General features: G+C 47.5%; 5 protein-coding genes, 1 long non-coding RNA gene and 1 pseudogene across 18 annotated transcripts in view; 4 read left to right on the top strand and 3 right to left on the bottom strand.

The window, feature by feature from the left end:
- Window positions 1–4,302: 4,302 nt before the first annotated feature.
- YJU2B (YJU2 splicing factor homolog B) lies at window positions 4,303–15,721 on the bottom strand. 5 transcript variants are annotated; one of them, XM_083717988.1, is made up of 10 exons: window positions 15,281–15,721; window positions 13,746–13,782; window positions 12,014–12,067; window positions 11,079–11,161; window positions 10,783–10,838; window positions 9,730–9,790; window positions 8,185–8,327; window positions 7,921–8,093; window positions 7,000–7,138; window positions 4,303–5,006 (listed from the first exon to the last, which is right to left on the bottom strand). In XM_083717988.1, the coding sequence occupies exons 2-10, from the start codon at window positions 13,746–13,748 to the stop codon at window positions 4,594–4,596; spliced, it is 1,125 nt and encodes a 374-aa protein (XP_083574114.1). In that variant the 5' UTR covers window positions 13,749–13,782; window positions 15,281–15,721; the 3' UTR covers window positions 4,303–4,593. The 5 variants fall into 5 exon arrangements, with proteins under 5 accessions (XP_083574114.1, XP_083574112.1, XP_083574115.1 ...); XM_083717986.1 differs by lacking the exon at window positions 15,281–15,721 and adding an exon at window positions 14,942–15,246; XM_083717989.1 differs by lacking the exon at window positions 15,281–15,721 and adding an exon at window positions 15,101–15,117.
- Window positions 13,010–13,418, top strand: LOC310834518 (translation machinery-associated protein 7 pseudogene; annotated as a pseudogene). The gene has a single exon. The product of its transcript is annotated as a translation machinery-associated protein 7 pseudogene (transcript).
- Window positions 15,722–20,230: 4,509 nt separating the features above from the next.
- LOC310835071 (surfeit locus protein 4-like) lies at window positions 20,231–35,990 on the bottom strand. 3 transcript variants are annotated; one of them, XM_083719780.1, is made up of 7 exons: window positions 35,667–35,757; window positions 28,437–28,623; window positions 27,227–27,631; window positions 26,682–26,945; window positions 24,728–26,311; window positions 22,604–22,790; window positions 20,231–22,065 (listed from the first exon to the last, which is right to left on the bottom strand). In XM_083719780.1, exons 5-7 carry the CDS (start codon window positions 24,730–24,732, stop codon window positions 21,799–21,801), a joined length of 459 nt encoding a protein of 152 aa, XP_083575906.1. In that variant the 5' UTR covers window positions 24,733–26,311; window positions 26,682–26,945; window positions 27,227–27,631; window positions 28,437–28,623; window positions 35,667–35,757; the 3' UTR covers window positions 20,231–21,798. The 3 variants fall into 3 exon arrangements, with proteins under 3 accessions (XP_083575906.1, XP_083575904.1, XP_083575905.1); XM_083719778.1 differs by lacking the exon at window positions 26,682–26,945 and having other exon boundaries at window positions 24,728–24,771; window positions 27,555–27,631; window positions 35,667–35,990; XM_083719779.1 differs by lacking the exons at window positions 26,682–26,945; window positions 35,667–35,757 and adding an exon at window positions 30,484–31,255 and having other exon boundaries at window positions 24,728–24,771; window positions 27,555–27,631; window positions 28,437–29,560.
- Window positions 32,676–33,987, top strand: LOC310835338. The gene is made up of 2 exons (XR_014559568.1): window positions 32,676–32,807; window positions 33,197–33,987. It is a non-coding gene; the product is annotated as an uncharacterized lncRNA (long non-coding RNA).
- An 18,300-nt stretch (window positions 35,991–54,290) lies between the features above and the next one.
- LOC310834965 (uncharacterized protein) lies at window positions 54,291–64,706 on the top strand. Its single transcript, XM_083719571.1, has 2 exons — window positions 54,291–54,944; window positions 62,512–64,706. The coding sequence occupies exon 2, from the start codon at window positions 62,523–62,525 to the stop codon at window positions 63,609–63,611; it is 1,089 nt and encodes a 362-aa protein (XP_083575697.1). The 5' UTR covers window positions 54,291–54,944; window positions 62,512–62,522; the 3' UTR covers window positions 63,612–64,706.
- An 11,950-nt stretch (window positions 64,707–76,656) lies between these two features.
- Window positions 76,657–89,740, top strand: LOC310834876 (uncharacterized protein). 2 transcript variants are annotated; one of them, XM_083719360.1, is made up of 2 exons: window positions 76,657–76,966; window positions 87,346–89,740. In XM_083719360.1, exon 2 carries the CDS (start codon window positions 87,841–87,843, stop codon window positions 89,197–89,199), a length of 1,359 nt encoding a protein of 452 aa, XP_083575486.1. In that variant the 5' UTR covers window positions 76,657–76,966; window positions 87,346–87,840; the 3' UTR covers window positions 89,200–89,740. The 2 variants fall into 2 exon arrangements, with proteins under 2 accessions (XP_083575486.1, XP_083575487.1); XM_083719361.1 differs by lacking the exon at window positions 76,657–76,966 and adding an exon at window positions 80,277–80,399.
- Window positions 89,741–100,669: 10,929 nt separating this feature from the next.
- The window catches only part of MAST1 (microtubule associated serine/threonine kinase 1), a 91,079-nt gene continuing 70,595 nt past the window's right edge, over window positions 100,670–121,153 (bottom strand). For 2 of the 5 annotated variants that reach the window (XM_083718326.1, XM_083718323.1), the window contains 16 exons: window positions 120,303–120,388; window positions 118,048–118,256; window positions 117,005–117,143; window positions 116,709–116,841; window positions 115,631–115,796; window positions 115,142–115,243; window positions 114,687–114,809; window positions 112,830–112,939; window positions 110,616–110,779; window positions 108,738–109,006; window positions 106,203–106,409; window positions 104,575–104,804; window positions 103,862–103,984; window positions 103,625–103,761; window positions 103,345–103,532; window positions 100,670–102,582 (listed from right to left, as the gene is read on the bottom strand). In XM_083718326.1, the coding sequence (XP_083574452.1) occupies window positions 101,477–102,582; window positions 103,345–103,532; window positions 103,625–103,761; window positions 103,862–103,984; window positions 104,575–104,804; window positions 106,203–106,409; window positions 108,738–109,006; window positions 110,616–110,779; window positions 112,830–112,939; window positions 114,687–114,809; window positions 115,142–115,243; window positions 115,631–115,796; window positions 116,709–116,841; window positions 117,005–117,143; window positions 118,048–118,256; window positions 120,303–120,388 (3,492 nt within the window). In that variant the 3' untranslated portion in view covers window positions 100,670–101,476. Of the gene's footprint in view, window positions 102,583–103,344; window positions 103,536–103,624; window positions 103,762–103,861; window positions 103,985–104,574; window positions 104,805–106,202; window positions 106,410–108,737; window positions 109,007–110,615; window positions 110,780–112,829; window positions 112,940–114,686; window positions 114,810–115,141; window positions 115,244–115,630; window positions 115,797–116,708; window positions 116,842–117,004; window positions 117,144–118,047; window positions 118,257–120,302; window positions 120,389–121,153 lie in introns of all 5 variants that reach the window. The other 3 variants (XM_083718324.1, XM_083718322.1, XM_083718325.1) reach the window with 2 other exon arrangements.

Genomic DNA, 121,153 nt, shown 5'->3' on the forward strand with positions numbered 1-121,153 from the left:
TTGATCTGATCACATTGATAGTCTTTACTTGGACTTTGTTTTTAACCTGATACGGAAGGGGGGGCATGTCTTCTTCACCTTATTCTTCGCTACAATATATCAATTTATTTCCAATTGTCAATGTCAAAAATCTATAAAATTCATAGAAAATCTATAAAATTCATAGAAAATCCACGTGCCAATTTGCTCAATTTCTCTAGGACTCCATCACCCCTCCCCTGTCCTCCATAATCCCTCAAGCAAGGTGTCAAGACCCTAATCCTGTCAAATCACTCTGCCAAGCCTTTCCTCCAGGCAATGCCAGTACATGGACCATTGTCTTCTCATCAGGATGTGCTTATCTGCGCATATCTCCAGCTCTGCATATTCCCCCCTCCCTCCTCCATATGTTAATCCTGTGTAACCCAACCTCTTCTTAATGTATTCATGATGTAATCTGTGTAACCCAACCTCTTCTTAATGTACTCATGATGTAACTGGGATGTGTTTTGCACTGTATTCTGGGGCATGGAGGGAAGTTTCAAAAGTTCATGTCACCCCTTTCTCGCTGTTCAATCTCGCCTTGAACGTGTTGCGCAATAAACTTGGATCTTCTGCAGCTTGCTCCTGTCTCCGGCTGAGCTCATTTTCCTCCGCAGGGACCCGCGGACTTAGTCCGACGAGCTGGGTGGCAGAGCAGCCTCGCACCCAGATTTTAGCCGTAACAAACCCATGTGCAGCTGCACTCATTCTACGTGCCTATTTCAGTTTTGTTGTTATAATTGCTCTGTTTTATATACATTATAAAACGGAATAACAAAATTCGTTACCAAAAAAAACCATGCATGAGTTACTTTACCAACTTTAAAGAGGCTGAAATTAAGCCACTAGAGGATGGGGGAGGTTCTAAGTTGTTTTAATTGGTTTAATTCAATTTTGATAAATGCTATGCTTAATAAATTGATTTGGTCTTTTCTTCTGTTGTGCTGTACCCCAAAGTTGAAGATAGGGTAGGGAAAAAATAAATTCCACTTGATTCCACCCTGTAACTATTCCCTATCTTTAATAAATACCTTTAATGTGGTTTTTGACTCAGCCTCAAATAGCAGTCACTTTGTATTAATGGTTGATTTTGTGGCACAGCCAGCCATTCCCACAGCTAAGGCCTAGGATGCGCCCCACAGCTTGTCTATGTTGATCTTGTATCCGTGCATATCAAAAACACGTTAAGAGACACAGCAAGCTATGGGTTTGGAATCTGTAGCACTGTTGGCTCATTTTGTACCATGAAGTTTGGCTTCTGTTATGTAATCCAGAGCACCATGGTTCTTCAATTTTAAATAAAGCAAAAGGTACAGTGGTACCTCGGGTTACATACGCTTCAGGGTACATACGCTTCAGGTTACAGCCTCCGCTAACCCAGAAATAGTGCTTCGGGTTAAGAACTTTGCTGCAGGATGAGAACAGAAATTGTGCTCCGGCGGCGCGGCAGCAGCAGGAGGCCCCATTAGCTAAAGTGGTGCTTCAGGTTAAGAACAGTTTCGGGTAAAGTATGGACCTGCAGAACGAATTAAGTACTTAACCTGAGGTACCACTGTACATGTTTCTGACCTCAAAGATTAGGAATTTAAATCAGAAGAGTTTTGTGCTGACATCAGGCCATGCCTCTGGTCACATTCCTATGTGTGGAAGCACATATTTTAACTTGGGGTATATTCACATTGCTACTTCCTCCTTTATGTATGAAACAACAGCCACCCTACTAGCCCAGAGATGGAAAGAAAACAAGAGAGGAATGGCAATCCAAGCTGAGGGACTACGCTGAAATGACAAAACTGACTGGAAAACTCAGAAACCAAGAGGACAAAAACTTCATAAAAGAATGGGTGGAAATTGTAAGTTATTTAGGAGACCACTGAAAGCAGATGGAAACATTGGCAGGATTTTAATTTCACTTTTAGTGTAATAATTACCACGGATAATATGGACTGATATAATAGAATTTGGAAGAATATGCAGTTTTAAAAGTTGTGAGATTCGGAGGAATCTCTGTATATGGATTTATATTTGGATTTTTATAACTTTGTACTTGTAAAATCAATTAAAAATGATTTCACATTGCTACTTCCTCTGCATCCAGTGCACTCTCTCTACTTACTTTTGAAGCTGCATTCACACAATGCTAGTAGCCACAATCCATATTGATTAGATTTCTTGACAAATACAGACGTTTGATGTGTGTTGCTCTCAAACCAGCTTCAATTAGAAAGCTGGGTTGTGGAGTTAACAGATAAACACGCAAATGCAGATGACAGCACAACGAACAGGAGTTCCGGGAGGGATGCAAGGATGCGGAAACAGAAAATGCGATGATGCATGTTGCAAAGACATTCCCACCCCTCTCTGATGTGAATAACGCCACACAAATGCGGCTTGAAATGCAGCAGGGGGAAATGGCCTTGTTGCATTTCAAGCCACTATGAACATTAAAGAACCTTTTAATGAGGGTGAAAGAGGAGAGCGCAAAATATGGTTTGAAGCTCAACATCAAAAAAAGAAAGATCATGGCCACTGGTCCCATCACCTCCTGGCAAATAGAAGGGGAAGAAATGAAGGCAGTGAGAGATTTTACTTTCTTGGGCTCCATGATCACTGCAGATGGTGACAGCAGTCACAAAATTAAAAGACACCTGCTTCTTGGGAGAAAAGCAATGACAAACCTAGACAGCATCTTAAAAAGCAGAGACATCACCTTGCCAACAAACGTCCGTATAGTTAAAGCTTTTGTTTTCCCAGTAGTGATGTATGGAAGTGAGAGCTGGACCATAAAGAAGGCTGATCGCCGAAGAATTGATGTTTTTGAATTATGGTGCAAGAGGACTGCAAGAAGATCAAACCTCTCCATTCTTAAGGAAATCAGCCCTGAGTGCTCACTGGAAAGACAGATCCTGAAGCTGAGGCTCCAATACTTTGGCCACCTCATGAGAAGAGAAGACTCCCTGGAAAAGACCCTGATGTTGGGAAAGATGGAGGGCACAAGGAGAAGGGGACGACAGAGGACGAGATGGTTGGATAGTGTTCTCGAAGCTACCAGCATGAGTTTGACTAAACTGCGGCAGGCAGTGGAAGACAGAAGTGCCTGGCGTGCTCTGGTCCATGGGGTCACGAAGAGTCGGACATGACTAAATGACTAAACAACAACAGCAATGGGAACATAACCTTTGGTGGCAGATTGGTGTTCATACAAGTGTGGACAAGGGGTTTGGATTTTGACCCATTTCACCAGGTGCCCATTTCTGGCACAGCTATGGGAGCCCATGCTCTTCCCAACAGCAAATATCTATGCCGGTTTCAAAATACGGGTCTACTGGAGGAGTCCCCGATCTTTTGGGGCCTGGGGCATATTTGGAAAATCAGGCACCCCAAAATACCCATTTGACAGAAAAGCTGACAATGTTCAAACCCTCCCCCAATAGCAGGAAGGCAACCCCTCTGAAGAGCAAAAGAAAAGAAACCCATCATTCAAACAAAAATGGGAGGTGTCTGGGAGTGCCACAGAGCCAACAGGTGCTATGTGTGGAATCCCAGTTTTAGAAACAGATGATTTCAAAAGGCTTTAATTTTTTGTTGTTGTTGTTTAGTCATTTAGTCGTGTCCGACTCTTCATGACCCCATGAACCAGAGCACGCCAGGCACTCCTGTCTTCCACTGCCTCCTGCAGTTTGGTCAGACTCATGTTGGCAGCTTCGAGAGCACTGTCCAACTCTGTCGTCCCCTTCTCCTTGTGCCCTCCATCTTTCCCAACATCAGGGTCTTTTCCAGGGAGTCTTCTCTTCTCATGAGGTGGCCAAAATATTGGAGTCTAAGCTTCAGGATCTGTCCTTCCAGTGAGCACTCAGGGCTGATTTCCTTCAGAATGGAGAGGTTTGATCTTTCAGTCCATGGGACTCTCAAGAGTCTCCTCCAGCAGCATAAATTCAAAAGCATCCATTCTTCGGCGATCAGCCTTCTTTATGGTCCACCTCTCACTTCCATACATCACTACTGGGAAAACCATAGCTTTACATGTATGCATACAAAGATGCCTGCTTTCAGCTTCTTTCCTTTTTCACTGCAAACCCAGGTTGGTGGGTTCAACTATGGATAGCTGAGTCAGTAGAGCACGAGATTCTTAATCTCAGGGTCATGTGTTCAAACCCCATGATGGGCAAAAGATTCCTGCACTGCAGGGGGGTTGGACTAGATGACCCTTGCGGTCCGTTCCAATTCTATAATTCTACGTGTGCAGCTGTCAAGACTTTGGTCAGGACAAGAGAGGCAGGGTTATAGGGATAGCTGTGTTTATTTTGTGGTATGTGGGACAAAAGAAGGAAGGGGTCATGCTTAAATAACCAGGGGCACAGGTGCAAATAGCTCAAGGAAAGGCAACAAAATGGAACTCCCAAGGGTGGGCGGACACACACACACACACACACACACACACACACACACACCCCTATTCAGACATTCAACTGATAGGCATAACAACTGCACAGTCTTTTGTTGGTTTGGGAGGGGAGTGGCAATTTGTACATCAGATCCAGTCACATTCTACCCAGAGCCACAAAACTCTGTTCACAGTTCAGCTTCAGGATCAGATGCAGAGTCAGAATAATCTGCAACAAGAGAGGTAGCAAAATGGGATAGGGGGCTTCCTTCAGCCTTTTGGGAGCCCACTTCAGGCCCCGTGAGAGAGTCAAGGGACACTTTCTTCACTGCACTGTCCTGGTCCTGCGTGTTAACGCATGATGTGGGATCTGAAGCCTCACTCTCCTCTTCGGCTGAAGCTCGTTCCTTATCCCTGGATTTCCGACGCACAACACCCAGGTCGTTCATTGCTACGGGTGGCTTTCCAGCTGGGGATTTCCCCGAGAGTGCCAGCTTTTTCAGGGTGTCATTGGCTTTGGGGCTTGATGAGACCTGGGCAGATGAGAACCATGGGCGGTCAACGATCTCACTGCGTTTTTGCTTCTGTTTGTCTTCATAAGCTGGATGGAGAGAGAACAGGTTATCATTACCATTTTTGTTTTAATTTCAAATTATATTTTATTATTTTTATTAATATACTGTTATTAATATATTAATATAATTACCGTATTTTTCGCTCCATAGGGCGCACAGGACCATAAGGCGCACCTAGTTTTTAGGGCGGGAGGGAATCAAGAAAAAAAATCTTACACCCCCCCCCCCCCCGCTGAGCCCCAAAGAGCAGCAGACAGGCTTCTGGGGCTGTCAGGGGAAGCCCGGCTGGAGAGGTTGCCCACGCCTTTGGCAGAAGCCAAGGCAGTGAGGGGGATGGATCCCGCTCGCTCACTTGGATTTGTTTTTAGCCGCGGAACAGGTCGGGGAGTGGCGGCAAGGTTGCGTGCAGCCTTGCCTCCGCTCCCGGAGCTTGCAGGGTTGGTGGGGGAAGCCCGGGTCCGTCCGTCCCCCAGCCCCAGGGACCACACATTTGCTCCATAAGACGCACAGACATTTCCCCTTAGTTTTTAAGAGGGAAAAAGTGTGTCTTATGGAGCAAAAAATACGGTAATATAATTAATATACTATACTATACTATACTATACTATACTATACTATACTATACTATACTATAATACTATAATAATATAATTAAATTTTTACAGAAGAACATACAAGAAACCAAGTTAAAAATGGGTGGGGAATTAGTACAAAGTAAGACACTGCATTGCAAAAAAGCAAGCAAAAAACAAGATACATATAACCAACTGAATTGCATGCTGCATAATAACGATGTCATGGATGCTTTAGCTGAGATTCCTGCATTTCAGGGGGTTGGACTAGATGACCCTTGGTGTTCCTTCCAACTCTATAATTCTATGCATAATTTGTCCTCTGTGTAAGCCAGCCTCTCCATTGAGAAAGCTGTTGATTGGGGAAAGAACAAACTGGCAAAGTCCCATTTATGTACAATAGAAAAGGGAACCCAGCAGTCAAAATTGTCTCTCTGGGACAATTTGCATCAACCTCTCAGATAATGCCACACTGCACACTGTCAAGCCAACATTTCAACATCAAATCACCTGCCGTTTTCCATTGAAAAGCAATTTCCATGCAAGCTGCTGCCAACAGGAATATTATAAGGGGACTATTACATAACTGAAAATGGTACTGTGTGCATTGCAACAGGAATATCGGAAGCTGTGTTACACCAAATCAGATTATTGGTCCATCTAGCTGACGACAAGTCTTTCCCACCAACTGCAACTTGAGCCTGTTTTTTAACTAAGAGATGCTGGGGGCGGGGAAATGAACCTTGGACCTCTTGCACGTTGAGAATGTGCTTTACCACTGAGCTATGGATAGCTGGCACCTCAGCATCCTCTCCAATGCTACAGGGGATTTTGAAGCATAAAATAATCTGGTGCAGCTATAATGTCTTGAGACTGGTCTGTCTGACAGCCCAGTGCCTGCACCGTTATGAGTATCTTTGTATTGTGGCCCAAGTTCAGCGGTTCTCCAACCAGGATCTAGGAGTCACTGGAAAGCAGGGAAGGGTGAGTTTCTGACAACTACAGCCGTTGAGGGGCGATGGCAGGTGAGACAAAGTCTGCACATGTGAAAAACGTAAATTATACAATGCACATGACATCACTGTCTCTTATTTTAGTACATAACGAATACTGTAGCCTAGCAACCTAGCTTGATTGTGAGGGTTTGCCAGTTGTTTCTTTTGAAACCTTAGTGAAAGAATCCATCAGGAAAGGAGTCAGATGCTTTGTGCGGCAAGACCTGGAGCTCTACGGGCTTTGTGGAGGAAGGGGTGTGCAAGGACATGAGTGGGGCAGCAATGTGAGCCTTCTCCTTGAATCCCGATTTCAACAGAAGGTCATCTGTTTTGTGCTGCCAACAATGGTGTTGGGCCTTTGCACAGCACACTTCAGGCTGCAGAAGCCCTACCCCTCCTCCTTGTATCTTCCAGCCCTCCAAAAAAAATTCAACCGCTCAGGCTTCACGTACAGCCAAGGCTCTGGTACTTGAGCAGCGCCGCCAGATGGCGGTCTTCGTCAGACTCTCTCACAAGCGGGATGCTCAGGCTTGCTTTGGACTGCAGGGCGAGATCTTTCTCCTCCTCCTCTTGCAGGACTTTCTTTTCTTCCTATGCGTAGGAAAGGGAGAAACAGAGACAAAAAAAAGAGAAATCCACATCAGAAAGGAAGTTGGGGAGGGGCAAAACTAAAACACAGGCCAAGGACTAGCAAGACAGGAATAAACATTTTTAAATCCACTGCATCCAGTTGTCTTGGAGGAGCTTAGTTAATAAATAAAATAAAAATAGGGATACAAACTTTAATCCAGCCGTATAAATATCCTCCTGCCGGGTTAATTAATAAAAAAATAACTCCAGGATACCAGACAGGGAAGCTTTATAGAAGTTCATTCTACAATACAAATTGCATTTCTCCATTGAATAAATCTTGTTCTGCCTATGCTTATTGGATTTGGTATTGCTCATATTAAAAAATAATTAAAAAAAGAAACCCAAATATCCATAAAGATAGCACACTAAAATGCAAATGACTAAGATAAGAATGCAAGTAGGCAAGCTATAAAAAAATTTTTACAGAGCAATTCTATACATGTCTACTCAGAAGTAAGTCCCACCCAGTTCAATGGAGCTTACTCCAGAGTAAGTGGGTGTTGCATCACAGGTTGAATCCATTCATTTCTCGTGGGACTTTTTATTATGAAACAATATGCACTTTTATTTAAATTAAATCAATTGATTAGTTGAAAGGCACGTGGTTAAACCTCTAAGAGTTATTATGTGGCTGACAGTCTTAGGTAAATATATTACTAGGAAGACAGTTGAAATCTCACCCTGCCTTCATTTGTTCTAGGGCCACGAAGACGAACCCTCCCACCTCAACATCTGCTTACCCTGAATTTCCGGCGAAGGCGGCTGTTGAGGGCAAAGTCATCTTTCCAGGCGCTCTGAGCCTCTTGGATGTTCTGCAGAGTGGGGAGGGCTCGCTGTAGCTTGCTCTGATCCTTTGAGCCATGCTCCAACCGATACATGGCATCGGTCTCCAGCTTCTGCTTCTCCTCGTGGGCTGAGAGGCAGATACAAACATTAGGCCAGGCCAGGCCAGCTGAATCCTTAAACACCCCAACAGCAGGATGGGCATAGCTCCCTAGGCTCACCTGTGGCCACTATCTGCTCATTCGCTTCCACATCCCAGCGCTCTTCCTTGCGCCGGGCACCACTGACAATGACATAATCACAGTTGGCTGGGTCCGTCTGCATCTCAATGTGGTTGGGGCAAAGGTGACATTTCATACGGAACCTAGAAGGCAAGTTCAGCAAGAAGGGATGGTAAGGGGGATACCAGATGTTGTGGCCATGAATGGAAGATGTTCAGAAAAAAGGCCTTCTACTGTCACACAGAACCCTATACTGACCTTCCACCTTTTCCCCTACCATCCCTGTGTCCCTGTAGGGGGGACTTATGTTCTGCATGGTGGTTGGTCCGTGCAACACATGAGGCAAATCTATTTTCTGGTTCTGCAGTGTTTTAGAGGATGAAAAGCATGCCTCTTTCAAAAGGCCAATGGCTGCTGAGCAAAGCTAAGTCGCTGATTCTAATGTGTCTGATTATGATTATTACATTTATTTTTATTGATTGTGGGGTTTTGGGAAGCCACAGTAGAGATAAGGAAGTCTCTTGCTGTGGTTGTGTTTATTTTTTCATGGCTACAAGCAGGAAGCAGAAGATGACTTGAGCAGGGCACCCAGCTAAACGGATAGTGCCACGGAGCTTCTGGTCTCGCCCCATGGCTAGCAGACTTGGACCAATCAGAATGGGTGCAGAGGAGGGCAACAAGGACAATCTGTTACAATATTGAAGCAATGCTGCTGCAAAGTCCTAGCTTGAAAAGTAAACATGATGGGAATGTTGGGACTGCCCGTGGGAAACAGAGGGACAGTCAATTCACAGTGCGAAGCACCGGAATTAGCTCAGAGTGTAATATGAGCTCTTCCGTTTGTTCCTGTCCTGGAAGTGCAGGAAGTGTTTGTTACTACACTGCTGGAGTTTGAAGAGAGCAGTCATGTTTTTTGTAACGCTGCAAAGACAGAAATAAAAGCATGTAAATACGTTTCTGTCTATCTCTTTCCCCTGCCAGGGGGGGCAGGAAAGAGGGGTGTGTTCTTCTCACGTTTGAGAAGAATCGCCGATCGAGACCTAGCCTGCGCTTGCTGGGGAATGCAGCCAGGGAGGTCAACAGGGAATCAAGCCGGGTGCCTGGGATTGTTGCCAGTTTCTCCTGATATGGGCTTGAATTCCCGACACAATCAGCATTATGGGAAAGAAGTCCACATGAAGAAAGGTTGATGCAGCTAATTACACACTGGTAGTGGACACTGCCTCACTTGGATGTTTTCTAGCAGGACAACCACTCTGGATTTCCTCCACCAACAGGGGGTTGGACCTACAGGAAAGGCCCCTCCATTCTACGATTCACAAGCAAGCATGTGGAGTTACACAAATCAGACAGTTCGCACAGCATGCTGTTTTTCTTGATCTTCCACTGGAAGTGGAGATGGGAAACATGGGTACAGATTACCTAAACACCAGCCAGTTGCCTCTTCTCTTTGCCAGACCTGAACTTCCACTTGATGCGCACACTGTCCAACTCATCCTGGCCAAGAGCACCAGTAAAGACATAAAGAGCCCCCACAGCACCCACCTGTAGATGGGGGTTGTGTAGTAGTTGCCAACCTTCTTCTTCTCAGCATTGTAGCGAACACCTGCAGTCAGCAGAGGGAAGAGTAGAATTTGTACATTCCTGCCTCCAATTTCCTGATCGCTCAACCCCACCCTGGAATCTTATCATTACCAACAATGACTGATTTATTCGTTTTAAACATTTATGCCACACCCTTTGAAAAACCTTTACCTTAATTACCAAAATGGCAGGACAACGCTGGGGCAACGAAAGTGTCACAGATATTTTGACTTCCAGAATCCCTAACCCCCGTTTTATTTACTACACTAGGAGCTGAGAGCTTGTGGCACTCCAAATGTCCAACTCTCATCATAATTGACCATCGGCCATGCTGGCTGAGGCTGATGGCAGTCTAGACATAGTCTAACGACACACAGGTTCTCCATCCCTGATCTACATAGGGGCACATAATCAGAATGCAGCTTCTGTTCCAGCTTCCAGGACTTTTAACTCCTTCTTTTATCTATTAGACCCATCACTCCCATCTTCTCAGTGCCGAGAACAGACCTCAAGAGCAGTGTTTCCCAACCTTGTGCCTCCAGATGTTTTTGGCCTACAACTCCCATCATCCCTGACCACTGGTCTTGCTAGCTAGGGATGATGGGAGTTGTAGGCCAAAAACATCTGGAGGCACAAGGTTGGGAAACACTGCTCAAGAGATATAAAATCCCATTTCTCTTATTCTAACTAGCAACAGTTGACCTTATGACTCCTACTGGCCTCCTGGTGTGCAACCCTTCCTTCTCAGGTTTCTTCCTGACCTACCCTGAAGCACTAGTCCCCAAGAGGTGAGAAGTACTCAATCACACCTAGAAGCAAAAAAGCAAGACAAAACAGGAGGCTTTCAGAAATACCAAATGGAGATCCAACAAACAAGGTTCTTCTTTGCAGTACATAGCTCTTGCCGCAAAATTCCACTACCTTCAAACAAGCCCCTCTCACCACATTCAAGCTCCTATTAGCTGTCTATGTATCTAAGGGATGGCCTCAACACCAGCCACCTTCATCACTTACCCATGCCAATGTGGTTCTGGCAGCCGTCACACCAGATATTATAAGGCATCTCAAACCTAGGAAAGAACAGCCAAGGGACATTCACTATAGGCAGCAGAAGCACTTGATGGTTTCAGCTAGAAGGAAAGCAAGCCCTGTTTGATGTCCACATGCAACTTGGCTAGCACAGAGCTGGTCGTCCCCTAATGTGCAGGCCCCAGACCGTTTCCTATGCCCCCCTACAAAGAGCACCACGTAATAAGGACTCAACTCTAAGGTGCCCTGGCATGCTAAGGATTGCATCTAAGTGTCCTTACCTGATGATGAGGATACCCTGGGAGAGTTTACGGGCCCTTTCCCGTAGTGGATGGCTGTTGCGGTACTTATTAAGGGAGCCATGCTGCAAAAAATGAGAAGAGAAGATGCTCAACTTGTTATATACAAAGTCCAGTGTCAGTCATGACTCTATGGCCTTCGTCCGATGACGATTTATGTACCCCTATGACATTGTCCATTCCAGGGAAAACCAGGATTTTTTAGACTGACCTGCACTTAGGCAGGAATATAAGATGTGAAAAGGATATAGGGGTCATAGCAGACAACAAGCTTAACATGAGTCAACAGTGTGATGCAGCAGCAAAAAAAAAAAAACATTTTAAAAATGGTCCTGTTCTAGGATTAATTATCACTTTCGTATGGTCTTTTATCACATTTTATTTTTATCCTTTGTTCTTATTCAAGTTTTCCATTTGTCAACAGAAAAATAATTCTGCAGAAATCTAATTGCTTTTTTAGAAATACATTCTTCATTTTACATTGAACGTATTACTACCATCTCAATGCTTATTTATGAATCAGGTAAGAGTAGTAAATTACATTGGGTTGTATCATACCTAGAGTAGACCTGGTGTGGGGAACAGGATTCCAGTGAGGCCAGATCTCCCGAACATGTGAGATCCTTAACCACTCTCACATGCAGACAAGACCATGCAATGGAGGCAGGTCTACTCAGTTGAAGGCAGCACCCAGAAAACCTGGCTTGCAGACTTGTGCCTGTTTCAGCTCAGTAAAACCCTTCCAGGCAATTCAAAAACTGATTCCTTGCTATAACTACTAGGTACACAAACCCCCTCCCCATGGAACTTATCTTGCCAAAGTCCAACATTTGTTATTTCATTGCAACACAAAAAAACAAAAATCCACACAACTTGAAGCGCTGAACTTCCCTCGGAACCCCCAATTGCTCTCTTACCTTAGCTGGATCAAAATCAGGTGGGTAATACTTATTGACTCCTTTTCTTTCCCCCTGTAAATAACCAATGACAGCATTAGACTCCTGTTGCTCAATAACACCTCAAGCAATTAAATGTGTATGAAAACTCTGCAAATACAAGCAAGTGTGGTTTTTTTTTGGGGGGGTGCAGGTGTTTTGAAGTGGACCCTGTATACTAGTTTTGCCTGCTTGCTTCCTTCTAGCCCAGAGCACAGGTCCCCTTCTGCTCATCTCAAGGGGTCACTTACGGGAAGGTGGACATCAGGTAAGAGTCACAGCATGTCCAAAGTTCCAATAAGCAAAGCAGTTGGCTCATTTCTTCCCAACATTGCAGAAGAACACAAAGAGAACCCTCTCCTTTGTCGGACTCAAAGTCTCTTTGGACCAGCACCCTGCTGACCAACCAGATGCCTATGGGAATGCATGGGATTCCGCAAGTTGTGCATGAAGGTTAACAGATTTACCACATTGTCTTCCTGCCCCCCGGCAACTGGTATACAGAGTTGTCCCATCCACTAACATGGAGGTTCCATTTAGCTATCATAATAGCTAAGCCACCCTTTTAGCAAAGCCCCCCTCCCACCGCCACCCCATTTCAGTGGCCTTATCCAAGCAGTCACGTTGTTCAAGCAACAGCTGTTGGTTCAGGACAGTTGTCACTTGATGACAGTCCACACATAGGCACCTTGGGAATGTCAGGAGCCATCTAAGCCAGGCCAACACCAGCTGTTCCATCAGCATACCTGCAGGTGTGTGTGTGTGTGTGTGTGTGTGTGTGTGTGTGTGTGTGTGTGTAGGAATACACAGGGATGCCATTGTGTCCAAATACCCAAACTTAACAGCAGCTCCATAGAAACACAGCCGTATGCAGACCCAAGGTGCTAGCAGGGAAGTTGCAGCCAAATGTGAACCAGCCCCCATTGGTAATTATTGCATTTAAACTTCTGTTTTGTTGACCAAAAGACCAGTGTATGGAGAGCTACCACAGGACGTAAGCTTCAAGTTACCCTTGCAGTTAAGGACCAGTTTACATTTAACAGCAGCACCCGTGGGGTCGGGGAGAAGCAAGCAAGGCAGCAGCATCATGTCAGAATGGGACGGCGGCAAGAAGGAACCCTTGAAACAGCCCAAGAAGCAAGTAAAGGAAATGGATGAGGAAGACAAAGCATTCAAGCAAAAACAAAAGTAGGAGCAAAAGAAAGTCATTGAGTTGAAGGCAAAAGCAGTTGGCAAGGGCCCACTTACTGGAGGTGGGATTAAGAAATCTGGTAAAATGCAGCAGATTGATGAGACTACAGGGCAAGAAAAGCATTCACTCTCATTGAATGGATGGATTTCCAGGCTGACGTTGTGCGAAACATTTATGTGAGCACCTTTGTACATTTTGTTCAAACAAAGTAATTGGCCTTTTTTGGGTTAAAAGCAAGCAAGCAAACAAACAAACAAACAAACAAACACAAACAAACAAACAAACACAGCAGCACCCGTCCCAGGAGCACACATGGCCATACATAAGTGTGTAGTCGGGTCAGCCTCCTACAAAAGCGTGTTTGTGAGCTAGTGTCTCTGTGGGAGGCTAGATACATGCTGCTGAAAAACACACAACTGCAGCATCTCATGAAAGTGTAGTGCTTACCCTGTTGAATTTCAACCACTGTGTTTGTGGGGAAACAACCTTGTGGGTGTGCTACAAAACACCCCATGTACTCACCATGATGAAAAAAGTCTAGCTGAACAGCTGGAATGGCCTAAGAGAAGAGCAGGAGAAAGTTATTCCTAGGATATTCCCAGAGAGGAGAAACACAAGCAGCACCACACTTTGGAGAGCCCAAAGCAGCAGCCACCTACTCTCAAGCTCCAGAACCTGCTTTTGATGCTAGAACTTCTGCCATATAATGTGCAGAAACAACAGAAAGTCACAGCCTCTGAAAGCAGGGCTAGTGAAACCTGGCTTCTGTCAAAGGGCACATTTCTCCTGGGTACTATTGGGGGTGCATGCCAGCGTGGGGGGGGGGGCGATCCCTAGGTGGGAAGGGTACCCTCTTTGTTCTCTTTAACACCCCATTTTCTCCATGTCCAGTAGTAACAGTGTGCCTCTGAGTGTGTGCAAAGTGCCTTTCTCTGCTAAGCACTTCTAGGCCACATTTGTCTTGCCAAGGCTGATTGCTTTTTCAGAAATAAACCACTGGCTATAAAGTAGGCTATATGTGGGAGCACACCATCAAAGAGTCCTGCCATGGTATTACAACACGCCTCTCTCTCTTTTTCTTAAGAAAGTGCTTATAAATATTTCTTAACCACAGACTGTTGCCGCCTGGACCTGGCAAAGCGCTGAAACACTGAAATACATCTTGAGCGGGCATATTATGCTGCTTGGAGGGTGGCCGGGATTCCTCTTTCTAAACCATCAACGTTAGGAAATAAACCCACGAGAGACATGCACAGAGATACAGGTCTTGAGGCGACCACAAAAGGGTGCCCCTTTCCCTGCCAGGGAAGAAGGGGCAAGGAAAGATCTCTATCGGGGGAAACAACGCGAAATCAAGATCTCCATCGGAGATCTGCTGCCCCTGGGGATCCTGCCGCCTGAGGCCGTCGCCTCACCTTGCCTCAGGGGTGGGCCGGCTCTGTCAGGCCCTCGCTCAAAGGGCCTGCCAACAGGTGAGGGGGGGCCCCCACTTTCACCCACACGCCCGTTTCTGTGCCAGGTATGCTTTTAATCTGGTCTTATCTGCAAGCCGCCTCGAGTCCCAGTCAGAAAAAGGCGGGTAATAATAATAATAATAATAATAATAATAATAATAATAATAATAATAATGGTATCTGCCGCCCCGTGCCCGGCCCTTCTCCGGCGCTCCTGAGGCTCTAGGGCGCCGGGGGCAGCGGGCGGCCGAACCCCCCACCGACCTCGCCGCCGCTCCGGCTTCCTTCTCCCGCCGCCTGCTCCGCCTCCTCCGGGCTGCCTCATCAGCGCGCGCCCGGCGCCGGATCCTGCCCTCTTTCCCGGGGAGGAGCCTGCCTGCCTGCCTGCCTGCCTGGCCGGCTGCCTTCCCCCTCCCCAAGTACCGGAGGCTGAGGGCGAGAGGCCGGCCTGGGGACGAAAGGGGGCTCTCCTTCCGAACGGGCCGTCCGTCGCCCGCTCCCCCGCGCTAGCGGAGCTTCCTGAGCCGGGCCTCCGCCGCCGAAGCCCCACGGCAAGCCGCCCGCCTTGGGAAATGCAAAATCCGTTTCCCCTCCAGTTCTTACTTGCGAATGGAACCCAGGAAGCTCTTCTCTCTCAGGCAGCCGGGAGAGATTGGAGGCGAGCCGAGTGGCTTGTTCGAGGTGCTGCCAGCTTCTCCGGCTGCCAGCACTCCTCTTCGTGCTGCAGATTTCGCTGCAAATGCACCTTTTCTTCTGCCGTTTCCTGGGTTTTTTTTGGGGGGGAGGGGGTTATTGCTTGCTACAGTTCTCTGCAAAACAGACATTCTGCAAATGCAGACCACTAGGTTTCATAGGTAGTGCACACAAACACAGCATTTTGTGCATATAGTATCTGAAGGAGTGCAGAAACCAAGAAGCTTTCTCGTGGGATTATCTGTGTTTCTATAGACCAACCTGGAAGCTAGTGCCTCTGCTTGAATCCAAGGATATTGGTTCTCTCGTCTCCAAAATAAAAATGATGCTGTTTTTAAATCAGAGTTCCTCAAGTACCAGAATTGGTCTTCCTGACTCCAGCTTCCGGTTCAGCTCCAGACATGCTCAGAATTATCAGAGTGGCTTGGCAGCCAATCCTTCTTCCCAGGGAATTCCGGGAATTGTAGCTCTAGGTTTCCTAACAATTCTCAGCACCCTGAACAAACTACAGTTCACAGGTTGCTTTGGGAGAAGCCATGCCTGTTTACAGTGGTGTGTGTTACTGCTTTACATATTTTGGGCAGGTGGGACCTCACTTTAATTTGTGCTATTAATTCCAAAACATTTTATCCCAAATGTCCCTCTGCAGCAAAAAAAAAAGCTGGAGTGACTTTTGAATAAAATTTGGTCATTCAAGGCTATCTCCTGGTATGACTTGCACTTTGTCCTATACTGTTTGGCTCTAGGAAACACAAAATGAGGATATTAGGTCATGGCCTTCTCTAGGGGATGTGTTGTAAGAGTACATCAAACCAGTCTGACGGCTCCAGTGACAATTTTGTGCAAGACTGCTGATGGCAGTGGTGTGTGAACATGTTATGAGAAACTTGACAGGAGAGATTAGCAGTACTGGGAAAGCCTTCTGCATTGTTAGAAGATCCTGGGTTGCTCAACTCTCTTCTCTCAGGGAGGAACAATCTGCTTTCGTAACTGGAGATGCAACAGGTCTTGAGTTGCAGCTAAACAGATTTAAGTCACAAATGTGGGTGTGAGCTAACCGAGGGAGCTTGTTTGAATCAGTTGAATCTGCATTCCAAGTAGAACTGTAGATGTGGCATTGGAACAAATGGGGTGTCCCCTTCCCAAATGCAAAGTACAAGTGCAGGACTCCCAGTTCAGTTTGGAACTGCAGCCGGGGAAGGGAAATAAAGGGATTAAATCTCCCATAACCTCCATATTAGGGTCCTCATCTGGATTGGGTCCTCCCACCCACTGCTGCAACTGCAGTTTCCCTGCTGGCTTTGGTCTGTGGAGAATGAAAAGTGCCTTCCTACACAGTCCACGTGGGAACTAAGGAACAAGGTGGAGCCAAGGAGAATTGATCCTGCAATCCAGATGGGAATCCTGAGGACTGCACCCAGCCTACGGATTGCTGTTCCGTCTTCCCCACTCTATACACACACCATAGATCAGGCTTCCTCAACCTCGGCCCTCCAGATGTTTTCGGCCAACAACTCCCATGATGACTAGCTAGCAGGTCCAGTGGTCAGGGATGATGGGAACTGTAGTCCCAAAACATAGAGGGCTGAGGTTGAGGAAGCCTGCCATATGACCATCTTCTCACATGTTCCTGTCCATGCAACACAAGTCTACATCCAAGGTCCCACTCTGGGTGGCTGTAGGAATGGCATTTTCCTTCTGTTACGGTCTACCCTCTACAGGGGAGCCCCCACCAGGCACATAATTGTGCGTATTTTAACACCTCAGCTTCTCAGGCCGTTGAGGATGGGTAGTATTTTTTTTACTGTGATGCCGGGCAGGTCCCTTTTATATTGTGTAAATTCCTGTTGCATTATTGCTGTAGGATGCAAGCAAAAGCAGACCTTCATATCATCCCAAAGGCTTGTGGTCCCAAAGCATATAAGGCTTTAAAGGCCAAAACTACCATCTTAACTTGTGCCTGGGAACAGCTACCTTTGTTCAACAAAGTACCATAGATACAAACACATCCTCAGCTACCCACTACAAGACACAAGCAAAGGTTTTAAAAAATAAAATAAATACATCCTTTCTTCTCGTTGAATTGTGGTAAGATTTCAGGGACCAAGGCAGAGGCAAATGTGAACTGTGGTGTATAAGGTAAAGGTAAAGGTACCCCTGCCCGTACGGGCCAGTCTTGACAGACTCTGGGGTTGTGCGCCCATCTCACTTAAGAGGCCAGGGGCCAGCGCTGTCCGGAGACACTTCTGGGTCACGTGGCCAGCGTGACAAAGCTGCATCTGGCGAGCCAGAGCTGCACACGGAAACGCCGTTTACCTTCCCGCTGGTAAGCGGTCCCTATTTATCTACTTGCACCCGGAGGTGCTTACGAACTGCTAGGTTGGCAGGCGCTGGGACCGAGCAGCGGGAGCGCACCCCGCCGCAGGGATTCGAACCGCCGACCTTTCAATCGGCAAGTCCTAGGCGCTGAGGCTTTAACCCACAGCGCCACCTGCGTCCCCGTGGTGTATAAGAGGCTGACTCTATTTAAGGTGCTGTGACACAGGTGGCGCTGTGGTCTAAACCACAGAGCCTAGGGCTTACAGATCAGAAGGTTGGCGGTTCGAATCCCCGCGACAGGGTGAGCTCCTGTTGCTTGGTCTCTGTTCCTGCCAACCTAGCAGTTCGAAAGCACGCCCCAAAAAGTGCAAGTAGATAAATAGGTACTGCTCCGGTGGGAAGGTAAATGGAGTTTCCGTGTGCTGCTCTGGTTCGCCAGAAGCGGCTTAGTCATGCTGGCCACATGACCCGGAAGCTGTACTCCGGCTCCCTTGGCCAGTAAAGTGAGATGAGCATCCCTTTACCTTTTTACTGTTCACCTTGGAGAGGAGTTGGTTAAGGGATCCTTTGCCTGAGCCTCTTGGTACACACAGGGGTGAGCCAATGGCTGGAGCCAACATTGCTGGCGCTTCAACCCCAACTTAGTTCAAACTACGACTCCTGTTTAAGAAACTGCTGAATGGGGTCATATAGTAAAATCAAACAAATTGCTGTGACTTCTTAAGAGACTAACTGGTTTATTACGGCACAAGCTGTCATGTGGGCAGTGCATGAAGTGGACAAGTCAGAGGTGGTAGTTAGGGAGAGGGAGTCAAGTTAATAAAAGTCCAGGTTACATCCATTTCAGCCTTCCCCAACCCGCTAACAACTTGATGGGTGCTGCTGTCCTTTATTGTAGCAGCAGTAACTGAAGATCAGTAGTAGCTGCCTATTTAAACCTTTGCCCCTGAAGAGCATGATTTACGTTGGCAGATCTTCAGGGCTGGTTTCAGATTTTGCAAGCAGCAAAGAGCATGTGGGAAAGCTTGTGTCATAAGTCCAAGAAAAGAAAACTATTGGCGCTGGGAGCAGGCCAGCCTACTCAAGAGGAAAGGCTGAAGATCCCAGCATGTTGGGTCTGAAGGAGGTGGTACAGGAAGGGTCAGGTATCCAAAGTGGTGTCATCAGTGTTGACTGAGAGGCAAGTTCAAGTGACAGCCCACCAGGCTTCCTTGCATCTCAAGAAATGCTCTCTCCAGTGCTTTCTGGTTGAACTTAGTACCTCAGTCTCTCAGCAAACATTCCCATCATGCAGGAATTGCTGCCTATTCCACTGAGACAAAAAATATAAAGAGTTCATCTGAGGTACTGTAATTACCGTACTTCAGAGGAAGTTGTCAGAGCAGCTCCTATAACAGCAGTCCAAAGGAAATAAAGAGGAAATGCCCTTCAAAGCCAATGCAAAGTCCCACAGCTCTCTAAGTAAGGAAATGATAGGACTGCAGAGGCAGGAGCAGACAAAAAGGTAAGACTCAGATCTAGTAGATCTCAAGGTGGTTTGCAGTAGACCAGCAGTATTATTGTTTAACAAGTTACCGTATTTTTCACACCATAGGGCGCACCCGGTTTTTAGGGGGGGAAATCAAGAAAAAAAAAATTCCCCCCCCCAGCCCCAAAGAGCAGCGTACAGGCTGCGCACAACCTCTCCCTGCCAGAGGGGTTGCGCGCGGCTATGGCACAAGCCAAGGCAGCGAGCAGGATGGATCCCGCTCGCTGTTTTGGCTTCCCCTTTAGCCCCGTGCAGCCTCTCCCGGGAGGGAGAGAATGCGTGGGGCTAAAGAATCCATAGCCCCGTGCAGCCTCTCCTTGCCAGAGCGGTTGCGCACAGCTATGGAGCAAGCCAAAGCAGCAAGCAGGATGGATCCCGCTCGCTGTTTTGGCTTCCCCTTTAGCCCCGTGCAGCCTCTCCTTGCCGGGAGACGCTGTGCAGGGCTTTCCTGGGAGGTGGGGGGATTCCCTCACCTCTCCCAAAAGCCCGCAGAACCGCGCAACCCCTTTAAAGAGATTGCGGCTTCTCCTGGCTTTTCTGAGAGGTGGGAGAAGGGACTGATGCGGCCAGTCAGTCCCTTCTCCCTCCTGTGGAAAAGCCCGCAAGAGCGCACAGAGCTTGCGTGCAGCTCCTGGGGGCTTTTCCCGCCTGCCTCCCCCCTGCATTTGCTCCATAGGAAGCAGACACATTTCCCCTTGCTTTTTAGGAGGGAAAAAGTGCGTCCTATGGTGCGAAAAATGCGGTAACAATAAAATGATTTTATCTGAGGCAGTTAACATAGTCAGCTTTCCTCAGGCCTTATTGGTGTTTTTTGATTATTTATGTGTATGATTTATATACCAGACATTTAAAAACTAAGTTTATAATGTGTGTTTCTTTATGTCACTGGGTAAAGAACTATGCATATTGATGGTGCTTCTGCGTACGACAACAATTAGGAGAAAATATAAATCCTGTCAATGGTTAGCAGGGAACACTTACTGCAGAATATGAACAAAATTTTGAGAGGAGACTTGACTAATCAGTTTATTTCAATATTAAAATGCACCAACAGATATTGAGTGCAATAGCTCCTTCTTCCACGAGCAGATCTGCTGCAGGAAGTAAGAAAAACTTCAGTCACATGAAGATCGAACACTTATAATACAAAAGGCTTTTGCATTTTCGTCCCTCTTCAAAGCAGAGGAAAATGCATTAGCAAAGCTCCAACTTCTTTCCTTGCAATTATGTGTCTATGCATTTTGCATTTGAGGCTGAATAGCTGTAAGGCAGCTTTTCATTCAGTGTGTACTGACAGTTGCATTCTTCTGCTGTGATTATCAAGTTCTTTTTGCCTTTCACACTTGCAGGACCTTTTTTTAAAATACATACTTTGTCCCCCCAAAAATCTAGGAAATGGGAAGTGAACCTTGAGTGGAGTTACTGAGACTTAAATACATGTCTCTTTTCTCATGAGAAATAACTTTTATTGAGTGTGTATAGTTCTGGACTTGCCCACTACCAGAATGCAGCCCTTGAGGGATTTCGACTGGGTTAATGCCTCAGCCCCAAACAGGTTCCTCACCTTGGTTTAAATCCATTGCTTCTCCTATTCCTCCCCTAAGTTGGACACTTTGTCTTGAAGAACATCCTGAAAGGCACTCTTGGTCCTCAGAGCAGGTGTAGGGAACCTATGGCCCTTCCGACGCTGCTGAACTATACCTCCCAGCAGCCTCAGCTAACATGACAAGTAGCCATGGATACTGGGAGGTGTAGTTCAGCAACGTGTGGAGGGGCCAAATGTTCCCCACACCTACCTTAGAGCAGTCTTTGCCTTCCAGATTCTTCCAACATTCAGGCTCATGTCTAGGTGTTGGGAAGTTCTGCCACTGTGTTACTTCCAGGGCAATTCAGGCTTCCTCTGTTCCAGTAAGTCCCAGCTCTAAGGGAAGAATGCTTGGTAGAGAGAGGCAAAAACTGCACCATGTGTACACCCTGAGTCCCACTAAGAGGTGTCCGGGCCAGGGTGTGTGTGTGTGTGAAGAAGTTAGAGGAGAAAAGCGGCGGAAATACTTTATAATCACAAACACTTGTGGACCTTAGAAACCCAGCATAGGCTTTGATTTTTAGACATTAGGCAGAGTGAATTTGGCGATGGGACTACCTCATTAGCACAGCAGCGAAAATACAAGCTGGCCCTGCCTCCTCCTGAGGGAATGGGCAATGCCAAAGGATCTAGAATGCCCCTGCATACTCTACCAGAAAACCACTTTTTAATCCTGGCCTCTCACAAGGCAATATGACACAGTGCCCCAGAAAACCACGGGGTCTCAAAGGATAAGTATAAAAGTTCAGTAAATCAATATACATACATACATATATATAATTTGACTTTAATTTACATGTCTCAAACAGGATAGAAGGCAAAGGCTTTTCTACCCTGATAAGGCAACCGTGAACTATGATAAACCGCAAGAGAATCAATCAAGGGAGAAGAAAATTCTACACAGGTTTGCAAAAGCTGTACTTTGTCCCCTTCCCTCCCTTCCCTCCCTCCCCTCCCTCTCCCGCCCACACACTGAGCTCTGTTTAGAGTCCATCTTTACCACTTTTTCTTGTGTTCATCCATGGAAACCCCCCCAGGTCCCAACGCCACAACAAGCAGCAGACCACCTATGACAGACATGGTCTGGAAAAAGTCATATTTGAGGAAATCGTGGAGAGGCCTGTAAGTGGGGACGCTCCAGAAGGCATTCTGGATCAGGTTGATGATGAAAAGCCAGATGACTAGGGTAAGAGCAGCAAGCTTGGTCTTGAAGCCAATGGCTACCAAAATGATAAGCGCCATGCCAAAGATGTCCTGGAAAATCTAGGGAGGAAGACAAAAAACACGCTTCAATTTAATGCATTCTTTGCTTCAATGGCTGGTGTCCCCAACTTGTTATCAACAACAGAGATCAGGCATGCACCCAAGTAAAACAAATGTTGTGACCTCCCCAATACATTATGAAAATGTGTACGTATTTTCCAATTTGACTTAATTTGTTCTAGCTCTGTGATTGCTAAGAACAGGCAAGGTGTTATGTAAGGTGATGCAACAGCACTCTCTGAACATTTGCTGGCCTATTCAGCCCAGTGGTGTTTGAAAAAGACCCCAGAGTAGGAGAGAAGCCAAATCTAGCAGATTCTCCATCCCCGGGTAAGTGACAAGGCTGCAGCAAAAGCCAAACTGAGTAGTTTCCTTTATTAATCAGAATAATGTCTTAAAGGGCCTAGTCTATTTACTATCTAGTGGTGAGGTAGCACACAATTGCCCAACTGAGTTTGTGCTTATTTCCATAGAATACCAGCCAATTTTGCAGACAGAGAAAACCCAACCAAGTCTTGTAATAGTGGAAGCCACTCACAGTGAAGGCGCCAAGTTCGAAGTGCAGGAGTGTCATGAACATGAGAACCAGGAGCAAGCGCCCACCAAGCTGCATGTACTGCCGTGGTGAGATATCGTCCATGGTAGGGACTCCAGCAAACATGGACTTCCCCTCAGAACGAGATTCTGCAAGTAGCAGGAGCAGCCCACCTCCGAGAGCCAAATTCCTATGAGGGAGAAAAAACATAAGGGGTTCAGACAATTTGGAACTGGGGTCTGCAATGGAGGTATCAAACGGCATATTCTGTAACACAGTAGCACTCATCACCTGGACCTTCTCATGATTCTGCTGCTTCCCTAACCCCACAATTTTTGCCTTCCTAACTGCTGGGATGCACCGGGTACTCTTTTTTCACACCTCGAAATGACACCTGTGGCAACTCTGGCCTGCTTGACTTAATTACTACCACTTAAAACCCCCTTCTGAGAGTCAGCAAACCTAGTTTACCTTACTTGATACAGGTATTTTTCTTTAACCTAGATTACAATATCTTTCTGGTAGATGGCTGCCCATTCACTCAGTGTTCTAAGATAACCCTGGCCAGATAACCCAAGGAGGTGAGGATTGGATATTCTTCCTGCAACCACTCCTGTGATTTAGCATAGACAATGAGAAAGCTCTCCATACCGGGCTCCTCCTCCAGTTTAATTTTTAAAGCCTTGCCTCTTAACTCTTGCCAGGACGTGGGTCCTGCCTTGCCTTCGGCTTTTATGGTTGGAAAGGGGCTGCTGGGTTCCTTATGGGGAGAGGGATCCTGCTTCTTCTATGTTTTATTTGTTTGGGGTTACACGTTTGTCTTTGGGGGGGGGCATTCTGAGCTTTACTAAGTTTTCTTTTTTGAGATGGGTATTTTTGGTGCCTGTAAGTTTTATATTTCTAGATGTGCCACCTGGCTTATAACATTGAGAAGCCCCACTCTAGGACTTGTAAAATATTGAATAGTCCACAGCCCAAAGGGCTGAGTCATCCTTTCCTCAAGGCTGGCAGTTTTCCTCTATCGTAAGACTCTAATTTTCCCCAAGAGATTAGAGAGCCTGTTGTTTTGTCTCCTGACATGTGCTTGGAGACAGTAAGCAAAGACTCAGTGTCTGCCCCCCTAGGTCATGAATATAATTGGAAATGGACCTTTCATTCCAAGAACCCCTGAAAATAGGGCAAGTGTGAACCCTATCCTCATAGGGGTACAGAAATGTTTATAAAGATTTTTTTTTTTTAGATTTTGGATTCTCAGAACCCTGTTTCCTAAGAAGAAGTGTATTTACTATCTATTGAACTAATCTGCGTCGAGTTGAAGCTTTTGTGAGCCTAAGCAGTTATGTTTTGTTTTTATAAATTACTGTTTTGGCTTTATCAGAGAAGCTGGGGCACCTCCAAATGCCTAGAAAATGAGAATTGTGTGTATTAATTATTATAAATAAGTTACCATTTGGACTAGTGGAAGCAACTATCTGAGAGTGTGAAACAGAGGTTTATTTAAAAAAAAACCCTGCTTGGCTTTTAGCACAATCAAGACAGCATCTTTATGCAATAAGGAACAAGGACCTCCCTTTGGATTATTTTTTTTTATGAAGAGAAACCTCTTCCAGCCTGCCAAGCACTTAAGGAGGGGCAGCTAGAGGAGGCCACTTGCAGACCCTGTAAGCTTTTTGTCAATAAAGAAGAATTACTATGGTCACTTTTTCAATCTACAGGGACTGGTGACAAGACTGTGAGAGTTCTGAGTGAAAGGAGCTTGAGTCAGAGCACAGTTGTATGCTCATGAAAGAGATTGCCTATAATGCGGGTGGTCACCATGACATTATCAAGTTGCACAATGTTGCTGAGCATAGCATCACTGGCCGGTAATCTTAGAGGTGGGATTATGTGCAATACAGCTTCCTTTCTCCCTTTATAAACAACTTGTTTCCACCATCAAACTAGCAACCAGCCTCTTCTTAGGTACACGAGTCAACCCTCTCTAACTTGTATAAGCGTACATGAAGGTATTTGGGTGTGAGAGAATGAGAGAAACATTTCCCATACAAAAGGTGAAGAACATCAAAATACCCCATCATGAATCCTCTGTGGAGTTACAACACAACATGCCTTCTGGTTTTAACTCACCTCATCAAGAACTTGAGGTCCCATAAAATACTGTAGGCAATTGTCTGAAAAACAAGAAAGCAGTAGGTAGTGATGAGGAGACCATCATTAGTTTAGCTCAAGGGCACTACATAATCTCCAGATTTCCTAGCCATGAACAGTTGTTGAGAGTTCCTAGAAAACAGTTTTGGGGGTAGGAGCTGCCTTTCATTGGGAGCTGGTGTGTGAGACTAATGTACACTTAGTTTACAGGAAGATTCTCAAGAGTGTGCAAATAGGCATTAAAATGAGGAATGCAATTTAATGTAAGCAAGTGAAAAATGATGCACGTTGGGGCAAACAAAATAATTCTAAATTTCACATATTGGGGAAATCCAATGTTGGAAGATTTAGGACAGACAAAAGAAGTTGTTTCTTCACACAGTGCAGTTAAACTAACCCCCCCCCCCCCCAATTGTAGTGATGGCCATAAATTTGGAGTGCTTTAAAAGAGGATTGGACAAATTCATGGAGCATAAGGCTATCACTGGCGACTAGCCACAATGTCCATGTTCTGCCTCCACTGTCAGTCCGTGTGCCTCTGAATACTGGATGCTGGGAATCATAGGTGGGCAGAGTGCTGCTATGCTCAGATTCTGCTTCTGCACTGTGAGAACAAGATGCTGGACCAGATGGACCCTTGCCCTGATCCAGCAGGGCTCTTCTTACTTTCTTAGTGTAGTACAATAAATTATCACTAATGTACAATGAGAGTGGTAGCTGTGTTTGTCTGCTGAAACAATGAAGAGTCTTCAGCCACCTTAAAGACTGGGATTTATTGGCGCAGAAGCTTTTGCGGACTATTGCTCATTTTATCAGAAGTATGAAGAGTCCTGAGCCAGATGTGTACACACACAGGTACAGAGATAAGAGGTTTGCAAACACTGAGGCCAGGGAATAATCGAATGCAAGAAATAGCAGAAGACATTTCCCTGTTCCAGGCACAGCTTAAATGTGTACAAGCTAAGAAGAGAGTAGTCCATTCACAATGACAATTACTACTATCTTTCTAGTCTGTGGTTGCTGTTGTGACTAGATCAGTCTCTTCTTATCTTGTAAACTAGAGGAGACTAACTTGTGACTCTCCAAATGTTGCTGGACAACAACCCCTATCACCCAGACTACTGGAAATGTTGGCTGTGGCTAATGGGAGTTTGAAGTCCATCAACATTCAAAGTGCTGCAGGTCAGCTACCCCTATTCTATGCAACTGAACTTTGCAAATAAATACTGGACAATTACTGCTGTCTTTTTGCTTATATTTATTTTTTTTCTTTTTGCATATTCTATCAAGTAGGATATCACTTTAGGCATCTAATGAAGTAGACTATACTCCAGGAAAGTACATATCACAATCAATCTCCTAGACTTGGCACACCTACTTTGCTGAAAACAACCAGAAAGTAGAATAATACTTTTGAACAACTTGCTCACGAGCTCAAGACTTGCCAAATGCTGCACTGGACTCATGGAATTCTGTATTTTGCCTTAAAGATGAAAAAAATGTTTTGCAAAGTGAAGCCATCGAGGAAGAATATTGGGTCAAAACATGTTTGATAATTTAAGACTGATAATATAGTTAATGGGACGCGGGTGGCGCTGTGGGTAAAACCTCAGCGCCTAGGGCTTGCCGATCGCATGGTTGGCGGTTCGAATCCCCGCGGCGGGGTGAGCTCCCGTCTTTCGGTCCCAACTCCTGCCCACCTAGCAGTTCAAAAGCACTCCTAAGTGCAAGTAGATAAATAGGTACCGCTTTATAGCGGGAAGGTAAACGGCGTTTCCGTGTGCTGCGCTGGTGCTGGCTCGCCAAAGCAGCTTCGTCACGCTGGCCACGTGACCCGGAAGTGTCTCCGGACAGCGCTGGCCCCCGGCCTCTTAAGTGAGATGGGCGCACAACCCTAGAGTCGAACACGACTGGCCCGTACGGGCAGGGGTACCGTTTAATATAGTTAATAAGCATTGTTTTTATAGTTCATGAGCATTGTTTTAGTGAAGCTTATTGGCAATAAGCATTGAATTGCTATCATTCGAAGTCTTTTACAATTGATCTTCAGCAATAAATACAGAACTTCATATAATTTCAGTATACCTCAAACCTTAATGTGATGGGTTAAGGGGCTGCTTGTGCGTAAATGGCTGAGTTCTTAACTCCTGCAATCAGTTTCTAAACTCCCCCCGTCCGCGGAGCCATGGGTGCATGGCTGCCTCAATCGCTGGCAGAATCCGTCAGTGGGCGCTTCCGGAATTTACGCCAACATAGGAGTTCCTTAACGGAAACCCTCCTTTTGGAATCTCTGCGTGACAGTTTCCTGCGCGGAGTGGGCGTCCCCAGCGGAGGTCCAGAAACCTCTCCGCTGTTCTCACTGGAAGTATCTTGGAGCCATCCCTCCGACTGAGTTTCTGCGGGAACTCTCTCTCTCCCCCTGCTGGTTTCTTCCTCAGCATCCGAGGGTCTCCTAACCTCCTTGAGCCCTTCCACCACCTGACTCTCCGATGGCAGTTCCCTGACACTTAACATTTTATTCCTAGATGGCTCCATCACTACTTCTATTTTGGAGGGCAGATACAACCTTTCTGTTTAATCAAACCTCCTGCTTATTTAGACTGCTGTGAATTTTACTGCTTTCTACTCTGTTTATATTTTATAGTGTTTGTTGTTTGTTGATCTGAACTCTAGGAAGGAACAGAAGCATGTAAAGAACTGTAAAGAAATGAAAACCTGATCCTCCTACCCTGATGCAGCTTGACTGGATCCAAGCATATCTTTTCACTCTGGGATCTAGATCTTGTTCCTTACACTTTCAACTCACCTGCATGAAAACGATTCCAAACAGGCCAAAGCATGCGTAAGGGACAAACTTTCTGGCGAGAACAAGCACACACCCAGCTAAAAGAACAAGAGAGAAGGTGCTTCAGGGACAACAGAAGAATTGCAACAAGGAAACAAAATACAGAAAGTGTTTTCCACATGCCCATTTCCTACACTTGTCCTGAAGCAGCTTTAAATGAAGAATATGCTTCCCTTTTTGGTCCGTCTGGTGCCAATGTCAAGTCTCATTCTGGTTGCAGGTTAAGACCTGGTAATTTTCTCAGGCGTTTATAAACTGTTAATTTTCCAAGTTACTATTATAGTGGTTGGCTGCTCTGTGTTTTAAGATTACAGTTATTAACTGTTAACATAAGTAAAGAAGCCATGAACCACCTTATTCTGCATGAGCATGCCCAAATATTAAGATCTTCTTTGGAGGACAATTCCTGTCTTCTGAAGTGAGGCAGATGGAGAATGCTACTCTGCTGTGGTGCCTGGGTTGGAATACTTTCCACAAGGAAGCGTCTCTGGCACTGGGTGGGTCTTTTTATTTGCCCAACCTTTTTAGTTTAAACTGTTAGGTTTTTGTTTTTTTTATTCTAGAGCTGTAAACATTTGAGGTTACTATACTATCTTAGTGTGTCTAGTTTCAAAGATCAGGGCTTTGACAAATTTTATGAAAACTAATGCCGTTTGACGTAAACGTGAAACCTAGTGCCTAGTCTGCACTCTAAATTTGGCCCTCAAGACAAATCACTCCCTGAAAGTTCTAGAAAGAATGCAAACATGTACTTGTGTCCCACCTTTGGCAGCAAGACCTATGGAGGATACTAGATCTGTGTCAGCCATTCTCCACCCAGTCACCAAAGGAAGAAGCCCTTACCTAGCTGCCCACACATGTTGATTAATACAAAAAGTGTGGCTAAGAGTGCACCGCTTCCCCATGACATGTTGATGTAGTCTCGTTGCTCATTCCACTGGAACCACATCCTGATGCCATCCTCCAAGAAGGTGCTAATCAGGCAGAGGTGAGCCAGATGAGGTAGGTAGTGCTTTGTCACACGCAAGAACTGGAGTGAAAGAAAGACAACATGAGAGACAGGACAGTGCCCCTAAATGGCTGCAGAAACGAAGGTCAGCCTTGCCTCCACTTAATACCAACTCTGTCCAAATGATCTCTGGGTTCTTCTGCTCCACAAGGTGGCAAATATATACTACATATGTTCAACATCTGGAAGGCCAATTTATACATGCAAAAACAAGATACTGATGTTATAACTTGGTGTACTGGTCAAGTGTAGGTCGCTCCAAACACTTTCGTTTTCAGACTTGCTCCTGAATGAAACATGTAGACAAGGGAAACTAATCTCTTACAGAGTCTGAGTCTGGTACTACTTATCATTTCCCCTCATACTGTATCAGGAGACAAAACAACAATATAGATTCTGCTGCTCACGGTAAATCCAAATGCTAAATCTATCTGTTTGAAGACGTAGTGGCTCCCGACTTATTTATTTTCTCTGCTCCCCAGCTCCCCTCTCACACACAAAATTCCTCCCAAGCAGCAGTTTGCAAACTTTTTCTTTTTTGCAAAGATAACTTAAAATGGCTAGTGGCCTTGATGGACTACTTAATAAACTTTCCCCCCTTCATCACTAGCAACATCAAAACCAGTTCCTGTTGATGTTGGCATCCATCTGTCTTAAGTGACAAAGGAGTGTCTCATATATAATGAAAATCATGGGCCTTGTTAGCCTGTTCAGCCTTGATCAAAATGGCCTTTGTCTATGTTATTGGGGGGCAGGGGAGGAAATCTAATACAGGGCAAATACAGATATCCCCAACCGTTCTGCATTATTCCCACAGACCGCCTGCATCAGGAGCGCCATCTACAGGGGGCTGTGGGGCAAGGCCCCCCCCAATATTTTCAAGGGGAATGCCCCCCCATTCCACAGCAATCCTTAAAAGGACGCACCAGGACAAAATGCTTGGCCATGCCACGTCCTTCTGAGCATCGCCAGGAATGTTTCAGTGATAAACTTCGCTCTACATGCCTCTTTCACAAAGGTAAGGTTGAGGGTGGGGGATGGCAGGCCGAGTCAGCCTGACCGGGTTGGGGGCATTGTGCGTGTGATATCATGCACATGTGATGGGCCCCCCAGTATTGGATGCAACTCAGCACGTTTGGCCTGAATGCAGCTTTCAGGGAAGTTTGAAACTTCTACTCTAGAGAACCTTTATGTTCCTTCTAGACTAAGATTGGGATAATTATTTTTCGCTCTATAAGACGCACCAGACCATAAGACGCACCTAGTTTTTGGAGGAGGAAAACAAGAAAAAAAATATTCTGAATCCCAGAAGCCAGAACAGCAAGAGGGATCGCTGCGCAGCGATCTCTCTTGCTGTTCTGGCTTCTGGGATAGCTGTGCAGCCTGCATTCGCTCCATAAGACGCACACACATTTCCCCTTACTTTTTAGGAGGGAAAAAGTGAGTCCTATAGAGCAAAAAATACAGTAATTATCATACCACTTAATTTTCACTTTCCACACTATTTCCCCAGCTCAATGCTTTCTGGCTGAATGGAAGAAGTATGCTTGTCTAATCTGTGCTAAAAAAAACCAGGCCCATATTATTCCCATTAACATGGCCTATCTTGTCTGTCCCCTTGTAGAAAAGCCAATAGATTGTTGTTTCCCAATCCAACCAATGAACCACATACTGTTTTCTCAGTGTTAGAAATTCTCCTCCAAGAAAGCCAAAGAAAACTCATACGCACAAAACAGAAATATTTTTGGAGATGCATAACATGGAATAAAACTCTACAACCAATTAATTATACATGCAAATTCCAAGCCCCTTCATTCTGCTTTGGCTGCTTCTTGGGTGCCTTTGCTCACTGTGTGATTCCTCTCTGCATTAAGATCTCACTATTTTTACAGGCCTAGAAAGCAAACAATGTATTCCCATGTCATGGGAGGCTAAAACTAGGTGGTAAATTTGAAAATAATATTTATCTCCTCCTAACTTCCCTCATAGAGTTGTTGTGAGGGTAAATAATAAATGTAAACTGAGAATCACCATGGAGATTGTGAACAACTACTACAGCAACAAGCTGGTAGCATAACTGTTGTCTGCAGGGTACCATGACCCTCATAATTTCCTCCAAAGAGTAGCAGCACCCTGCAGAGAAGATTTTGAGGTGCCCCAAGAGAAGATGAAAGGGAAGACTTGTTGTGTGAACTGAACTTTGCATGTACAACACTGATTACACCCGGTGTCATTCAAAATTGTGAGCCCTAAAGGGATACAACAACAACAACAACAACAACAACAACAACAACAACAACAACAACAACAATATTGATCCATGCAACTTTACAGTGGAAGCAATAGTGGATGCAGAAAAAAGTGTATCCAAGCCCAATTCCTACTTTTTTCTTTCAGTGGTAAAGCAGCAGCTCCCTTCACTGTCCACAAATGATCCTTGCTTGGTAGAGGGCTGAGATCAGAGAACATGCTTCACATGATTTTGTTCTACAAATCCAATCTACTACCACCCTTGGATCTTTTGTGGGAGGAAAACAACTGCCCCTTCAACAGTTGATGAGCCCCAGACAGTACAGCACATTCCATGGCAGCATGAGGTTAGCATACTAGCACAACACTGGCCCCACTATTTTTATGCAAGGATCATTAGTTTTGTTAGAGACCCTCTCCTACCCCCATGGCCCTGCAGACTTCAACAATAAAGGAAGCAATAGTACGCTGCATCATTTAAATTGCAATCTTATGCATACTAATTTAGAATTCAACTACTGAATTCAAAGGGCTTTACTCCCAGGTAAGCAAGCACAAGGCTACAGCTGCCAACACTTAATTGTTTTGATGAATTAAAAGACTTTTAATTGATTTCAACATGTACTCTGATTAAAAAGGCAAGTCAGTGGTGAAGTTTTGAATTATTTTACACTCAAGTCCTTAATAAAAACGGTGCATGGTATGCACCACTTTAGAAGAGGCATCTCTCAAATAAGAAGAAATGCTTCTCCTAAGATGGAACCAGACAGGACACAAATAGACTAATTTATCAACTAAGTAACCTTCCCTTCCCATTCTCGAACTATTGTTTGTTCAAATGAAGAACAGATGCAGATTTAACTGATTTAATAAAACACCATATGATTGGTGAATACTTCTTTTAATTAAAAATTATGATTAATTGATGAAGTTTTTTTTTCATTACCAGTTCTAAGTGATATAAAGTTCACAGTCTTAAGAGCAACTTCTGGTGTTGCTTTATGTGGAGAACAAGAAGTGCAAGTCACTTCATATTCCTCAGGCAACATGTAACTTCAGAAAGTTGCCCTCAATGAGGCCCACCCATTCTGCCTTGGTACACGTCACAACATTTATGCTTACCATTCCAAATGCATGCAACTGAGTTTACAAACTGAGTTTAAAATCTCAGTGTTTGTAAACCTCCAGTTCACAAATTGTGTTGACGTTTACATGTAAACTCATGATCAGAATGGGCCGCAAGGCTGCAATCTTATGAATTTGTCCAGGAATATGCTATACTGAACATGGGAACAACTTTCAAATACAAGTACACAGGACACCGATGAACCTGTTTTTCACCAATATAATGTTGTCTGCATTATATACCTAAATCTATCATGCAAAAATTAAATCCACTTATCCAAAATGCCCTGACTGCTAGAAAGATAATCAAGGCACAAAGATAGCCAAGGCAACAAAAATAAAAAACGTTTTGTTCATTTTGGCTGACTAATGGACCATGTGACTGGTTGAATTTGCCAAAAAGGTTAAACAAAAAACAGGTATTATGTTATAACCTGTAGATGTACAAGGAAGCTCTTTAATAACATATTTTTAAAATGCACTTGATGGCAAAGAGATGATAAATCCCATTTAATGTAAGAGTGCACACACATAATCACACCTTTTCATTCCAGATTAACCTGGAGGAATTGTCTTCACTTTGCATAGCTCAATGCACACAATCATTGACACAAATCAGAAACCCATTCTAAGCCTACATATGCATTGTTTTACTCTCCAGTACTTATTGTAATTGCAGCTGTGGACAAAGTACAATGGCCAACTTTATGTAGGTATTATTACGCACAATTATTTGATGTATGAAAATAGCCACAACACTTAAGTGTTGTTCCTGGTGGCCAAATCAGTGCTAAAATCACTTCCACCTAGTTGGATTCCACACCAGTAATGTCAATATATAAAGGTAAAGGTAAAGGTACCCCTGCCCGTACGGGCCAGTCTTGACAGACTCTGGGGTTGTGCGCCCATCTCACTTAAGAGGCCAGGGGCCAGCGCTGTCCGGAGACACTTCCGGGTCACGTGGCCAGCGTGACATCGCTGCTCTGGCGAGCCAGAGCCGCACACGGAAACGCCGTTTACCTTCCCGCTGGTAAGCGGTCCCTATTTATCTACTTGCACCCGGAGGTGCTTTCGAACTGCTAGTTTGGCAGGCGCTGGGACCGAGCAGCGGGAGCGCACCCCGCCGCAGGGATTCGAACCGCCGACCTTTCGATCGGCAAGTCCTAGGCACTGAGGCTTTAACCCACAGCGCCACCTGCGTCCCAATGTCAATATATAGTATATAGTACAGTTAAATGTGGAACTTGTGGCTTTTCCGATGTTGTTGGACCACAAGCTTAACATGAGTCAATGTTGTGATACATCAAAAGTAGTATAGTGTCCAGATCAAGGGAAGTAATAGCACTGCTCTATTCTGCCTTGGTTAGACCACAGCTGAACTGCTGTTTCCGATATCTAAATTTCTCCATGTGTGTTTTGCTACTGGTGCAGGTCCAATTGCAACCACACTGAGATTTCTGGGCACCATTTTGGTAACTGACATCTCCATCAAGCCAGCTGATTTGAACACAGTCCTCCATCATTACATCAAATAAACTAAGTGCAAGGCTGAATACAGATATATTTGACTGTGTTGCAGACTTTTCACAGGCCACCTAAATGGAGCTCACGAACTACAGTTTAAAAACCTTACTCCGTTGTTAATACTATTTCCATTTCCGCTGTGTGTCTCCTTGCATACTGGGCAAATGAATGGTATGGTTGAAATAATAGAATTATAGAATTGCAGCATTGGAAGGGATCTGAGAGTCATCTTGTCCAACCCCTGGGCAAACATACATTCCACTGTGGTGACCGTAACCTAGGTTTAAGGTGCCACTTGGCTCCTAGCTTATATTAAGTTTCTAACACTGACTGTGTCCAGTTCTGGGCACAATTTAAGAATGAGGTTGACAAGCTGGAACGTGTGCAGAGAAGGGCAACCAAGATGATATGGAATCCAAGCCTGATTAGGAATGTTTAAGGGAATTGGGTATGTTTAGCCTGGTAAAGAGGAGATTCAGAGGAGGTTTTCAGCCATCTTCAAATACCTAAATGGCTGTCACACAGAGGATAGTGCTCCAGAAGCTAGGACCTGGACCAATCGCTTCAACTTACAAGAAAGGAGATTCTGACTAAACATCAGGAAGAACTTTGTGATAGTAAGACCTGTTTCAACAGTGGAATGGACTCCCTAGGGAGGTGGTGGACTCTCCGTCCTGGGAGGTTTTTAAGCAGAGGTTGGGTAGCCATCTGTCTGGTTAGATTTAGCTGAGATTCCTGCATTGCAGGGAGTTGGACTAAATGACCCTTGGGCTCCCAACTCCTACCACCCCTCAGCACGCTGGCTGTGACCAAAAGTGGTTGGAATTCAACAACATCTGGGAGGATTAGATTCCACATCCTTGATAAATAAAAACCATGTCACACAGGGCTGGTACAGCATGAAGCCAACTTTGCACCAGCTCTTGGTACCTTATTTTTTTGCACCACAACACTCACTTTTTTCCTCCTAGAAAGTAAGGGGAAATGTCAGTGCGTGTTATGGAGGAAATGCCTATGGGTGGCATGCCTACAGATTTTCCTCCTCTAAAAACTATGTGCGTGTTATGGTCGGGTGCGTGTTATAGAGCGAAAAATACGGTACTTCCAGGAGGCTGGGGGAACGATTGACCGTCATGGCCCTTTCCAGCATCGGCCTTTTGCTGCTGCCAGCCTCCTCTGGAGTAAGGATATGGGGGCCAGTTGTATGTCACCTAGCCTGAAGAGAGGACCCTTTTCCCTGTAAACTGCATTTTAAGCCAGGCTCCTTGAGGACAGGAAGACCAGTACTGTACCGGAAACTTCACTGTCAGTTAACTCATTTCACTTTGCCTTTAAGCCTCACTTGCATTTATTTCGCAATACCGGATTTATTCTGTTGTCCTTTCTGAATAACTGGCATGCTCTATATTTGGCACATTTTTGGAATGTTTGCGCAGCTCTTTGTGGGGGAAAAGTGGCATATAAGTAAACTCAACCAACCAATCAATCAAATCCTTTTGGTTTTCCCACCCAGAGTCAATTCGCCCATCCGCTCCCTCATGCCTTAGGCTCCAGATCATGCCCGGCGGGATACCTTTTGGCACGTCTGAGGCAAGACCGGCAACACGAGCTTCTCACCCCCCCAGATGCAGGCCCAGATCACCTCACTCGTGCGTGGGCCATGCTAGGGCAGCAAGCTAACTAAGGGGCTGCAGGGCAGACCCCTAGGCACGCTTTCCACCCCTCGGAATTTGCCGCCTGAGGCAGCTGCCTCGCGCTGCCTCACGGCAGGGCCGGACCAGCGAGGAGAAGCGAAAGCAGCCGCGCCTGAGGAGAAAAGTTCCTCCCGAAAAAGGAGGCAAGCGGCTCACAGGACTGCCGGCCTCCTTCTCTCAGGAGGACGCCCCTCCCTCGGGCTGAAGCGCCGCCGCAGGACCCGGCCTCTGCCCTCCGCGCCCCTCGCCAGCAGAGCGGGCCTTCCGCAGAAGACGCTTGTCCTCTTCACCGCCGCCATCTCCCCGCCCGCGAAAGGCAGCGAACGGGAAGGGAATAAAGAAGCGAGGGAAATGGTACCTTCCTCCAGCTCGCCCTCCCCTCCTCTCAGGGAAAGATGGTACGGCCCCCAGCACGCGGCTCATTCGGCCGGCCGCGGAATTCCATCCGAGGAAGGGAAGGAAGGAACTCACCTGATCGGCCAGGTCTTCGGCCGCCCCCATTACATCGCCGCTGGGCGCCATGGTCCGCTGAAGCGAGGCTCGGCCACGCGCGCGCGCCTTCTCTTTCTCCCTCCCCCTCCCCCCCCGCACTTTCCTGAGGGGGCTCCACGAGTAAGTGGGCGGAGCCCGAGCTCAACCAACCGCAGGCCGAGCCAGCTTCTTTCCCAACCCCTCCTCCGGATCGCCGTGCGGTTTAAGGCCCCGATTGCTACGGTGGCCGACTAGGCGCTTGTTACAATCAGAGCTCCGGCATTTACAGCAGTCGACTTTTCCCGCCCTCGCCTCCAGGGTCAAAGGTCGGGGTAACGTCCCTCTGCGTCCACTTGACGCGACTGTCAATCCCAGCTCTCGGCTCTCTGTGGAGGCTCAAGCTGTCTGTCACTCCTCCTTTCCCGCCCCCCCCCCCCCGTCTCAATGGGTCAGCTAAGCTTCCGCCGTGACAGCGTCTCACCCGCCGCCGGCTGCTTGTTGCCGTGGCAACTTCGCTTAAGCGCCGACTGGCGTGTCAGGCTAATGCATGAGTGCCACGTATATACAAGGCCCGCTTTCCCTTCAGATGAAGTAATAAAATAGCTGCCTTTAAAGCACACGCGAAGCGTATTTCGCCTCTTAAAAAATGCGTTGTCTCTCCTCAGAAAGTTGCAACTCCCAGCATTTTCATGAAATCAAAATCGAAAACTGATGTGGAAATGCGAGGAACTGCATTTAAGACTGGGAAATAGAAACTAAGATAAATCGAAACGGGCGGATTCACTCGTATCCTTTGACGTGGCAAAATACAGTGGTACCTCAGGTTAAGAACGTAATTCGTTCCGGAGGTCCGTACTTAACCTGAAACTGTCCTTAACGTGAAACACCACTTTAGTTAATGGGGCCTCTTGCTGCTGCCGCGCCGCCGGAGCACAATTTCTGTTCTCATCCTGAAGCAAAGTTCTTAACCTGAGATACTATTTCTGGGTTAGCGGAGTCTGTAACCTGAAGCGTATGTAACCCGAGGTACCACTGTACAGGACAGGAGGGCGGCAGACAGGCAGGTGGAGGCGATGGCAGGAGGGTTGGGGGACGATTCCCCCCCACACTGGTGCTGAAATAACTTCAAAGCAACCCATTACAGTCTACTGCAGCCAAACGGGATGGCCCCTCTGAAATTTGCCACACGCATGCACACATACACATGAATTTATAGATCTGTCTGTGCTTTGCTACCCAGAGCTGAAATACATGACCCTTCACACACAGGCAGTATTGTACAGCAATACATGCAGGCCAGGGCAAAAAAATAAATAGGGGAACATCTTCTAATGAGGGGGGCAAGCTTTGTTAAATTTCTGAAAGAAAAAATATTAGGGGGCATAGGTACTGTCGGGGGGGGGCACCCAGCCCCCACCACATGCCCCATGAAGGGGCCGGGCACCCACAAATTTTTCATGCTGGGGCTGTGCACGTGGCAGGGATGTGCATGTCTGATGTCAGCATGCCCACTGGCGCAAGAATTTGACGTCAGCAGGGACCAGCATAGAATCCTGCGACATCCCACATGCCATGTTTTCTCAGGATGTCCCTGAATTAGAGGAGCTGTCCCGGTTTCTGATTTGATCCTGCAATCTCCCACTTTTCCTTAAGATGTCCCTATTTACATTGGAGAAATGTTGGAGGGTATGGAATTATCCGCCCCCCCCAAGCCGTCTGAGGGGAAACCTGTATATGAAAGTTTTTTTAAATGTTTAATGTTTTATTATGTTTTTATAGCTATTGTCATTGCTATTCACTTCAATGGAGGAAAGAAAAAGCAGCATTGTGTGCATGCCCTCTAGAGGTTGAGACTGTACAGCACTGGAAGGATTACTGGTACATAACTTTACAAAGGAAGGAAGGAAAGAAGGGGGGAGGAGAAGGGAAGGAAGGGAAGAGAAGAGAAGATAAGAAAACCACCCTGAAAAGGCCCATTAAAAGAAATGAACAGCTGGTGGGGGGCAGGAAAGGAGCATTGGTGGGCTGGGTGCCCCAGGGGCTGTCTGAGCACATGTTGCTCATATGCTATTCTGAGGCCTCCTGATTTACATGAAATTTAACAGCTATATAAGGACCATCTTTGGAGTGGCCAAACCAGTAAGGGAATTTCCCAATTTCTTCTACACTACTATACTGCCACTGCTCCAGCCGCCTAATTAAAGGAGAGAAGAGGTGAAGGGGATGCAGTAGGCTAGATGGGGAGGCCTCAGGTTAGTCTTGCATTCTGCCTTTTTATAACGCTAAAGGTGACAGAAATATGCTTGTATGCTCAATATGATGGGGGAAGAAACTGGGTAGAGACAATATGCTTGTATGCTTGTATGCTCAATATGATGGGGGAAGAAACTGGGTAGAGACAAGGCAAGGATCTGCAGAGGAGGGACATAATATATTACTGTATGGTGTCATTCCCCAGGTCTCTCAGGGAAGGCTGGGGCATAGCTGTCAACTTACAGATTTGAAAATAAGGGACCAGCAGCCTTGAAAATAAGGGACCAGCAGCCAAAATAAGGGACCTGCAGCCTCACCTGTTCCAGGCACTCCAGTCTTCCTGTCCACCTGCAGTCTGGTCAAACTCATGCTGGTAGCTTCGAGAACACTGTCCAACCAACTTTGTAACCAGAGGTTCATTCATAGATTAAATCATATGCACCACAAGGCCTATGCAGCCTCAACTTAAGATGGCTCCCCGGCCTGGCTTTGCACTGCAAAGTTTGCAGCAGCACGTGCAACAAAATGGCGTCCAGCATTCAAAAAACCTCTCAGCTTGCATTAACTAGCCACACACAAGGCATGCAAGCTCCACCCCCAGTCATTCTTAGACTCCTTATTGGGTGAGCAACGCAGCCAAGCAACACAGTTGGAGCCTCCCTCCTCCCTGGCCGGCAGGGAGGGAGGGAGAGGAGCTGCTTCCTTTGAAATTTAAGGGACATCATTTAAGGGACATCCATCAATAAGGGACAGCAGCGGGACATGGCACTGGAATAAGGGACTGTCCCTTCAAATAAGGGACACTTGACAGCTATGGGCTGGGGTATACAGTGGTGAGGGGCATGATGACAGCTGCAGTAATCTATCCCTACGTGACCCCATGACAACAGAGATAGTACCTGAGTAAAATGGTCTATCCCAAGGCCTAAACAAGACATGATACAGGAAATGCATACCGGTAAGTGGGATTTCCCACATTTTAAAAAAGAGTCAGTAGCAAGAGAGATATTTAGATTAGAATTCCACAACTAAGGAAGAGAGGTTTAACCCTTTTCCCTGTGCTATTTTTCTATGTATCCATCCAAAGCTGCTATATATTCCTTGAAAGGAGGAGGAGGTACAATACAATACACCGAGGTCATAATGATACACAGTATGCTATGCTAGATTCCAGAAGGTGGTGCTAGGGGATTTCTATTCAGCCCATGATTGTGGCTTTTCTTTGTGCTGTTTGACATCTATAGGAAACCACCGTCTGAGATTGTAAGGGGATGTGGGCTGAGATGTGGTCAGTACAATGTTGGCACCTGGCTCTGCTCCTTTTCATCTGACTCAAACAGATTGGCCTTGGGGCTCAATCAGTGCCTGGGAGCTGTGAAGAGATTTATGTGGTTAAATTATAATTATAAAATGTAGTTTTATAATAAAAAATTGCAGCATTGATGATGTACAGATCTTGTAGATTTGAGGTGTTTCTACATGCCCCTTAAGAACAGGTCTTAAGGGTGCCACATTCCTAAAAGGAAACACAAACCCTGGAGGGTTTTTTCCAAGATGGCGAATGGCACTTAGTCAGCGTGAGTGTGAGCTCCCTGATTTATCTTTTAAGACTGTTTTAATGAGTATAGAAACCTATTAACTTTTAACTTTAGTTTTTAGTTTTTAGATTTTAGTTTTAGTTTTAAATTAGTAAGTAGGAGGACGCCTCTTTCTATCGGGGAGACAACCATTGACCTTGAAACTGCGGCGGCTGCACGAAGAGAGAAATGACTAAGCAAGTATACAGCCCTGCTTGTGGGAGAGGAACTGGGAAACGTACCAGAGATTCTAGAGATTTAGACGACACAGAGGAACTGAGATGCCTGCCTCTTGCTAAACAAACAAAAATTGGTGAATCTGAAGGTACAAAGGATATTTTTAATGTTCCAGTTTCGAACTCTTTCACACTGCTAGCAGAGATGAATGGCGAGGAGATCATTGTGAGAGAGCCTTTTGATAACCTGCCTACTAAACCTTCAAGCAAGGGTAATGCTGGTATCCACTCGAATGACTGCGCTAGAGCCCGTGAAAGCTGCATTGATGAGATACTATTTGAACACTCGTCTACTCTAGACCTAGTTGCTAAAACGGTGGACTATATCTTTAAATACATAAAAGACATCCGAGGATCCTTGGAGAAGATTATCTCGCTTGTATCCCTAACAGGTAAAGACAGTTCCCCTGATGTATCACCTGAGATGAAATCCATACAATTGTCCAGAGCACCCGTTTTACCTCACACCTCCTGTACAATTTCTCAAGTTGTTGGCAATCAGAAAAGTGAGCAAAGTGAGCAAAATAAGAAGGAACAACACTATGCACCTCCTTACAAACTGCTGCTCCAAGCTACTAAAATTTGCTTAACGGTTTGCCCCTTTAGAGGTAAGGTGATAAACTGGCATTATAAGAGTGATATAAGGAGACACCTAGCGGAGCTCCTGGGGGTAATCCCTAACTCTATTGACTTGAAGCATTCTGTCCATATTAGCAGCAGACCTCAGAGGCAGAGAGTGCTGCTCTCCTTTAAAACCAAAAAGCTCCCTGTACTTATTATGTCCTCAAGAAGCCTTCTAATTAACTATGGAATCTTTGCTACAAGAGTCTTTACCAATACCAAGATCTGCCCCCTCTTACCAAACTGCCTGCTCAAAAAGAAAGCAGACAAGTCTGAGGGTTCGCCAATTGCCACGACTCCAACTCCCCTGGCCGCAGATCTAATTAGCTGGACTGACCCCCCCCCCCGCCTCCACTGACAAAGGCTATACATCTGGAGAATTCTACGGAGCGTGAGTTACTTCTATCCTTCTCCCAATTGCCAAAACTGGAGCGAACGGAGATAACGGACAGACTGGATGAATTGCTACTCTGTCTCCGTAACTCAGAAGATCATGTTCAGGTAAATAAGATGAATTTCTCACCAATTGAAGAGCAGTCTACACAAGCCCAAGTGGAACCCGTTTTAACGACCTTTGATCGGCAACCTGGCTGTACACGGCCTCGGGATGTCAAGCCTGGGCAGGATATAGTGAAAGATTCGACAACCCTCTGGTCAAACTCGGAAGCTGTGGCAAGACTGAATGCTCTTTTGGAGGCAAACCCAAAAGGATGTCTTCCACCTGCCTTACACTGCATGTTCCCTACAGCAACCGCTGACCCAAAAGGCCCACCCCTCTCAATTTTAGAGCATACCTTAAATGCAGAGTCTATGGACCTGTCGCTAAGTGATACCCCCGTGCACCAGAACCCATCCCCGCAGCCACCAAAAATTAAGCCTCAATCCATGGCTGCTGCTGCTGCGGTAAGTGGTGTTTGGAAATTGCCGGGTAAGCAAGCTACAATTACTTCCTTCTTCCAGCCTATTGCCCCTCTCGCCGCACGCATTCCCAGGTGGATTCTGCCGTGTCGGCCCCGCAAGGCCCGGCATGACTCGAAGGGGTGACCAGGAGATCACTTACTTTCTTATCCTGGAATGTAGCTGGCATTAAACCTAAGCTGATGGACCCATCCTTTGTCGCCTACATAAAAGGCAGTCGTATTCTTTTACTGCAAGAGACCTGGGCTTGTGAGGGCTTCTCCTTATCAGGGTATAAGGGCTTCTACCTGAATGCACACCAGAATTCACTATCACCTGGTAGACCACAAGGTGGACTGGCTACCTTAGTTTCTTTGGCCTTAAATCTGCAGGTGGAACAAATCGACATCCAGTCGTCATCCATGCTGGGTGTAAAGCTACAAACAGCGGAGGAAGTGTTCGTGGTGATTAATGTTTATTTGCACCCAACCTACAAGAAAAACCTGGTGGACCAAAGATGGAGGGGAATTCAACTGACTCTTGAAACTCTCCTAGAGAAATATCCTGAAGCCTCCTTCCTAGTTGCAGGAGATTTTAATGGCCAATTGTCTCACTCTGATAAATCATTATTTGCTAAATATAATAAATATCCCCCACTACCCATTTTAACCTCAGACCTTTTACCCAGGAATTTTAAAGACAGTGTTGCTACATACGCAGGTTTTAAATGTAGACAAACTTTGATGTCTCTTAATTTTCACCTTTTAAACGGAGCTCTCAGTTCTGATTACCCTGCCGAATTTACTTTCTGGTCAGGCTCCCGAGCCTCTACCATAGATTTTATTTGGACATCAGTAGACCTAATTCCCAAAATTTCTAACTTTAGGGTGGTAACGAGGCTGGAAAGTGACCATTTTCCATTAGAACTCTCATTGACCCTGGATGGAGAATTGGCTACCTATTCCTGTGTGCCTATTACAAATAACCAGCTTCAGATGAGGCCCACTACCTTAAAATGGACTGACAATTTGGCTCAACGGATAAATGAACTCCTTCAGTCTGACCAACTGCAAGAGACAAGGGACTCCCTTGTCCAGGCAGTTGAGCCACTGCCAATGTATGACAAATTAGTAGATCTGCTAAAACCTTCGTTGACTAAGGCCTCGGTAATGAATAGTAACCATTTCTCTCATAAAAAGTGGTTTGACGAGGAATGTAGACACTTCAAGAACAACCTATATAATGAATTCTTGGCATATAGGGCATCAAATGACCCCGCACCTAGCAGTCACCTTATGAACCTCAAGAGAAGGTATAAAGCACTATTAAAGGAAAAGAAGCTTGCGGCAGAAAGAAATGATTGGAACAACCTTCTAAAAGCTGCAGAAAATAGAAATCCCTCCTCCTTTTGGCACCAAATTTCTCAATACCTGGGTAGACCGTGGTCAAGGATAGAACCCCAAATTTCAGCTGACACCTGGGAAAGCTTCTTCTCCGATTTATATGCAGCTCACGCTGCCAGAGGAGAAAGGATAGAATTGGCCCCCTTGCCTGAGTGGGATCCTGTTACCTGCTCTGAAGTGGAAACACTTATAGGCCAATTTGAGGCGGGCAAGGCACCCGGAGACGATCTTATCTCCATAGATGTTATTAAAGCCAATAAGGATTGGTGGTGTCCACCCTTAGCAGCTCTTTTTACTTATATAAACAAAACAGCACAATTTCCTCCAAGCTGGAACTCTGCACTGATTGTGTTAATCCACAAGAAAGGGCCACGCACAGACCCGGCCAATTTTAGACCAATTAGCCTGCTAAATGTTATCGGGAAGATCTATTCAAAATTTCTACTTAACAAATTAACGACCTGGATGGAAAGTAACAACATCATCGCAGAGGAACAGGCGGGTTTCCGCCCTGGAAGATCAACAACAGACCAAATCTTGATCCTAAATCACTTGGCCACCAAGTATGCTGACAATGGCCTAAAAGCCCTCCACGTCTCCTTTATAGACTTTAAGCAGGCTTTTGATCTAATTCCCAGGAACCAGCTATGGGCAAAATTGGCAGCGACATCTATCGACCGCCGCCTTCTCCTGCTGATTATTAATTTGCATACAAATACCTTCCTGAGGATTAGGCTACATAGCAAGGGGCTAGTCTCCAATCCGGTTGCCACCACTAGGGGGGTAAGACAGGGCTGTTTGCTTGCCCCTGCCCTGTTTAATTTCTATATTAATTCGCTAGTGGTGCATATGGCAAATACTGATTTCCATCCACCAAAACTGGCAGGACGAGCCTTGAATGTCCTGCTGTATGCAGACGATGCCGCCCTATTAGCTACGTCCCCCATCGGATTAAGGAGGATGCTTCGAGCTCTTCATGAATATGTGACCCAACATGAGCTCCAACTAAATTATGCCAAGACCAAAATAATGGTCTTTGCCGCTCGACCAAAACCTAATTTATGGTCAATTAATGGCATTCCTTTAGAGCAGGTCAGCTGCTTCAAATACCTGGGTCAGGTTGTTAGATCAAATAGGTCCTTCTTGGCGCACAGAGAATACATAGCCTCGAACGCATCGAAAGCAGCCTTGGTGATTAGAACCCTGTACTCTAAGAAACAGGCACAAACTGTCAAAGTTGCCTTGCGACTTTTTAAAATGAAAGTCCTCCCTCTTCTACTGGTGGGCATTGCCTTGGGCTCACGTAGGGACTTTGAAAAATTGGAATCTATCCAAACCCAATTCCTCAGGGCCATACTCAGGATCCCCCCCTCCGTGGCAGGTGCGATCATGAGATTGGAAACCGGTTGCCAAGCCTTTAGGTATGTGGCCCTGAAAGCGAAGTTATGGCTTTGGCTTAAGCTTTGCTTCAGACCGGTGGGTTTGGCCCCCTTGATTCTGAGGGATAACTTTAAATCTCCATGGGAAGGGGAGATAGTGGAGGAAGTGCAGAAGTGCGGGTTGTCCTCCCTTTATATAGAGTCCATGACGTATAGCCACGCAAAGGCGGTGATCGCCCAAAGATTAAGGGATATTGCGAGACAGGAGGACATAGCCCGTGTGAAACCTGGGCTGTTTCTGGGGGAGCAGATGTACCGAGCTGCTCCAGCTCGCTACCTGGCGGATATCCACTACGTGGAATACCGCAGACTATTTACCGCGGCTAGGCTGAATGTTCTTGACTCGGCGGTTCTGAAGGGAAGATATGGAGGAGTCCCGTATTACCAGAGATTATGCCATTGTGCGTTGGGTGAGGTAGAATCCACAGAGCACATTTTAATGAGCTGTCCCTTCTACAACGATTTAAGACAGTATCTTATAACCCCATTCTTACCCCAGCTTAGTCCCCGACAAAGAGGAAAGCAGACAGCATATCTGCTAAATAAGTCTTCTAGGAAAACAACTTTGTCAGTGGCTAAATTCCTTTTCCTGGCACTCAAGCGTCGGAAATGTACAATTGAATGCCTTGATGTGGGTTATCTGTGAGAGGTTTAGTGCTGTGGCCCTACCTTATTCATGTACCCCTATGATGTTTTAGTTCATAATTCTGTATTGTGTTTTATTTCTGTGTTTTATTTCTGACTATCGGTCGAATAAAGGAAATTGATTGAAACCCTGGAGGAGCACCTGCAACCCCTGGAATTTTGCACTGCTCAGAGATTGGGGTGGCATGTGACAGTGCAGGGGTGGAGCGTATGCTAACGCTGCCTGGGGCAGGCATGTGGGACGTGCCCCCAAGGGAGGCAGGGCACAGAGTGAGCCTGCTGTGGCTTGCCTTTCAAAGCAGTATAGGGGCCAGGCAAAGAGAGGGGCAGGGAAGCTGCTGCCAGCTCTCCTCTCTCTGTGCCCGGCTCAGGCTTGACCCGAGGGTGGAGCTGCGACTGGAGGCATTGGGCCATCACACAAGGAAGCTGCCTCTGCAGCTCTCTCACACACTGAAGCAAGGCTCCAATGAGGGAGCCTGTTATGGGGGCACCAGTTTGTGGCCCCTCAAAATATGTGCCCAGGGTGCCAGAGAGTCAAGATGACTAGATGGAAAATAGTCATACCATGGGCAAAATTTCCTTAATTGTATAACTTATTTCCCTATTTGTATAACTTAGTAATTCCAAAATTGCGCTTTTACTCTCGCAAGATTGAATATACTGCCTTCAGCTGTACTCGAGGGACGATTCCAAAAAATTCCACTTGAAAAATGGTTACGTGCCTATGGAGATGGCAGTACTGAATCAGTGGCTCGTGTTCTTCTGGCCTGCACTCTATATAAAGATTTGAGGAGTGAGGTTATCACCCCTCTATTGTCCATTCTGGGTCACCCAACTACAGTTACAGCAAGATGAGCAGGTGACACCAAAGGTTGCAAAGTTTTAAACTGGGGCAATTAGAATAAGATCCATTATTTGACTATTGATACAAACCCCCAAAATGTATTTTATATAACTGACTTTTTACCTTTATCCTCTGTATACTGTATTCTGCTTGTTTTATTGCTATTATGGCTGGTGGCTGATGCAAATAAAGATTCATTCATTCAATATGTGCCTGGGGCCACAGCCCACTCCATCCCCCGCTACACCACTGCAATGGTATGTTTCTTCATCCTTGGAGCAGTCTTATGTGCCACCTGAAACCTGCGTAGCACCTAGTAAGGCAACTGTCTGTTACCTCTCACATTCAATCTTCAGACCATGACCAAAGGCAGGCTCCCTGTCTTCAACATGAGCCAGCTTTCCCCCTCTACACTGAGCTTGGTGAAGAGTTCTGGACAACCCGAAGGATGGCTCCCTATTTTGTGATGTTTTAATTTGCCTAATAAAGATACTGCCCAACTACAGATTTTGAAATTTCAGTTATAAAAGGCATGGAACCCTGTGTCTATATAAATGTGCCAAAATTATCTCTTTTGTGCTGCATAAACCACTAAATCCTTCCCAAACTTGCAACTAGAACCTGGGATCCAGAGTCCCCCTCTTTTCCCAGCTGTGTTGGCCATGAGCAACTGATTCCAGCAGAAGGAAGGGGGCAGGCCGTGAGCAGTGGCAACAAGCGCTATAAATAACCATCTGGGAACATTGAGTGCTGTGCTGACGCATGTTACACAACTAATACGCAGCGACCCCGGCCCAGCACACACACACACCCCTTGCACTTAATTCCCTCTCACTCTGTGCTTTTATGCCTCCTTGCTCTCCTTCCTTATCTGTCTGCTGCTTCCTTTCAACTTCTCTTTCCAAAACTGATCTATGACATATGATGCCTGAGGCAGAAAACAGAGCTAGCAGTTGCCTTGCACATGCAAGGAAGTTATTGTGCTGAAATGCTCTTCATTTCAATGGGCCTTGTGCTGGGAGCATTTCCTGGTTTATATGTGCGAAAAAAGGGGGGTCAGACTGGTCTGGCTCCTTGCTCAGTATGAGGCCCCAGTAAGCTGCCGAATTTGTCTCTTCTACTACCTGTCTACCTCCCCCCCCCCCATCCAAAACATTATACACTGACTTGTTGCTGCAATTCAAAACAGGGCTCCTCTTCCTGCCTTCCAGATTAGTGGCAGGTTCAGTTTAAGGACTTACTATCCCAGAAAGGATTATTCCCATCTCACACATATTTCCTTAGCTGTGGAGTAGTCACCAGAGATTAAGCTGTGAATCCAAAGAGGGTTTCCTAGAATGAGCTAAGGCTACCACATTCACACAGAGCCGGAGGAAATGAAGGGTCAAATCAGAGGACAATAGGAGGTGTGAGTTCTGTGCTCCAGAGAAACCAAGGCCCTTGGAGCAGCCACAGAACCATCTTCCCACTGCCCCACCTGATGTTTTGCCCAGACAAAGGTACTACACATGCACTAGCTCTGTCCTATCTGGTTGCTCTCCACCTTATCGTCCTTGCTGGGTTTGTTGATCCTGCCTGGCTGGCGTAAGAGGGATCTGGGCTGAGCACCAAGATAGCCTGGCTTGATGCCAGCCCCTTACATAACAGCAGTGAGTGGCTTGTGTAATCTGAAATGTGTAGTGTGTGCATGGATAAAGAACATTGGGTGCTGGGAAAGAGGGAGGTTATGTCAAGTGCACCTGCAACCTGCTTCATAGTACTTCCCACCTGGCAAAACCTTGCTTTGTCTCACCGTACCTAGGGGTCATATAATTGTGATAAGATAAGACAGCAGAATCAACATCTTTGGTGCAATTCTGAAACAGGGAGCTTCACCGGAACACTACCAAAACAAATACAAACTTGGGCATGTTAGGATAGAAATATATACAGTAGTGGTCTTGGAGAAGGGTGAAGATGCATTTGCTCTACACACACACACACACACACACACACACACACACACACACACAATTTCAGTCCACGTACTCTCAAATTCATTCTTTGTCAAAGCATTTGTCACTTTGGATTACAAAAGGAAGGATATTATATTCTTTTTGAGGCACCACCACCAAACTGATGGTACAGCAAGGTACCATCAGGTTGTGCCCAGGAAGACAGAACGAATCCCTAGCCGGAATTAAGATTGCCGGAAGAAATATCAACGACCTCAGATATGCAGACACAACATTGATGGCAGAAAGTGAGGAGGAATTAAAGAACCTTTTAATGAGGGTGAAAGAGGAGAGCTCAAAATATGGTTTGAAGCTCAACATCAAAAAAAACATGGCCACTGGTCCCATCACCTGACAAATAGAAGGGGAAGAAATGGAGGCAGTGAAAGATTTTACTTTCTTGGGCTCCATGATCACTGCAGATGGTGACAGCAGCCACGAAATTAAAAGACGCCTGCTTCTTGGGAGAAAAGCAATGACAAACCTAGACAGCATCTTAAAAAGCAGAGACATCACCTTGCCAACAAACGTCCGTATAGTTAAAGCTTTTGTTTTCCCAGTAGTGATGTATGGAAGTGAGAGCTGGACCATAAAGAAGGCTGATCACCGAAGAATTGATGTTTTTGAATTATGGTGCTAGAGGACTGCAAGAAGATCAAACCTATCCATTCTTAAGGAAATCAGCCCCGAGTGCTCACTGGAAGGACAGATCCTGAAGCTGAGGCTCCAATACTTTGGCCACCTCATGAGAAGAGAAGACTCCCTGGGAAAGGCCCTGCTGTTGGGAAAGATGGAGGGCACAAGGAGAAGGGGACGACAGAGGACGAGATGGTTGGATAGTGTTCTCGAAGCTACCAGCATGAGTTTGACCAAACTGCGGGAGGCAGTGGAAGACAGGAGTGCCTGGCGTGCTCTAGTCCATGGGTCACGAAGAGTCGGACACGACTAAACAACTAAACAACAAAATGTGTGATTACTGTACTGAATTTGCAATAACAGCATTACTTAAGGCAAGCTTTTGTGGGCCAGAGTTTCTGAACAAGGACACAGTGGGCGCTTAGAAGTGCCTTACTTTGGTTGCATCCTGCCCCAGGCTAGAGGGGAAAACATTTAAACAAAACCAAGATTTATTCTGGAGAAAGTGATTCAGCCATATAAGATGCCCTGATGTGCCCCCAAGGCCACCTGAGGTGAACAGCAGTAACTTCTGCGCTGCCCTAGACCTGCCCCATCTTGTTTTGCCTCCCTCGTTGCACTTTGCTCGCACATGTGCTTGTCTGTTACAACCATTTCCTAGAAGGTCAGAGTAAATTATTACCTCACAGGAACGCTGCCAGCTGACCAAGGGGAGGAGGCGAAGCAACAGTACAGGAAAAGGAGAGGGCTGAGGTAACGCTAGAGGGGGGCAAGTCAGAGTTGGGAGAGAATCAAAACCAGTCTTGCCAACAGGTAGAGCAGTCCCAAGCCCAGAGCCCGAAATAGTTATAGCCTTCAAAACCTCTGTAGAAAAGAACACATTTAACACAAAGCAACAACAACATAGCTCTTGCTTGCATTGCTGGGTTTTCACTGGGTTTTAAGGAAGATCGGAAGGCAAAAAGTCTTTCTCCAATTGGTCTTTCTCCAAAATAAGTGTGACTAGGACTTCAGCCTTAAACTAAATATGGCCCTGTCAATGGTGGCTGAGCATGCTATGCTGAACTGAAGGTGGAATCTGAGCAAACATCCTGATTTACTTCCAGGAGACAGCTCAATTTTCTGGTGCCTTCTCATTAATCACCATTCCTGTTTGCCTCCTACTTTACATTTGGGCTAATTTTAGAGAGGGTGTTTTGTATTTGTTAGTGTAAGTTGCTGGAGTTCCTACAGCTTTCAGCCGCCTCCACTGAGTTTCCAGAAATCAATTATCTGACAGTGCAACTCAGAAATATACGCCCTGTTGAGTTCAGTGAGACTCACTCCTAGGTAAGCTGGTACAGGATGGCATCTTGAGTGCAGGACAGTTGCATCTTCACTCTTGGAGTCTGTGAATCAAGGCAGTGGCGGACCTTGAGGTCTCAAATTTCAGCAGCAACTCTCGCGCTCCAGTACCTGATTCCCTCAGTAAGCAATCAGTTCAGTCTGCTGGCAAAAGCAATCTTTCCCTTCCTCCATGTGGGGAGGAAAAGTGACAGACAAAAGTCCCAGTCCCTTGGGGGCTCTGGTCCCACCAACTGCATGATACCTTAGCATCCATGAGAATGCATTGACAAGAGAGACATCTCTGCCCCTGCCTGCCCCTTGAAGAATGACAAGCCTTTTAAAAATGATTTTCAATTTTATACATTTCAATCATTTTACAATCATTTTAACGTTTCAAAACTTGACTTCCTTCCCCCTCTTTCTGTGGTTCCTTAGATTTGTTTTTAATATTTTCTACATATCCAAATTAACTTAATTTGCTCATTTGTTCATCTACTTTGAATATATTCTCTTATAAAACTGCAGGTTATTACAATAATCCTGCAAATGTTCTTATCTGTTTACAGTTTCTTTGTAAATATTCAATAAACCACTTCCATTCTTTTATAAAAAGTTTATCTTTATTTCTTATTTTCCTGGTAAGTTCTGCCATTTCTGCATATTCCATAAGTTTTTGTATCCATTCATCTTTTACTGGGACTTCTTTCCATTTTTGGGTACGTAACATTCTTGCTGCTGTAGAATGTAGAATAAATTTCTGTAGTGTTTGGGTGGTTCTGGCCCTATAATTCCCAAAAAGAATGACAAGCCTAGCAATTCATACTGGAAATGAGAGTGTGTCCCTGGTAAGCAGGGGCATCTGAAGGATATGCCATGTTCAATGGGAGGAGAAGCACAGGGGAACACACTTCAGCAGTGATCCTGGTATATGATAATAGGAGTAGTAGAAATATTTCCAAAATCCCCCTGGTCTCACCAGTGAAATGATATTTTATTTCTTTTACAACATTTATATGCTGCTTGATTGTGATAAAACCTAAAAGAGGTTTGCAGAAAGAAAAAAACAGTAACATTGTCAGTAAAGAACAGTAAAAAATAAGTATTTAAATGCATGCATCGTCTGCCAAAAGCATCTCCCAATAAATGCTGTTCCCAGTTATTTGCAGAGAGAGAGAGACAAGCTAAGTCACTGAACTCAAGCGGGCCCAGAAGCTGTGCTGGTACAGACAATACAGTAGATATTCACTGGGGGAGGTGGGGGGAAGCCTCTGCAGATGTTCAGAAGAAGTACTATCCTCTCCAAGCAGACTAGAGTTACAGTGGTACCTCGGTTCTCAAACTTAATACATTCTGGAAGTCTGTTCCAAAACCAAAGTGTTCCAAAACCAAGGTGCACTTTCCTATATATAGTAATGACAGAGGGCCTTCTCAGTAGTGGTGGAACACCCTCCCATCAGGAAATAAGCAGCTATCTTTAAAAGACATCTGAAGGCAGCCCTGTTTAGAGAAGTTTTTAATATTTAATGCTGTATTGTTTTTAACACTTGATTGGGAGCCACTCAGAGTTTATTGTTATTATAATGCAAAATAGATTAATCCATTCCAGACTTCTAAAAACAACCCCTAAAACAGCAATTTAACACGAATTTTACTATCTAACGAGGCCATTGATCCATAAAATGAAAGCAATAAACAATGCACTGCAGTCACTCAATCAGTAGCTGAACTGGGTTCCACACAGTCACAAAAACAAAAAGAGAGCTTCAAAAACAAAAACGCAAAATACTGTAAATAGCAAAAACAGACAGACCTCAGTGTAACACTCAAAACAGAAGTGTGGCACTCATAACGGTAGCGTGGCACTCAAATTGGAAGAGTAACACTCAAAACGGAGCATGTTTGGCTTCCAAAAAAAGTTTGCAAACTGGAACACTTACTTCCAGGTTTGCAGTGTTTGGGTTCCAAGTTGTTTGAGCACCAAGGCGTTTAAGAACCAAGGTACCACTGTATAGGGAGAACGTCTCTGCTGTTGTGAAATAAGAGCCCTGTTAATGAAACCAGGTTTCATTGCCAAGCCCTGCTACAGATTAAGATCTGTTTGTCCCTTCCTTTATGGATTCAGAGGTGTTGGGGTATTTTGTGGGTTTTTTGGCAATAGAGGTTTTTCAACACAGGTTGGATGGCCACCTGTCAGGGATTCTTTAGCTATAGTAGGGGGTTGGACTAGATGACCCTTCCATCCCTACAATTCTGTTTCTATTATTCTTTCCACCCAATGCAAAAATGTGAGCATCAAGCCATAGTCCCCTACCCATTCCTTTTAATACAAGGATACTACATTGGGGGGATGGGACACCAAGAGTTATTGGTGGATATTTGTAACTGTGCTGATCAGAGAGAGAAAATATGAAAACAGGTATGATGATACAGTTGGTTAGAGCATGGTGCTGATAACTTTAACTGGGGCAAGTTTTGTTACACAAACCTTTTCATAAAACAATTATGCAAAGTAAGTGAGTCATAGCTATACGCAGACCAATATTATCTTCTAATGACTTAAGGTAAGACGACTCTTGATCCTTGGCCTTAACGTAGCAGCTTTGAAAGATACACTTGGAAATTAAAATGTATAATCTTTGATTACATGAGTCAACGAGCCGACTACAGTTCATGGCCTCCGGGGCAATTACAACAATCTATACTGTTGCTGGTTCAGGAGCAGGTGATGGGTGTAATCTTACACACTCTTATTTGAGAGTATGCGCTACATAAATAATTTAAACTTGCTTTCTGGTAAGTGTGCATAGATTCGGGAGACATAGTTGGTAGGGGCCTCTGAGTATATGATGACCTCCCCTTATTTGCAGATAGTTACAGAGCCTAGGACTTGCCGATCAGAAGGTCAGCGGTTCGAATCCCCGCCATGGGGTGAGCTCCCGTTGCTTGGTCCCAGCTCCTGCCAACCTAGCAGTTCGAAAGCACATCAAAGTGCAAGTAGATAAATAGGTACTGCTCCGGCGGGAAGGTAAACGGTGTTTCCATGCGCTGCTCTGGTTCGCCAGAAGCGGCTTAGTCATGCTGGCCACATGACCTGGAAGCTGTATGCCGGCTCCCTCGGCCAGTAAAGCAAGATGAGCACTGCAACCCCAGAGTCGGCCACGACTGGACCTAATGGTCAGGGGTCCCTTTACCTTTACAGGCCATCCCGAGCCGTGCACAGGATTCCAGGGGTCTTGGCCTTCAACCAGGATCTGTGCTCCTTTGGAGAATTGAAGACCCTGCAGGGACTGTTGTAGCTTTAAGAAATATTATTTATTCACATATTTATACTTGAATTTAGATGGAGGGAGTCCAGATCTTCCAGCATGGTCATCTCAAGAAGGGCTTGTTCCCCATGGTAGTGTAGCACTGGAGTCTAAGGCATCTCTCCCTGCCTGCCTTCAGCCAGTCAAGATCTTTCTGCCCTTTTCTTAGCTATTCAAAGCCTCCTGCCAAAGGCCCCCAACTCTTCCTGTGACATCACACCCAGTTACCCTGGCAACCTTCCAAATCCCCAGTCTTTGCTCACTCCTCAGGGCAAGGGGGAAGGACAACTCTCTTGCCTTGCCAATGGCCCTGCATTGTTTCTTCATGATGCTAGCTCAGCCACCTCCTTTTGCATAGGCTAGCCTAGAAATTCAACTGCAGTTTGTATCTCTCCCTTCATCCCAGTTAACTAAAATCCTACCATTTATTAATTTATAGGATTTAGATGGGATCCTCCCCCCCAAACCTATAACAGGACCAAGGATGCTATATCTCAGCATCAAATCCAAATTCAGTTATGGAAATGCTAGATAGTTCTGGACAAATCATTCTCTCTTTCTCTCCCAACTGCAGTTTTTCCATATATAAAATGGAAATAACGGTGATGTGCCTTGCAGAGTTATGCATATGGATTGTGACTTTCTTTGCTGTGAAATAGGCAATAATTCTTGGAGACCATCAAGTATTTTTCTTTCAACAAATGTCCCTCATCTGAAAGGCTCCAGGCAGGTTACAATATACTAGGAATGTGTAACTTAACAGTTAGAATAAAATATATATATAACAACATTGGCCTCAAATTATCATCTGTTTGACCATCCCAGGCCAGTCATTTCAGAGAGTCTTCGGTGGAAGAATATTCCACTGTTGAGGGGTTTTGTTTTTGCTGCAACTAGTTCTTGTCTTGTCTTCTGCTTTGATGGGAGCAATTCTTTATACACACTCTTACCTCTCTTGTGCCTTATTTATCACAGTCTTTCCAAGAGTTTTGTACAGAGCCTAAATGTACAGTACTAGTAAGGGCCAAACTAGACATGACGGCAGTACTTCAATCTTGTTTTAAAGCACTGCCCAGATGGTGGCTGGCCATCCTTTGCTATCCTGACGGCTTGCCCAGGATGACTGGCTGTGATTTTAGCAATGGGCTTAGTGATAGGTGAGGTTACCTTGATAGCTAAGGATCTCTCTCTAGTTTTAAGAATGAAATACCATAGCAGAGTTTGCAAAGGCAACACCTTCTGTCCTGGAAGATGGCAGGGAAATAGTTTTCACCCAGTTTGCCATGTATCTGAATCATTCTTATAGTGCCAAGTTGCTCTCCTGGAGAACTTGTCGCTGCGCTATCTTGTTGAAGGGGTCTGTTAGCCTCTGCTTGTGATGATCTGCTTGTATTTTTGAAAAGAAGGCCAATTCTGACGGGTACCGCACGTCACTCATCCAAAGGGAGTCAAACCATTTTAGCGCCTTCTCGCTGGATGTGTGCGCGACACACCTCTCGCTCCTATTAGGAGACCGCGCAAGAACGGGGCGAAGCGACGCGTCCTACCATGCAAGACAGGCAGCGGCACCAGAGGGCCAACTTTGGCCGGCAGCCCACCTGCAAGACTGGCAGCCGCCCTCCTGCCCAGGCAAGGTGCGCAAAGCACCAAGGGCGCGCCAGGCCGGAGCGCCAGGCAGGCCGAGCAGCGCCCAAGACGCGCACCCTCGCAGGCCCGGCTGCCCGGCGCCAGCTCGGCTCTTCGGGGCCCTTCTGGTTCTCCGAGAGCGCAGAGCAGCGATGCCTCGGCGGGCCTGACGGCGGCCCCTTCCCGCTTCCCTTCGCGGCCGGGGTGAAGCCAGGCGAGGCGGCGTCCTCGGCTGACCCGGGTTCGGGCGAGGGCGGCTCTGGCGCGCCGAGGGGAGGCGCCTCGCCAGGGCCGGAGCTGCTGCCGCGGCCGCCGCTGCTCCAGACGCCGGCGCGGGACGCTCCCTCCAGCGCCCCAGCAGCAACCAGCAGGCCCGGCGAGGTCCGGCGCGAGGCGAAGGCCCCAGGGGGACGTGGTTCCTGCACCGCGCCCCGGTTGCGCGCGTCTCTCCGCCCGACCCTCCCGGCTGCGTCGAGGTGAGGCTGGAGGGGGGCGCGGGGGGGGGTAGGGGTAGGTCAATACACTGAGACAAAGGGAATGGCGGTGCCGGGGGGGGGGGTCCTGGGATTGTGCGCGAGACGCCCCCCCCCCGGTTCCACCAATTCTTTAACCCAGCTCTTTTTCACTCGCGTTCACGCGAAGGTGGCTTGTTGTCTCTCGGCGCAGGGCCTCAGCCGCTCTCAGGGGTGGTTTTAGGTGCCAGCATGGAGAGCCTCTGAGCGCGTGCAGAGTGTACTTCGCGCCCGCCTCCCTGAACGATCAACTACTCCCACCTGTAATCTGCGGGGAAGAAAGGGTTTCCCAAGTCAGGAGAGGCGAGGGCTTGCACGCAGACTTGAGATCAGCCATCACACATGCTCTGTACTGTATTTCATGCACACATTTTTTCCCCTTTAAAAAATGGAATTTTTGATCTATGCAGGGTACACAATGAATATTTCTGAAACTGTATGTAAGATCGTTGCAATACTGTTGGGCTTTGGAGGGTTCACCCCCAATGTAAACATGCATAGTGTGTGTTGTTGTGGCTGCACAAGCAATACTGTATTTGGGTACAATATTATTATTATTATTATTATTATTATTATTATTATTATTATTATTATTTGCCTGTCTGACTGGGCTGTCCCAGACACTCTGGGCAGCTCCCAACAGAATATTAAAAACACAATAAAACATCAAACATTAAAAACTTCCCTTCAGATGGGCCCTAAATAGGAGGCCATGCAAGCTGTAGTGCAACAGGTGTTGCCAATGGGCAGCTACCATCAGGAGAGGTCTGTGGGGCAGGACTGAACAGAGTGATCAGGGGAGGGGCCTCCCTCACCACTTTTTTTTTAAAAAAATAAAATATTTATTAGAGTTTTACGGAAAGACAAATACATACATAGAACAAAAAGTAAAAAGAAAAAACCAACATAGCCAAAAATGCAAAGAAAATACAGAAAACAGAAAATACACAAAAAAGTCATCAAAAAAGATAATAAAAAACATAAAAAAGAAAAAAATCCAATTTTTAACTTCATACTTATTTAACCCTCTTTCTTGGCTTCCTCACACCTCCTTTTTTTGTGTCCCCCTTTGCCCAATCAAGTTCAGCAAATCCTTACCCTCTTTCAAATCTCATTGGTAATTATATAATTCAACCTATTATGTCTCCGATCTTTCTCCTTATAACTTAATCATTTATACCATATTGTTTAAATTTGACATAATATAACTCTAGTCTTTACCCTTTTTAAAGTTCATTTTTGCATACTCTTTCTAACTTTGTCACTAATGCCATATTATTTTTATATCCAACATCATTTTAACATTCATAGATTTTACAATGTTTCTGCAGATAGTCTTTAAACTTCTTCCAATCCTCTTCCACCTACTCTTCTCCTCCCTCACCACATTTTAAAGTAAGTGAAGCAGTGTGCATTTCCATCTAAAGGGAATGTGCATGCAAGACAATTACAGTCCTGAGTCTAAACTTGCCAACTGCCCCACTGGGTGCTCCCCAGCCTCCCACATGACATGGCAAGGGATTCTGGGGCACACCTTGAATTATGTGGGGCAGGGAAATCTCCAGGGTTGGCCTTCACAGTGTTGTGTTTGGATACCTTTGGAGTGCTGCACCTACATACATGGGTGAGATTGTCAGCACAAACCTAACCGTGTCTGCTCAGAAATAAGTCCTGCTGAGTTCATTGGGGCTTACTCCCAGGTAGGCGAGGCTAGAATTGTCACCTATGGATGTGCAAGGCTTTGAGGAAGGCTGGCAGTAAGTGTAGTTGCTCTGCTTGTTCCATATAACGGACTTAATATAGGGGGATGGAAGAAATATCTTTCTGTTTGCTCTGCAGTTATATTCCTGACCTTGCGCAGAACTCAGTGTAGTTCAAAAGCTTGCATACTTCCTGTATCTCCAAATGATATGAAGTTTCAGAGCAACCTGTTACAGAAACCGGCAATTTGTGAAGATAAAGAGAGCCGTGCAAATTCTTGTATTAATTATGTAATTAAACCGACACTTGACTTTGAACAGCACCATTCCCCCCAAAACTATGGCACAGCTAGCTTCTTTTCCTTTCATCCGACTCAAAACTGCTTTTCTTTAACGTGCTTAGACAAAACTCTGGTTTCAGCCTCACCTCGACAAGGAAGTGTTGACACCTCCCAGCGATTTGGCTTGGCGGTGGTTAGCGGCTGTCATTCAAAGCAACCTTTTACCTGTCAAAACAAAGACCTAGAAAGAGAGGTGTATCTTACATAACCAAAAAGTGTGCTTTTTGCACTCCTCATATAGCAGTTGTGTAGTAGATGTGGGTGGGTATTTTTTGTTGTTGGAGTTTTCCTGGTTTGTTTGTTTTTTTCTTGGAACAAACTGCGCGTTCTTCCCAGCCTTCCTCCTTTGGCAGGACGGCACATGCAGTCCTGACCGTGGACTGGAATGTTCCCAGCAACTCGGGTAAATGGGAGTTTTGTGGGAGGGAGGGAACTGTTATGGCGGAGTGACCTAGTTAACAGCATTGCCTAGAAGAGGGACAGAGGGAAGAAGGGATTTGAGGTCACTGGCTCACTCCTTCAGCCCAGGAAGAGACATACAATGAAATCCTATGCATGTCTGCTTAGAAGTAAGCCCTATTTGAGCTCAGTGGGAGTTAATCCTGAAGCTCCACGCTGGGGAGGGGCTGGAGATGGATTACTTCTTGATTGTTTTGGAATCTGATCTCCACCTAAAACAATTGTAATCTGTAGTGGGGGTTGTTTCCTGTTCCGCCACATTTTTTCCTGATGTATTTTTATATACAGGATGTTCTTTTCTTTTCTTTAATAATTTTTTTATTGGCTTTTACACATATTTTCCAGCATAGCATCCTTTCAAATTTTTTGGCTAGCACAGCCTAAGACTTCCTTCAACCTCTGATGGTTTTCTAAAGTCTTTCTAATTATGCATTTTGTTACTATAATTATTGCTATAAACTTGAATTTCCAATACATCTATTCTTAATTCTTTTCACAATAATTTATAAATCACTCCTTACAAAATTTCTTTTAGCCCTACAAGCGATGTCAATTGGTTACAACTGCTTTCCAAATATATCGAAAATTTCTTCCATTCCTTTAGGAAAGTCTAGTCCTGCTGGTTCCGAATTTTCCCTGTTAGTCTTGCCATCTCAGCATCAGGTTCTCTTGCCACTCTTCTTTAGTTGGTATTTCTTCTTGTTTCCATCTTTGGACTAATAGTATCCTTGCTGCATTTATCGCATATAAAAACAATTTTTTTAATCATTCTTATGAATTTCTGTACTCACCATACCCAATAGAAGGGCTTCTGGTTTTTTAACCTGGGAGAAGAAAGGATTGAAGAAGATTGGAAGAAATTTAAAATTTATTTACAAAAATATTGTAATTTGATTGAATGTTAAGAAGGATGCTTGATCATAAATAACTGGCCACCACTAAACTAGATTGGAATTTGATGATAAGTGAGATTAAGGAAAAGACAAACTCTTTGGGAGAACTATTAGATTATATTTAAACGAGTGGATATAAGATTGCAAACAAGATGATAATTTGCTTGAAAAAAATTCTTAACACTGTAAGTGGGAGCAGGAGACGTGAGGAAGTCTAAACAAGTTATGAAATTTTGTTATGATATAAGCAATGTTGTTTGTTACTTATGCTTTTCTTTTACAAAAATCTTAATAAAATATTTATATATATAAAAAAACAAATGTATATTTCAATATTTTTTAAATCTCATTATAAATCATTCCCCAGAAGTCCTTCACTTTCTTACATTCCCACCACATATGGGACCCTTATATACAATATGTTCAGAGTGGTGTAGTGCCTAGCATTTGGGCCAAAGAAGATCTGGGTTCAAAATGGTCATGAAATTCACCAGGACACATTGAGTCAGATGCACAGGCACACACAAGCACATTATTCATGCCCAAGGGCTTTTTTTTAATAGGGTTACTCAAGGGTACCCAGTACTTGCACCTTTCACCCCCAAATGTGAAAAGTGTAGCACTTACTGTAACAACTTCATGGCGAGTACGCCACCTTTTTTCCTTTTTTGAAAAGCATATAGCTCAGTGTTTCCCAGCCTTGAGTCTCCAGCTGCTTACAATTCCCATTCTCCCTGCCCACTGGTCCTGCTAGCTAGGGATTATGGGAGTTGTAGTCCAAAAAGAGCTGGAGACCCAGGGTTGGAGAACACTGGTGTAACCTATCCTTCTAATAGAGTGGTACCTCGGGTTAAGGATGTAATTCGTTCTGAAAGTCCGTTCTTAACCTGAAACTGTTCTTAACCTGAGATACCACTTTAGCTAATGGGGCCTCCCGCTGCTGCCGCTGCGCAATTTCTGTTCTCATCCTGAAGCAAAGTTCTTAACCCGAGGTACTATTTCTGGGTTAGTGGAGTCTGTAACCGGAAGCATCTGTAACCGGAAGCATCTGTAACCCAAGGTACCACTGTACCACTATTTTGAGGATGACCATGGAAGAAGGACGGAGTAAAACATAGAGGATTTTAGGGCACATCAGGACCACTCACTAATATCCAGCTACTCCTGTGGTGATGGATGGCTAAAAAAAAAAATCAGCTACCCTAGCAATGAGGTTCTGCCAGACTGGTGCCCAGGTGTAATGCTCTACACAGCCAGACCAGTACTGGAAATTTAGTGACTGGCATGGGTCCACTTGTGACCATGTGGAGATCCTTGGATGCCAAGTTGGCAACTGACATCTCCATCTGGCTGCCACCTCCAACTTTCTTAAGCAGGGAAGCAGAAGCGCTTATTTATTGCATTTGTTGTTTAGTCGTTTAGTTATGTCCGACTCTTCGTGACCCCATGGACTAGAGCACGCCAGGCACTTCTGTCTCCCACTGCCTCTCACAGTTTGGTCAAACTCATGCTGGTAGCTTCCAGAACACTGTCCAACCATCTCGTCTTTGTCATCCCCTTCTCCTTCTGTCCTCCATCTTTCCCAGCATCAGGGTCTTTTCCAGAGAGCCTTCTCTTCTCATGAAGTGGCCAAAGTCTTGGAGCCTCAGCTTCACGATCTGTCCTTCCAGTGAGCTTTATTGCATTTATATGCCACTATTTTCTCCAAGGAGTACATGGTTCCCCCTCTTCCTCAATTAATCCCTACAATGACCCTGTGAGGGAGGTTAAGAGGCTGTGACTGGCCCATGGTCGTCCGGTGAGCTTCATGACTGAGTGGGGATTTGAACTCTGATCTCCCAGGGTAACCACACTGACTTTCTAGAGTTCTGCTATGGGGCAGCTATATAAATTAAGTAGGTAAATAAATATGGAGGAAGCAAAATGTCAGAGAAGAATCTGAAAAAAATTCCTTGAAGCTTGAAATAGTTTTATTTGATATTTTATTCTGTTGTCAACCACACTGAGATTTTTTTGCTTTAAAATATAAAGTGGTATAGAAATGAAATGAATAATAATAATAAATTTCATAAAAGAAAAATAGTGCCTAAATATTCCATCATGGTGCTAGGTTTAAGGTGCCATTTGGCAATTAGCTTATACAGTGGTACCTTGGGTTACAAACACCTCAGGTTACAGACTCCGGTAACCCGGAAGTAGTATCTTGGGTTAAGAACGTTACCTCAGGATGAGAACAGAAATTGTGCAGCAGTGGGAGGCCCCATTAGCTAAAGTGGTACCTCAGGTTAAGAATGGTTTCAGGTTAAGAATGGACCTCCAGAACGAATTTAGTTTGTAACCAGAGGTACCACTGTATATCTGAGTTTCTAACACTGTGCCAAACCAATAAAGAACAGCAAGCGTCAGAACACCACTTGCCACCTACAGTCCCAGCTTAAATAATAGCAATAATTAATAATAATTTTATTATTTACTGTATACCCCGCCCATTTGGCTTTGTTTCCCCAGCCGCTCTGGGCGGCTTACATAAAAATGGTAAAACATTAGACATTAAAAATCACTCCCATGTATGTTGGTGGTACTGCCTTGTATGTAAGCAGGGTGTGGGGGTCTCCTCACAAAAAATACGTATGTGTGAGCCAGGGCAAAGTTTCTATAAAAGGAAGAAGAGCTCTAGCTCAGTGACAGAGCACATCCTTTGCAGGCACAAAGACCCCAGGCCCATCCCTAGCATTTGCAGGTTGGGAAAAGATCCCTGGCTCAAACCCTGGGGAGCTGCTGCCAGTCAGTGTAGACAGTCCTGTGCCAGATGGAGCCATGGTCTGACTCTGTATAAGGCAGCTTCCTCTATTCCATGTATCAACCATCTGGAAGAAGGCATTTCCCTCCTGTGGGTCTCAGACGCTGGATCGTCCTTGCTTACAAACAGCCTTGATCTAAAACAACTACAGGCCACGTAAGAAAAAACAGGGACCAGACCCAGCAGTAAACCCAAATGCCGATTCTATCCGCCTATCCACTCTGGCAACATCATTAAAAAAAATAATCGAGAAGGACTGCAGCTAGGTGGGAGAGCTCATGCTTTGCATGCCACCCCCAGCATCTGCAGGTAGAACTGGGGGGAAAGGCTCCTGCTCCAAGAGCTGCATGGAGCAGTTGTCTGATTTGTCTGATGCTCCTGATGATGTGGCCTTGACTCCACACAAGCTCCCCCTCCCACCCAAAATCAATCTGTTAAATCCCATCCAGACTGCCTTTTGTCCCACATTTCTAGGCACAGGTCCAGGCTTTAAAACTCAGTGTCCAAGTGGTGGGGTTTTTGTTTTTGTTTTGTCCTGGCACTTTCCCGAGGAAAACCCACATGTTACTGCTGAATCAGAGCAAAGGGCAATTGGGTTTTCCGCAGACCTGTGCCGGAAAAGCGTGGCACAAAAGAAAGTCTGGATGAGCCACTGACTTGCTTCAGATTTGGGGAGTAAGCTCGCCGTCTGCCTCTGTCCTTTAAAAGTTCACCCTTTTTTAGCAGTAATATCAGCGCTTACATTACATTGGCACCCTCTGACCAGTCACATGTGCTCCCTTGTGGTTCTTCTAACAACTACATAAGGTAGACATGGGTTTTTATCTCCAGAATGCAGATGGATGAGCTCTTGGCAGGCGTAAGGTTCAAACTGGGGACATCTTGACTTTGTAGCTCAGTCTCTTAGTATTGCCAAGTATTTCTCCAGATCAGGATATATTAGTGTGTTTGAACTCCTGCTTATCAAGTCTCTTTTGGATCTCAGCGACCCATCTCTGAAAACAAATCATAAATAGCAGTCTGCCTTATTACATGACTGTTGTAAGGATAAATGTGGGTTGCGTAGCTAAAAACAGCTTTAGGAATGACTAATAATATTGACATTTCCAGCCTCTTTGGCACTGCCTTACATATTTGTGGGTTTGTTCGAACACTAAGCAACCTCTTGGCAACGTTAACTCTTTCTGTGATTCTGGGAAACCTGCAGAGGTCACGGTTGGACCTTTGAAAAGGTTCCTTCTGCCCTGAGGTCCTTTTTATTTCCCAGGTGCACACACTGAGAGAAAACAGCCCTAGCATGCTCTCAACCATTTGCTCTCCTTTCTTCCCACCTCACAGACTTTGAGGGAATGGACCTGCCCCTAGAGGACCCTGCAGCAGCCCAGCCTCAACGGGAGCTTCCGCAGCCGCTTCCACCAGCCCACGTGTGTGAGCTGCGCACTGCGGTGTCGTGCTTTGCCGAGGAGACCGTCTCGCTGCTCTCGGTCAACGGCCTGCTAAGCCACTCCCTGCTCAGAACAGGAGGCAATGCTGGGCCTCAGCAAAGGGAGCCAGGGGGCTCCTCCAGCACGGCCCGGCGCAAGCGGGAATTCACCCCGGACGACAAGAAGGATGACGGCTACTGGGACAAGAGGAAGAAGAACAACGAGGCGGCCAAGCGCTCTCGGGAGAAGCGGCGGGTCAGCGACCTAGCGCTGGAGGGCCGGGTGCTGGCGCTGCTGGAGGAGAACGCCCGCCTCAAGGCGGAGCTCCTGGCCCTCAAGTTCCGCTTCGGCCTGATCCGGGACCCGGCTGAGCCTCACCAGCCCGTGATTGCTCTTGCCACCGAGATGCACCAGCCAACAGCCCCACCCCAACACTACCCTGTGGTTCCTGAAGCACCCCACTACGCTTGCCCTTTCCGCCCAGAGCCAGCCACCAGCTCTGAGGATTCTGGTTTCTCCACGCCAGGCAGTTCCAGCATGGGCAGCCCTGTCTTTTTTGAGGAGCGCGACAGGGCAGAGGAAGGGGGTGCCTACGACGGGCACTGCCTGGTGCCCGACGCCCCAAGCGAGGGAGCTGATGTGGGTCGGGTTGGCCGCTACGAGTCCGGGGAGAGCGTCAAAGGCCTCCCCCACAAGCTGCGCTTCAAAATGGCTGGTGGGGCCGAGGAGATGGGTGGGGAGCAACCTGGATCTTACACGCCATCTCCACCGGTAGGAACCTGGAGGGCCCCAGCTGCACGGGAGGAGCAGGGGAATGTCGCCGGCCCTGTGGGCACAATGGCCTTTGAGAATTGCTGTGAGACGGAGGCTCCCGGCGCCCAGATGCCCGCCCCGCCGGGGCCTGAGTACCAGGCGGAAAACAGCACCTTGCGAAGCCAGCTAGCGTCACTTTCAGCTGAAGTGGCTCAGCTGAAAAAGCTCTTCGCTGAACAGATCCTGATCAAAATGAACTGAACTGGGGGTGGGCGGGGTTCATCTCCTCCTCCCCAATCTCCAGCACTATATAAAAAAAATGGGTATTCTATGTTTGTATAGAATTCGGCCCTGTGTGGTCAGTTTTCATCTGTTTAAATTAATTCAAGCCACAGCAACAGTCCTTTAGAATATGTGTTCCTCATCACCGTGGCCCTGTCTTAGTGACTTGCAAGTTTTCTTACGTTCAGGGAACCTTTATCTTCTATCTGCATGACCTTCTCTTGTCCCCATCCCTTGTGCATTTCGGAAGATTCTGGGACGTGTTTTTAGGTGACGAACACTCAGCTTTTGGGCAGCAAATGCCCACTGTGTGTTGAGGAAGTTCGTGGGCTGGGGGCATGACAATCTGTCCTTCCAAGAATTTCATCAGCCATTGCCTGTCTTTTCATTTGAGGGACCTCAATAAGCTTCCAGGGTTCTGGAGAACAGAGTTTGGGAGACACTGTACTGTTCAAGCATGAGAGCGACCACCCAAATGCATCTGAACTACTCTTGACTCCCTGGAAAACAGCTAGTTGTTTCCTCAACCACAATGGAGGTCCCTTCTGGACCACACACTTCAAAAGAATCCTGGGAACCGGAAAAGGGTTGGACTGTTAAACCACTTGGGGAATTGTAGATCTGTTTTAAGTGATTAGTGCATCCCTGTTTGGTGGTGGTGGTTGTTCTTGCTAGGCTGGGAAACTGAAGTAGAACAGGTGAGTGCCCAGATGTCAGTGGGAGTTGATGTCCCTTTCAGAAACTGTCAGGCCAAGAACCTGACCTGGTGAACGAATGAGAGGAAATGGACTGAAGGCCATTTGAATGGGACAGCAATTCCATTCCTGGTTCCTTTCCTGCCTCTTTCATTGCCCTGCCTAGTGCTGCCTGGAAGCCAAACCCTCTGACTGTGGACACTTTGCGATGGAGGACAGGCACTTTGCACATGCTTAAAACAACTCTCCTTTTGATTCTTTGATCATGCTTCAGTGTGGAACCTCGCCACTGAGAACGTTCAGATTTTGGTTGATTTTGACCGTCTACTTTTTAAACAAATCATTTTGGTGATTTAAATAAATCTGTGTATTGCCATGATCTAATAATGAGCTCGTTTTTTTGAGAAAAAATGCATCTTTAAATAATAAACAAAAGTTACCACATAGTTGTAGAAGGGCAGACTGTTTTGCTTTTTCATTCCTTGTCACAGCAAACGCCAGAATCAGGAGAGGCTCCTGAAATAAACACAGCAGGAAATAAGCATAAGAACTCGTGGCCTTCCTGAGGCCTATTAGGCCCTGTCAATTAACCTAAATATTTCCCTCAGTATTCTGAAAAAGTAATATTCAGAAGTGGGGGGGGAGGGGTGCGCGCTCAGACACGGAGCTTTAAATCACGGACAGTGCCTGGAAAGAACAGCAGAAAGGTGAATGGAGATAAGTACCGTACTTCCATTTTTTGTTCTTAAATTCCACACAAGTAGCAGGGAATGCCTAGCGCATGGAAATTGCGGCCCAGCTTTCTCCCTGTCCTGTTTCCTGCTTTGCCCTCGAGTGTTTGTGTAGGAAGTACTGAAAAATGGGATCTCCCAGCTGCAGAGTAAATTTCCTCTGATCACGCTGCTACATACACAGGCCAAGTTTGCATTAGAGGAGTGCCAACTGGATTTTCTGCTTTTGGGGTCAAACTGGATGTGACTTCAAGCACATTTTAAAATCATTGCTTGCAGCTGGCCCAGCCCCAGGTTAACCCTTTCCCTCCCGTGCCATTCCCCCCAGTAATAATTTGCTATACACACAGTCTGTTTTGCCCTAAATTAATAAACCAAGATCAGGAAAAATAGCTTCTTTGGGGGGGGGGCAGTGGAAAGATGGTGGGGGGGGGGATATGCCCACTCCCTTCAACCAATCCAAGTAAAAGGTATGGCATAGGCAAGATCCTGGGCAAGAAGAATGGGCAGGTGCATTAAAGACCACCACCAGCCTCCACAGGTGGTAGTGGCCCGAGACCTCGCAAGCTTCTTCTACTTCATCTTCATCATCATCATCAGTTTCATTTCTATACCATTTTAAAGGGGGGGGGGAAATCTCAAAGCGGTTTACAACCTAAATTAAAACATCAAATAGAACAATGCAGAATAAAACATTACAGGGGTGGGAATGAAAATTATACATACAAAGCAACACAATTAACAGGAAATTCAAATATTATCCTAAAGATTTCGACATAAAACATTAGCAAAGGAGGTCAACCGCAGAATACAGTGGTACCTCAGGTTACAGACACTTCAGGTTACAGACTCCGCTAACCCAGAAATAGTACCTCGGGTTAAGAACTTTGCTTCAGGATGAGAACAGAAATTGCGGCGGCAGCGGGAGGCCCCATTAGCTAAAGTGGTACCTCAGGTTAAGAACAGTTTCAGGTTAAGAACGGACCTCCAGACCAAGTTAAGTTCTTAACCCAAGGTACCACTGTACACATTTAGCAGAGCAAAGTTACCGTACTTTCCCCCACCCCGTGTATAACACACCCACTATTTTGGGGGACTCCAGTTTAAGAAAATGGGCCAGAGTTGTGGAGCTTTTTTGGGGGGAGTTTGGCCCAAAGTTGTTGAGCTTTTTGTGGAGGGGACTGAATGCAGTAAATCACTAACCCGGCGGTTACAATTACATGCACCGCTTGCTGGACTCTATTAAAGTTGATTACTTTAGTCAGAGAAAAGCAAAAATCAATATAACGGGTGACACCTGTTCACTTCTCCACCAATTCCTTTTTAAAATACACATTAATGTTCTGGTATATTGATATACTGTTGCCTCCCAAAGTAGGAAAGCACATATTCAGGCATAGAATTGGCTCCAGTTCTAAAACAGGGGTTAGGAACAGGATCTGACCAGCACACCTCCCAGCACTCATCAGATGAAAATAGAGACATTTCTCACTCCCGCACAACTTACCACGCTCGACCCGGTATTTTTTGTTCCCACCCAGCACTCCTGCAGAGCATCTCCTATCGGAAGGAGGGCAAAAGCCCCCACGGCTACACCTCCTCCACCATCCTGAGAAAATCCCTTAATCCCGATTTGATTTGATTTTTGCTAGAGTTGGAAAAAGAAAAACACACACCAAGAATTTGTTTGTTTTAATCAAGATTCCTTGGGCTCCACTCCCCCTTTCTTCATGCCCAGTGCGACTCTGTCCTTCGTCTATGCAGTTGTACCTCGGCTCCTGAACGCCTTGAGAGTCAAGTTACCAGATTTGATTTTATTTTTCAAAAAATTTTATTGGTTTTCACAACATTATAAACAAGCAAACACATAAACAATCATAAATCATAGCCTTATTAAAAATTACACTTATTAACGTTATTAAGTGACTTCCTCGCTTCCCCTTGGTTGAATTTCATTGCATGTCCTTTTAACGGTTTTCCAAATCGTAGTTCTTAAAATAATTTAACTTAGACATTAACATCCTTAGATCTTCACATTATGAAATTAAACATATTAAGGTTTTTTTCAATGAATCCGGGGACACTTTTCAACTTCAGTAGGAATGATAGGATTTTGTCAGGGGGCAGATTTGTAAATCGGGAACTGTCCCCAGGAAATGGGGACGTCTGGTAACCTTAGTCAAACATTCTTGTTCCCAAACGATCAAAAACCAGAAGTGAGTGTTCCAGTTTTCGAACGTTCCTTTGGAAGCCGAATGTCTGACAGGGCTTCCACGGCTTCGGATTGGCTGCAGGAGCTTTGGTTTCCGAACGTTTTGGAAGTTGAATGGAAGGTACCACTGTACCTCAGAGAAAGTGTGTCACACGGGCTCAGTGGCTGCAGCCTCTCTCCCTCCTCACCTGCTCTCCAGCAGCCGCTACGAGCTGCCCAAGAGATGAGACTGGCAGTGGCAGACATGGGGTGTTTCCTTGCAGTCGCCACTGCTACCACTGCCATCGCTTGGGGCAAGCGCTGGCTAATGAGCCACCCTGAGCTCAGAGCAGGCGGCCTTGGCAGGGGAAATAGGGACATTCTGGGATCAAATCAGAAGCCGAGACAGTTTCATAATTCCGGGACTGTCCCTGGAAAATCGAGATACTTAAAGAGTCTGGACCAGTGGGCCGGAGTCCGAGTCCTGCACCCTCACTGGGCCCCCTGACAGGAGGGCAGAACCTCCCACCTGCCGATCATCTGCTGTCTAATGACACAAAAACCCTACCTTATAAGTGAGGTTGAAGCCATGCCCACAGAGGAACCCCCCCTTTAGAATTATGAGTTGTTTGCTTGACTCTCTGCCCCGAATCCATAGTTGACCTGATCCAGTGAAGCAAAATGGATCCCATGGACACATTTCTTACAGTTGCCCAAGTCTGTGTGCATCTAACCCCAGTCAGAAAATTTGTGATATCATGGATTATCTGTTCAGGAGGAGTAGCAGAGATCCAGCTTTGGAAACACATTGCTTGCTTGTTCCCTCCACACACCCAGTTTCTAGTTGCTCAGACCAGCAAGCAAGCTGGAAGTCTGTATATGGATCACGGTTAAAGATCTGTCTTGTGGTACTGTTATGTACTGAGTTGAATAGGATCCAAACTGCAGCAGTCTGATTGGTCCTAGAACAATAGGATCCAAAATGCAGCAGTCTGATTGGTCCTAGAACAATAGGATTCAGAATGCAGCAGTCTGATTGGTCCTAGAACAATGCAGCAGTATGAATTAGCCAATCACGTGCAGCCCATTGTGTTAAATAATGTATATAAAGCAGATACTTTGAGGGGACTTCCATTCCTCCTCACCACTATGAGCTGAATAAAGAGCATGAAATCACTTTGCGACTCTGAGTATATTTCAGGTACCCTGTTGCTGTGAAGAGATCCTTGGGGTCATCACTCTGCAGGTCTCTTCGTTGAGCAGATCTGGGAGGTTGTGCGCAGGCTAAATATTCACCTGAAATCCCACAGGTCACATATTCAAGGCCCACCACCTGTAGGCTTCAGCCCTGATGCATGCAGGGAAACTCCAATGTATTACCCATTAGTGCCAGAGAAGTGGAGTTAGTTATTTGGCAACGTTAGTGTCAGAGAAGGGGTCAGAGAATAGGAACGCCCAACCCTATCAACAAAGAATTAGGGAGGAAGCCCCACTGTGCAAGCATAGGCTTTATTTATCACTGTCTGCTATTCTGAAAAATAGAAAAGTCAGGTACAACAGCAGACAAACCTGCAACTTTCCTTCATGATGGATTGCAGTGCTGGCAAATCCTTTAGGCACCAGAAGCTGGAGCCTTGCTGGACCCACACCCAAGCCTTCTAAGGAGGGCACATGATCCTCTTCCATTTGCCAAGTACGAGGCAAAATGAAAGGTGCACAGAGAAAATTGGCATCTACTGCAACAGAAGCTGCTAAAAGACCACTTTAGGGATTCTGGGTGGGGAAACCGGCCTGAGACTCCCTTTACCAAACTAGTTGCTGACTAGTTTACAGAAAGGGTGCTGCCATGAGAATTTCCAGCAGAGGGCACAGGAGTCAGCAAACATTGACTGCTTCACAGATCTTTTCTTTATAAGGTTGGGAAATGTGGCAGTTCCTGGTTCTGTAAGATCAGAAGCCTGCAGCCCAATATTTGCCTGTTTGTTTCAAACCTGTATGTGAAGCTCAAGCCCCACCTTTTGCAGGAAGCCCCTTTGACACACAACCCGCTCATTCCCATGCCCTTCTGTAACACAGCCTGTAACGAGGCACTTTGCAAATAAAACAACGGCATATAGCTTCGCTGCTTTACCCCTCCCCCCCGCTTCCCCTGTGGAAAATTTACGTATTTTTCGCTCTATAACACGCACACGACCATAACACGCACGTAGTTTTTAGAGGAGGAAAACAAGAAAAAAAATATTCTAAACGAAACAGTGGATGTATGATTTTTTGTGGTTCATGCTGTGGCCACAGACATGTGATCTGACAGTGAGTTTGGAGTAGCCCAATGCAAAAATCCTGAGGATCCATGTGGATCCATGCTTTGTAACCACGTTTTTGCACCACTGTGGCCCCAGGCAACAGTGGGTGCGTGGTTTTTTTGGTGCAAGATGTAGCCATGGACATGCTATGTGATCTGATGGTGAATTTGGGGTGACCCAATGCAAAAATCCTGAGGATCCATGTGGACCCGTGTTTTGTAACCACGTTTTAAGTGGGGAGGGAAGGAAAAGCACTCAAGGGACAAGGAGCACGCATGGGGTGGGTGGAGAAGGATGCTGCTAATAATGAAGAAGAGGGGTATAAGGGGAGAAGAAGCGCGTGTGGGGTGGGTGGAGAAGGATGCTGCTAATAATGCAGGCGAGGGGTTTAAGGGGAGAAGGCTCCTCTCCTCTCCCACTTTGCTCCTTTAAAGCAAGCAGGGGTTGGACTAAATGACCCTTGTGGTCCCAACTAAGATTCTATGATTTGTGGTTTGCTAGCCTGCAGTATGTAATAGCTGAAGAGTGATGGCGGATAGGGAAACTTCATTACAAGATACCCCACAAACCCCTATTTGTTTCCCCAAATTACTAGTGGCAAGGGGGGCCTTTGCAGGTGTCAAGTGGGGTTGGGGTGTGTGTGTGCAAGGGCACTGTGCTGCCCATGAGCGCTTTGTTTGGGATCCCAAATCTGGGATGTTCCTCTCTTCCTTGAATTTTCAGCTTCCATTTAAAGAGAAAGGAAGTGCTGGAAGTGCGAGGAGGCAGAGGGTACATTGATACATTTATGGTGGGGTTGCGGAAAAGTTAAAAAATTCATGAGGAAATAAAAAAGATGCTCAGAATTAATTTAGAGGAAAAACCAGAGGCATATTTCTTGAGTATAATAGGTAAAGATAGGAAATTATTATTCTTATACGCGACAGCCGCAGCAAGGCTACTCCTTGCACAAAACTGGAAAGGGAAATATATACCCACAAAGGATGACTGGATAAATAAACTAACTGAATTTATAGAATGGGCAAGAGTAACTGCAGTAATAAGGTACCAATCAAACCAGAAAATAAAAATACAGTGGAAATGGTTTGAGGATTATATGTCCAAGTACTGCTCAGAAACTAACATGTTGATGTGTTTGGATTAATGTTTGTAAAGCTGGTTAAAAAAATAAAAAATAGTAAGTTAAAAGAGTTAAGAAATATAAATTTAGATAAAAATTGCAATGTGAAATATTATAATATATAGGAGGGTGGGAGACGGTGGAGGGAAGTCACAAGGGTGTTTTAATGTCTGTAATTTAGGGTGGTAGGGTAATATGGATTTTGTTTCGTGTCTATGTGTTTGTAAATAAAAAAAGAAAGAAAACAAATTATTCAGCCTATTTACTAACAAAATTATACAGACGAAATGAGCAAGCAGTGTTCTGCTCAGCTGATCAGTCAGAAGTCAAGCCTTCCTCGGCCCTCAGAGCTCTTTCCTGCCACTGAATACAAAGGCATTAGTCTGATTGACAAGCAAGGAAGGGACTTCCTGTTTCATTTTCCTCCAGGGCCTGATCCATTATTTAGGCAGGCTGTGACGGCAGATTGGAAGGTGCCAAAAAGAAGCCAGTGATCAAATATTTCATTCATGATTGCATTTTCGCACCATGTGAGCCACCGTTTGGATTTTCTAGCTCAGGCACCCAAACCTATTGGTCTGCCATTTCCTTGTGCTGACCAATGAAGAAAAGAGTACCATATCTTCATTTCCCTTCTATTTCTTTGAAAATTATAGCAGCCATTTTGCTCTAATTGGCTAGGGTGGCATTTGTTTTCCTGCTTGTAGGGATGGGCACTAATCTCCCTGGCAGGGCTCACTGCATTTATTTTTCCAGCTACAAAAGTGCCTGGTGGACATTTTATGATTGAGCACGATTTCACGGGTGCTTTATTTAAAACGAACCTTTGTTTACAGTATTTAATACATTTAAAGCTGCCACCCTACACATACCTACCTGCATGTAAATCCCATCGAGCTCAATGAAAATTACTTCTGAGTAATCAAGCAGAAGCGCAGGGCTGTTTTACATATAACTTTATACAGTGGAACGGTTTTTGAACATTCAAAAACCGAAGCATGCATTTCCAGAAGCATTTACATACGGAAAACTCAATATGGAAGCCGCGTGGCACGTTTGGCTTCTGAAAGGTGTTTGAAAACTGAAGCAATTACTTCCGGGTTTTCAGCTTTTGAAAACCAAAGCAGTTACTTCCAGGTTTTTGGTGTTCGAAAACCAAAACGTTTGACTTCCGAGATGTTCAAAAACTGAGGTACCACTGTACACATTAGCCTACTAGTATTTAGGGTTTTGCTGGTTTGCTGGTATACATCACTTCCATTCTGGCTCCTTCTTTATTTTTATATTAAATTTATGTTTAAATTTATTTATAAATAATAATAATTATTATTATTACTAAATTTAAAATAAAATAGAGTTATGTAATGGATGGATATGGATGCACTGGGAATTATTCTTGCTGGTGCTCACCCATTCCCCCACCCAGCAAATAAAAGAGCTACATGAGCACTCCTTTGATTCAGAGGCACAAGAAAATAGCACTCTGCTAATAATACTTTTAGGGACGCAGGTGGCGCTGTGGGTTAAAGCCTCAGCGCCTAGGACTTGCCGATCGAAAGGTCGGCGGTTCGAATCCCTGCGGTGGGGTGCGCTCCTGCTGCTCGGTCCCAGCGCCTGCCAACCTAGCAGTTCGAAAGCGCCTCCGGGTGCAAGTAGATAAATAGGGACCGCTTACCAGCGGGAAGGTAAACGGCGTTTCCGTGTGCGGCTCTGGCTCGCCAGAGCAGCGATGTCACGCTGGCCACGTGATCCGGAAGTGTCTCCGGACAGCGCTGGCCCCTGGCCTCTTGAGTGAGATGGGCGCACAACCCCAGAGTCTGTCAAGACTGGCCTGTACGGGCAGGGGTACCTTTACCTTTTACCTTTAATAATACTTTTAAAAGACTTTTTATGTCACCAAATGTCAGTGTGCCTTGTGTTAATGATGCTGCAATCACTATATGATACATGCCATTTAAAATGTGGTGGGTTATTTGGGAGGAGGGTATTGTTTTTATTTTGATGATGTATTTTGTAGTTTTCTATTTTGATTTTATTCTGTGAACTGCCCTGAGACCTCCGGATATAGGGCAGTATATAAATTCAATTAATCATCATCATCACCATGGGTAGGCAAACTAAGGCCCGGGGGCCAGATCCGGCCCAATCGCCTTCTAAATCTGGCCCACGGACCGTCAGGTAATCAGCATGTTTTTACATGAGTAGAATGTGTGCTTTTATTTAAAATGCATCTTTGGGTTATTTGTGGGGCATAGGAATTCATTCATTCCCCCCCCCCCAAATATAGTCCCCACAAGGTCTGAGGGACAGTGAACCGGCCCCCTGCTGAAAAAGTTTGCTGACCCTTGTCTTCCTCCTCACCCAACCATATTCCACACAGCAGATCCACTAGTTGGGCAGTTGGGTGACCGAAATATTGTAGTTATCTTGGGTAAAGATGGCAGATGGCAACAAAAAAGGGCCCCTCCCGACTAGGGCTCTTCTTTGGGTGTATTCTGCAACTACTCACTGATGAGTAGTTGCCTTCTGCCTGCGCAACTGGGCTTCTTCCTCTCCCCTGAAATTGGTGTAAGAGGAGAAGAGGAGGGATTTTTCCATCTGGTAAGCTGCAGTGCTTGTCTGTCCTGTCCCCCCAACAGCCATTCAGAATCTGCATTGTCCCACCTGAAGGTGTTTCTCTCAATCATATAAAGTGTGGTGGAAAATGGCTTTTAAGATGAGCTATGAAACGTCACCACAACAAATGCCCTTGTAACTCTTCCCACTTTCTCTCTCTGGTTTTTGCGATTAAATAGGTCCAAGGTTAGGGACCAGTCTGAAATGATGGTCCAATGCAATAATGAATACTTCCTCAATTAGTAATTCAGGACTGATTTTTCACATCGAAACGGGAGAAATTCCAGCTTATAGAAGGAAAGGGGAAGGTGCAATGGTCAATGAATGAAAGGAGAAGTGCTGGGACTCACCTCTTCTTCCCGGGGTGAAGAAGTAATAACATTTAGTGAATTAATGGAGAGATACCAGGGTTCTCGTATTACTATGTTAGTCACTTTCCCTACAAGTTTTCCAACTATTTCACAGACATTATCTCTGAAATCTTTCACAACCACCATGGGAAGTATGACTGGTTAACCGCCACAGTGATTCCATGTTAAGAGTAGCAACCCAGTTCAGTGTTTGACAAAGAATGAAGAGGCCCAGATTCAAAACCAGTGTGTCTTAGTGGTTAGAGTGCTGGATTAGGACTGGCCCAGTCACAATCTCTCAGCCTAACCTCAAGTGTGCACATGCCCTCGCGTCTTGAGCGAAGGTTGGCTAAATATTGTTATCTAATAAAGCGCACGCTCAAGGAACTCCCATCTCTACCAAACTGTAGACATAGAGTTTCATGGACAATTCATATACGTGTGTGTGTTATTTGTGCATGCATGTGTACACATTTTCAGTGAGAACATTTCCAAAACTGTGGAGATCTCTTGTCCCCTGAGCAGGTAGAAGGCGCCCAGAGGAAGAGCGAGGACTCCTCCAGAGACACAGCCAACCTGAAGTTTATTCCCAGCATTTGAGGTGTAGCACAGCAGACATCAAACCTATGCTAACAATGGCAGGTGACGTTAGGGAGGAGCTCCTGCAGATGTAAATGAGAAATAGAGCTGTCATCAGAATACTGCTGACAACGTACTCCGAACCTCCGGATAACCGCACCCAGCGGTTTCATGTAAATGTTAAACAACGTGGGGGATAGGATTGAGCCCTGCAGAACCCCCCATTGAAGGTTCCATGGGACTGAAAAGCATTCCTCAAGCAACACCCCCTGGGAACAACCATCCAAGTAGGACGGGAACCACCACAAAGCGGTGCCACCCACCTCTAGTTCACGGTCGCTCCAGAAGGATAACATGGTGGATGGTATTGAAAGCTGCTAAGAGGTTGAGAAGAATTAACAGGGACATGTTTCCCATGTCTCTCTTGTTATGTACTGAGTTGAATAGGATCCAAAATGCAGCAGCCTGATTGGTCCTAGAACAATAGGATTCAGAACGCAGCAGTCTGATTGGTCCTAGAACAATGCAGCAGTATGATTGGTTGGCAGGAACCACCCAATCATGCTCCAGATAGAAGTGAATCCACAACCAGATTGGTTTACAGTAGAATTCCGGAATTAGCCAATCATGTGCAGCCCATTGTGTAAATAATGTATATAAAGCAGATACCTTGAGGGGACTTTCATTCATTCCTCCTCACCACTATGAGCGGAATAAAGAGCATGAAATCACTTTGTGACTCTGAGTATATTTCATCTCTCTTGACAGAGGTCATCATATCAGAGCAGTTTCTGTGCCAAAACCAGGCCTAAACCCCAATCGAAATGGATCCAGAAAATCAGTTTGAAATATACTCAGAGTCGAGAGTGAATTTCATGCTCTTTATTCAGCTCATAGTGGTGAGGAGGAATGAAAGTTTCCCCAAAATATCTGCTTTATATACATTACACAATGGGCTGCACGTGATTGGCTAATTCCGGGATTCTCCTGTAGGCCAATCAGATTGTGGATTCACTTCCATCTGGAGCTGGATTGGCTGGCTCCTGCAGACCAATCATACTGCTACATTGTTCTAGGACCAATCAGACTGCTGCATTTTGGATCCTATTCAACTCAGTACATAACACAGTTTCTCCCAAAAGCGCATGGATCTGGTCTGCAACCACTCACTCCAGAACCTTGCCCGGGAAAGGGAGATTAGTAACTGGCCGGTAGTTAAATTAGGTTTTCTGAATCCATGGATGGTTTCTTAAGGAGTGGTTTTACCATTGCTTCCTTCAACAGGCAGGGGTCACCCCCTCTTGTGAAGAGGCATTGATCAGCTCCCTGGCCCAACCAGGGGCTCCCTCCCTGCTGGTTTTTACCAGCCAAGAGGGGCAAGAGTCCAGGGTGCAAGCAGTTTCCCTGACTGATCTGAGCACCTTGTCCTCAAGCCTTACCAACTGAAACTTAGCCAACGCAACAGGACTAGACTGTGCTCTGGTCACCCCATGAGATTCATCTGCTATAACAGTACAGTCATACCTCGGGTTACAGGCGCTTCAGGTTGTGTTTTTTCAGGTTATGGACTGGTAACTTCCGGGTTTTGGCGGTCACGCATGCACAGAAGCACTGAATTGCAACCCACGTGTGTACAGACATGGCGCTGCGGGTTGCGAATGCTGCGGGTTGCAAACGTGCCTCCCGCATGGATCACATTTGCAACCCAAGCGTCCACTGTAGAGTCAAGGTCTTGGTGGATGCAAGCAATTTTATCCTCAAAATATTTTGCAAACAAATCACAGCGAACTACCGTCGGTTCTACCACCTGCTTTGGGTCAGCCTCTAAAAGGCCCCCAAAACCTGGAAAAGCTCTGCTGGACAACATAATGAGGATGCAATGGAGACAGCCAAGTATGCCTTCACTGGCACTGGCTAGGCTTGCTAATAAGCCCTTACCAGTGTTTGGTTGCATTCATTCGGATCTTTCCTCCATTTGTGAGGAAAGCCAGGATGGCAGAGGAGCTGGAGCACTGAACTCAGGGGACTCGGGTTCAAATCCCACGTGGTGTCCGATCTTAGGCCTAATCTACTCCTCGAGAGTTGTTGTCAGGATGAAATGGAAGAAGAGGATCATGCATACCTCCTTGTGCTGCTGAAAAATGGTAGAAAAATAAAATGAGTAAAGAAGGCGGCCCAAGGGCATACGCAGAGTGCACCTCTCTCTGCACCGAAGAATTACAGAGCTCTTCGCACACAAATAGGGATTCGTTCCCCCCCCCCAAAAAAACCCCAGAGCCAGGGCGGTTTTGCATGGGAAAATCCTCGGAGCAAGGCGGCCCTTTAGTCTTTCGCTTGCTCGCCGATGGGGCTGCACCCGCCTTCGGCCACCCGGCCGCGCATCTTCCGCGAGGGCCGCCCGCAGGCGGGCTTCGTCCGGCCCTTCCGCCCCCCGCCGCAGCGCCGGCGCCTCCCGCGTGGCTCTGCTCGTCGGGCTCCGGCCCAGCCTCTCTCTCTCGCTCGCTGGCTGCCCCCGCCCCGCTTCCCTTCCTCCCTGCCTTCCCTTCCCCCGTTTTGTTTTGTGCGGCGACTCCGGGAGCGTGACGGAGGAGGCGCTCAGAGCAGCGCTTATGCAACCGGCTGACCTACTAACACACATTCGCCGGGCGAAGGAAGGAGGGCGGCGGCGGCGCTGGGCGAGGAGGCAGGCGCTTGGCGGGGCGAGAGGAGCGCGACGGATCCCTGGACGCGGCCGCTTCTTCCCAAAGAGGTACCGGGGCTCGGGGCGCGTCTGCGATTGCGGGATCCGGGGCGCGGAGCTCCCGCCCCTCCCCCGGCCAGGGCGGCGGCGGCTCCTGGGTCTCTGCTCGCCGGGCAGAGAGAGAGAGAGAGAGAGAGAGAGAGAGAGAGAGAGTCGCGGCGGGTGCATGTGCGTGCGCGCTTTGTTTGTGGGAACGGTGTCTTGCGTGCAGCGAGCATGTGCAGCTTTGTTTTGGGGGCTGCGTTTTTGTGCGTATGTGCCCGGCAGCCCGCCCGCTCCCTGCTCAAAGCAAAGCAAAGCAAAAGCTCGCGGGGACGCACAATGCAGCCGGAGAAGTTCTCCTGCACAGCCATTCGCGTTCTTGGTGTGAAGTGGAGCCGCGCGCGGCGCGGGGAAGAACCGCTTGCGCGCAACTCCCCCGGCTGGACTGTGCGCACACGCGCGCCCCGGCTCGCGCGCGGAGCAACACTAGCAAGCCTGCGAGTGGGCCTTCTCTCCTGCCCAGCCTGACCTACTTTTTTGGGGGGGGGGGAGGGCGTGAGGGTTTTGTGTGTCTGTGCGATGCAGCCAAGAACCCTTTGACATGAAAGAAATGAGACTGGGGGAAGCTTGCTTTCGGGAGAAGATCGGTTTATCACCAGAGCCGGGAAGACGTCGTGGTGTGTTTTTGCTTGTTGCTGCTGTTCCAGTAAAATAATTTGGGCATTCTGATGCACACGGGTTAAACTTGCACGGGTTTGTTTGCAGCTGAGCTTCCCGCCTCAGAATATAGTGGAGTGCCTCTGAGCATGTGCAGGGTCGCTGTGCCACACTGTTGAGGAAGCATAGACCGATGCATGGCACCCGCGTGAAAGTGGGAGGGAAGAAGCTGGGTAAGGCGTGTCTAGCTGAAGAGAGTCACTTCCAAACAAGCTAGCGCGCTCTCGCTCTCTCTCTCTCCAAATGAAGTCCTCTACCTGACCACAGGAATGTGGGTAAGGAAGTGTGTAATCTGGCGACTGGTTAACGCAGCACAGTCAATTTCTCTCCCGAACCCCCCCTCCAGTATTTAAAATTGCCACTTGCACAACTCTATACCCACACAAACAAAACCTTGCACCCTCTGTTCTGCAGGGGTTGGGCAGAAAGAAGGTTGGTTGACCGATCCCCTGGCCAAATGATGGGACAGCGACTTGTCCTTACTTGTTACATAGATTATTGGCAAGAATAAGGAACTAGGTGATCTAGAAGTGCGCTCCTCATCTCCTAACACAGATCACTTATGGCTTAACTGCAAGGTGATATTGAGCACGCTCTCTTGCTTTCTAAACTTAAAAATACAAAAGTGGACTCCAGGGATTTTAGTTAAAGAGAGAAAACCACACAGGGCTGATTACCTCTTCGTTGTCATCTGTGTATACTCTGCTAAAATTAAATTTCTGCATCAAGGTAAATCTAGATTCTGCACTGGGGGAATTCTGCATCCTAGAGGATTGTTGAAAGTACATAACTCAAGTAAACCTCTAACATCCTGGACTAAATACTGTTCAAAAGGCAGCATATCAGCTTTTGAGTTACACAACATGTTGCTTAGTCTAGATGGTGATTTCCCTTCCTTTCAAAAAGAGGGAAGAATATGTTTCTGTTCATCTTCTCCACAAGTAGAAGTATTATTTCCTTTTAAAACACTTTCTTAACTATCCAGTCACAGGAAGAGTTGTGTGTAACTCAAAAGCTCACACGTTGCATTAGAAGCACTGATTGTGTAACGGACAGTATTTCTCTGATTGTGATCTTTGCTCTGCCAGGCTGAGAGGGTCAGCTGATCTTAAAGTACAGCAAATTACTATTAAGAATGCACTCGCAATCCTCTTCCCACACAAAGATAAACACACCGCCTGCAGAAGTGTGTTCATGTGCGTTCACAAGTACAAATGCATAAATATATTTAAGGGTTTGAGATGGGAGTTTGTGGATAGGAATACACAATCACCCTATTTACCCCATCTTAATTAATAGCTACCACCTAGATCCATGCTGTAGCTTATCACCCCCTCCTTTCCTTTAAAGCATGCACTGAAAGTTTATAAAAAGGCCATAGCCATCCTGATTTCATAGAAACACAGAATTATAGAGTTGGGAGGGACCCAGCAGATCAGCTAATTCAGTTCCCAGCAATGCAATAATTTTGAGCATGGCAATATTTGTGGTGTCCCTCCTCCAATGCGCTCAGGACACCCCCACCACAACCACCTTGCTGAGTGTGCATCTGGCCTGAGATCACTCTGTGAGTAGGATTTGACCGAGGTCTTGGCAACCTGCGTCTGCCACTATCCTGCTGAGGGCTCTGTAATCCAGGTCAAGTGAAACCTTGATCACATAACCTGGGTGGAGTTGGCTGGCTAGTTGGTAAGAAGCGCTCAGGGCTGCTGAGTGGAACCTTCAGGTCTCTGGGTGGAGTCACAGTGCAAACAGCATCCGTTGTGTACGTTCCATTTGCAGGATATACAGTGGTACCTCGGGTTACATACGCTTCAGCTTACAGACTCCGCTAACCCAGAAATAGTGCCTCGGGTTAAGAACTTTGCTTCAGGATGAGAACAGAAATTGTGCTCTGGCGACGCGGCGGCAGCGGGAGGCCCCATTAGCTAAAGTGGTGCTTCAGGTTAAGAATAGTTTCAGGTTAAGAACAGACCTTTGGAACGAATTAAGCACTTACCCTGAGGTACCACTGTAAATAGAAATCAAGGCCATTACGCTTCTTTTCTTGTGCTTTGAGGGATTGACAAAGGAATCGGAGAGGTGTTTGAGCAGTGAACAGACTTCTTCAGTCTCTTGTTTCTTGTTCTCCGACCACTAGTCACCACTCCCCTCCCAGAACTCAGACTCGGAGCAAAGCATTCCTGCTCCCATCCTCCTTTACCACACCCTGTGCTGCCCCCCCCCAGTGCCCTAAACATCAAGGCATTGGTTGGTTTCCAGAGCCAAACGCAATTACAGGCATCCTGAGTCATTTCAACAGCTATGCAAAACTTGTAACCCCAGTCGTGGCCAAGAGCTTAGGCTCCTGGGAGGAGATCAGTATGTTCCTTAGCAATGGAAACTCTGGACAAAGTCTAAGCAAGAGAGAGAGAGAGTGTACGTACGTGCTGTTGTGTAGCACGGAATGGCTTGCTTGCTGCCACATGCAAAGCCTCGCCCCAGAGTTGAGCAATCTTTGCTTTAGAAAGCCGTTCTGCACCCTTGAGGAGGCTCAGCAGGCCAAAAACTCTCGCATTCAGAGCAGCAAGGGGGAGGCGTCCGGAGGGAGGTGGGGATGGCAAAGTCAGTTGTGAAATTGGAGAGGTTGGTGGCCAGTCAGCCACAGAGCAGAGCTTGGCTCTGGAGGTTGCCCGTAGGAAGAGTTGCTGTTTCACTGGCCCTGCTTCTGTACGTCTAACAGCAGCTTGAGCTCCAGACACCAGTAAGTGATAAATCACCGCCTGGTGTGGACAGAGCTTTGCCTGCGAATGTTTACAGAGCAAAACTCATTTTAAAAAGCTCAGGAGCTTGTCCAGGCTGCCTTTCTCTTGCCCCCTGCTTATTGGGCAACCCACACCTTCTCCTGCACGGGCTGGAGCTGGTGGCAGTTGTGGCCCATCACTTCAGGAGAGCCCCAATTGGGCAAGGCCTGGTTGCTGCCGGGGCGACTTGTGTCTGACTCTGCGGCCATTTGCAGGGTGCACCTGCTGCTGAGTGAGCCACCTCTTGTGACAGTCTCTTCCCCTTTGGGGTTCCGCTGTAGGGAGCCTCAAAGCGTGTCTTGACCTACTTAGCCCTAACCACTACCTTTATTTGTTAATCATATTTGCATTGCACCTTTCAGAGGCCCAGAGTGATGTTTGTGTGGTGTGTGTGTGTGTCCTGTTTTAACTCACCATGATCTGATGAAGGCCACTCAACGCCTGGAGGGCAGTGTGAATCCATGCTCCCCAGGCCATGCTCAGTACTTGATCTGTCCGGTGTCTGGGGTGCAAATTAATCATGGCCTAGGAGTGCCACTAGGGTTGCCATACTTCCGGAATTTTCTGGACATAGCCAGTATTCAGCATCTGGGGGGCGAAAATCGCTGAAATGTCCATGAAAATCTGGACACATGGCAGCCCATGTCTCTTTTTTGTGGAGATCAACAACTTTGGCCAAAAAAAAGCTCAGCAAATTTTGTGCCCAGACTTTCTCTTTTATAAATATGGCAACCCTAGGGACAACCTTCTTCACAAGCTTACTCTTTAGCCTGTTTTTCCATCTGCTTTATTTCTATGTGTCAGGCTAGCTAATGGATCTGTGGGTTAAACCACAGAGCCTAGGACTTGCCGATCAGAAGGTCGGCGGTTCGAATCCCCGCAATTGGGTGAGCTCCCGTTGCTCGGTCCCAGCTCCTGCCAACCTAGCAGTTTGAAAGCACGTCAAAGTGCAAGTAGATAAATAGGTACCGCTCCGGCGGGAAGGTAAACAGTGTTTCCATGTGTTGCTCTGGTTCGCCAGAAGCGGCTTAGTCATGCTGGCCACATGACCCGGAAGCTGTATGCCGGCTCCCTCGGCCAATAAAGCGAGATGAGCGCCGCAACCCCAGAGTTGGCCACGACTGGACCTAATGGTCAGGGGTCCCTTTACCTTTACCTAGCTAAGACCCCAGAGCTCTCCCTCCACCGGCCAAAAGTGAAACCCCTAGCTTGATCTTTTCCTGACCCCCCCTCCCTTGTTGATATTAAATAGTGAGGTTTTCTGCTTTACAACATAGTCATCTCCCCCATCCCCACTGCACCGTCCCTGCAGCCCCATATTGTGTGATTGCCGCCTTTGTCTCTGTGCGTTTAACACACTGCCAGATGGGCAAAACATCAACAGGTACATTTCCCCCTATCGCTGTATTTTAAGGTATGGCTGCTAAATTTCTGCTTGCCGTGCTGCTTACATAATGCCTCGGTGTGTGTGTGTGGAGTTGCAATCCTAGCGTGTGTGTTTAGAGATTTGATTATGCAGAATATTGCCTAGTGATGAGGAAGGGAAAGGGGAGGAGGAAGAAGAATTAGAGTGGCTCATCTCCAACCCGGAGAGGAACAGAACATTCCTGCTTGGAAAGTAGACACTGTCATGTAATGTTACATCATTAAGCGGTTGTGGAAAGCCCTGCAGGGAGGGAGCAGAGAGGAGGGGATCTCATTTTGGAAGCTGCTAGTCATAGGGCTAAGCAAAGGGAAGAACCTGCAGAGCAAACAATATCAGTCACCTAAGGAAGAAGACTTGGGAAGGGTTATCTGCCACGGGCAGTCCAAAGTTACTCTGGAAATCTATGACTGAAGACAAGAATGGGGAATGTTGCTCCTGCCCCGGCTTGTCCTGTTTTATGGAGATGAAGTAGGAAAACCTAAGCTGCTGAATTTGTGTTGTGTTGTGCTGCTCTTAAAGGCAGGGCGGTGAGGAAGTCGGTGGCTGACACAGCAGCTGTCAGAGCAGCTTCCCATTCCCTCTGCTTACAATTCCCCCTCTTCGTATCTGCTAACCGAGGATAAGCTTCACGGTGGAAGATGAAGGGCAGATAATTGCTCCTGAACCAGCCTTCTCAGGAAGGCATAAAGTGGTGGCAAAAGGCCATTAAGTAATTAATTCTAGGCCTTAATTGACATGAACAACGAGTAAATCACCGGGCCCGGATGGCATTCATCTGAGAGTTCCCCAGGAACCCAGATATGAAATTGCTGGTTTACCACCAAAAATAGGTAACTTGTCCATAATATCAGCCTCCACGTTTTAGGATTGGAAAGAGACCAATGCAATACCATTTTGTTTTACAAAAGGGATGGGGGTTCTGGGAAACTGCAGGCTGGCTAGTTTAACATGTGTTCCAGGAAACTTGTGAAAAACTAGGACTCGTCCAGGAAAGACAGTCAGACCGTCATATATTCTGAAAGGCCTCAGCTCCTGTGGATCACTAAGATTTGGCATCCCCTTCCCTTCAATTTGGCAATGTAACATTCTGTAAATCTTATCCACACTTTCCCTGAAATTGAATCCTGTACCACTGAATTTGGGAGGCTGCGTTCTAAGTGGTGTGCAAACTTGTTTACTTGTGTGTCTGCATTGTTTACTGCTCCTTCTCTTCACGTTGTGCGTTTTGTCATCTAGTAGAGGAGAAACAAGAGCTCTTTACTTCTGTTCTGATCCAGAATATTTTTCATTGCAAGCCCCCTCTTTCCCTCTGAGCTGGACCATCTCAGTTCCTTAAGGCTCAACCTCTTATCTGAAGGTTGCAACCTTTATTAAGCTGGAAACCATTTCTCTCTAGCCTCAGATACGTGTGACATGACTTTGGCTATTTGTGAGTGGCAAAGCACTCTGCCCATGCTCAGATGCACTTTCGAGTTAATTTGCTTGTTTGTTTCTGATCTTTTACTTTTTATCCGTGTCAAATGAATCTGCATTTAAAAGTTTTATTTGGTTTTACTCCAGAAGTATTCCAGCACATAAGTCAAGGGCTCTGGCTGTGTGTCCATCCTGGGATATGACCTCCTTTGCAGGCTGTAAGCCTCGCTGCCCCAGGGAGGTGACGCAGACTGGGAAGTAGGTCATGCCTCTGTTCATGCCACAGCTTGCTGCATCCTGGTTGCACACACCCAGCCCATCCTGCTGGCAGCTCCACGTGCCACCAAGACATGAGGCCGGAGCCCATAGGCGGGTCAGGGTGTGGGGTTTGGGTTGTTTAGCTGGAAAATTATTTTCTTGACTTGACCCAGAATGAGAAATAAATGCATGGGTCAAGGAAAGAGTTGAAGGAGAAGATGTGGCCCGGGAACAACTAGGGTGAAGAAAGTAGTGCAGGAAGCTCCACAGATTTCAGCGCAAAATAGAAATGTAGAGTTGGAATGGGACCCAAGGGTCATCTAGTCAAACCCCTGCAGGAATCCTTTTGCACAACGTGAGGTTCGAACCCATAACCCTGAGATTAAGAGTCTCATACTCTACCAGCTGCACATTAGCATTTGCATCCTTTCAGCTGGATAGTGTTTGTTTGTTTTTTTAAAGCATTTTTGCCCTGTTCTTTCAGCTGAAAAGGCCCCTAGAGTGACTTAACTACAATCAGTAGCAAGACAGCCCCTGGCCTCAGGTTTATATTCCAAAAGACATGGCACACAAGGAAAAAGGGATGGGGAGGGAGGAGGGGGAAAGCAAGCTCAGGCACCCAGGTACAGTTATTGCGCCAACCAGCTGGGATGAAAACAGGCAAAATAACATCTGAAAACCCTGGCTCCAAACTCCCATCATTTAAGCAAACACGTCCTAATTTATATAGTCACATAGGAAGCTACCTTATACAAAGTCAGACCGTTGTCTGCACTGTCTTGCAAAGGCCCTCCTGTGTTTCAGGCAGGGGTATAATAATAATAATAATAATAATAATAATAATAATAATAATAATAATAATAATAATAGAATTTATATACCACCCTATACCTGGAGGTCTCAGGGCGGTTCACCGAATCAAATCAAAATATAAAACCAAAAAATACATAATCAAAATAAAAACAACCACCTAATAACGCCCCCCCAAACCCCCACCACATTTTAATTGGCAGGTATATAGTGCCTGCAGTACCATTAGCAACAAGGCACACTGACACTCATTTGGTCCGCAGTTGGGGTGGTAAGATTTGGTGACGAGCTGCATAGCAGAGTTTCATATCTGATCGTCAAGGGATCTTGCGGCTTTGGATTGTGTCATATTTTCCATTTATTTTTGAAGGGAGGGGGAGAATAATAGAGATCTGCTTTTTTAAAAAAAAAAATACTCTTTTTAGCATAAATTGCTTTTATGAAATATGAAACACCCCCACTTAATGTTTCTCCCCCGCCCCCATGGTTTGGCCAGTGAATTCTAGTTCCTTCTAGTCTGTTCATATGAAACAAATAAAGCTTTTTCCTTAAAAGAAAAAGGGAAATGTTTACACAGCGCCCTGCCTAAGTGATGGTGCTCCCATTGCTTCCTCTATAAAAAATTATGCGTGTCAGAAAAAAAAGTTGTGCTTCATTAAAAAAGCCCAGTAAAGGTAAAGGTAAAGGTACCCCTGCCCGTACGGGCCAGTCTTGACAGACTCTGGGGTTGTGCGCCCATCTCACTCAAGAGGCCAGGGGCCAGCGCTGTCCGGAGACACTTCCGGGTCACGTGGCCAGCGTGACATCGCTGCTCTGGCGAGCCAGAGCCGCACACGGAAACGCCGTTTACCTTCCCGCTGGTAAGCGGTCCCTATTTATCTACTTGCACCCGGAGGTGCTTTCGAACTGCTAGGTTGGCAGGCGCTGGGACCGAGCAACGGGAGCGCACCCCGCCGCAGAGATTCGAACCGCCGACCTTTCGATCGGCAAGTCCTAGGCGCTGAGGCTTTAACCCACAGCACCACCTGCGTCCCACAAAAAAGCCCAGAGCAGCAGCCAAATGAGCAAACCATGTCTGGGGTGTGTGTCCTGGTGGGATATTCTCCCCAGCCCCAGCTGTGGGCAAATGGCACAGCAACATGCCAGTCACATTGAAGGCTGCCCTGGACAATGCCCTAGTTGTTTGCAGCCTCCTCCTGCTGCAGCTCCACGCAATATCTCCCCCTGCCTCCCTGCCTCTATTGTTTCTTTGTGCAGAAACAGTTTCTAGGCTAGTAGGTTGTTGGCGCTGTGCCTGCACTCTCTTTCTGGAGCTGTTGTGCAATCCATAATCATCAGACCTGTTTTGACTGCTTGGCTTGATAAATATTCAGTGTTTACTGACCTATATTCCTGCTGCTTGTGCCTGATGCGCGTAGATCACATGCAAAGGGAAAGAGGGGGGGGGAGAGCGCCACCGCCATGGGGGAGCGTGCCACTACGTACACATGGCCCTGGCTTTCTCAGGGGAGGGGAGCTGGAGCATTCCTCCGTATGTGTCATGGTGTCCAGGAGGAGTGGCAACATCGCTTTTCCTTATACAACCTCCTTTGCCTGGTGGCCTGATTCCTCAGTAGTCAGAACGGGACCAGGCAAATGCTTACCTCGGATCCAGTGGCGTAGCATGGGGGGTGTAGGGGGGGCCGGCCGCACCGGGCGCAACATCTGGGGGTTAGGGTTAGGGGGCTCAAATCCACGGGTTAGGGGGCAAAAATTACTTGCCTTGCCCCGGGTGCTGACAACCCACGCTACGCCACTGCTCGGATCCATAGGTTTCGCAGATCGTCTTCCCAACCTGGCACCGTTCATCACACACACAAACACTGTAAGCCCTACAGCCAGAGCATGGATGAGGTTGTGTGTGTGAGAGAGAAATGGGATTAGTTTTCCTGTGAGAGGGGAAAGAGAAAGCTCTTCTCAAGCTTTGCGAAATAACAGGCAGCTGTGCATGGACATGTTTGGGGACGGCACTGGAGTAAATGGAATACATCCCCTAGTTGTTGTTGTTTAGTCTTGTCCGACTCTTCGTGACCCCCTGGACCAGAGCACGCCAGGCACTCCTGTCTTCCACTGCCTCCCGCAGTTTGGTCAAACTCATATTGGTAGCTTCGAGAACACTGTCCAACCATCTCGTCCTCTGTCGTCCCCTTCTCCTTGTGCCCTCCATCTTTCCCAGCATCAGGGTCTTTTCCAGGGAGTCTTCTCTTCTCATGAGGTGGCCAATGTCTTGGAGCCTCAGCTTCAGGATCTGTCCTTCCAGTGAGCACTCAGGGCTGATTTCCTTCAGAATGGAGAGGTTTGAGCTTCTTGCAGTCCATGGGACTCTCAAGAGTCTCCTCCAGCACCATAATTCAAAAGCATCAATTCTTTGGCGATCAGCTTTCTTTATGGTTCAGCTCTCACTTCCATACATCACTACTGGGAAAACCATAGCTTTAAATATACCCTAAATCCAGGTTGCAACCATTTCCTTGCTTTAAGGCCCCCCTCTGTGCTGCAAATAGTGTGCATTCAGCTCCCCTTCCTTAGCTTGGCGTGTGCCCTTTATATGTGTCACGTGCCCCTTCTATGTCCAGAAGTCGTTACAGTGTGCGGTGCTGCCGGGGCCCCATGTAGCAGAAGACTGGTTTTGGTCGCATGCTTCAAGTAGGTGGGGATATGGTACACAGTGTGCGTTGACCAGCAAGCAGAACTTGTGTATGTATATGCATGAAATCCTTTTTTGGGACGGGGTGTTTGGGGGCTCCCCAAAGGGAGTGACCCCCACGCAGGTGTGACCCCACCCACTGTGTGAAAGCACTCATATTTCTGGAGGGAACTGGAATGTGGGGTGTGGCCCTTGTCTGCCAGGGGCTGTGGCACTGCTGCCTGAACCTGCTGGATTATGTAAATGGAGCCTGAGGTGTGTGACAGCACTGGGCAGAGATGTAACACCCTCCTTTTGTGTCCTTCCTCCTTAGGCGTTTCACTCCCTTCTGGGCCTGACGCAGCGGTTGCCACTGATTCCTTCATTTCCCACTGCGCCTGCCAGCCAGTAACATCTCTGCTCCTGCCGTCGGCCGGTGTCTGGATTCAAAGCCACACAGGTCTTGCAGTGAACCATCTTCCGGATAGCAAAGAGTGACCAGAAAGTCTTCGATTGCCTGGGCCTCCAGCCGAAAGAATTCCTGCTTCTCTGGGTGTCCTGGAAGATGCTCTCCTTGTGCTGGACAGTTCCCTTTGCACCGGTGGGAACTCGGAGCCCGTTTGACTGTTGCAGCTGGAGGACAGCTCAAGGCTATATTGTAAGTAGCGCCTCTGGCAGTACAGTTTGACAACAGCGTTGGGCGTAGGGTTCGGCAAGAAGTGCCCTTTCCAGCTTCAGCAATTGGAGGGTAAACGTCAAAAAGGGCAGGGAGGCAACGAGCACCTGAACGTTTGTGCCGAGGGATCGCCAGACCTCCGCCAGCGACGCCATGGAGAGTCTCAACTCGCCCACGCTGTGTTCGGCAGGGAGCTTCCCTGGATTCCACCAGGACGGCATGATGCAGCGAGCCCGGGCGCTGAAGGGCAAGCCGAGTGCCAACTGCCGACGGAAGCGGGAATTTATCTCTGACGAGAAGAAGGACGCCAGCTACTGGGAAAAGCGCCGGAAGAACAACGAGGCCGCCAAGCGCTCGCGGGAGAAGCGGCGTTTCAACGACTTGGTCCTGGAGAACAGGGTGATGGCGCTGAATGAGGAGAACGTGCGGCTCAAGACAGAGCTCCTGCAGCTCAAGCTGCGCTTCGGCCTCATCAGCACGGCAGCCTTCATGGAGAAGAGCCAGCAGCTGAGCGCCGCCAGCACCAACGCCATGGCCCACTTCTACGAGAGCAGCGACGGCAGCATTTACTCTGGCAGCTCTTTGTCCCGGGCGCATCACTCGGAGGACTCCTCCGAGACGGAGCAGTCGAGTCGGGACAGCGGCAGTGTGTCCGCCGCCAAGTATTCGTCCCGGGGCTCCCTCTCGGACATGTCGGACGGCTCGTCTCGGGACAGCCCCATGCCGCAGACGCTGGGGGAGGCCCAGGCGGTCAGCCGAGCCTACGGCGAGGCTCCCCCGCAGCACCACCCGGAGCCCAAGACTCCGGTTCCTCGCGGGGTCATCCTCTTCAGCGCCAATGGCTTTACCGCAGTGGCAGCCCCCCAGCCTTTGCTTCCGGAGCGGGAGGAGCGGGCAGGAGGACGCGGTGCTGGCGAGGCCCCCAAAAGCCCCTGCATGGAGCAGGAAGGCCACAGCCAGCGGGAGGAGCTGCCCCCCCACCCAGGGTACTGCACAGAGCCCCCCAGCTACAGCACGCCCAGCGGTTATTTGGAGGGGGATCTGCCCCAAGTGGAGCACATGAGGAAGGCTCAGGAGCCCCAATCCCCCTTTGAGGGCTACAGCAGCGAGGAGAGCGGGGAAGAGCGCAGCTGGGGCGGTTCACCTGTTCCCTATCCGGGGCCGCTGGATGCCCACCCCGATGTCCGGACAGCAGCTCTCCCTCACAAGCTTCGCCTCAAGTGCAGGGCCCACAGTAGCGGCGTCCAAGAGTTGTTTCCTGGTCCCAGTGCTGTCCCGGCCGGCTGCTGTCAGGAAGCTCCTGTGGCACCGGACTGGGCCGGCGACCGGCCCGAGGAAATGTCGGCCTTGGTGCGGCAAGCGCTGCTCCTCAACGAGCCGCCGGCCACAGGGGGCGCCCTGGAGAGACTTTTGTGCCGCAGCTCCGGCGTCCACTCGGACAACTCAGTGCCCAAGGACCTTGTCAGTCGGTGGGAGGAAGGTTGCCATGACGACGGCCCTCGGGCCACTTGAAGGAGGCTGGGGTGTGGGTAAAAGATGGTGGGCTTTTGTTTTTGAAACTGGGGTTTTGTATACGAGAGAAATTCTGCACGGCAGGATCAGCCTTGGATTTGGGGAGCGGAAGCGGGCCTTCGTCCACTCAGACCCCAGGGCCACAGGATCGAGCAGAGGGGCAATCATGAGACACGAAGGGATCGTGACCCGGCTGGGGTCTTGAAAGGGGTCTGATAAGAAGGCAGGCTGTGGAGCTACTGAGACCTGGAAGTTGGTGGCCTTCCTGCTTGCATGGGCCAGGGATTCAGCACGTGGAGGGAACCTGTCTCTGAGCTCTGCTGGCTGTCCAGTCAGTCCCTGCAAGGATATTGCTACTTGAGCTGATTTTGGGGCATCTAATCCACCCTTCGCTGGTGCCGAGGCTCCTGGGTAGCTTCAGCTGGCACAGCTGGTGGTTTGCCAGGGACTGCATCATCTTCTGAGTCAGGAACTGCTTGGTTGGACATAAATATTTGTGATTTTTAAATACTAAAATAAATGTGCAGAAAATTTCAAGAAATGCTGAGGAATTGTTGAGTATTACTTGGGAGTGGAAACAGGTTAGCATAAAAGGGATGTACAACACTGGTGCTTTATCTTTCAACCAGGGCAGCCAAATGTTGTACAGGAAAGGACTCAAGTGTTTTGTTTGTTTACATATATTTGTATGGTGTGTCACCATCCAACATCCACCAGGTGCCTAAATCCATAGCAATTGTACAGTGCCCCCACCCTCCATTGAAGTAGTCAATTTGAACTGTCCATCCTAAAAGATGCATGTAAGAACAGCATAAGGCCGATAACTTATTCTTCATAAGCCTGACAGAGTAAGAAAGTCTTAACCTCGTTTCTCAAAATCCAGCAGGGAGTATGAATAGGCCAAAGCTTTCCCCTAGATTGCTGCTGCCAGAAAGGGCCCTTCTCTTCGGCTTGAGGTTGGCCCTTTCCAAAGATCCTGCTGTCCAAGGAAGTTAATAAGAGAATTGCCGTGACCCCAATCCATGTGGAATTGTGAAAGTCAGCATTTAACACAGAAACAGGTAGTCAGGGCAGTTATTTCAGCCCACGTGTTAGGAATCTTGTAGGTGCATCCAAGTTCAAAGCCTCATTTGGGAGGGCTTTGCACTGTGTGACTTCAATCATTTTGCCGCCTCTTGGAGGAACCAAAACCACACCTGGCTTTCTCCCTGCCAGTGAGTGTAGGACGGAGATGCTGAAAGCCAGGCCCTGTGAATGTTGCTCTCATCAGCCCCCACCAACACGGCCAGTGTGGTCAGGCATGAGGGGAGCTGCTAGAGGACCACAAGTTCCCTGTCCCTGCCCTCAAGGATGTTTAGGATTGCAGGTGGGTTATTTGAGAGGTTGAGGTGTGTCAAGGGTTGGGTCTGGCCTCTGCTTCAGGCTGCGTAAACCTGGCCTGGTGCCTGTAAGTTTCATACGGTTTGTTTCGTTTTCCTACCAGTGGTACAATAGGAGGAGGAGAACACATTTACCATTCTTTTTTGTAATGATGAGAAAAGAAAGTGTCTGCAGCTGGATACAAAACACTGCGTGTGGAGCTTAGGAAGAGTCTGGTGGGCTCAGACATGGGACCGTCACAAGTCAGTCTCCTCTTTCCCACAATAGCCAATGAAATGCTTTTGAGAAGGTCACACATTGTGCATTTGAGCAGTGGCCTTACCTCACTGGGTGCCCTCCAGCAACTGGTTGGAGGTGCAGTGCCCCTGAACATGGAAGCTCCACTTAGCTATTATGGTTAATCGAATCAATTATTGCTGTCCCTGCAATATGAGTGTAAGATGTAAACTAGCTGTAGGGACAGCAAAATGTGTCAGACTGCCTGTGGGATTCAAGAGACTAGACGCCTGCGATGCTAATGTGGCCGTTCTAAAAATTTCAGGGTTGGCTTCCACTGAAGGTTTATTTATAATTTCCACCTTAGCGCAGGCATTCCTATTAGCAGACTAGGAGCAGGTAGGGTCTGAGTAACAGTAGCAGTTGTGTTCCCCCACTATGTTGTGCCTGCTACTTTATGCAGACACCCCCATCCGCTGGCTTTTTGCATCTCTTTGAAGCCTGTCCCCGCGCTTCCTCATTCTGCCACATCTCTGGGTCAGGGTAGGATTATCCACGATTAGCAAGGGCAAGAAGAAAGTGCCGTTAAAAGTAGGTCATCGGCTACACACACACACCCTGCCTGCCCGCCCCTTCTGCTTGCACACACACACACTGCTTGAGGGTGGCTGGCAGCCAGTGTTGTGTACCATGAAAGCAGCCCATCAGAATGCCTGGCCTGTGTTGCCATGGCAGCGGCAGCCTGGGATAAAAAGATAGAGCGGAGAACAGCCTGGGATAAAAAAGATAGAGAACAGAATAGGATAGCCAGGATGGGGGTTGGGGGCAGCCCATGTAGTGTTCCGTATGGACAGCTTTGGAGGCGAGCAAGCTCCCGAATTTGTGCCACCAAATTACAAGGGCATTGCCATATTTTTGAGGCAAACAGGCAGTGGAGAGACAAAGGCTCAATAGTTACAGAGAGGTATTCATGGGGATGAAGCAGGGTGGAAAAGATACACCCCTGTAGTTGGTGTGTGTCAGGATTCTCTAAAGGCAGAGGAGCAGAGCTAGCAAAAAGGAAAAGGAAATATCACAGCATCACCTCCAGCCCCCACCTTGGCAGCCCTACGGGCAAAGGTGGCACAACTCAGAGCTGGAATTCGCGAGTCAAAACAAAGTGACTCCCTAACCCGTTTATGAATTGGGGCTCTGGAATGTCTTAACGGTAACACTTTACATGACACCCGGGTGTTACTTAACTGTGGTGTCAGTCGGCAGCCTCCACCTTCTGCCACAAGCTGCCTTTGAAACATAATCATTGGTTTGGTTTCACCCAGCTTTCTTGCTTCTCAAGCAGTATCCAAATGGTTTGAGGTTGCCTTAAGCTCTCTGTGATTGCCATGCAGAAGGCAGCCGGTGAAGCAGTTACGCAAGGAAGGGCTAGGGACCAGCTTCATTCCACCTTAATCCTGACCGAGACACTTAGCGCAAGTGTCATGAAAACTCTCCATGGTAATTCAGTTGTATAATATGGGGGGTGGAAAATTTATCAGGTCAAAAACGACAGCTAAGGGGAGGGGCTTGCTCAGCGACATATCCTGCCCTTTGTATGCAGAAGGTCTCAGATTCAATTCCTGGCAGTCTCCAGCGAAACATCCGCAAGTAGGTGATGGGGAAGACTCTGCCTGCCGGCCCAGGGGCTTCCCCCATCCTCATGCCCTCCAGATATTTTGAACTACCAGCTCTCATCTGCCCCAGTCAATGCAGCCTGGAAGGTACCAGGCTAGGGAACACTGGCTTTGACAACACTGGCCCAAAGCTGGCCCTACCATTAGGCAGAGTGAGGCAACCAATTTTAAGTCTCATGAATGGGCAGCAAATTATTGCTGTGTTGTTATTGCCAGGGTGGGGGAGAATTATTTGTGGGGATTTCATGCCTCAAATGCCAAAATACATTGACTAGCCATGGTATTATGCACCTTGACTTGGGAGTGGGCACAGGATTGGGGGGAGGGGGAGTATTTGAAACTCTGCTTCAGACAGCAAGATTTCTTGGACCAGCCCTGACTGGACTACACAAGGAGAGGTAAGGACATTTCCTGTGTTCCTGCGAAGATGTAGTGCTGCTGGAAGACACGCGGTAATTGGGAATAGATGCTCTGTATGACTAGCATCCAGAAGGACAGTTCCCAATTGTTGGCTTAACTGAAGCAAGTTTAATCTTTGCTCCCTTCATTTTTGCATTCTGAGCATTTTATTCCCTTTGTTGAAAACAACCTTGCTGTTTCACACCAGTTCTGGTGAGACCACCTAAGTTCAAATCAGCACAAATGCAGGTTCTCATGCTGCCTTCCTTTTATGCAGCATTTACAGTGGTACCTCAGGTTACATACGCTTCAGGTTACACACTCCGCTAACCCAGAAATAGTGCTTCAGGTTAAGAACTTTGCTTCAGGATGAGGACAGAAATTGTGCTCTGGCAGTGCAGCGGCAGCAGGAGGCCCCATTAGCTAAAGTGGTGCTTCAGGTTAAGAAAAGTTTCAGGTTAAGAACGGACCTCCGGAACGAATTAAGTGCTTAACCTGAGGTACCACTGTAAATAGAAATCAAGGCCATTACGCCCACAAAGATGGGGCATTCCCCTCATTGTCCTCTCAGTTTAGGTGGTTCGTGTTTTTTAAATGGCCCTTCTGTTTTGGTTGATTGGAGCATCTTGGTAGTTTCCAATGGGTTATTTACTCAAAACATAACCTTTCCACTGTGTAATCCTCAAGGTGGCTTGCAACAACCCAAATTAATACGCACATAGATAAATAATAATAATAAAGTCAACAGAACCAAAACAATGGTGGCCTCCCCTGTATCTAAGATGCATTCATTGAAGACAGGTCTGTCTGCAAAATAGAGCCCCCATGGACAAAGTTAGCCTACCTTTCAGTATCAGCTGCTGGTGACAAAAAGGGAGAGTTACTGGTTTTAGGCCTTGTGATCCTCCCACAGGCAATTGGTTGGCAGCTCTCAGCTAGTATGATGCTAGACTGGGTGGAATAAGGATGTTTCTTAGGGTTTGGGATCTGCCGTTAGTAAAAGTAGGCAGGATCCTAGACTGGACTCTTGGAGAAGAAATTACAGAAGCACAGCTTGGCTCAGGTATGGCCAACCCACATCACCATGTCATTCTGTTAGCATGAATAGGCCCTGGAAAGCTAGTGCGCTGGGGGAATCTAAACATGTGATGGACCACTTGCCTTAAAGCCTAGATGTGAAACTAGGTCTCCTTTGCAGTATATGCACCCAAAGTCAGGGTGCTTAAGGGAGGCAGCAAAGACGCATACAATCACTTGCCTATTCAGACATAGTAGAACCTGCTTCTTGAAATCCTGAAAACATTTGAACCCAAAGCCATTTGTGTAGAAAGCGGACCCAGAACAGCCGCCTTCTTGGCACTGAGGTTGTGGAGTGCTGGAAACGTGGAAAATGCTCACAAAAGCTCGTATTACCTAATGTGATGGCTTATTATTGTTCCTGTGTCTCTCTGCCATTTAGAAACTTGTGTTGGTAAGCTGGGCGATGAGGTGGCAAGCTAGCAGGCTCGCCCTGAATTAAGAAACGACGAGTGACCCAGAAAGCGCACGGAGCCATTTCCACTGGCTGCTGGGATCCAGGTGACTGCCCGGTCACCTTTCCTCTTAGGAGCCACTGCCTTCCAGGCACTGCTGAGTCACTCTGCAAGGCAAGGAGATGTTGACAACTCAGTCCAGACTGTCATGAGTACTTAGTGGGTGTCTCCAGGAAAGAAGGTGCACCTTCCTCTTAACCAGTGCTCCTGTGGAGATGCTGCCTGTCATTAAGAATTGCACCACTTGGCTCAGGGATTCTTGTTTTTCCAATTCCAGGGCCAGCAGGCAGAAGGCACCAAGGTTTAGCAGGATTAGAGAGCAAAGGGAGAAGCCAAGATTGACGAGTGGGGAGGGGGCACAGAGAATGATTTAAGATGCCGTTTGAGGTGCAATGGTGCCCGGTACCCAGAATTAGGCATAGATGCTTTGTTGGCCTATTACGCTTTCGACTTTGCTCTCTCAAGAGAAAGCTGTGCGTGTCTGATTGTGCTCATTTCACATTACGCGTCCGAGAATAACTGCCACCGTGTGCCATCATCTCTACCTGCCCAGTTGGTTTCTCATCATCTGCAGGCATATACTAGAAAGTTGGGGGAAAGTCTGCATTGTTAATACCCTCCCTTTGCCAGGCATTCATGTGGGGACTGGAGTACCAAAGCATCAGCATCATCATTTATTAAATTTGTACCCCGCCCTTCACCTGAAAATCAGAGGTGGCTCACAACATAAAAAGGTTCCCCTTTCATCCTACGTATTTATAATTTCAACAGCATACTGAGGAGTCTTGGCAGCTCAATGAGGGAAGGGTTGCGTTGAGAGCTAACATACCTCTGTTGAGAGACAGGCAGGGTGTACAGGGCCAGCCCAAAACATTTTGGTACCTGATGCTGAAATCCCTAGTGGCACTCACCTTCCCACTCACTAACATGGGGGCACAGTTTGCTGGGAACTTGTCTCGTACAAGCCCCGTTGAAGTGTACGGTGCTTGTCTGATTTCTGTTCATGTTAGTGGGGCTTCCATAGGATAATTTCCTACTGGAAATTGAACCTAATAGAAAGATGTTCTTGATTGGTTCTTGACTGATAAGCAACACATTAGATTGCCTACCTGGTTCATCGCAGGACCATCCTTGGGGTGTATGGGAGGGTTGCCCCAGGTGTTGTTGGAGCCCAACTCCCATGGGCCCCAGGCAACCTGGACAAAGACCAGGGATTTTGGGAGTTGCAGTTGAAGAACAATCCCAATCCCTGGTGTAGTGGTTGGGATGACACCTACTTTTCTGTTTTGGAGGTGACAGAAGGAGGTCCCTTGACATGGAATGTTAGCAGAGGACTGAACTCATTGTCTCCTTGTGGTCAACACCGGCTCTTCCTCATGCTTTGCCCAACACAGCAGGTACAGAATCAGATGGAAATCAAGAGGCTGTGTAGGAACAAGTCTAGGAACTGGCAGATGTGCTGATTAACCAAGCGCAGCAGAGTGTTACGGCACCCAGCTCAGGATGGGGAAAAGATCCGACCATTCGTTCTAAACCGCCCTAAGAGGGGTGGGGGGAAAAGGATCCCAGGCGGAGTCAGAGACTGGCCACAAGAGGCCAGCCCTTGAGTCAGAGGCCCGGATTTCCTATTCCAGGCAATTCAGGGTTGCTCAGTGAGTCAACTCGTCAGCTATGCAGAAAGGGCAGCCCCACAGAAGGAAAACTAGCAGTGGGTGGCACCTTTGCCAATGTGCCCTGCCCTGGTTTCCTTGTCCTGGCACAGAGGGCAGTGTGAGACGAGCCTCACGTGTACAAGAGGCACCTTGTTTGTAATACTAACCTCCTGGCACAATGCCCTGGCTGTTATGTAAGCACTGGGGTTGTAGGCTGCTGGAGGGAAGCCAGGTCCATGCAGGAGGGAGGAGACCTGAGGGCAGAACAGGGAAAATAAGCTCCAAAGAGCCGAGTGACTCGGGCATCACGTGGGAGGGAGGGAAACCCTGAGCCCTAGGCCCTGCAGGGGCCGCTCGTTCTTTGAACCGAACCCCACACCCTCAACAGTGAATGAGGAAACGACCCCAACCCCAGATCCAGCTCTTCTGCCCCAGTCTCTTCTGGGTCTGGCTTCCTTTCCTTGGAGCTCAGGGAATAAGAAGGTGGGAGCTCTCTGGTCCCCTTCCCTCCGTCCCAAACAGGCAGCAATAAGAGAGAAGCTAAAGGCCAGATTTGCTGTACAGGTTGGTTTATTAACATGACACAGTGTGCCTGCCTCAATAAGCCTGGAAACAAGTTGTAACGGCCCAGAAGACACACACTGCGGGCAGACACTGTGTGGCTGTCAGCTTCTTATCACCTTGTGAGAGAGGTGGGCTATATGCCTTTACCCACATTACAGATAGATGCCAACATAGCAGGGGGTGCTTCAGGAGTCGTTCATGCATGTCAGAGCTTGGAGGGTGCAACAGCCATTGAAACACACTCCCTGCAAGGTGGACAGACTGGCAGGAGCTCCTACTTCCCTGGAGTTCTCCTCCTGCTCTCCGAGTGCCTTCCTTCCTTGTGGGTCCAGTAGCTCTGGGCTGGTGAAGAAAATTACTCATCCAGATAAAGCATTTCCCCACTCGCTTTCCTCCCAGTTTAGGACTTATCCCTATCTCCACGGCTGTAGGTTCCTCAGCACATGCACTGCATATTGCAGACTCACCTGGAGCAATCTCTATGACTAGCACTAGGTCTCGTATGATTTGGGGGACATAGAATGCATATTGGTCAGGCTCACACAGCTTGCAACCCACCAGGTCAAACACAGTCCACTTGCCACGTACCCTGGCTTCCCACATGCTTCCCAATCCCCTTTTTGTTGCCCCAGGCAGGGAAGGAAGATTGATCAAGCCCAATGGGCTAAATTTGGTTTGGTCAGACAACAGAAATACTACATGGGTTGTAAAGTCTCAACGGAAGTGAACCCGGCTTCCCCCTAAAGCCCCACTTCATTACTATTATTATTTCCAGTGGAATATCTGATGCCCTGGGATCCAGCTCTCTTCAGGAAAACAAATGATTTTTTTCACCATCAGGATAGCTGAGGAAAGATGAGTTAATGGCTGCTGCAGGATAACGAGAATGGAAATTTGAGAGGGAGGGCAAAAGTAAAAAAAAAGACTTCTGCCATCAGCTCGCATTGCATAGAGGGTATTTCTCACTTCAGAGGTAACTGGACTGGGAGAGCACCAGTGAGTGAGGAAGGCGGCTGGAGACAGACTGGGAGCTGAACCAGGCGGAAGAATGGTCAAGAATACACATGGAAGAACCCTAGTGGTTAGGGTTTGATGTTGCCATTTGCAGCAGGGCTGCCAACTCTCTGACCATAACCCAAAGTTGCAGGGTTTTTGCTTCTTTCTTAAGATTTACAGGCCAAAGAATAAAACCTCAGAGTGAGGGGGCAGATGCAAAGAGGGAAGAGAAGGCTATTTTTCTCATATGGTGCATCCAGGACCTAACCACTTAGTGTTGGTAAACGGTAAACGGCAAAGGACCCCTGGATTGTTAAGTCCAGTCAAAGAATGACTATGGGGTTGCGGCGCTCATCTCGCTTCAGGCCGAGGGAGCCGGTGTTTGTCCACAGACAGCTTTCTGGGTCATTTGGCCAGCATGACTAAACCGCTTCTGGCGCAACGGAACACCATGATGGAAGCCAGAGCGCACAGAAACGCCGGTTACCTTCCTGCCACAGTGGTACCTATTTATCTACTTGCACTGGTGTGCTTTCGAACTGCTAGGTTGGCAGAAGCTGGGACAGAGCAATGGGAGCTCACCTCATCGTGGGGATTTGAACCAGCGACCTTCCAATCAGCGAGTCCAAGAGGCTCAGTGGTTTAGACCACAGCGCCACCACGTCCCTTAGTGTTGATTTAACTTACCACTAAATAACCTTGGGCACTGTAGGTTTAATGAGAGTTTAGGATTTTCTGCCAGGAAACTGCAGCCACATTTACAAGGCTACAATCCCCAAGGTTTAAGTGGATGCACCTGCCATTTCTCCACTGGGCTCCATCCTCCTCCCATGTTCTTAAGAACAAGGTAAGGATTGTGAAGCGGACTGAACACTGGAAGGAGTTTAAAGCCATGAGTGGGTGGTGAGAAGTTCGGTTGAGAATTTTTGCCCATTTCCTCTGAAATCAGATTTCACCCATGACCCACCAGGCATCACCAGGCCCCGCCCCTGCCCTGGCAGGCTCCACCCCCTCTTATGCCAAGCTGTACCCTGTATTTCAGGGTCTGAGCCTTTGGAGGCCTGGCGACATTGTGCCTCTGGGCAGAAGCTGCAGACATGCTCTGAGGTTACAGTTCTACAGCAAAACGAGACACTGCCAACTTACAGAACCATCATGCATGATGACTTCATTGCCCACAAACACAGATGACACAACAGCTGCATGATGGGGCAGCATGGTTGGCTGCAGGCATTTTGCCCAATTCGTGGCTGCAGGAAAATGTATTCCTGGCTGACTTCAACCAAACTGGCAGCTGCAGAAGCTGCTGGCACAATTGCAATGCGCAACGATGGCAGTGCCCACCCTCGTTTTCCAGCACCATTATTGCCCTCCTAGTGTACATGCCAAATGGTTCTACCCTCCTGGTGCCAGCTCTCGCCACTGACATGCAACAGCCCAGTGGGCCAAGGACTGCCATGGTAGTTCTACATTAAGGGGCATGCATTAAGTACATTGGCAGGAGACGCCATTTTGTACAGCAGGTCAGAGGCTATGCTATGTGAGCACCCATTGGACACCTCATGTAAGAATAGGGGCAGAAAAGTATTAATAATATTGTGGAAAACTGTTTCCCCCCTTCTCCAAAATTTCCAGGTTGGGATCCACCATGAGCTCAGACTGCACTATAACATGCCTCTTCACCAAGCAACCAACCACCTTTAATGGTTTTCAGTTGTCTCCAAAATCACTGTCTGAGAAACCACTTATTTTGATGGGCTCATTAAGCCAAGTTTGAAAAGACGTGGGCTCTCAATTGCTCTCTAGTCTGTCTGGCTTTACCTTTGCAGGATACTTTGGTTCCTAAGGTGGAAAATCCAAATGGCTCACCCCTTCCACTACTTAAGTGAAGAAGTCAGTTCACCAGCATAAGCCCCATTTAAACAGGGCTGATACAGGGATATTTGCCAATCGGTCGTGATATTCCAATCGGTCGTGCCAGATATTCCAATCTCCCACAGAACCACTTTTCATAGTGCGTCAAATCTGCCACCAGAGGGGACCTTTATAGTTCAAGCACCTCTGCTTTTTCTAGAGGTGAGGCCAATCTGCCTTTTTCTCTATCCAGCCACATTCAAATCCAAACTTTTGTTTAGTTTCAAACATACGTACAATGCTACAAACTGACCAATGTGCAATTTGCTTTGCCAGGGAGTTCAATTTGATGTTTAATGTGCTCACTTTGGCAAGATGATTTGTGTCAGGGAACTGACATCAGAGCGAAAAGCGGAGGCAGGGCTCCAGAGCGATGTCGGAGAGGGAACCAGTCGGGGGGAAGGAATTCAGCATGACACCAATAGAGAGGAGAGGGAGATGGAGGAATCGGTGTCAAGGCTCCAAGACCCTTCAACCGAAACCAGCGGAGAGAGCACTGGCACGCCCTTGCCGTCTCGTTACTTGCGCAGACGCGTTCCGCGCAGGGAACATAGGAGGAGACTTGGGGTCAAACAGCTTTTATGCTGGAAGAGGTTCAAGAAACGCCCACTGACGGATTCTGCAAGTGACTAACAGGTCACGGAGGGCGAGCTCTAACCCTAAACATGGTTGAGCAAACGATCTAACTGAACTGGGGGCAATTTACGCACGAGTAACCCACCCATAACCATTACAATTTGCTTACCATATTTTACCGCATTTTTCAGCCAGGGATAGCCACGCTCCCTTTAAAGAGCGCGTGGCTCTTGTGGGGGCTGGGTGAAGCAACAGAGCCACTTCCCCCACCTCCTGCAAACGCCAGGGATAGTCGGGCTCCCTTTCAAGAGCTGCGTGGAGTGTTTGTGTGGCTCTTGGGGGCTTTTCCCCGAAGAGGGAGAAGGGCAGCCCATCAGTGACGGGCTGCCCTTCTCCCTCCTTGGGGAAAAGCCTGCAAGCGCCGCGCATGCGCTCCACGCGGCTCGTGAAAGGGAGCGCTGAGCAGAGCCTGGGATGCATACAGGCTCTGCTCAGTGCTCCCTTTAAATAATATTTTTTTCTGTGCATTCCCCCTCTATAAACTAGGTGCACCTTATGGTCAGGTACGTCTTATGGAGCGAAAAATACGGTAAGTATTTATTAGAACTGCAAAACAATAAATTCAGGGTTTCTGCATCTCCCTGCCTCACCTAAGGGAGCCAGGAAAGAAGAACTTGCTTTGGACATGTGCTATGAGCAAATTGAAAGTGGGGATGGGGACTTTGGCTGTTGAGGGATGGGAGCTCACTTGCTGACTGCTGCCGCGGTGCCCGCCTGGACTGACATCTCTCAATCAATCAGTGATGAACTCGCATGAAGTTGGACACCCCCTCTGCATGCAAGGACCCAGACGCAACAAGAATTATAATTGGGTTTCTGCACTTAGTAAAATCTTCTGCGTCCCAACTTACTTGGTCTGCGAATGTTCTGGTTCTAATGTCTTTTCCCTGCACATCCATTCATTCCCCCTGTTATCCTACAGACTTCAAGGACTAGCTTGAAACACAGGGCCTTGGGAGTAGCTTTGGGGAAGGGAGTGATCACAGTATTAACCTTTTCATGTATAGAGTAGTCTTGCTCATATATATATATATATGTATATTTATATAAATAATATAATATAATATATATAGAGAGAGTTATGTATAGGTACTTTACAAGGCCTAACACCAGGCATGCCATTTGCAGGAGGGTGGCCGGGGCTGGGGAAGCCATCATTGCCTCTGCCCTTCCTATTTACAGGGAACTTACAGGTCAGCCCCCTCCAGCTTCGATGTGGGTGCCCTAACCAGCCCCACGGCTGCAAGGCAAAGATGAAGGAGGTGTCCTAAGGAGCGTGGTCTGGGGGTCAGTACAGTGAGAAAGGCAGTCCTCTGTGTCAGCGTGCGGCCCCCTTTTTCTCCAGTGCGGGCGGTGAAGGCCGTGGGGTGTCTCCAGCACACTTGTTCCCAGATCCCAGAGCGGACCCCTCTTCCTTCCCCCGCTTCCCCTTTGCCTCCGCTGAGCCCCGCTTCAGCCCGTTCTTGGTCCCCTCTGGGCAGAGGCAGCTGGGGGTCTTGGCGCAGGTCCCCAGGGTGGTGTGCTCCTCCACAACCTCCAAGATCCACTTCTCCTTGGGTGAGCCAGCCTTGTCCTGGCCATGCTCCAGGGCAGCTTTCCCTGGAGGGCCGGGCTCTAGGCTCTCCTTGGGTTCCAACACAATGGGGACAGGCCCCCGCGGGGCGACTTCCACCTCCACGCTTCCTTTCCTGCCTTGCTCGTGCTCTTGCACGGGGCTCAGGGCTTTGGCCAGGGCACGGTTGGCTCCTGCAAATGCCTCTTCGGTCTGCACGGCTTGGCTTCTCCTGCAGTCCCCCAGCAGAGCTTCCGGGAGCCTGGCCTTGATGCTGGCTTCCAGGGCGCTGGCCTCTCCATCTCCTGCCCCAAAGCTAAGTGGGGATTCCTGGCGGCCCAGGCGCCGGGTGGCAAGCGGCTTTGGAGCCCCCGACTCGCTGGGGCTCTCCCCGTCGGACTCGGCCAGGCTGTGGAGGCCAGGCTCCCCATAGAAGTCCTTGCGGTATTCGGAGTGAACCACCTCCAGGCTGTGCTTCCTGACCACAACTTTCTTCTCAGAGCTGAGCGGGGAGCCCAGCTTCTCCGCCGACTGCACCCGCTTCAGTAGGGGCGAGCGAGGGGGCTCTGCGCTCTTGGGGCGCGGCCTCACCACGGGCGGCGAGGAGTGGAGTTTGGCCGGGAAGCTCTGGGTGGTGTTGGAGCTGCCCACCGTGTGGCCGGGCAGCGGGGGCGGCGAGGACTGCGTGGGCGAGGGCGTGTGAGCCAGGGGCGAGAGGGGGATGTTGCCGGCCGACTTGCAGCGCGCGGAGCGGTACTGGCGGTGCAGCTTGGGAGACAGGCCGTGCAGGGTGCTGGGCCGCATGTGGTGGGATGAGGAAGCTGGCGAGTTGGGGGTGCTGGAGGCTGGGGAGCTGCTCTGTGAAGAGGCACCTGTGAGGGGGGGCAAAGGGGAAGGGGGCAGGCTGAGAGGCAGGAGACCAGCAGCCCTGGCTGGGCACCAGGTACGCTCCAAGCCAGTCTCAACTCCCTCTGGGGTGAGAGGCAGCAAGAGCTCGCAACATGCAATTCTGCCCCCCCCCCACTGCCACCCCATTAAGAACATCTTTGGGGGAGGAATGGATTTGTAAACTAAATGAATATTTAATCTTGGCAAAATTAACTGCTATAATAAGAAATCAGTCAAATCAAAAATTTAAAGAGGAGTGGAAATGTTTTGATGAATATATGGCAAAATATTGCTCAAAAAAAGATGTGCTAATATGCCTAGATTAAAATGTGAAGTACTGGATGGAAGAAAAATTGGTATGGAAAGATAAGATGATTTGAGAATATTGTACAATGCAAAGATTATTGTAAATTGTATGATGTGGAGGAAATCGAGCGGGGGTGGAGGGAAGTGGGATGAAGGAGAAAAGAATAATATGATGGATTGAGGAAATAGAAATGTAAATGTATGGTTGGGGATGGGAAGGAAATGGTGTTGGCTTTGGTACATCTGTATTGTAATGTAATATGTGAAAACCAACAAAACAAAACAAAACAAAACAAAACACAAAACAAAACAAAACAAAACAAAACAAAACAAAACAAAACAAAACAAAACGAACATCTTTGGGAGCAAATGTCCCCCACCTCCCTAACCCTCTCCCCACCCACCCGCCTGCTGCAGCCCAGCGCCCTTGGGCTTCCTACCTAGGTAGGCAGAGTCAGGGGTGGAGCGCAGGCTCTGGGTGGGTGAGCGAGCGCCCAGGCCGTGGGTGGGAGAGCCCGGCAAGCTGTCGCTGGAGGACAGCGAGCGGTTCAGCGATGAGAGGCTCCGGCTGGTGTGCAGCAGGTTGGACTGCTTGGTGATCTTGCGGAAGAGGGAGCTGCGCTTCTTGCTGCTATGGAAGGAAGGGGAGCCGTTAGCCAAGAGGGGAGCCAACCCCTTCCTCTCCTCTCCCCCCCCCCCCCCCCGGTTATTGCACCTCACCTGTCCTGCCCTTCCTTGCTGGTGCTTCTCTTGTTCCTCCGAGCCATCTTGGATTTGTAGCTGCTCTTGCGGGCTGGCCCAATCCGGATGGAGGTGTTCTCGAAGGGCGTGGTGGTCACCATCACTTTGTTCCCGCTCTGTGGCGAAAGAGAGGGGAGAGAGCTGGCTGTTGGCACAGCAAGCAGATGCAGCACTTTGCCCAGGTGCCCTCGGAGGCCATGACTGCTCTGTGCTTACCTTCAGGATGAGCTCCACCACTTCCGTGTGCACCAACCCATGCACTGGCTCCCCGTTGACGTGGGTGATCAGGTCTCCGGCACACAGGCCTGCCTCATGAGCTGGACCACCTTCCTCCACGTGCTGCCCGGGGAGAAGACGAGAGAGATGCTCTCATGGCTCTGCTGTCCCCTTCTGACCACACCACACCCGGCTTTGGCCTTGCAAGGGCCGCTGCCTAAAGCGTTTGCCCCTTTGGGCTCTCTTAGCATGAGGTAGACAAGGCAGGTAAGGGGCTCTTCCTTCCCCTTGGGAATCTTAAAGGTAAAAGGTAAAGGGGACCCCTGACCATTAGGTCCAGTCGTGGCAGACTCTGGGGTTGTGGCGCTCATCTCGCTTTACTGGCCGAGGGAGCCGGCGTACAGCTTCTGGGTCATGTGGCCAGCATGACTAAGCCGCTTCTGGCGAACCAGAGCAGCACACAGAAACGCCGTTTACCTTCCCGCCGGAGCAGTACCTATTTATCTACTTGCACTTTGACGTCCTTTCGAACTGCTAGGTTGGCAGGAGCAGGGACCGAGCAACGGGAGCTCACCCCATTGCGAGGATTTGAACCGCCGACCTTCTGATCGACAAGTCCTAGGCTCTGTGGTTTAACCCACAGCGCCACCCACATCCCAAGTGTTAATCTTACGCTTGCCCAAAGTGCCCTCCGGATTGGCACGCACGCTTACCCAGACGATGTGGTGCACGCTGTAGACATCGCTGTCCCCCATGTAAACCCGGATGGCACGAAGTGTGAAGCCGTACTTCTTCCCGGAGCGTTGGATCGTGATGGGCGAGCGCAGGATGGTGACGGCGGGCGAGTAGTCGCGGGACGGTGAGGAATCGCGGGACGATGGGTTGGAGGAGAGTGACCGGGGGGACATGGGGCTGGCCAAAGGTGAGCTGCTGTGCTGTTCCACTGCGAGGAGGGAGAGGGAGAGAAAAACTAAAGGGGAAGCAAGAAGCCCTCCGCCATTCCATGGGGCAAGAACACAAGAGCACCTCTTGCCTCCCAGAACAGGAGTCCTGGCCCCCAGCCTCCCCTGCTCTAGGTCCTGCAAACTTGTACTTTCTGGTCTCTGCACCCAGCCTAAGGCCAGCCGCCTGTTCCTTCCAGTCGTTTCCCAAGAGCTGTTGGCAGCGAGGGAAAAGTACAGAAGCTGCAACACTTCCAAGGGCAGTTTTGAGCTTGGGAAATGGTACGTTGGGGTAGGTGGGTGTCGAGCAGGCTAGGGCGAAGTGCTCCCGCAGGTCCCAGAGGCAAATGAAGCCTGGTGTGTGCCCTACTAGCAGGAAAGGGAAAATCAGTGGTGCCTTTCCCTATTCTCTGTGGCCCTCCAGGTGCTGTTGAGCTACCACTTCCCATCATCCCTAACCACTGGCCATGCTGGCTAGGACTGGTGGGAGTTGGAACCCAGCAGCATCCGAAAGGGCTCCCCACCCCCAGTTTAAGCATACAGTTATAAGACCCCTGCCACAGACAAAGGCCTGCATGGTGCAATTTCAAGCTGCAGAAAGCTGCGGGCTTTTGGCACAACGTTCAGCTTCCCAAGAACCTCCCTTTGCATTTAAATTAAAAGCAAGTTTCCAGCCCTCATGGTGCAATTGACAGTGTGTGGGCAATGCTTGCTTAAATCTTAAGAGGTGTAACTGAATAAGATTCCCAGCATTCAGGGGGTCCTCAGTGCCTTGAAAGCTACTTTCTGTCTCTCCATAAACGACAGAAGCAGAAACAAACTATGCAAAACTGTAGAAGCTGCAAAATCTAAATTAACAGAGGAAGTTATACATGCAAATATGCTTCATTTGCATAAGTTTGTGCATGGCCCAGAGTTCCATTTTTCTTATGGAATACCTTTTTTTTTCTTTATTGGCACAAAACGCACACAGCTCAGCAACTATGTTAGAAGTGCCGAAAGGGTGGGTACAGCATGCAGGGTTGATAAGTGAGAGGTTGGGGGCTGTGAGCTGATGAAGGCTGCAGTGAGTGGGGAGTGTTCCTTCCTACTGGAACAGCGACAGATGGGTCCTGTCTTCAGGGACTGGACGGGCTTGATCAGGATGCGGCCCGCCGGGACAGGCTGGTCCGATGGAAGGGGAGCGGTTCTGTGCAAGGGCGGGTGGATACAGCATGAAAGACAGGCCAAGATGCTGTCAAGCAGGATGGACGGTTTGTAGTGAGAAGCCCAGTGCCCCTGGGGGCAGGGGTGGGCAGAGAGCAGGTGGGGTGCCAGGCTCAAAGTGGGATGCCGTTCCTATGGGGTTAGTGCTGTGCCTGCTGGTTATGTGCAGGGGGGCGAGAGGAGGAGGCCCGTACCTGTGGGGATAATGACGGACAGCGCAGTAGCTGAGGCAGATTTGATGACCTTGCCCCCTGTGCTTGCCTTGCTGCGCTTCTCGGCCGTGGCGTCCCCTGAGAGCTGTTGGTGGCGGGCCCGGCGCAGCACCAAGTCATTGGTGGCTTTGGGGGCTGAAGGGTCCAGCTCCTTTGGGGGCTGTAGCTCACCCGCTTTTGATTTATTGCCTATTGGGGAGGGGAGAGAGAGGGATGATGACTCAAGCCCTACATCAGAGGACCACGCGCCAGGGGCCCCCGCCTTCAAACAAGGAGCACAGAGCAGAGGGGGCCGCGGCAGGGACTGTCCAAACCCCCAGCCACCCGAGAGGATCACAAACACCATGCCCAGAGATTTCGCCTTTCCTCATCACGCAGACAGCGGGCGGAGCCCCAGGCAGGGTGACTCTGCCTGCCTAGGCCTTCTCAAGGTGGAGCTGAGGAGATGGGGTTGCACCCCAGTGGGGCTTGGAGGCCTAGGGCCAAGCCCCAGCGTGCCCACCAAACTCTCACAAATAGTGCGAAAAGGACCTCTTAGTAAGTGCTACTAATGCACACCTGATACTGCAATTGCCAAGCTGCCTGTCCTCAGTTCTGTGGACTGCATAAAGGAGCTGAAGCCATGCAAATCGATGCTTGGGCTGCAAGACTCTGCAAGGAATAATTGCCCTTTCCCTTTTCTTATTAGACATGGCTAACACCTTGGATGCCATGCAAAGGGATGCCTCTACCTGCCCCCCACCCCGGGCACCTTACCTCATCCAACAGTGGCGTAGCGTGGGTTGTCAGCACCCGGGGCAAGACAAGTAATTTGTGACCCCCTAACCCGTGGATTTGCGCCCCCTAACCCTAACCCCCAGATGTTGCGCCCGGTGCGGCCGGCCCCCCTGCACCCCCCACGCTACGCCACTGCCCTCCAAGAGCACTAGCTGAGGGCTTGTTAAAATCACCAAGGGTCAGATAAAGGCTTGTTTTAGGACAGTATCCCAGTAGCAGAGGAACCTTTCAGTCCAATCCTACACACACCTGGGCTGACAAGGCTCTCACCATTTTAGGGTTTTCTGCAGCCACGCAAGCTCTGACAAACGTGGGGGAAAGCCCAGATTCCAATCAAACTTCTTGGCAGATATTACTAGAATAGAAGTAACTGCTGCATTTGCTCTTTTTGGAAATCTCAGGGTTTGCTAGAGCCTTTGAGAACTTGTAGCAGACGTGTCTGTTCCTGGGGTAGAAACAGGGAAGGCAACCCAAGCACTGAGGGACAGAGAGGGGGCTTGCTATGTGCAAGAATAACAACAATATTTTCTTATTTATATCCCACCCATCTGGCTGGGTTTCCCCAGCCACTCTGCAAGAAGGGAGACAGCTGATGGTGGAATGTGCAGTTTGATAGGCTTTTACAAAATAATCTACCCACAACCACCACATTTTATTCATAGGATTGCATACCTGCTAGTAGCCCCAATCTAGTGCCAGAATCTACTTGGGGGGAAAGAGAGGATGATGTGCATTGGCTCTGGGTAAGGGGAGTGTGCAACATCTAAAAAACCAAATTACAGAAGAAGCATGCCTCCTCCCAAAGAAAGTAGTTTGGGAGAAAACAAAAAAATTAAAGAAGCAAAGGGGCAAGGTTGTAGCAAAGGGGCAGTCACCCCTTTTTTGCTTTTGTTTTAAAAGCACTTCATGGAGCTCCTCCCTCCTATATGGCACCATGGAGTGGGACTTCACCTCCAACATGTAAACAAAGAAATAAAAGGGTTGCAAAATGACCCTGGCAGAGGCAGGAAGAGAGTTGTGTCACCCATTGCTACAGAGCCATTCCTACCGTGAAGCAACTGTCTCACGCAGCAAATTTTGGGCGGCAGAGTGGGAGGCAGATGGATCCGACCTATAAGTCACAATCCACCAGGAAATTTTCCTGCGCAAGCCCACTGAAATTACCGGAAGCTGTGCAAGAATGGAATTGGTTGCAAGTGATCGGCTGAAGGGCCTGCACCAAATACACATTGCCTAGTGTACTCCTTATCGCAATGGATGCGTTATCAGGAGATTTGTGCGGTGCTGGTGGGAGGAAGGTTCGAGTTTCTCCAGCAACAAAACCTTGCAGCCCGAATGTTGGGAAACTGCAATTTCCTGGCAATTGATGGGAAAACAGTTTGGATCCTCTGCAACCGCTACATTGTGCAATGCCTACCGGAAAGGTCCCGAGAGGCTAACTGTACACTTGAGATTTGCCTTAGAACCAAGACCAGAGTGCTTGGATCTGCCAAGGGGTGATTTAAGGGATCTGGGGTGCAGTGCTCCCTGCTCCCTAGGGATGTGTGGTCTCCCTGAGCCAGGCTGCATCTCCTCACCAGAGGCTGCAAGGGAGAGGACTTTGGCTGCACAAAACAGATGTCAAAAGGGAGGCGACGTACCAAGAATCTGTTCAGACTGCAATAGGCACATCTCATGTAAACAGCAAATTGGGCCCCCGACTGCCAGAGTGAGGGCTTTCAGCAAGAGGCCATTACTCACCTGCCTCAGTCTCTACAGGGGCAGGACTCTGCCCAGCTTCTCCTGCTGCCCCTTCCTTGCTCTCCTTGCCTTCGACCTGGGGCGTGGACCCCGGGGGCCCATTTTCCGCAGGAGCCTTTGCAGGCCCCTTGCCAAGACTCTCGCTGTCGGTTTCCAGGGGCACGGCAAAACGGCTGGTGTCCATCAGGGCCGAAAAGCGCCGACGTGCACCCAGCGGAGGGCTGGAATCACTCTCAGTGTAGGAGGACTCCGAGGCTGAGAGCCGCTTCCTGAGAGACAGAAAACAAGCAAGATGGCTCACCCCCCCACCCCAAACACCTGAGGCCATGTCCGAAATGCCAGCCAACTTGTGTCAGGAGGCCTTAGAGCTTTTATTATTATTATTAGTGCTGTAACTGGAGCACATAGGACTTGCTGATCAGAAGGTTGGCGGTTCGAATCCCCGGGACGGGGTGAGCTTCTGTTGCTCGGTCCCTGCTCCTGCCAACCTAGCAGTTCGAAAGCACATCAAAGTGCAAGTAGATAAATAGGTACCGCTCCAGCAGGAAGGTAAACGGCATTTCTGTGCGCTGCTCTGGTTGGTCAGAAGCTGCTTAGTCATGCTGGCCACATGACCCAGAAGCTGTACGCCGGCTCCCTCGGCCAATAAAGCGAGATGAGCGCCGCAACCCCAGAGTCGGTCACGACTGGATCTAATGGTTAGGGGTCCCTTTACCTTTACTAACTGGAGCACAATCTACTTTAGCTAAAGCCGGGATGGGGAGCCTGCGGCCCTGCAGATGCTTCAGGATTACAACTCCCATCATCCCTTTCCACTGGCCACACTGGCTGGGGCTGATGGGAGTTGGAGTCCAAGAGTCTCTGGAAGATTGCAGGTTCCCCAGTTCAGAAGTGAATCTTCAGTGGATTCAGTTGCAATAAGTGAGGAGACATTTTAATTGTTAGGGCTGCAATTTAAGAGTACAGGGGTCGTGGTGTTGGGAAATAAATGCCTAAAGCGTTACATTTTGCACTGAGAGCATTACAGTTGTGCCTTGGATCCTGAACACCTTGCGAGTCAAACGTTTTGGCTCCTGAATGCCGCAAACCTGGAAGTGAGTGTTCTGATTTGCGAACGTTCTTTGGAACCCGAACGTCCGACGCGGCTTACGCAGCTTCCAATTGGCTGCAGGAGCTTCCTTCAGCCAATCGGAAGCCATGCCTTGGTTTCCGAACATTTTGGAAGTCAAATGGACTTCCGGAACGGATTCCGTTCGACTTCCGAGGTACCACTGTACTATAATAAGGAATGAAAAAGAACTTTAAAAGATTATCTTCCCTCCAAAGAATGAGGAGAAAGCAATTGTTTGTTGAACTTTATGTCATCCTGTACTTTAGTCCGTGCCTCACTTATCTTGCACCTACACTGAGATTTCGGTAATTCAGAAATGCATTACATTTAAGCTCAGTCGGTAGAGCATGAGATTTAATCTCAGGGTTGTGAGTTTGAGCCTCATGTAGGGCAACGGATTCCAGCATTGCAGGGGGGTGAACTAGATGTCCCTCGCAGTCCCTTCTAACGCTACAATTCTGTGATTCTGGGAACAGCTGATTAATGTACTAGTTAGACAGACGGCGTCCATTTTCTAAGCATCCTGTATTCAGCTGATATTTCTAGTTTTCTCTGCTATGTCCTCAGGCCATATGGGAAAGTGCTGGACTAACAGCAGCTAGTGTCTGCCAGGGACCAGAGATTGGGACCAGAGCCCTGGAATATCCAGGAAACCCTGAAGCCCACATTTGCCTCTCAGAGCTGGAGTGAGAGCTCCTCTTTCAAGTGCCCTCAGTCTCCTCCAGGTCTGGGGGCTGAGGAACAAAAGCCACAGGGTGGAGACTCACATTTCAGGGGAGTTGGTACGCCAGCTTTTCTCTCGAAGGGTGAAGCTGCCCAGGCTCTCCCTTTTGCTGAGCTTCTCATCTTTGTGTTTGTTGCTCTGGTCCCTCTTGGTGACACCTGAAGTCTTCTGCTCATGCTGGGACAGGTGTTCCATGCTGCTGTACACCTGTATTGAGGGGGGCAGGCGTCAAAGGCCAGAAAGGTGAGAAATGGTACAGCAACGTGCTATAAGGAGCAGCTTTATGGCTTATGTAGTTATTTTTAATTTTTTAATTTATTTAACATAATTGTTACAAAATATAAGCAAAATATTGCAAATACATATATATATATTTCAAATAAGCCCATATATACGAAAAAAGGAACAAAAGAGGATAAAAGAAAACAAAGAGAAAAGAAGAAGAAAAGTTGGAAGAACTTATTGCAAGTTTATTCTACAAATATCTCAATATGAAAATAATAATACAATTTCATTGATTGACTTCCATTGCTTACACTGCACTTCCTATATACATTTTAAGCAAGATTGTATCTGTTATTCTGTATTTTTCCCATACAATCTCACACAAATATTCTAATCAATAAGTTTTCTAAATCTTTCATAAATCAATTCTAAACACAACCAATACCTTACATTTAATCCTTGTCTACATAAATAAATATGTATTCATTTTCCTTATTTATAGACTGTTTTTCACTACAGACGGCCGCAAAGTAGTTGTCCCAACCATCCACAAAACAATCCATCAATCATTCATGCAGTACTAAAACCACAGGTGAAAACGTTAAGTTCGATTAATTAGGCAATAAACTTACCCTCGAGGACACACACTCAGAAGCATGTTGTGTGGAGGATATAACAACAAAAACAAAACACAGCACCCAGAGCCTTCTAAGACATTCTTTGGTGTTTGTAAGGGAAAATTTGAAAGGTATCTCAGCCGCCAAGAATTAACACATAGCATGGCTGTGCTCTTAAACCTTCCCAAATCTTTCAGTTCTCCACAGAAAATCCCCCACTGCCCACAAGGTGATTTCAAGTACAGTGGTACCTCGGGTTACAAACACTTCGGGTTACAGACTCCGCTAACCCAGAAGTAGTACATCGGGTTAAGAACTTTACCTCAGGATGAGAACAGAAATTGTGCGGCAGTGGGAGGCCCCATTAGCTAAATTGGTACCTCAGGTTAAGAACAGTTTCAGGTTAAGAACGGACCTCCAGAACGAAATAAGTTTGTAACCAGAGGTACCACTGTATATGTTTTTCATCAGTGAGGTTTACTGCTGGTTTCAGATCCTATACCAGGGGTGCTGGGAACAGTCTTTAAAAGGTCTGAGTGTGCAGATCTGGCCCATGCGGGAGACTTCAAGCATCCCTTCTTCCTGCCAATCTTCACCTGAAAATACCCAGCCACCTACCCACACATTAGCTCAACAAACACACGACTTGGACACCATAGTTCTGCACACTTAAGTGAATAAGTTTGCATAGGGCTGTGCTGCTGCTGACAATCTCCTATTGTATTGCCTCCCTACAGAGATGTGCTATGAAGATAGCCAATACATTTATTGGCTACCCATCCCCAACATACGCCATTCAAATCCTGACTCCTCATTGCACTGTGCTCCCAAGCACATTTTGCTAATGACAGGCTGATGGTAAGGAGAAGAATGAAGAAGACAACAGAAGCATTTCATAGAGCAATTAAAAGTATTTATAGCATTTCACATACATTATCTTAGTAATCCTTACAGCAACCCTGCCAAGTAGGCCAGTAACAATATCCTTGTTTACGATATCACCATTGATATCCTTGATTAATTTATGAGCAGAGGGCGATGTATAGGCTACAAATTTATTGTAATGTATGATGGTGGTCTTTGTTTTTGTTTTGCTTTGGTTCCTGTTTGTCTTTTGTTAGTTTTGGCGATTTTAAATTTGGAGGTTTAAGTATAATATGTTGGTATGGGAAACTGTCGTGTAACGGGCCAATGGCCGTAATAAAGATCAATCCAATCCAATCCAATCCAATATCCTTGTTTATTTGCAGAAAGAAAGAGAGGCGACAGAGATGGAAGTGGCTAGGGACACTTGTGACCATGAGGCTGAGGTGAGATTTAAACTGTGGGCTTCTGAGCGCACACTCTATAACCACAGCACCAGTGTTAAACAACAACAACAATTCGAATTAAATGCAGTCAGTGAGGACTCTCACCTTGCTGAACCTGGGAGAGCAAGATGAAAACTGCCTTATTTCCACAGGTTCATCTTCGGTCGTGTCATCTTCATCATATGAGTTAATGTGGTGGTAACGATCGGAGCGAGCTGGAAAGAGGAAAACTGTCTCATGGGAGCTGCGGGAGACCTGGGCAGCAGGACTGCTGTTGAGCTGCCCACATTCCCTCTAAGCCTGGCCCCAAATGGCTAGAGAAAGAAAAACATCACAGAGGCAGCTTCATTCCTGCACCCAAGTGGAACATCTCACCCTGAACAGGAAGGAAGCTTGGAAAAACAGAAACAAAGCTCCACCAGGACAAGTAGCCTCTCCCTTTGCACCCCCATCCCGAAGATGAGAAGCATACCCATGTAATTAAAAACAAATGAGAACCCTAGAATGTCCCCATCATCTCCCAGAATTACGCTGCCATTGTCACATAAGAGCAGATGGGGAATCCTTTTCAAGCTGAGGATCAGATCTAGAATTGGCCCACCCTCCATGGACCATTTCTGACAGGTGGGTGAGGGGTCACCTACCTGTCAATCACCTACAGTTGAATGGCATGGATGATAAAGATTTCAAGCCCAGAGCAGGCAGAGGCTTATCTCTGATCTTAGCCGTGTGACCCAAACTAGGCAGGACATCAGATACACCTTAGCATTTAGCGCATTACATTTTAAGCATTTGTTTGTCAGGGTCAGGGCAGAGGAGGAATGGTGGAGACCGCCTCCCCAGCCTGACCCTTCCAGGGAGGAGGAAGAGGAAGACAGTATAGACTGACAAGAGGGGTTTGAGGGAGGTCACAGCTCAGAGGCAGATGAGGGGGAAAGTTGGGAAATAATGAAAGAGGAGGAGGCAGGACCAGAACGGCAGCTGGCTGACACCGTGTCTTTAGAAAGCATTCCAGACTCCCCATCTCCAAGAACCCGGTGAGCCTTTAAAGCAGGAGAGCTAAGAGCTCAAAGACACATAGCAGGACCTGTAGAGGAGGCGATGAGAATGACGAATGAGGAAGTGGGAGAGATGAGTGTGTGGGGGTGTGTGGATGTGGAGATTCACTCAGGACAAACCCATTATCCAAGAGGCTGGGTTCAATAGCCTCTCTCTGTAATATTGAAATAAAAAAGACTGTAAGAAACTTTTCCTTGTCTTCATACTTTCCTGGGCAGCCAGCTAGAAACCGCTGACAGCATCCTGACAGTGTAATAATAATAATAATAATAATAATAATAATAATAATAATAATAACAATTTATTATTTATACCCCACCCATCTGGCTGGGTTTCCCCAGCCACTCCGGGCGGCTTCCAACACAATATTATAATACAGTAATGCATCAAACATTAAAAGCTTCCCTAAACAGGGCTGCCTTCAGATGTGTTTGACATACATCTTAAAATAATAATAATGCAATAGCAGTTGCAGTGGTGTGACTCTCACTGGAACACAGGGCACTGCCTCCTACAGAGGCAACCACTGGTTCATAATGTTCCACACTGTCTGGCAGCAGTTCTCCCAGGGTTCCAGGCAGGGGTCTCTCCTAGTCTCAGCTGGAAGTGCCAGAGACTGAATTTAGGACCTTCTGCTTGCAGGCATTACTCTGCCACTGAGCTGTGGCCCTTTTCTCCTGGTGGGGGCCCCTGGTGGAAGCTGATATTTGCAATGGAAATCACCCACTGACGCCTCTCTGGTATGGAAGAAGGAAGGAGAAGGCCCTTATTAACATGAGCAATACAGGATTAGGTGTTTCTGGATAGTGGGAAGTGGTGCAGGCCAGCAGCCTCGCTCTTGTTTGTTAAAGGAAAACATTTGGGAAGGGGGAGAGAAAAAGAAAGCAGAATGTTAACACTTGCTGTCAAAGTAGCTGGTGTCTTCCTCAGACTCCAGGTGAGGGATGAATTCTGCTTTCTGCCTCAGAAGCCCGTTCCAGTCCAGATCTTTGAAAAATGCATGCTGTTTCACTTCGTAGGCGCCACCTGCAAAACGCAAAGACCAAAGTCTTGCTGCCCTCTGCTGGACAACACCGCCAATCAAACTGGACATGGCAAGAGGTGCTCTTTCCTAGAAACATGCGATTCTGCTGCCTGGTGGCGGCGGAGGGGCAGACAACATCCTAAGCACTTAGGGAATGTTGACACAGACCCACCAAGGCCACAGCTGGTCAACAATTTGGCGTCCCAGGTTGCAACACCCCGAAAGAGGATCTAGAGATCTGGGGGCAGGACTACCCCTCCCCTCCTTCTGGATTGGATCACACACTGAAGCCCCACCTAACTAACTGCCCTGCACCCTGACCAACTGTCCTTACCTGCCCCCAGGCGGAGAAGAGGGTTGGTCTGCAGGAGGCAGGAGATGAGATCTTGAGCATCTGCTGGGAGGGCCTCCTCCCCTTCCGGCCACAAGATGTCATCTGAAAGCAGAAAGAACAGAGAAGCTCTTGGTGGACAAGGCTGCTGATGGGGTGGATTAGGGAGGGTTAGAAGGGTCTCCTCAATGTGTAGGTTATTGTGACAGGTTTAATTGTTACTGGGAAATGGGCTCGTATGCCAAGTATCTTCCTAACATGGAAAGCAGCTCACAGAGCCTCTGAACCCAAAGCTCCACCTTAATGCTCCTCTCTGTTTCATGATACCCTCCTAAGGTTTTTCTCCCCACCAACTCAAACAGCACCCTCCATTCACCTTGGTTGAGCAGGAGCAACTGAGCCAAGCCTGGAGGAAATTCCAAGGCCAGCAAGTAACAATGTTGAGCTCATAGCTGGATCACAGCAACCCAAACACACCTGCCCTTCACTTACCAGTGATGACCTGACCAAAGAGCTCCTCAGGGGTGTCTCCAAAGAATGGCACACAGCCCACCAGGAACTCGTACAGGATGATGCCCATAGCCCACCAGTCCACTGGCTTCCCATAGCCTTGGCGAAGGATCACTTCGGGTGCAATGTATTCAGGGGTTCCACACACCTGCCAAGACACCAACCGTCCTTCAGCTAGCAGCACAGAGATTGGATGAAATCCCGGTAATGGCCGGGAAAATCCATATGTTAGCTGAGACAACTGAGAAGGGGGTGATCTGCATTCCTTTCAGAGTCCTGGGCTGGGTGGAAAGGTTTCAGACCTCTCTATCCATCCCAGAGCTGGGTATATAATTTTTGTTTTGACCACCACCACCACCACCTGTGGGGTCTTGGGGGTCAGAAAAGCTTCCGCCAGGTCCCTGGGGTGGAGGTTAGACACCCTAAGTCTACAGCTTTCCCCCTCACATACACAATGACAATTTGTCATGTCCTGCCTCGTGTCTTCCTTCTAAAATACCAGAAGGCCTTGTTTGGTAAGAAAGGCTTTCTTCTGCTGACTGACAAGTTCTGATTTAAAGTCCATGCTGGGGTTTAAAAACAAGTCAACCACATGAGAGCTTCCAGGGGTTTTTGTACTCTCTTATCTCATACCTCCCTAAATATTTACCAAGTGGTCTGGCGGCAGTGAAAACCCCCATAGCCAATGACTAACTGAGATTAATGTCCTCTTACTTCTGTCGTTTGTATGTAAACACAATCTGAGAGGAGCAGGAAGAACTCCCCTGGATCAGCCTTGATCTGCGCCACAGGGCAGTGTTATAGTCTCCCACACAATTTCAATGGCATGCTTCAAATTCTGCCCCCTCATCCACCCACAACCATAGCTGTCAACCTTCCCTTTTTTGCGGGAAATTCCCTTATTCCAGCGCTGTTTCCCGCTGCTATCCTGGATTGTTAGATATCCAGTAGACTGTCCCCAGGACAGGTGAGGCTGCTGATCCCTTATTTTCGAGGCTGCTGAAAGTTGACAGCTATGCCCACAACGCTCCCCTCTCACACACACCATCAGGGTGCCCACCTGTTTGTCCAGGAACTCCCGGGCATCCTTCTCAATGTGACCCTCGTACAAGTTGGTGGTGAGGCTCATCAGCCCCATCTTGGAGAGGCCGAAGTCTGTCAACTTGATGTGCCCCATGGAAGTGATCAGCAGGCTGAGGAGAAAGCCGGAGAAGCAACCGTCAAGAGAGCTCAGATCACAGAAACACCTTGCCCCCCTGCCCCCCCCCACTTTGGGCAAAGGAACCCAGGGAATGTCAGCAAAGCTCTTCTCCCGGCAAGATAGCCCAGGAGAGGCTCTGGCTCTCCGCTTCATACTTGTCGGGCTTTAGGTCACGGTGGACGATGCCGTAGTTGTGCAGGTACTCCAGCGCAAGGACGGTCTCGGCAAAGTACATGCGGGCCATCTCCACGGGCAGTGCTCCTATGTTCTTCAACAGTGTGGCACAGTCCCCGCCTGCTGGGAAAAGGGCCAAGTGCTTAGGGAGGCAGCTAGCAGTCCACTCTCTTCGTACAGTGCAGGACTACTACTCTATTCCTGCCCTTGATTGGAGCTTGCAGTCCTCCAGTGTCTTGCCATTAGGAATGCTAAGACGCGCAGTCTGTAGGAGGCCAGATACAAGGCTTGGCTCCCTGTGCCTTACTTTCATGCTGTATTTAATATTAAAAGACCTGGGTGATCTTTCGACTTGAGACTGGTTTAAAAACAGGAGTTTCCAATCTTGCTTGCTGAAAAAGCTAACAGGATGCTGGAAGCTCCTGCCAAGCACACAGGGACTCTGCCATCTACAATCCAAGCTTGCTTTGAATCCAGAGACACATGTGAATAAAATATTTTTTTTGAATAAAAGACAGTGTTTGGGGGGCCTGAGAAGCTTGGTTAATTTCATTGTACACAGGTTGTACATTGACAATAAAGGTATTATTATTATCATCATCATCATCATCATCATCATCATCATCATCATCTTAGGGCTTCCTAAGCCCTAACATCACTGTCCTGACTCAAAGTAATGAAACCACTGGTTGAGGAGCTTGGGTCCTAATGAATTGAGAAGGATAAGATCAGTTTGGATGGCCAGGAAAGATGCTTATCTCAACTTCTGAGCTGCGTTTTTAATTTAATAGATAAATTTAATAAATAATAATATAATAACAACAACTGGATATTATTTGTACAACAAAGGATGTGCACGCTGTTTGCTCAAGGGTATCTGATAACCACTGCTGCTCTCAGAATGGGTTGTTTCCTGCAAGCTCACACATGGGATTTAATTTTTATATGTAACCTGAAAGCTGATGTGTGATGCTGAGAGACCAGGGGGTATCTGAGTCCCTTCAGGAGTTCTGAGGCTGTGTACCTTCGACATATTCCATGACCATGCAGAGGTAGCGCTTGGTCTCAAAAGAGCAGAACATGCTGACCACAAAGGGGTTTTCTGCAAAAGTCAAAATGTCGCGCTCCACAAAGGCCTGCTGGATCTGGTTGCGCAGGATGAGGTTTTGCTTGTTGATCTTCTTCATGGCAAAGCGCTGCCGGGTCTCTTTGTGCCGCACCAGATACACAGCTCTGTGAGAGGAGGAGGCGGAGAAAGCAGAGGGGATGTGCTCAGCAAGAAGCAGCCCCAACCCACAAAGCACTTCTCCAGGAACACAGCAGAGAATGCAGGTGTATTGAGGGATCTTGATCCTCGCTCTATAAATACTAGACTCTTTCCCCTCTTTAAACAATGGGCTGGTAAACTAGCTTTTACCCAGAGCTTTTGGGAGGGTGCAGTGAGGCTTAAAGGTAAAGGTAAAGGGACGCCTGACCATTAGGCCCAGTCGTGGCCGACTCTGGGGTTATGGCGCTCATCTCACTTTACTGGCCAAGGAAGCTGATGTACAGCTTCTGGGTCATGTGGCCAGCATGACTAAACTGCTTCTGGTGAACCAGAGCAGTGCATGGAAACGCCGTTGACCTTCCCACTGGAGCGGTACCTATTTATCTACTTGAACTTTGACGTGCTTTCGAACTGCTACGTTGGCAGGAGCAGGGACCGAGCAACGGGAGCTCACCCCGTCACGAGGATTTAAACCACTGACCTTCTGATCGACAAGTCCTATGCTCTGTGGTTTAACCCACAGCGCCAACCGCGTCCCTTGTCCACTCATATGTCCACTGCATCAACATTACACATCGTTGCAAACCCTTAAGGCGGCAAAAGATCTTGGGCCATCCTTGGGTGGGAAGCTGTCTGAGGATTGCGACCTGAAGAACGCCCCGCTCCCACATCGCCCTGCCTTCTCTTTGATGCCTTCTTCAGAACCCTCCCTCCAGGTGCCTCTGCTGTCTCAGTGCGAGGCAAGTAGCAAGACGAAACAGGGCCTTCTTGGTGGTATCCCACAATTGACATCATATGTGACAGCTGGTTTTAGGCAAATATGGATGTCCCTTAAATGGGGCTCCCTGCTGTTCCTACACAAGTACGGTTCCCTGTCAGCATCAATACAGTGACAGAGAGCCTGGCTAGGATGGACGGCTGAGGGGGATGGAGGGAGGAAGCAGTTTGCATTCCAAAATGCTGGAGCAAGTGTAAATGCAAACTGCTTCCTTTGAAGAGAGAGAAATGCTCCACTTTCTCTCCAGAGGGAGCAGTTTAGATGCAAAGCATTCCCTGTACAAATAGGAAAATGCCGTTTAAAAATTTGAGTATTTTGGATTCAAAATACAGCGCCGCTCTGAATCCACATTGCTTCCTATTGAGAGAGAGGGAAATGCTCAGTTCAATGATGTAGCATCTTCTCTCTCTCCAGAGCAAGCCTGTTGGAAGGTTTCCTTGGAACTCTGACCTGTGTAAAGTCATTATGATGCCAGGTGATGGACAGGTGGGTTACCCCACACATCTGCCACACTTGGCCTGCATGTGTCTGTGTGTAATTTGGGAATCTGACCCACCCAACAGATCCAGTTCCCTACACCATCTTACTAGGACAGGAATTTACCGTTATTCTTCTCCTTTCTGTGTGGTTGAAAAACCCTTATACAGTCATACCTCAGGTTAAATATGCTTCAGGTTGAGCGTTTTCCGATTACGCTCCATGGCGACCCGGAAGTAACGGAACGCGTTACTTTTGGGTTTCGCTGCTCGTGCATGCGCAGATGCTCAAAATGACATCACGCGCATGCGCAGAAGCAGTGAATCACAACCCGCGCACGTGCAGTCGCGGAATGCGTTCTACTCAAGATGCAAACGGGGCTGCGGAACAGATCCTGTTCGCATCCAGAGGTACCATTGTAATTCTTCTTCTTTTTCCCCAAGGGATATCTCCTGAACTTCCAAGCCTGGTTCAGATGCTTCCCTATATCAAAGATCCTGCCCCCCTCCACCATGATGCTCATAAAGAAACATGGGACATGGGTTCCCCAGCATGGATGATTGTAGCATAACGGTGCGATACTTCCAACTCAAACCAGCTGAAATAGCCTACTCCTCTACTTTCAGAACAGCACCTTTGGGCCAGGTAAGCATTTGAACCAGGCCTGATTTGGTGCTGAAGGAGCAAACCAGAAACAAGAGAGACCCTTCCATGCAGGCAGATCCAAGGAGCTTGGGATCTGAGTCAGCTCACTCACCCATATGCCCCGTTGCTTATGAGTTTAATTGTTCCAAAGTCTCCTTCTCCCGGTGGCTTCTTTGGCTTTGGAGTAGTTCCACGACTCTGTAACGGTAAGTAAATTGGGTGTGAGGGCATAAGAAGCTCCTAAGAAATCCAGCCACGCTAACTGAAGACAACCCTATTGAGGACCCCTTCTTTACCAAGGTTAGGAGCAGTGCCGTATGGCAAATTATTATTTTTGGTATGGGAACAGTTAGGGCTAGAGGCGCCAACTTGCAAGGGTAGCTGGGGGAGAGGCTGCCGCCGTTGCGAGTGTGACATCGCTATGTTGTGACGTTGCGTGCTGAGCATTGCGCCTCCTTCCGAAAGCTGGGTGGACTTTGGGAAGGTGGCAGAAGGGCACTTGGACCCAGTTGGAGCATCACACCTCCCTCTCTAAGCCAGGGAGAAGCTTCCCGAGTTTTGGGAAGGAGGCACCAGGCTTTAATACATTTAATACTCTAATTTACCCGGAACATTTAGGGAACTAGCCTAGTCCACTGACCTCACGCCACTGGTTAGGAGTGCAGTTGTGTATGGAATATGACAGATTGTGAATGCAGCTAACACTGGTACCAGAAAATTGGTAAGAGAGCCACTCTGAAACTGAACAGGCATAGCCCATTTAGTTTCATTTATAGATGCAGAAGATAGAAAAAAACCAGAGCCAAAAGCACAAACGTAAGACGGGGCAATCCCCGGCTATGCAACGGCACTATGGATTTAATGATGAACCTTGCAGGCAGATCCACCCACTGACTCAGTTGCCTAATAATAAGGAGTTATTCTGGTGGAGTCTCTTCAAGAAGCCACACGCCTCAAGCCTGG

This window comes from Podarcis gaigeae (genome assembly GCF_964106915.1).
Source record: "Podarcis gaigeae genome assembly, chromosome: 17".
Taxonomy (NCBI): domain Eukaryota; kingdom Metazoa; phylum Chordata; class Lepidosauria; order Squamata; family Lacertidae; genus Podarcis; species Podarcis gaigeae.

Coding starts and splice junctions, on each gene's coding strand:
- YJU2B (XM_083717988.1), bottom strand. Junction 10,839..11,078: donor CAGGGTATCCTCATCATCAG/GTAAGGACACTT, acceptor GTTCTTTCCTAG/GTTTGAGATGCCTTATAATA. Junction 7,139..7,920: donor GCCTTCGCCGGAAATTCAGG/GTAAGCAGATGT, acceptor TCCTACGCATAG/GAAGAAAAGAAAGTCCTGCA.
- LOC310835071 (XM_083719778.1), bottom strand. CDS start 35,717: ATGGCGCCCAGCGGCGATGTAATGGGGGCGGCCGAAGACCTGGCCGAT. Junction 27,632..28,436: donor CAACATGTGTGGGCAGCTAG/GTAAGGGCTTCT, acceptor TTGTTCTTTTAG/CTGGGTGTGTGCTTGTTCTC. Junction 22,066..22,603: donor TCGAACTTGGCGCCTTCACT/GTGAGTGGCTTC, acceptor CTTCCTCCCTAG/ATTTTCCAGGACATCTTTGG.
- LOC310834965 (XM_083719571.1), top strand. CDS start 62,523: ATGGACCTGCCCCTAGAGGACCCTGCAGCAGCCCAGCCTCAACGGGAG.
- LOC310834876 (XM_083719360.1), top strand. CDS start 87,841: ATGGAGAGTCTCAACTCGCCCACGCTGTGTTCGGCAGGGAGCTTCCCT.